Here is a 144,179-nt window from a genome sequence, read left to right as displayed (position 1 = left end):
CATAATAATCCAAGAAACATACTCATAATAGGTCAGTCCAATATGTTGTTCTCTAATACACATATTCATGCATTGATTTTGACACTCCATATCAATGACAACTCTTTATCATTAATCAACTACATGTTAGTCTTAATGCATTATTGTTGCCCTAGCCAACAATAATACTTGACTAAGGATCTTTTAAGAATAATCATATTATTCTCAGGACATTATTATAAAACAGTTTATTTATGTACACGTAAAAGAACTGAAATAATAATGGCAACGCCTTATATCAATAAACATGATAAATCAAGTATGTTATTACAACCATCTCGTGATTGATCTTTGGGCATACTCTTACAATCTCCCACTGGCACTAAGACCAATCACTCATATATCTAATACCAAGTGACTTAGTGTGACGATCATGCTTCATTGTGTCGAGGCTTGGTCAAGGATCAACAATGTTATCATCTGTAGGTACTCAGCATATCTCTACATCCCCTCGATCGATAATCTCTCGAATAAGATGGTAGGGCCTAAGTATATGTTTAGATCGCTGGTGAGATCTGGGTTCTTTAGCTTGTGCAATAGCTCCATTGTTATCACATCGAAGTTCTATAGCATCTGATATGCTAGGCACAACCCCTAGTTCGGTAATGAACTTCTTGATCCAAACAGCTTCTTTCGTTGCCTCACTAACTGTAATATACTCGGCCTCTGTTGTAAAATTGGCTATTGTACTTTGCTTTGAACTCTTCCAGCTCACAGCACCACCATTAAGGCAAAACACAAAACCTGATTGTGATCGAGAATCATCCTTGTCGGTTTGGAAACTGGCATCAGTATAACCTTTTACACTTAACTCTTCCTCACCTCCATATATTAGGAACGTATCCTTAGTTCTTCTTAAGTACTTAAGGATAATCTTGACTGTGGTCCAGTGACCTTCACCGGGATCTACTTGGTACCTGCTCGTCATACTTAAGGCATATGAGACATCTGGACGGGTACATAACATGGCATACATGATAGATCCAATAGCAGAAGCATATGGAATTTTACTCATGCGTTCTTTCTCTTGTGGAGTTGAAGGACACATTTCCTTCGAGAGTGAAATACCATGTCTCAGAGGTAGAAATTCTTTCTTAGATTCTTCCATATTGAACCTTTTCAATACTTTATCTATATATGTACCTTGACTTACCTAGTAGTCGTCTTGATCTATCTCTATAGATCTTAACTCCTAAGATGTAAGTGGCTTCGCCCAAGTCCTTCATAGAAAAACAACTTCCTAACCAAGTCTTAATAGACTGTAAGGTAGGTATGTCATTGCCCATGATAAGTATGTCATCCACATACAATACCAAGAATGTGATTGTGCTCTCACTTCCTTACTAAAAACAAATTCTCTCTCTAGGAAGACACCAGTCCGAGCAACAAACACTTTGTTCTCAGTGGGATTAAAGAAATAATATCCTTTGGTTTCTTTCGGATACCCCATAAAGATACACCTTTCATATTTGGGTTCAAGCTTAGTAGATGTCTGACGTTTAACATAAGCTTTGCAACCCCAAATTTTCATAAAAGACATACTGAGACGTTTCCCAGTCCACATCTCATATGGCGTCTTTTGAACCGATTTAGATGGAACATGATTTAGTGTGAAAATAGCTGTTTCAAGTGCATGTCCCCAAAAGGAAGCCGGTAGATCAGCATAACTCATCATGGATTGAACCATGTCTAATAGAGTTTGATTTCTTCGCTCAGAAACTCTATTCCATTGAGGAGTACCAGGAGGAGTAAGTTGTGAGACAATCCCACATTCCTTCAAAAGATCATCAAACTCTAGACTCAAATACTCTCCACCTCGATCAGATCGAAGTGTCTTAATAGTTTTGCCTAGTTGATTTTGTACTTCATTTTTGAATTCCTTGAACTTTTCAAGGGTCTCAGACTTATGGCGCATGAGATAAACATACCTATATCTACTGAAATCATTAGTGAAAGTAATAAAGTGGTGAAATCCACCTCTGGCTTGTGTATTTATTAGTCCACATACATATGAATGTATTAAGCCTAATAAATCACTAGGTCGTTCACTTTTACCAGTAAAAGGAGATTTAGTCATTTTTAATAATAATCAAGATTCACATACTTCAAATTGTTCAAAAACAAATGAATCCAAGAGACCATCTTTATGGAGTTTGGATATGCATTTCTCACTTATGTGGCCTAAACGACAATGCCAAAGATAAGTTTGATTTGAGTCATTTATTTTAGATCTTTTAGTATTTATGTTGTAAATGGGATTCATTTGATCTAAAATATAGAAGCCATTAATCAATTGTGCCAAACCATAGAAAACATTATTGAGATAAAAGGAACAACAATTATTCTTAATTATTATCTCAAAACCAATTTTGTCTAAACAAGAAATTGAAATAATGTTTTTAGTCAAACTGGGCACAAAATAACAATCCTCTAAAATTAAACCAAGTCCACTAGGCAAAGATAAAGTATATGTTCCCACTAATGCAAAGCAACTCTTGCTCCATTTCCAACTCACAGTCCACATCTCCTCTAGCCAAAGTCCTACTCCTTTGTAGTCCCTGTACAGAAGTACAAATATGAGAACCACAACCAGTATCTAATACCCAAGAAGTAGTAGTTGATAAATTAATATCAATAACATAAATACCTGAAGCAGACGTTCCGCTTGCTTTAGCCTTCTTGATTTCCTCAAGATAGACAGGGCAGTTCTGCTTCCAATGTCCAGTCACACTACAATGAAAACAGTTTTCTTCCTTAGACACCCCACCTTTTGGTTTCAGTGCAACCTTTCCTTTTCCAAGATTGGGCTTACCTTTGCCCTTAGGCTTTGTCGGGACTTTGGCCTTTCCCTTGCCCTTATTGTTATGGACCATCAGTATGAGCTTGGGTCTAACCTTTTTCATATTGCCTTCAGCAGTTCGTAACATGCTAAGCAATTGTGGCAGAGTCTTATCAATTTCATTCATATTGAAATTAAGGACAAACTGGCTGTAGCTATCCGGCAACAATTGTAAAATAACATCAGTGGCCAACTCTTGGCCCAATGGAAACCCAAGCTTAGATAGGCTTTCAATATAACCAATCATCTTAAGGACATGAGGTCCTATTGGGCTTCCTTCAGCCAGCTTACATTGGAATAGGGCCTTAGAGATATCGAACCTCTCTTGCCTTGCTTGCCCTTGATATAGTTCTTTCAAGTGCTCGATCATATCATAAGCAACCATATCCTCATGTTGCTTTTGAAGCTCAGGATTCATAGTGGCAAGCATAAGACATCCAATGTCTACCATATCATCGAGATGCTTCTTGTAAGCATCTTTATCAGCCCTCGAGGCATTAGCAGGTGGTTCATCAGGAAGAGATTTTTCAATGACATATAATTTTCGTTCTTGTTTGAGGACAATCCTCAAGTTACGGAACCAGTCAAGAAAGTTCAAACCATTCAATTTGTCCTTCTCAAGGACCGATCGCAATGAGAGTGTATTAGTGTTTGCAGCCATAATATATCTACAACAATAAAATATGCGTGTGAATAAATTTACCAAGTTTATATCAATCATTAAAAGGACTTTATTATATGATGTTTCCCACTATTCTATTTCAAAATTAATAACCCTCATATATTAATTTCAGAAAGACTTTCTTGAAAGTATTTCTAGTGGGTCAAGGGTCTATATTTCACCTCCTCTTAAGTCAGCTTTGGCTTTACTCTCAAGATTATGGTTATTTAGGTAAGCAACACTTGCTAATTACATCATATGTAACTCCTACAATTTAGTGAACAACTCTTGTTCTAATCATCTTATGATTTATCCAAATTACTTGCCTCTAGGTTTCTAATCCTATTAGAGTAACCTAGTTAAGTCATTAACCAATTTTTAACCAGCGAATATCACTTGTTTATTCTTCGCGTTTAACCAAGATAAATACTAGTACTTCGCTTTGGCAAAACCTACATAGTATTGATCGAGGCCTTAACGAGGGCATAAATTGGAAGGCCATGTTGACTTAATATTTTAATAGAGGGATTTTATTAGAGTGTTACATCTTACCAATTATGGTCTACTTTAGTCTATTTAATCTTTTAATTGATCTCATCAATTAATGGGGTTTATTATTACCAAATTTGTATGCTTTAGACATCCATAGCAACTCATACATGAATAAGTAAAGCAATAAATAAATGCAATAGTTATAGCCCATAAACTATGGTGGTTCAACCCAAGCCAATGGGAGAACCAAAAGGGAACCTAAAGGTGTAAGCCGTTTCACAAGCTGTCGATCCACACTAGTCGGCCCATCTTCCTTCTCGTCTAGTCCACAGCAACTTTTACAGATTACAAAATTCAGAAACTCGTTTTACATACGAGGGAGTAAGATGAGAAGAGAAATACAAAAGAATAGTAGTAAGGCACGACACGCAAGCCGTATTTATAAAATTACAACCTTTTATCAAATGGGTCATCGGGCTATAACTATGCATTTCAAACACCGTGCATTTCAAAAATAGCATATATCATTCAACGTTTTTGTCAAGTGAAATATTAAAATATCCTTTCAACCTTTTTATGGCCTATTAAGTTCTATTTATTACAAAACATACTGGAAGATGATGGGGATTTAAGGCGGTCGAAGGGAGCGGGCTGAAGGCCCTCGACCGTAGCCGCCTGATCCCTATCCTCCGAGGTGCGGGAGCAAAGCCCCCTGCGGTATGGACTAGGGGTGAGGGGCCAGAGCCCCCGCAGTACAAACAGCATACCCTAGTCGAATGAAACCTCACGATTTGATAACTTTTATCAACAGAATCGTGTTTTTAGGATTTTAATCCTTGAGGTTTCATATCGAAACAACACTTTGTTCCACTGGCCAGTAAACTCTTACTGGAAATTGTAAAATCACCGCTACATCATAACAGATTTATTAAGGTTTACAGCAATAACATAAAACCGAATAGGCCATAACACCATAATTAACATTTAATAACTTATTGAAGGAACAATTATTAGATTCTGCTTAAACGATTTAAACAGAAAAACATAATAAAATTAAAACATGCATCTCATACAATTGCATCACCCAAGTATTTAAACCCGAGTCCATATCACACAAGTGGCTCTGATACCACTATTGGAATGCCGGTGCCTCCAAGGCACTGTGGAAAAATAAAATAATTAAAGATATTCCGGCGATCCAACCATGGATCCATGTGTAATGAATGTATCGGGGTGATAAAAGGTTTCGAAATTACCGAAACTTCAATCTGAATAGACAGCGACGCCTAGGCAACGGGAATCCTGAACCACTATTGAACCAAGCCGCAACCTTTCCGATGTCGGCCTTTACGTAGTCCACCCAGTTGACAATGAACGGTAGAAAAATCTCAGAAACTATTTCAGTGATTTTTATGCTTGACGGCTGCTAGACTCTTTAGCATAGTTTTGGGCTTATTTATATATTATTTCTTTAAGGTTTTTACCCTTGCCATATATAACACCCTTTTAATTGGTATACCTTTTTTTAATGAATATTAATTCATTAAAATTAATCAACATAATAGTCATCATTAAAATAAATATAATAATGTTTAACCAAAATTATAATTACATTAATTATAATAAAGATTTGATAAACTATATTTATTTAAACTTATATCTGAACCAAATTCATATACTAATGAAATTATGCTCGATTATGTGTACAACATCCTTGTACGTATAGTATGTTCAACAATTTGATTGCCCAATTAAATTAATTCTATAATTAATTAAATTCATCTGACAATCAGAATACAATACCAACTATGTTTTACTCCGTTCATTTCAACCATAGGGTGTGACCCTATAGGTTCTTGTAACGTTAGCAGTAATATTAGAACGATTCTAATGTTACAAACAATGAGTGGCATCTAGCAATGCATCATTGCTACCTAAGTTACGATAAGTCATGATTCGACATAACCTTTTGTGATTAACCTTTCATGCATTAATCCTTAAGTCCTATATCTTTGGAATGGACACAAGTCATGGAATAGTCACACTTGCATAGTCCATCCCATGTTTCTTGATACCTTAAGTGAACTATGATACACAAATAAGTATGACATCTCATATCAACTTATTTGAGCATGGCAATGCATTTCTAGTCTCACTCAATCAAGTGGCCTAAGATATTACTCCCATTATGTAGGAGGGACTTATCCTATATTGATCAACCATATCCCTCTACACAGATTGTGGTATATCCAACATCAGTCTTTATAGAACAACCAGTTATGATGTTCGTTTGACTATATCAAAATATACAACTCACAATGTTGGGATAATGATGATCTCAAGTATGAGGATCATATACATATTAATCACTATGAGTAATATTGTGACAATTATATAATAATCCAAGAAACATACTCATAGCAGGTCAGTCCAATATGTTGTTCTCTAACACACATATTCATGCATTGATTTTGACACTCCATATCAATGACAACTCTTTATCATCAATCAACTACATGTTAGTCTTAATGCATTATTGTTGTCCTAGCCAACAATAATATTTGACTAAGGATCTTTTAAGAATAATCATATTATTCTCAGGACATTATTATAAAACAGTTTATTTATGTACACAGAAAAGAAACTGAAATAATAATAGCAACGCCTTATATCAATAAACATGATAAATCAAGTATGTTATTACAACCATCTCGTGATTGATCTTTGGGCATACTCTTACAGCTAAGACATGTGGATACTGTTAAGGCTAAGAATATCTTAGAAGAGGTCCATAAGGGTGTCTGAAGAACACGCGCTAATGGTTTTACAATGGCCAGGCAAATCATGAGGTCCGGGTACTGTTGGTCCACCATGAAAGGGGATTGCATCAGTTATACCAAGAAATGTCGTAAATGCCAAATTTATGGAGACAATATTCATGTGCCTCATTCATTTCTTCCTGTTATGACTTCTCCATGGACTTTCTCTATGTGGGGCATGAATTTATTGGGCTGATCTTGTCAAAAGCTTCTAACAGCCATTGATTCATCTTTGTGGTCATCGATTACTTCACTAAGTGGATGAAGGCTGCTTCATATGCCAATGTCACAAAGTCGACTGTTATCAAATTCCTAAAACAAATAAACAAACAAAACAATAAAAAAGATCGTGGGGAAAATGATTGAGACTTGTAAAGATTGGCATGAGAAGTTACCGTTTACCCTCTATGCTTATTGAACGTCTGCCAAGACCTCTACCAAGGCAACTCATTTCCCTTTGGAGGCAGTTTTACCCGTCGAAGTTGAGATTCCTTCCCTTCGAGTCTTGTTAGAGTTGAAGTTGGATGAAGCAGAATGGATCTAATCTCAGTACGATCAGCTAAATTTGATTGAAAAAAAGAGGTTGAAAGCTATCCGTCATGGTAAAATGTACCAAAAACGAATGATTCAAGTTTACAACAAAAAGGTTCGCCCTAGAGAATACCATGAGGGAGACCTAGTATTGAAAAAGATCCTTCCCATACAAAAGGACCTCAGAGGAAACTGGATACCAAACTATGAAGGGCATTAGGTGGTAAAGAAGGCCTACTCTAGATGAGCGTTGATGCTGACTAGGATGGATGGAAAGAACCTGCCTAATCCTATAATTCAGATTCAGTCAAGAAGTACTTCACCTAAAAAGGGAAGGGCAATGCGAAAACCCGCAAAGGGCGCCTTGAGATCAAAAGGGCTTTGAGTTGAAAACCCGAAAAAAGGGCGGCTCAAATTTTGATCGAAGGTAGGGCATGCGGTGGTCTTGCTAAGCCTGAACTAACAAGGAAAACGTATGTTACATCCTGGGGCATTGAAAAAGTACTCTAGATCTCCTAAACACATGATGAGCTCAAAACAGTCCTCAAGAAATTTGTACAGAGAAGCTCAAGCTGGGATATCTGGGGTACTTATTTTTCCCCTCACCTATTTTGTATTCCAGCAATGTTTGCTTTCTTTGATTAATCCATTCTTTTCAGATTTTGTTCCTGATAAATTTTAGTTTTGTCCATCATTATGATCTTTTTCAAGCATTTTGCATTGAAATAACGATTAATAGACTAATAAAACTTTCACAAAAAGAGTTCTGCATATTACTCTAGAAGCTTCTAAATAGTACAAGAACCTGAAACAGGACTATTATTTAGAACTCATCAAACTTAAAGATTGGGAACATTGGAGAAAGAATAGTCTAAATTGTGACTATTTCTTCGGATTTTCTGTCAAAGATACCAGCTAAACAAGAAGGCATGGTAACACATAAGTGATAAAACCTCGATGAACAACGAGCAATGTCAACCCAAGCATTAAAAGGGGATCATTCTAAAAAAAATTGACATTCTGCATACACATCTGGTCATGTTACCCAGAGATTGGTGTAACAGATCAATTGATTGAAGAAGCCACAGATCTTATACCCCTGAATTGCAGTAGGATACAGGTCCTATACCCTTGAGCTGCAGTGGGATGGATTGAAGATGGTACAAATCCAATACCCCTGGGTTGCAGTGGGATGGATGGAAGAAACCACAAATTTTAAGAAACCACAAATTTTATCATCTTGAAGTTGCAGTGGAGCAAACCAGCTGAGCAAATGGTAATTATTTCTTCAAAATTTCTGTCAAAGATACCAGCTGAGCAAAGAAGGCAGGATAACAAATCAGTGATAGAACTTTGATGAACAATGAGCAATAACAACCCAAATATTAAAAAGGGATTATTCTCATGACATTCTGTATTCATGCTTTATATCATTCATACATATCTAGTTAGGAGCATTTGATTCGTTCTGATCATAGTATCCTAATCATTTGGCATAAGCATAGGCCCATGAAATTGATTCTACAGGTCATGTCCCCCAAAGGACGATGTAACAAGATCGATGAATCCACAAATCTCATCTCTCTGAAATAGCAGTGGAGCAGATTGAAGTCGTAGATCTTATCTCCTTGAAGTTGCAATGGAGTAGATCGAAAATGGAAGATCTTATCTTCCTGAAGTTGCAGTGCAGCAGATAGAAGCCACCAGTCTTATCTCCCTGAAGTTGCAATGGAGCAGACTGAATACAGTAAATCTTGTTTTCCTAACATTGCAGTGGAATAGATTAAAGCTAAAAATTATGGCGAATCTTATCTTCCTAAAGTTGCAACGGAGCAGACTGAAGACAGCAAATCTTATTTCCCTAAAGTTGCAGTGGAACAAATTGAAGTTACAAGTCGCAAACCTTATCTCCCTAAAGTTGCAGTGGAGCAGGTTAAAATTACCAACTCTTACCTCCTTGAAGTTCCAGCGGAGTAGATCAAAGCTACAAATCTCTTCTCTCTGAAATTACATTAGAGCAAATCGAAGCCACAATCCTTATCTCTCTGAAGTTGTAGTAGAGCAGGATAAAAATACACAGACCTTATCTCCTTGAAGTTGCAGTGGAGCAGGTTGAAATTACCAATTCTTATCTCATTGAAGTTTCAACAGAGTTGATCGAAATTATAAATCTCTTTTCCCTGAAATTACATTAGAGTGGATCAAAGCACCAATTCATATACCTCTGAAGATACAGTGGATTGGAATGAGGTTACTTGAAAAAGAAGAAAAAAGCACCGAGACTCAGCAAGTGTAACACCCCCTTCCCGTATTCATTGCCGGAATAGGGTACGAGGCATTACCGGAGTTTACTAAACATTTTCAGATAATTCTGAGTCATTTATTATTCATATTTTGAAAATAATCATAATGTCTCTCTATTGGGCCCTCGAAGCCCAAAACATACATTAGAAACCAACCAGAATAAAATAGGGATCATAAAAAAAATTCGCAAAATCTTAAATTATATCTTCATCTAAGTACTTACCATTTCAATGCTCCTTATAATTAAACATGTTACCATTCAATCAATAGCTTGGCACTTGTTTAAGTGTCAAACAACAATATTGTTAGTATACTTGCACATATTTCATATAAATTCAACATTGATATACCTATTTTGTCAACATATCACACTTGAGTTTAATAATAGTCTCAACTTACATAATTTCCTTGTATCAACATATCAAAGATAATTATATATGTACATGTCACAAAATATATTATTCTCTTCTGTTTCTTCATAAGCATATATCATTCATTTCGTTATATCAATATTTCATGCACCATCATTTCCTTATATCTTATGTATATCTATTTCGGTAATAGTTCGTATTAAACTTAACATAAATTAAATTCCATACACCTATACTTATTTCATTTATCTATCTTCTTAATTATTTCATACAACTATTTTGTACATATATTTCTATATGACCAATTACTGTAAACATTTCACACAACCATTTTATATAACCAATTCATATAACCATTTGTCATCTGGTACATATTACCTGAATATTAGTTGTTCAACAGATATCTTGGTGTCTCTCTTCCACGATCTTATTTATCTTCGACATGATGCCATAGTATCTTTCAACTATGGTTTTACTCGTTTTCTGTCATGTTGCCATGGTATCTTTTAACCATGGTTTTATTCATTTTCCCGTCATGTTGCCATGGTATCTTTCAACCATGGTCTTAGTCATTTCATGTCAAGTTGCCATGGTATCTTTCAACCATGGTCTTACACATTTCATATTATGTTGCCATGGTATCTTTTAACCATGGTCTTACACATTTCATATCAGGTTGCCATGGTATCTTTCAACCATGGTCTTACACATTTCATTTCAGAGAGCACACTTCCGCGAACCTCATCCTTACAGTGGGATTACTAGTCCAGGCTAAATCCCCTGCAATGACAATTACTCTAATGAGCTTGGATCTGAATTACCAGTCCAAGCTAAATTGACCCTAATTCGGATTATTGTCTGAGCTAAATCCATTTTCCACATATTCTTCTTGGAGGGCTATATCAGATAGGATCACCCGTCCAGGCTAGATCCTTTTTACCGTCAATTCCTTTTCAGAGATCCATCGAATTTTCCTTTTATTCAACCGGGATTTCTTCCCTTTTTTTATCAAATATATCAATGTTTTATCAATTTTCATATAATGAACATTCAAATCATATTCATATCAAAAACATACATTTTAAGTATTTAAGAATATAATTCAAGTTACACGAACTTACCTAGCAAAATTGCAGAAATATCAAGATTCAGGGGTATTTTGGTAATTTACCATTTTCCCGATTTTCACTCGATCTTAAATTGAAAATTTCATTCAATTTTATTAATTTATATAATAAAACAATTCATTCCCTTCAATTTGGTCATTTTTGACATTTTTACAAAATTACCCCTGAAGTTTTACTTTTATTCAATTTAGTCCTTAAGCCTAAAACATGCAAATTAGCCATGCTAGCTGGATATTCATATATATTTTCCTCCTCCTCTCCATTCCACATCCTTAATGTATATAACACACTTGTAAGTAACATCATCTATAATTTTTATTATTTACTTTTATGAATATTCAAGCTGTCCATCTGTGTCATAGTCACTAAATTAATTATATATGGAGCTATAGAACTTAAAATTAAGATCCTATAATTTTACTTGAAACTAGACTCATACATATTATTACCATAAAATTTTCATAATTTTTTGTTCATCAAATAAGTACAGTTTATTCTTTAAAATTACCTCTGTTCTGCTACTTGACAGTTCTGACCCTTCTTCACTAAAAATTAATTATCTCCTCGTACAGAATTTTAATAATATTATTGTTTATTTCTCTTGAAAATAGACTCATTCAGAATTATAAAAATATAAATTTAATCCCGTAATTATTTTTATCCAATTTTTTATGATTTTCCAAAGTCAGAATAGGGGAACCCAAATTCATTCTAACCCTGTCTCACAAAATTCATTATATCTCATGTTTTACAAATCTATTGCTTACACAGTTTCTTCTATGAGAAACTAGACTCAATAAGCTTTAATTTTATATTTTTTTCATCTTCTAATTCGATTTCTACAATTTATGGTGATTTTTCAAAGTTAATCTACTGTGCTGTCCAATATTGTTTTAGTGCAAGCTGTTTATTACCATTTTTCCCTTAAGCTTTAATAAATAACAATTTCATCCCTACTCAATTAGCCTCTCATTTAAGCTGATTTTTCTCAATTAATACTTTATTCTATAACTTTAAACTACTTTACAACTTTTGGAAATCATAATTTCTGCGCTAGACTTTAATTCCAAACTTTTTCACAATTAGGTCCTAAAATCAATTTCCATTAATATTACTTGATAAATTTATCATATATCAAAATTAAAGCTTCAATTCTATGTTATTCATCATATGCTTCCAGCACTCATCCATAATAACTTTAAAAATTATCCGTGAAATCAAAAACTAATGAAAAAGTAAGTTGGACCCAATTGTAAAAGTCCAAAAACATAGAAATTTCAAGGAGAAAGCAAGAATTAAACTTACATGTAGCTAGAGAATGAAAACCAGCTTGAACCATCTTCCATGGTTGTTTTTCAGCTATTGAAATAAAAAAAATAAAGAGAATTCTAGATATTCCAATTTAGTCCTATTTTTATTTAGCTAATTTTGGTAATTTTTCAATTTTGCCCTTATTTCACCATTTTCCTGATTTTTCTCAGTTATTGCCGCTCAAATATCTCCTTTGGGCTTATTTTCACTTTAGGTCCTTCTTCATTTGACAATTGAGCTATTTAATCCTTTTAGTAACTTTTACATCTTTTTCAATTAGGTCCTAATTAATTCATTCACTTTAATAACTTAATTCATACTCTATTTCTATTCAAGTTCCATCCCAACTCAAATTTAACTACTAAATTTTCAGCTTATTTAACTAGTTTCGAAATTTCCTCAAATTAGCCCTTCAACATAAAACTTATGAATTACTTTACAATTCAATCCTTATTTCATTTCTAACTTGAATTTCTATCAATTTAACCCTTATTTCACCATTTTACTCAACATGAACATTATCTAGAAATCTAATAACTTTCAAAATATCAACTTAATTTCATCAAAATCTTATTCCAAAGCTTCTAAAATATCAAAATTAAGTAAAAATGGCTAAATTGACTTACCTATTAAACTTCCAAGCTTCACACCTTCAATTTTCCCTTTTCTTCTTTGTTTTCTCTTTTTTCTTTCTTTCCTTCCCCTACTACTCTATGTTTCGTTTGCTTTGTTTCTTCATTTCTATCTTTTTTTTTTCTTTATTTCTCTTGTGTATATATATATATACACATATGTATTTATACTTAAATAATAAGTATTATTTATTTATTCATGTGTATATTATTAATACATTTGTATTCATTTATAACCATACATTTGTCATTATTTAATATATTTATCATATAAAATCTTATATAATATAATTATTTAATTAATAAATATCTTTTATAAAATAATAAATATTTATTTAATATCTAATACATGTATTACAAATGTATGTATTTTTATCCATACACTTGTCTATTTTATTTACTATACATTTGTCTTGATACTAATTTATTTATCATATAAACATCTTATAATATAATTATAATAAATTAATTTAATATCATTTATTACTAATAAATATATATTATAATTAAAATCTAAGTAAAATCTTAGATTTTTACTTTATATGTCACCTCACTTATGCTAAATGGCATAATTCCCATTTTGGTCCTTTTTATTTTCTTTTAGTCTATAATTAAACTTTCACACTTTATTTCATTTAATCTTTTATCCAATTATCCTTAATTAAGCTAAATTCACTTAATTAAACTCTAATTAACCACTTAATTAAATTTTTAAATATTTTTAATAAATATTTACGAATCTATTTTTTTGTAACGAAGACTCGAAAATACACTTTTCTGATAATCGTAAAATTCGGGTTATTACAGCAAGTCCAAGCAAAATTGGCCCTTTTATAGTCTTTACTCCATTCTCGTTACACGTCAATGAGCAAAGAGGGGCAGTTATAATAGGCCAATTTTGGTCTAGGCTCGAAAAAAATAAAACCAAATACTAAAAGTCCAAAATTTTTTTACAATCCATTACAAAACAAACAACAGGCCTAGTACCCATACTAGCCCAAATTACATTGAACAGCCCAATTTACAATGAACTCAAACCTAAGATCCAAAACATAAAAACCCTAAGCCCAATCCTATGGCCCAAAATTAAACTAGTAGAATGAAACCCTAGCACCCCATGCTAGTCGCCACTTCTCCCAGATTGTCACGCCACCTCCGTACCCTCCACGTTGCCACCACCAAGACACCAACATGTACGGCCTCCGTACCTCCGAAGAAAACGACAGAGAGAAAAGAAAAAAGAGCAAAAAACAGTTGTAATGAATTTCACTATAAAAGCCACTATACAAATTTTGTAACCTTTTTACGGACAAATTCAAATACAAAAGAAGAGGTTTTGAAATAGATTCAAGAATCAAAAGGTCTTTTTCATCTTTTTATTTTTATTTTGTTTTTTCAAAAAATAAACAAATAAGTAGTTTTTTTTTAACCTGTCGATCGAACTCCCCACCGTCGAATACCACCGACATCCGAATGCCTGAACCCACGTGGGTTTTGATGGGGTTGTAAAAAGGGGACGAAAGCTTTTGTTTTTATGTAGTTTTTTTTTATATTTTTTTATTTTAAAAAAAACATATTTGAAAAAAATTTTTCAAAGGAGAGAAGAAGGGAAAAAGGTTGAAAGCTCTCTTTTTTGCAGCTCCGGCCACGGCGGAGCTGCGGCGGAGGCCTGTCCGCCTCTATGGCGGAACATGGGTTGAGAGAGAAGAGGGGAGAGCAAATTTTTTTTTGAATGAGGGTTAAATGAAGGATTAAAAAAATTTGGGGGCTTAAATAAGGGTCACTAAATGGCACTGTTTTATCAGACTTTTGACATTTAAGACATTAAGTAATCAATTAGGTACCAATTTTGGGTGTTACGAGGGTGCTAATGCTTCCTCATACGTAACTGACTCCCGAATCCATTTTCTCGAATTTCGTAGACCAAAATTATTGTTTTAGTAAATCAAAATATTTTATTAAAACAACCAAATTACGAGGTGATTCCATCACACCTCATGAAAAAAATATTGGTGACGACTCCAAATTTCTTTTTTTAAATAAAAAGTCGACACTGTTTCTTTTCAAAAAAATTGTTTCGACAGCTTGGAGACTCCGCTGGGGACCAATATTAAGAGAGTCAAGCCGTAAATTGATTATTTTTTGTCCTTTTGTTGAAAATTGGAAATTCGATTTAAAATTACGATATTTTCATTTCATTTTCGTGGTTTGTGTCATTTGATATGTTTACTTTTGGTTCGAGTCTCTTAGTATACTTTCGTGCATCATATTGCATATCCGCTCGGCTATACCTTTTAAGTGGGAGTGAGAAACTATTCCTTCGTGAGGTCTTCACCTCCATGCAGGATAGTGGATCGCTTTTGGGATACACCCGTACCTATGTCTTCGTGAGATTTTCATCTCAGTACTGTCACGTCAACTTCGTACCCTCCACGTTGCCACCATCGCGCACCAACATGTACGACCTTCGTACCTCCAGAAGAAAACAACAGTAGAGAAAAGAAAAAAAAAGCAAACAACAGTTGTAATGAATTTCGGCTATAAAAGCCACTATACAAATTTTGTAACCTTTTTTTACGGACAAATTCGAAATACAAAAGGAAGAGGTTTTGAAATAGATTCAAGAATCAAAGGTCTTTTTCATCTTTTTTATTTTCATTTTATTTTTTTCGAAATAAATAAACAAATAAGTAGTTTTTTTTAACCTGTTGATCGAACTCCTCCACCGTCGAATACCGCCAGCATCCGAACGCCCGAACCCACGTGGGTTTTGATGGGGTTGTAAAAAGGGGACGAAAGCTTTTGTTTTTATGTAGTTTTTTTCTATTTTTTATTTTCAAACAAAACAGATTTGAAAGTTTTTTTAAAAAGGGGAGAAGAAGGGAAAAGGGTTGAAAAGCTCTCTTTTTTGTAACTCATCCATCACATCATGAAGCATGCAAAGTCATGGTGGAGGCCACCACCTCTGTGGCCGGACATGGGTTGAGAGAGAAGAGGGGAGAGCAAATTTGTTTTTTTTTTTTTGAACGAGGGTTAAAATGAAGGATTAAAAATTTTTTGGGGCTTAAATAAGGGTCACTAAACAGCGCCGTTTCATTAGGCCCCCTAGACGCTCAAAATAGCGTTGTTTTGGGGGGCCGACCCACGACCCGACCCGCAAGCCTTAGGATCCACTTGTTTTTAAATAAGGGTCTATTTACCCTTTCGGTCCCTCCGCTTTTTGGATGGATTACAATTAGGTCCAAATTTTTTTTTAGTTTTTATGAATTTTACCACATATTTTTTTATGCGTTCCAATTTGGTCCCTAGTTCGTTGATCCCCTAGAGAAAGGACGCCTGTCTAGAAGATCGGGTTATTTTCCTATTTAGTCCTCAATAGTTTTTGCAGTCTTCGTTTTAGTCTGTTATTTATTTTTTGTATCTTAATTTATTCTTTTAATTTAATTTTGGTTATAATTAAGTCCCCTTTTCAATTTAAGTTCTTTCTTTATTTATTTAGTATCTTATTTAATATTTCTTTACTTTACTATTTTTATTTACTTCTTTCGGGAATCTACCTATTTGTTTCATCTTTTCCTCCATCATTATTATTTATTCCTTTATATATATTTTGATGTTCATATATTTTCTTTTTCTTACTATTGTTATTTATTTATTTACCTATTTATTGATTATTTGCTTTTATGTATTAAATCAAAATAGTTACATTTTTCCCATTCGTATCTTTTTACTATTTTATTATTATTTATTATCTCGTTTTACTATTCCAACATTTCCATTTTATTATTATTTGTATATTTACCAATATGTTATTATTATTGTTTTTCCATTTTCATTCGGTTCGTATTTTACACATATTTTCATACTTGTATTTCATATTTTATTTTATTTTACTTTATTTGTTTTTCCTCTTTCTTTGTGATTTTATTATTCCTCGTTTATTTCTAAGTCGCGATTTTTTAAATCGTATATCAATTTTTTCATTTATTTTTTAGTTTTATTTAAATTATTATTAAAATATGCCTTTATCTATTTTATATTTTATTGTTCCAACACGCTATCTATGCGACCATTTTGTATCGATTCATCGCCCCCACTTCATGCATTATGTTTAGAAATGATTAAGTATTTTTACTCCAATGAGATAAATACACACCGCTTTAAAAAGGTTTTACACTTGTATTCTTTCAAAAAAATAACAAAAATAAAGACAATATTCGCATTTTGGAAATTTGAGAAATCGTGCCCTAACTTAATGAGTTTCGATTTTTCTCATTTAACCTAAATAATTGAATATCCTTTTAAAATTAAAATACATAAGTTTTGAAACGTAAAAGACAAGCTTATTCTCGAGGGTTTAAAATGTCGTGTCCTAACTTACTGGATGTGATATTTTATCACTTCGAGACAAGAAGGTCTTTAGCATCCGTTTCGATTTATCCAAGCTTCTTTTGTAAAATTAACATTAATAAAAAAAAGGATCGTATTTTAAGTTCTTTACGAAATTTCAGACTTTCAACATTTAAGACATTAAGTAATCAATTAGGTATCAATTTTAGGCGTTATGAGGGTGCTAATCCTTCCTCATATGTAACCGACTCCCGAACCCGTTTTCTCAAATTTCGTAGACCAAAATTGTTGTTTTAGTAAATCAAAATATTTTTTTAAAATAACCAAACTACGAGGTGATCCGATCACATCTCATAAAAAAAAATTGGTGGCGACTCCAACTTTCTTTTTTAAATAAAAAGTCGATACTGTTTTTTTTCAAAAAATGGTTTCGACAAGGAGCATATACATTTATCAACACCGCTTCAATTTCCTCCTTTACCCATTTTCCTTCGATCACAATCAATTTGTTGTTGTAGAGGCCCAAATTTGCCCGGCCCAACAAATTAAAATCAAACCTAAATCCTACCCAATTCACAAACTCAATTACAAAATCAGACCCAAAACTAAGCCCAAATAATAAAAACCCTAGCCCAATACAACCTAAACTTATTTTTTTTTTAAAAAAAAAAAGACAAAACCCTAGCCACCTTACCTCCCACTTGCACCTACTCCACCACCTTGCCTCCCACTTGCACGTACTCCACCACCTTGTCTCCCACTTGCACCTACACCATCAAATGGAGAAGAGACATAGAATGATAAGAAATGTATGTAAGATGGCTATAAAAGCAAAACCAAAAGTCCATTGTAAAAAAAGGGAGGAGGAAAGAATAGTATTTTTGAAAGGTTTTTTTGATTAAAAAAAAAGAGAAGAATGTAAAAGCAAAAGGTTTGCAAGCAAATCTGAAATAAAAAAAAAGCGAGTATTGAAGAAGAAAAGATTCAAACGCGTTAAGGTTTTTATTTCTTTTTTCCTTTTTATTTTCACTTTTTTTTGTACATATAAACATTATTTTTCTTTTTTTTCTTTTCTTTCAAAAATAGTATACATTATTTTTCTTTTTTTTCTTTTCTTTCAAAAATAGTATACATATATTTAGATATAAAAATAAAAAAGAAAACAAAAAATAATACATTTTTTAAATTTCGCCATCACAAGACCTTGTGGTGGTGATTTGGTGGTAAAGGCAGTGAGACGGTCTTGATCAAATACTTTGGTCTTGAGCGGACCATGGCCGGAATGGGGAAAGAGGGAGAGAGTTGAGAGCTTTGTTTTATTTTTTTTATTTTATTATTTTTACTATTATTTATATTATTATTATTATTTCTCATGTATATATTATTATTTATATTATTATTATATTATATATACCCTCTCCATATTTATTTATATTATTACTATCATTATTGTTACTTCTTTTATTTTTATTTCGACTACTATTATTATTATTATATATATATATATATATATGTATTATTGTTTGTATTATTATTATTATCACCCTATTGTTATTACTTTACTTTTATATTCTAATATATTATTAATATTACTCATATTTTCATTATTTTTGCTATTACTATTATTATTATATATTAGTGTATATTTTTATGTATATATATATTTATATATAGTATTGTTTTTATTACTTTAATTTAATATTTTATTATATTTGCTTTTGTATTTCTATATTTATTATTATTATTATATAGTAGTGTGTATTTCTATTACATACATATATATATATTTATATATAGTATTATTATTTACTTTACTTTAATATTATTATTATTATCATTATATCCAACCCAATAATAATTCTTTCATAAAGTAATATTCAGTATTTGGTAATTGAGACAATCGTGCCCTAACTTCTGGGTTTCGATTTTCTCCTTTAACCTAAATAACGGAATACTCTTTTAAATCATGACATGAGTTTTGAAAATGCTTATTCTCGAGATACGAGGTGTTGTGCCCTAACTTACCGGGTATGGCATTTTGTTACCTCGAAATAAGATTTTTGCAAGTAAAGGCAATATTCGGTGCTCGAAAATTCGAGGAAACATGCCCTAACTTATTGGGTTTCGATTTTCCTCGTTCACCTTAACTAACTAAATAACCTTTTGAAATACACGAATTTTTATATAAAAGGCAAGCTCGCTCTCGAAAATTCAAGATGTCGTGTCCTAACTTACTGGATGTGACATTTTATATTGTGAGACGAGAAGGTCTTTAACATTTGAGCATTTTCTTTACAAAGAGGGATCGTATTTTAAATTCTTTCAAGTTTTCAAATTTTCGACACTAAGACACTAATTAATCAACTAGGTACCAATTTTGGGCGTATCAAGGGTGCTAATCCTTCCTCGTATGTGAACCGACTTCGAACTCATTTTCGATTTTGTAGACCAAAAATTTTCGTTTTAGTAAATCTTAACTTTTATTAAAATGATTAATTTAAGGTGATCTGATCACACCTCATCAAAAAAGATTGGTGGCGACTCCTCTATTCGTTTTCATTTCCAAAAATCTAAGTCGATTCCCCTTTTTTCAAAAAAAAATAGTTACGACAGCTTGGCGACTCCACTGGGGACTAAATAAGAGAGTCAAGCCACAAGTTGATTAACTTTTGTCTTTTTATCGAAAATTGAAAATCTGGTTTTGAAATACGATCCTTTCATTGCATTTTATCAGCTTTTTTTGTGGTTTATGATATAATACCTGCTGCATTGGTTTGAGTCCTTAAATAGTTTTGCATCGCATTGCTTGACCGTTGTGGTCACACCTTTTAAGTGGGAGTGAGAAACTATGCTTTCGTGAGGTTTTCACCTCCACATGGGCTAGAGGATCGCTTCTGGAATACATCCGTACCTATGCCTTCGTGAGGTTTTCACCTCCGCATGGGCATAAGGAAATGTATTCCCCTGAACTGAACTTGGTCCATATGAGCCTATAATAGGTGAGGATCGAGGAATCTACTGGTTCAGGTACCTTTGCTTCAAAACCGAACTACATTTAGTGAACTTTAAGTGCTTGCCCTAGGTAGTATGAGGATGACCTTTTGTACCTACCTTTATAGGTGCTTGTTTATTACATCCTTTTATATGATACTAACTTGTTTTTTATTTTATTTTATTGTCATCATCGCATACCATTCATCATTAAAATGTGTCGATTCAAGGTTCTATTTCTGAGTTAGGAAGTTTTATAATGAGGAACGAATACCTTAGTAAAGTGGAGGACAATGCTTCTGTCTGTACCTGGTCAGAGAAAACCCGGTTAGAGAAAGGAGATAGTGTCACTGAGGGATATACGTCAGAATTATGGGATTTCACCCGTGTTAATTCGACGCAAAATGAGTTGCAGGAGCTGAGAAACATTTGGGCCCAATGGGATGATAAAGCTAAGCAGCTTTTCTATTGGAATTATGGAGACCTTCCATATTTGCTAGACGTCAAGGTAGATACACACTTGTTTCGAGCTATGGTACGATTCGAACCCCACCTACGCTTGCTTTACATTTGGGGATGTTGATCTTGTACCTACTTTGGAGGAGTATACGACTTTATTGCGTTGTTCAAGATCTGTGGTCACAAGGCTTATGTCAGGCCTGCTAGCATTCCAACTTTTACGAAGAAGTTGGTAATGATTACTGGGATGAGTGAGCAGTGGGCTGTAGCTCGTGTGCATCAAAAGGGTGATAGTAAATGCATTTCATGTGCCGTTTTAAGGGATTTGATATCGACACATCCAGACGTGAAGAAAAAGGTCGACGTCCTAGCTTTGAGTATTTACGGCATGGTGATTTTCCCAAAGGCGTTGGGGTATATAGATGAAGCGGTTGCAGATTTATTCGATCAACTTGGTAAACAGAACACACGTGTGCTCGCGATCCTAGCTGAGATGATAAGATCCTTGAATGCATGTCGAAGAACCAGTGAAGGAAGGTTCATTGGATGTGCACAATTACTGTTGGTCTGGTTTCATAGCCACTTCTGGAAGCTTGATAAAGATCCTTGCCGAGTATTCTTTGAGGGTTATTCTCCCTTAAAGGAAGTTGTAGACATGCCTAGAAGAGATGACATTTCAGAAGAGAGGTGGATAGATATTCTTCAGAATCCTCGAAAGGAAGATGTTATGTGGAAGGCTCCTTGGTTGGTTCCTAGTGAAGTACTTTACCGATGTGGCAGTTTTGATTGGGTCCATTTGCCAGGAATTTGGGGAGTTGTTGGATATACACCATTGCTTGTTCTAAGGCAGTATCAAGCAAGCCAGTTTATACCGGCTACACAGGGTTTAGCTCAGAGCGATTTCTCTTATAAAGGTGATCACTACAAGAAGAAGATGCGGGAGATTTCTGAGGCTTGGAAGAAGCCTTTCTGTATGAAGATCTTGACTGAAGGCTCGACATCAACTCCTAAGTATAAAGGGTGGTTTAGTAAGAGATTCAACGATAATATCCCTAGGCTGATTTTGGGAGAGGCTCGATCATTAGAGGAGAACTTGCAAGTGATCCCGTCGGAGTTGGAGGTTATGAAGCAATAGTTTGAAAGGAAGAATTCAGAGCTAGAAAAGAGGATTGAGAAACTCGAAGAGGAGAAAATGTGCTTAAGTCTCGATGTTGACGTTCAAAAGATGGAAGTCAAGAAGATGAAAACGAAAAAGAAGAAGGTCGAGGAAGGTCGAGATGACCTAAAGACACCTTATAAGAAAGCTCAGATGACACTGAAAATGGTCGAATTAGGGAAATCTTCAGAGCAATGGCAATAAGAGATTCAAGAAGAAATAGTCAAGGCTGAGTATTGGGAGAAAAAGTTCCAAGAAATGCAGTCTTGTAATCAGGCCCTAGAGAAGGAAAATCAAGGGTTAAAAGTTAAGGTGTCAAAGCTTGGACGATCCCTTCATCATTACCGAAGTCGTAACTCTGCAATTAAGTTAAAGGCAAGCTTGGACAAGATTGAGAATATGAAGCATAACATTAGAGAGTTAGAAGTGGCACTACAGGACTATGAGGTACGGATTGAGCAGCTCGAGACAAGAGAAGAACAGTGGAAGGGAGAACTTCACCATCTTCGGGATCAATTAAGAGATAGGGATCATATCATGGAAGAGGCCCTAGTTCAGATTCGAGAGGTTACTAAATACTTGCAAGATTTGGAAATACAAGCTAGAACGCTGAGTATGATGTATGAGTCATCGTCAGACAAAGGACAAGAGTTAGCATTCTTATTAGATAGGGTTAAGACTCTAGGCCTACGAGCAAAAGTGTATTTGTAATCTGTTTTACGAAAAGATTTTTGTTCCTTAAATAACGTTTTCTAAAATGAAACTGAATCAGAATCGACATCTTTTTGCATTCATGCATTTGCATTTCATCACATCATATGCATTCGAGTTTATAGAAAGACCCTAATTAGTTAAAATTATTAGGGAGAAGGAGAGTGGGAGAAAGAAAATCTGGAAGCAACACATCCTTACAATACACGCGCTAAGTCGAGAAATATGGACCAAAAATTTGAACAGTTACAGAAAGACATGCAGGACCAATTGCAAGAGCAATTGGCAAAAATGCAAAATGATATGAGGGAGCAAATGATAGAGGCTCAAAGGAACATGATAGCTGAGATGGCTCAACTACTAAGAGCCATTGACAAGGGAAAGACTCCCATGGCAATCACGGAAGAAGAGAATGAGGGTCATCCCCCTGGTTTCACTCCACCTCACGTACAAACCCAACCTGAGGCATATCCCCGAAGGTCATCTGTCACTATAAGGCCTCAACAAAGGCCGGCCAATGTTAGGATCCCTATAAATTTCCCAACTGATTCAGGATTCAATTTGGGCGATAATCCTACAAATCCTGCTATTCCTTATTTAGACATGGTTGAAAAAGATGACTTAAGAACTGAGGCTGCAAGACAGTTGGAAGAACACTGCAAATGGTTGGAGGAAAAATTTAAGGTTTTAGAAAATGCTGATGGGCATCATAGAGTTGATGCCAAAGATTTAAGCTTGGTTCCAGATTTGGTGCTTCCTCACAAATTCAAGATGCCAGAATTTGAGAAGTACAATGGGACTACTTGCCCGGAAGCCCATATTACGATGTTCTGCAGACGAATGGCAGGTCATGTCAATAATGACCAACTATTAATTCACTGCTTCCAAGAAAGTCTGGTTGGGGCCGCTTCTAGACGGTACAACCAACTGAGTCGCGCCCAGATCGGTTCATGGAAAGATCTAGCACAAGCTTTCATGAAGCAGTATGGACATGTGGCAAACATAGCCCCTGATAGAATCACTTTACAGAATATGGAAAAAAAGTATAATGAGAGCTTTAGGCAGTATGCCCATCGATGGAGAGAGGTGGCCACATAAGTCCAACCTCCTCTGTTGGAAAAGGAAACCACTATGCTCTTCATCAACACCCTAAAGGCACATTTTATTAACCACATGCTGGGAAGTGCAACCAAGAGTTTTTCAGACATAGCAATGTCTGGAGAAATAATAGAAAATGCAATAAGATATGGGAAAATAAAGGCTAGGGAAAACGCCAAGAGGTTAACATCGAGGAAAAAATAGCACGAGGTGAATAATGTGAGCTCATATTCGAAGTCGATCACCATAAGCCAACCAAAGTCCACAACCACTGGTCAGCAGCGCCCACCCAGACAAGAGCCCAATACAAAGCAAAATAGAGAGAAACTCCAATTTACGCCCATTCCAATGACGTACAATGAGTTATACCAAAGTTTATTCGATGCACATGTCGTGTCTCCATTCTATCTAAAGCCAATGCAACCTCCATACTCCAAATGGTATGACGCAAATGCCCAATGCGAATACCATGCAGGAGCCACAGGACACTCGATAGAAAACTGCACCACTTTCAAGAAATTGGTTGAAAGACTCATCAAGATGGGCATCGTGAAATTTGACGATACATCCAGTGTAAAGAATCCATTACCCAACCATAGAGATATGGGGATAAATGCGATAATCGAGAGTTCGGGAAAAGAAATTAAGGTGAATATTGCAGAAGTAAACACCCCGCTGAAAGAAGTATAGAAGAAAATGGTGGAAAAAGGGTTGATAACACAAAATTCAAGGGTCAGACCCCGAGAAGCAAAAAATTATTACGAGTTCCATGATCAAGAAGATCACGAGATTCAGAAATGCAGCGAACTCAGGGTTTTATTACAAGGATTGATGGATAATAAGGAGCTGGAATTCTTCGAATATGTTGGGAGCCCAGAAGAAACAGATGTGTGTGCCTCCGAAGAGAGGTCGATGAAGGACGTTTACAAAGTCAACCATCCAGTGGTTATCATATCGCGTCCGAGAATGAATGAAATCGGGGCACAAGTTGCGCCAAAGGTCATAATCTAGAAGCCCGTTGCTTTCCCTTATAAAGATAGCAAAAGGGTATTGTGGAACTATAACTGCAATGTGACAATCCCGGGAGAGGAGATCCCAATTAATGCATCAGAGGAAGGTCAAGATGAGGGTTTTTATACGCGCAGCAAAATGCGTTATACCCCAAATACAAAAGTCGAGCAGGTTAAAGGAAAATCATTAGCAATTGAACAAGAGAAAGAGAAGCCGGCGGGACCTGAACCAACTGTTAATGAGCCAGTGACTGAAAAAGAAGCAAAAGAATTCTTAAAATTCTTGAAGCAAAGTGAATATAGTGTCGTAGAACAGTTACACAAACAACCAGCTCGTATATCGGTACTGGTCTTACTCTTGAGCTCCGAAACCCATCGCAGCGCATTGATGAAGGTACTGAATGAAACTTATGTTGCTAATGATATCTCTGTAAACAAACTGGACCGCTTAGTCAACAATATAAGTGCCGACAACTTCATTTTCTTTAACGACGATGAAATACCACCGGGAGGTATGGGGTCCACAAAGGCCCTGCATATTACCACACGTTGCAAGGGATTCATATTGCAGGGGGTATTGATTGATAATGGATCGGCACTAAACGTCCTACCTCTATCCACATTAAATAAGTTGCCCGTGGATAGTTCTCATATGAAAACATGCCAAAATGTGGTGAGGGCGTTCGATGGTACCGAAAGGAAAGTAATGGGGAGGATCGAAATACCCCTTTTAATTGGCCCTAGCACGTACGAGATAGATTTCTTGGTAATGGACATCAGGCCCTCTTACAATTGCTTATTGGGAAGGCCTTGGATTCACTCAGTGGGGGCAGTGCCGTCATCGTTACATCAAAACCTCAAATTTATAACGGAATGACGATTGGTGACCGTGAATACGGAAGAAGATATCATTGCATCCGTTACCAGCAATGCACCATATGTGGGGACAGATGATGAAGCCATAGAGTGTTCTTTTCGGTCATTAGAATTTGTAAATGTGACCTTTGTTGTTGAAGGAAATAAGATCTCGATGCCCAGCATCTCTAAAACTACCAGAATGGGCCTACTACTAAAGGTTCGGAAAGGAGCTTTGCCAGGGAAAGGGCTTGGAAGAAGCCTACAAGGGAAGGTTGAAGCACTTATGCTCATGGAAAAACGAGACTGCTTTGGCTTAGGATTCAAGCCGGATGCAAAACAAAAGAAAAAAGAGCAAGAGAAGAAACAAGAAAGGAGAAGAGCGCGTTTAAGTAGGGAAGAGGTTAAGTGGGAGCCGATGACCTTTCCCCATATATCCAAAACATTCGTGTCAAGAGGGACTATTTACTCTGAAGGAAGAGCAACAAGGAAAGGATTTTCTGAAGAAATGTTGGAAGACTTAAGCATTAACACCGCATATGAAGAAGGGAATAGAGTTGAAGATTTGTCGGGCATTCGCCCTTATGAGCCGGAAAGTGTTCTGAATAATTGGACTGCGGAAGAGATTCCTATAGTCTTTAGAACTAACTCAGAGTAATGTCCAAAACACACTTATTGCTCTAGGCCTAGGAGTAACAAGTGTCCTTTTGTGAAATAGGCTTATGTTCGAAATCCTTATTTTAATAAAATGCATCCTTTTGACTCTTTCATTCATGATCATACCATACATATCATTATTCTTAGATTCTCTTGTTCTTTGTATCTTCCTTCGCACCTACAACAGCTCTCCAGATATCAATGATGTGAGTGACGTTGCTACTAATTCAGAGTCTCCTTTCGAGCGGAATATGTGCCTAGAGGGATCTCTAGACTTTGAGGATGACAGAGACTGTAACTTATCCCTTGATTTGTTAAGGATGGTAGAACACGAGGAGAAATAGATTCTACCCCACAAAGAGATCGTAGAATTCGTGAACTTGGGAGATGAACTAGAAAGGAAAGAAGTAAAGATCAGAGCTTGCATTACCACAGAGACAAAACGGGGCCTTATTGAGTTACTTGAAGAGTTCAATGATGTCTTTGCATGGTCATATCAGGATATGTCTAGGCTAAGTACTGACATTGTGGTACATAGGCTCCCCATCAAAGAAGAATGCAAGCCAGTTCAGCAAAAGCTTCGAAGAATGCGGCCAGATGTTTTGTTGAAAATAAAGGAGGAGGTCAAGAAGTAATTTGATGCTAGTTTCTTACAAGTAGTTAAGTACTCGAAATAGGTAGCCAACATCGTCTCTGTCCCTAAAAAAGATGGAAAAGTATGGATGTGTGTAGACTATAGAGACTTAAACAAAGCCAGCCCGAAAGATAATTTCCCGTTGCCTCATATTGACACCTTAGTGGATAACACGGCAGGTTACTCACTCTTCTCCTTCATGGATGATTTCTCGGGGTACAATCAGATCAAGATGCATCCTGAAGACATGAATAAAACCACATTTGTGGCCATGTGGGGAACCTTTTGCTATAAGGTGATGCTGTTCGGATTGAAAAATGCGGGAGCAACATATCAGAGAGCCATGGTAACCCTATTCCATGATATGATGCATAAAAAAATTGAAGTCTACGTCGACGACATGATTGCCAAATCTCGGACTGAAGAAGAGCATGTGCAAGTCTTGAGGAAATTATTTTCGAGGTTGAGGAAATTCCAGTTAAAACTCAATCCAGCAAAATGTACCTTCGGGGCCAGGTCAGGAAAACTACTAGGATTCGTGGTCAGTGAAAAAGGGATTGAGATTGACCTAGATAAAGTCAAAGCCATACAAGAATTACCTCCACAACGAACTCAGAAGGAAGTTCGGGGATTCCTAGGAAGATTAAATTACATCGCTCGGTTTATTTCACAACTAACCGAGAAATGTGACCTCATATTCCGTCTCCTTAAGAAACACAACCCTGGTGTTTGGGACAAGGAATGCCAGAAGACGTTCAACAAAGTTAAGCAATACTTGTCTAATAACCCAGTGTTGACACCACCTAGTCCAGATCAGCCACTGATACTGTATTTGACGGTATTTGAAAATTCTATGGGATGCGTGCTTGGCCTACACGATGAATCAGGAAGGAAAGAAAGAGCGATATATTACCTCAGTAAAAAGTTTACTGAGTGCGAGACGAGATACTCGTTTATTGAAAAGTTGTGTTATGCTTTAATCTGAACAACCTGAAGACTGAGACAATACATGTTGTATCACACAACTTGGCTAATCTCTAAAATAGACCCTCTGAAGTACTTGATGGAGTCGATTGCCTTGAACGGGAGAATGGCCTGATGGAAAATTCTACTTTCTGAATTCGATATAGTCTATGTGAACCAGAAGGCCGTAAAAGGGAGTGCGATAGCAGATTTTCTAGCTAGCAGAGCCCTAGAGGACTACGAGCCTCTAAACTTTAACTTCTCAAATGAAGATCTAATGTACATAGCAACCACTGAAGAAGACCCTCAAGAAGGTCATCCTTGGAAGCTAAACTTTGACGAAGCATCAAATGCTATGGGCAATGGAATCGGGGCAGTCCTGGTATCCTCGAACGGAGATCATTATCCCTTCACTAGTAAATTGGATTTTGACTGCACGAACAATATGGCAGAATACGAAGCATGCATCATGGGAATACGTGCGGCCATAGAACGTAAAATCAAGGTGTTAAAGGTATATGGAGATTCTACCCTAGTGATTTATCAACTCAAAAGTGAATGGGAGACGAGAGACCCCAAGTTGATCAATTATCTAAGGCTGATCCTTGAATTAATTAAAGAGTTTGATGATATTGTCTTCTGCTACCTCCCGTGAGAGGAAAATCAGATGGCTGACGCCCTAGCAACTTTAGCTTCTATGATCAAGGTGAACCAACTAGAGGATGTGAAACCAATCCAAATGAGCATTTATAAGGCCCCAGCTCATTGTTACAACCTCGAAGAAGAAGAAGAAAATGATGATCACCCTTGGTACCACGATATCCTGCGATATGTGAAGAATTGTGAGTACCCCGACCAAGCTACTGAGAACGACAAAAGAACATTGAGAAGACTGGCCCATGACTATGTCTTAGATGGGGAGATCCTATACAAAAGAAGGAAGGATCAAGTACTTTTGAGATGTGTAGATGCTATAGAGGCTAAGAAAATCTTAGAGGAAGTCCATGAGGGTGTCTGTGGGACACATGCTAATGGCTTTACAATGGGCAGGCAAATTATGAGGTTTGGTTATTATTGGCCCACCATGGAAGGAGACTATATTAACTACGCCAAAAGATGTCATAAGTGCCAAATCTATGGAGACTTTAATGTACCTCCCTCACCTCTGCATGTCATGATTTCTCCATGGCCTTTCTCGATGTGAGGCATGGATGTGATTGGGCCAATATCACCAAAAGCTTCAAATGGGCATCGTTTCATCTTTGTGGTCATCGATTATTTCACCAAGTGGGTGAAAGCCGCTTTATATGCCAATGTTACAAAATTGGCAGTTAGCAAGTTCCTAAAAAAGGAAATCATTTGTCGATATGGAATACCGGAAAGGATCATATCTGACAACGCATTGAATTTGAACAACAGTACAATAGCAGAGGTCTGCAAGCAGTTCAAGATTAGACACCACAACTCGTCACCATATCGCCCGAAGATGAACGGTGCAGTCGAAGCAGCCAATAAAAACATCAAGAAGATTATGGGAAAGATGACAGAAACTTATAAAGATTGGCATGAGAAGCTACCATTCGCCATCTATTCTTATCGAACGTCTGTCAGGACTTCCACCGGAGTAACGCCTTTCTCATTGGTCTACGAGATGGAGGCGGTTTTACCTATCGAAGTCGAGATTCCTTCCCTCAGAGTTTTGTCAGAAGTAAAGTTGGACGAAGCAGAATGGATCCAATCCCGATACGATCAGTTGAATCTGATTGAAAAAAATAGGCTAAGGGCTATTCGCCATGGTCAGATATACCAAAAGCGAATGATGCGAGCTTACAACAAAAAGGTTTGTCCTAGGGAATTCCACGAGGGAGACCTAGTGTTGAAAAAGATCCTGCCCATACAAAAGGATTTCAGGGGGAAATGGATGCCGAATTGGAAAGGACCTTATGTGGTAAAGAAGGTCTTTTCTGGAGGAGCATTGATATTGGCTGAAATGGATGGCAAGACCTTACCCAATCCCGTGAATTCAGATTTGGTTAAGAAATACTTCGCCTAAAAATAAAAAAAAAATAAAAAAAAGGGGGGAGAGGCTAGGGTGAAAACTCGCAAAGAGCACCTTGAGACCAAAAGGATTTTGGATTGAAAACCCGTAAAGGGCGATTCAAATTTTGATCAAAGGTAGGGCATGCGGTAGTCTTATGATACCTAAATTAACAAGGAAGAGAGATGTTACGTCTTGGGGCATCTACAAGGGTACTCTAGATCCTCTAAGCACATATTGGGCAAAAACGGAGTCCTCAAGAAGTTCGTGCAAAGAAGCTCACACTGCGATATCTGGGGCACCTATTCCCTTTTATTCATTTTTTATTCCAGCAATGTTTATTGACTGTAATTAACCTATTCCCTTCAAATGTTGTTTCTGATAAATTTCAGTTTTGTCATTATTATGATCTTTTTCAAGCATTTTGCATTGAAATGATGATTAATGGACTAAAGCCATTTTTGCAAAAAGAGTTCTGCATATTACCCTGAAAGTTTCTAAATAGTACAGGAACCTGAAACAGGACTATTTTTTAGAACTAGCCAAACTCAAAGATTGGAAGCATCTGAGAAGAAATAGTTTAAATTGGGACTACCTCTTCGGGTTTTCTGTTCAAAATTTGAGTTGAACAAGAAGATAGGGTACCATTTCTGTGAAGGAACCTTAATGAACAAAGAGCAATGGCAACCTAAACAGGGATTCACGCTCACAACATGCTGCACTCATACATTCATAGATCATTCATAAGTGCATCTAATTAGGAACATTTGATTCATTTTGATCATAGCATCCTAATTCTTTGACATAAGCATAAATACATGTAAGCGATTCTCTGGTCATGTCCCTAGAATCGATGAATTTTAGATCTTATCTCCTAGCAAGAGGGAAACAAATCGAGGTTGATGAGCCTTAAACCCTTAAGCGGTAGGGTATGAGATCAATTGCGAGATCTTATTTCCCTAGCGATAGTGGAGCGGATCGAAGATGAAGGGTCTTAAACCCCTAGCGATGAGGGTATGAGACCAAATTGTAGATCTTATCTCCCTAAGCAGTAGTGGAGTAGATCGAAGATGAAGGGTCTTAAACCCCTAAGTAGTAGGGTAACAGACCAAATTGCAGATCTTATCTCCCTAAGCAGTAGTGGAGCAGATCAAAGACGAAGGGCCTTAAACCCCTAAGCAGTAGGGTAACAGGCTGAATTTCCATATCTTAACCCCCTATGCAGTAGGGAAACAGATCGAAGACGAAGGGTCTTAAACCCCTAAGCAGTAGGGTAACAGACCAAATTACAGATCTTATCTCCCTAAGCAGTAGTGGAGCAGATCGAAGACGAAGGGTCTTAAACCCCTAAGTAGTAGGGTAACAGGCTGAATTTACAGATCTTATCCCCCTAAGCAGTAGTGGAGCAGATCGAAGGCGATGGCCTTAACCCCCTAAGCAGTAGGGTAGTAGGCTAAATTTACAGATCTTAACCCCCTAAGCAGTAGGGAAACAGATCGAAGATGATGGGCCTTAAACCCCTAAGTAGTAGGGTAACAGGTTGAATTTACAGATCTTAACCCTCTAAGCAGTAGGGAAACAGATCGAAGACGATGGACCTTAACCCCCTAAGCAGTAGGATAACAGGCTGAATTTACAGATCTTAACCCCCTAAGTAGTAGGGAAACAGATCGAAGGCAATGGGCCTTAAACCCCTAAGCAGTAGGGTAACAGGCTGAATTTACAGATCTTAACCCCCTAAGCAGTAGGGAAACAGATCAAAGACGATAAGCCTTAAACCCCTAAGCAGTAGGGTAACAGGTTAAATTACAGATCCTAAACAGTAGGGAAACAGATCGAAGGTAACAAGCCTTAAAACCCTTAAGCAGTAGGGTAACAGTCTGAAGATTTACAGATCTTAAACCCCCTAAGCAGTAGGGAAACAGATCGAAGGTGACAAGCCTTAACCCCTAAACAGTAGGATAACAGGCTAAATTTACAGATCTTAACACCCTAAGCAGTAGGGAAACAGATCGAAGACGATGGGCCTTAAACCCCTAAGCAGTAGGGTACCAAGCTGAAAATTACAACTTTCTTCTCCCTGAAATAGCACTGGAGAGGCTCGAAGCCACTATTCGTACCTCCTTGAAGTTTCAGCGGATCTCTTCTCCTTGAAATGGCTTGGAGCGGTTAAAAGCCACAGCAGATCTCCTTGAAGTTTTGGCTGAGAAGATTGAAGTCACAAGTCTTATTTTTCTGAAGTTACAGTGGAATGGATCGGAGCATCAAGATGTAATAGACTGAAGTAAGGCTACATGAAGAAGTAGAGCACAGAAGAAGTCGAGACCGGGTGAGACCAGGCAAATTTGGCCCTTTTTAAGTCTTTGCTCCATTCTCGTTACACGACAATGAGCAAAGAGGGGCAGCTGTAGAGGCCCAAATTTGCCCGGCCCAACAAATTAAAATCAAACCTAAATCCTACCCAATTCACAAACCCAATTACAAAATCAGACCCAAAACTAAGCCCAAATAATAAAAACCCTAGCCCAATACAACCTAAACTTATTTTTTTTTTTTAAAAAAAAAAAAGACAAAACCCTAGTCACCTTGCCTCCCACTTGCACCTACTCCACCACCTTGCCTCCCACTTGCACCTACTCCAACACCTTGTCTCCCATTTGCACCTACACCATCAAATGGAGAAGAGACATAGAATGATAAGAAATGTATGTAAGATGGCTATAAAAGCAAAACCAAAAGTCCATTGTAAAAAAAGGGAGGAGGAAAGAATGGTATTTTTGAAAGGTTTTTTTGATACAAAAAAAAAAGAGAAGAATGTAAAAGCAAAAGGTTTGCAAGCAAATCTGAAATAAAAAAAAGCGAGTATTGAAGAAGAAAAGATTCAAACGCGTTAAGGTTTTTATTTCTTTTTTCCTTTTTATTTTCACTTTTTTTTGTACATATAAACATTTTTTTCTTTTTTTTGTTTTCTTTCAAAATAGTATACATATATTTAGATATAAAATAAAAAGAAAACAAAAATAATACATTTTTAAATTCGCCATCTGCAAGACTGCAGAGCCAGGAGGCAATGACAAGACGGCAGATGAGACGGCCTGATCCCGCTAATACTGGTCTTAACAGGACCATGGCCGAAATGGGGAAAGAGGGAGAGAGTTGAGAGCTTTGTTTTATTTTTTATTTTATTATTTTTACCATTATTTATATTATTATTATTATTTCTCATGTATATATTATTATTTATATTATTATTATATTATATATACCTCTCCATATTTATTTATATTATTACTATCATTATTGTTACTTCTATTATTTTTATTTCGACTACTATTATTATATATATATATATATATATATATTATTGTTTGTATTATTATTATTATTATTATTATCACCCTATTGTTATTACTTTACTTTTGTATTCTAATATATTATTAATATTACTCATATTTTCATTATTTTTGCTATTACTATTATTATTATATATTAGTGTATATTTTTATGTATATATATATTTATATATAGTATTGTTTTTATTACTTTAATTTAATATTTTATTATATTTGATTTTTGTATTTCTATATTTATTATTATTATTATATAGTAGTGTGTATTTCTATTATATACATACATATATATATATATATATTTATATATAGTATTGTTATTTACTTTACTTTAATATTATTATTATTATCATTATATCCAACCCAATAATAATTCTTTCATAAAAGTAATATTTCGTATTTGGTAATTCGAGACAATCGTGCCCTAACTTACTGGGTTTCGATTTTTCTCCTTTAACCTAAATAACGGAATACTCTTTTAAATCGCGACATGAGTTTTGAAAAATGCTTATTCTCGGAGATACAAGGTGTTGTGCCCTAACTTACCAGGTATGGCATTTTGTTACCTCGAAATAAGATTTTTGCAAGTAAAGGCAATATTCGGTGTTCGAAAATTCGAGGAAACGTGCCCTAACTTACTGGGTTTCGATTTTCCTCGTTCACCTTAACTAACTGAATAACCTTTTGAAATACACGAATTTTTATATAAAAGGCAAGCTCGCTCTCGAAAATTCAAGATGTCGTGTCCTAACTTACTGGATGTGACATTTTATATTGTGAGACGAGAAGGTCTTTAACATTTGAGCATTTTCTTTACAAAGAGGGATCGTATTTTAAATTCTTTCAAGTTTTCAAATTTTCGACACTAAGACACTAATTAATCAACTAGGTACCAATTTTGGGCATATCGAGGCGCTTAATCCTTCCTCGTATGTGAATCGACTCCGAACTCATTTTCTGATTTTTGTAGACCAAAAATTTTCGTTTTAGTAAATCTTAACTTTTATTAAAATGATTAATTTAAGGTGATCCGATCACACCTCAGCAAAAAAGATTGGTGGCGACTCCTCTATTCGTTTTCATTTCCAAAAATCTAAGTCGATTCCCGGTTTTTCAAAAAAAATGGTTACGACAGTTGTCACTCCACTATTTGGATAATTTGAAATCATCTTTATCCCATACTGTCAACAACCCTCCTGACCTCCCAATTGCTGCAGCAAACCTGAATTCGTAATTATCATCCCCCCATATTTTTCTCACAACATCCATAGTCACCAATTCTAATTTTGTTTCCTAAAGAAAACTAACATTCACCCTTGACATGCGAATTAATCTTTTGATAGAATCCATTTTCACCTCCAACCCCAACCCCCTCATAGTCTAAGATACAATTCTCATGACCCCAAACTATTCTAACAAACACTACAAATTCAGCAACAAGAATTCCAAAAAAAAAAAACTCACCTGAAATCATGTCTTTGTTCCGTCTGATTTCTTTGTCTTCCTCCCTCTACTGCCCCTCTAATCTCCTAATTTCATCAATAACTTCTTCCTCACCCCCCTCACACTGAACCCCAACTTCTTCCCTACTTCCTAAGTCCTGTTTGCCTCCCTTAAGATGACCCTTCTCTGGTTACTAATGTCAGAATCAGATAGCAAAATATTTGCCGTTGTTTCTTCAAAACTTATTTTCACTTTTCCTTTTTCTATCTTCTCCCTTCTATCCCTCTTCTTTTTTTGTTTGTCGACGGAACACTGTCTTGAATTTCACGCATAGATTGAATCCTTTTATTCAATGAATTTTTTTTTCTTTCTATTTTGATTTGTTTGAAAAAATTCCTCTTCTATTCCAAATCTTACTTCTGATTCCTCAACTCTCTTAGCTTCTATAAAGTTACCTCCTCTTTCTATAGAACTTGGAAAATTACCATTCCTTAGGATCTGCATTTCTTCACCTTTTGAACCCACTCTCAGATCCAAACTCTTTTGCTGGACATGCCCTTCTTTCGGGTCCACTTGAATTTGCAGGCCCATATTTATCATATCCTCCTTAGCCCTATCCAATTCTCTATCATGTATTTCAACCCCAACAGAAATTATTTCTTTATACCCAATTAAATTTTCTTCTGTCATTATTACTTCCGCAGACAATCCCTTGCCATCTTTTTCTATTTCACTTTCTTCAAGACTAATAGCATTTAAAGCACCCTCACGTCATTTCGACTAACCTTCAAAAATTGTTTCGATTCTGATCCAATCCTCGACCCAGCTTCCGGTGTTTCTCCTCCCTCCTCCTCTGGCTGGCCCCTAACTTTCATTAAATTCTTATTTTTCAATTCTGTCAATCCTCTTTCTTTGATCCTGATCGGAAACTTACCATCTCCGACCTCCATAATTATCAACTCATCAATCTGGTATGGCTGGTTCATCGATATCAGCATCTCCATCCTCTCAAAATTGCTTGTATTATTCCAATTTTCTCCCATTGATATCATCTTGCCCCAGAGATCTGCCACTCTTTTTAAAAATCTCATAATTCCAACAATGTAATGGGATTCCTGCGACGTCAATCCATGCCACCCTCTCTGACAATAATCTCTTTTCCGACCATGGTTCAATTTTTATAAAGCATTCCTTTAGATAAGTGCAATCATTTTGCTTTAGAACTTCCATAAACTCCTCATCCGGGACTTTTATTAGAAAAATCTTCCTTGAATTCTCTTAACAGATAACTCCCTGAGTCCAAAATTAGCCAATCTTTCAGCCATACTTTTTGTGTCGCAAACGGTCACTGACTCCCCCACCAAACATCGTTAAAATTGAATTATTGATGATGCCATAAAATATTCATGTTAAAATTTTATGTTTGTATCAATTTCACATTTTATCTTTAAAATTACTTTTATTAAAAAAAATCACATTTTTATATTTAATATTTTTTTATTTCAAAATACATAGTGAGAAAAATCAGAAGATAATTGAAACAACTAAGCAAGTAAAGAAGTTAACCCCGTATATAAAAGATTAATAAATAAATTATGATGAGCTCAAAGTTAATAACAAATTTAATTGTGGTGGATGATAATGGTTACAAGGACCCAAAGTTAATTTTTTTAAATTTAACTAGAACAAATGTATTTGATTTGATTCGATTCAAATTTCATCTCACTCAACCCGACCTGAGAAAATTTCAAATCAAGTTAGGATGATAAAATAGAATTTATCAACTCAATTAACTCAAAAGTTTTTCTTTTGTTTCGGTCAAATGCTCACCCCTAGACAGATTTAGGCCAAGACCAAATCTAACCCATTCTCAAATATTTTTTAAAATTAACTCAACTTGACTAGATCCATTTTGAACCCAATTTGAAAAAGAGTTGAACGCTAATCAATTGTATCGAAAAATGTAGATTTTGAATTTTTTTCATAACTAGTTAAACCTTTTAAAGAAAACTTTTATGGTCTTTGTTATCCTAAATAGGGTTAATATATTACTTGGTGCCTCAGTTTGGGTTCAATATTCAATTTGGTACTTAAGTTTTTGTATCAATTTTGTACCTAAGTTTGACTTTAATGTTTACTTTGGTACCTTAGTTTTTTTTTTTAATTTGATACTTTAGTTTTTCTTTGGCCTATTTAAGAACTTGAGTTTAGCTTCAATGTTTAATTTGACATTTGGGCTTTTATTTTTTCCCAATTAACTACCCCTGTTTTTTTTTACTAGAGTGTATATATCAAACATTCATTGGGTTATTTGGTTTGGGTATCAATTTGAACATTAAAACTAAACTTAAGTACCAAATTAGTTTATTAACTACTCCTAAATAATACCTTTGTCACCATTCACAAAATGAAAAAAATCAAGAAAGATAGAAAAGTAAACTAAGAATATGAGTGTGTGTTTTGAAAAAAAAAAGTACGACTTAATTTCTTGTTTTTATCATTTTTTGTTTGGTTATTTCCTTGTACAACTTATACTAGTATACTAAAATATATACTAAAATAAATTTGACCCGACTCAATCCATTCATAACCTAATTTGAAAAATAATCCGAACTTCACCAATCAAATCGAAATAAGTTTATTTCAAATTCCTTTTCATCCTTAGTTGAGCCTTTAAAATAAAACACTTACGGTTTGTTATCATAATAGGTTAATACATTTATCACCATTCGCAAAACGACAAGTTTGTGAATATGAGTTTGAGTGTATGTTTAGAAAAAAACACATGACTCCCTTGCTTTATCATTTTTTGTTTGGTTATTTCCTTGTGCGGCTCATACTAATAAATGCAGTATCTGAAATTTTATTGCTAGACATACAAGAAGATATCACCTGGAGTTTCAATATTTCTGTAACATATTTTCCAATCTCTTCTCTCATCTCTCATCGGAGAAAATGATTTCAGGTGCGACTGCTCCAGTCACTTCCAACCCTCCTGCTAGAGTCAGATATTTGATTCAAAGGCTTGCTTCTGAAGAAACTCGAGACCAATCACTTGATGTTCTTTGCAAGGTATAGACACCTTTACTTTTATTTTTTCTTCTTAACTACCTTTTTGATTTTTTGGGAAAAGAAAATGATCAAATAACTCAAAAGGCATACAAAAAGTTAGAACATGCACATAAGACAACAATATACAAAATAAAAGACTAATCAATTCTGGGGTCTTTATTTTCTTTTTGATTTAATAAAGAAATATGGTAGAACCATTTTAATATTTCAAAATATTAGCTGTCATACTTTTTAAATTTTTATAATCAATATATGTTTTTTATCAAAGAATAATTAAGAAAATTCCATATAAACTTTATTTGAAATCTTGAAAAGGGCAAAATTCTAATTAAATTAGATCTTCATATAACTATGAGTTAGAGTAATAAAGATTTTACCAACCTGAATACATACATTCATGTATAGATGACTTGAGTTTGATATTCAAACAGTGCTCTCTCTTTCATGATAGTTACTCTTTTTTTTTTTTTTTTTAACTTTTCAAGTTCTAAATTCTAAGAAATGGCTGCTCATTTGTAATCTTTTCTTCTCTTTACAGAATAGACTGGCTTATGGCAATTTGGCAGTGCTGTTATGGAATTCTTTTGGTACTATGCGTGTCCTTTTGAAGGTAGGTCTTGCTATTTAATTCTATGTTACTTCTAGAACATATTTGAGCATGAGTGGAGGTACAATTAAAGGAAAAAAAAAGAAGCATATTTACATCATATACTTCTAGATTTCATTTTTAATGTTTTAGGTATATAGATTAGATTTGTTTTACTAAAAATGAATTACACTTTTTAAAAGGGTTAATCAATTTGCAAGATAAATGATTTAAACTTTCCGTTATTTTACAAGTCATTTTCTATTACTCAAACTGTTTTTCATGAAATAAACATAAAAAAAAATACAAAAAATATTTTTCATCATTCGAATCCACCCTAAATTTTTCTTCATTCATCCGTAGAGTAGTCATATTCATCTACCAGACCAAGTTAGTCTCTAAGAAAATCATAAACTTCAAAGCTTTGTTTATAGATACATTGGTCACACCAATTCTGTAGTAAATCGATTTATATAACTGTTCATTATTCAGATAATAACTTCAGCTTACCGTCCACTGTTATCCGACGGCCTTACTGAAAGAGCTGTAACACAAGTTTGCAATGCTATAGCCCTTTTCCAGGTCCACTCTTCTACATTTTTGTTTTTATATGTTAAGAATCTCAAAAGTGAGCCTGCCTTTGTTTTCAGATCAGTAAAGTTTGTATTTATAGATTTTATTAAATTTCAGTTGTATGAAAATCTTAATGACATCAATCTTTGTATTTTTATAGTCTGTAGCTTCTCACCCTAATACAAGGATTCTATTTATCAGAGGTAACTTCACTTTTGAGTCATCAAATTCGATTATTGTTGGCTACTCTAATTGAAATAAATACTTCTTTTGTAGCTACAATGCCAGTGTATCTTTATCCCTTCTTGAACACCATGAATAATGAAAGGAGCTATGAATGTCTAAGGATTACCAGCTTAGGTGTGATAGGGTCCCTAGCAAAGGTAGCTCCACCTAACACCTTCTGTTCTTCTTTCCCCTGTCAACTTCTGGCAGAATTCATACATAGAGGTCATGATGACTTGAATTAAATATTTTTTCCCCAGTTACTATGATTAGTACTAATGATGATGGAGTTTTGGAACTATGCAGGTACAGGATCCAGAAGTGATAGAGTACTTGCTTTCAACTCAAATATTTCCCAGTTGCCTACGCTGCATGGAGGTTGGCAAAACATTGTCAAGAACAGTGAGTCACTGCACTTTCTTCTAATATACAAACCTATAAATGTTTCACTTGTTTCTTCACTTTTTTGTTTTTTCTTTTTATGTTCGTACTCATGTCATCAATGTTAACAACAATGGATATGAACTAAAACCAACATGACTAGTGACTTGAGGTTATACTTAAAAAAAGACATTATTTTATTGGAAAGTTACAATTTTGACATTATTTTCAGGCCCCTTGCTGATAAATTTTGGGTTAATATTTCATACCTATATATAGTTTCAATATTTAATTCGATATCTGAGTTTTTGTTTCCTCAATTTGGTATCTGAGCTTGGTTTCAATATTTAGTTTAGTATCTGACTTTTGTCAAATTAATACTTGAGTTTTTCTTTGTCTCATACAAATATTTATGTTTAACTTTAATGTTCAATTTGGTACTAAAATTTTTTTTCCTCAATTAAATACCTATTTTTTTTACTAGAACACATATGTCAAATATTTATTAGTCCACATGATGTTTACTTTGGATACAAAAATTGAACAGAAGCCAAACCTAGGTACCAAAATAAATATTAAAATTAAATATAGGTGTCGTAACCATTTTTTTTTAAAAAACGGGAATCGACTTGGATTTTGAAAATGAAAACGAAAAAAAACTGGGAGTCGCCACCAATCTTTTTAGGTGTGATTGGATCACCTTGTAAAAGTGGTTGTTTTTAATAAATGGTTTGATTTATTTAAACAACGATTTTGGTCCACGTAAATCAAGAAAATAGGTTCGGGAGTCGGTTACGCACGAGGAAGGATTAGCACCCTCGTAACGCCCAAAAATTGGTACCTAGTTGATTAATTAGTGTCTTAGTGTCGAAAATTTGAAAACTTGAAAAAATTTAAAATACGATCCCTCTTTGTAAAGAAAATGCTCAAATGTTAAGGACCTTCTCTTCTCACAATATAAAATGTCACATCCAGTAAGTTAGGACACGACATCTTGAATTTTCGAGAGCGAGCTTGCCTTTTATATAAAAATTCGTGTATTTCAAAAGGTTATTCAGTTAGTTAAGGTGAACGAGGAAAATCGAAACCCAGTAAGTTAGGGCACGTTTCCTCGAATTTCCGAACACCGAATATTGCCTTTTCTTGCAAAAATCTTATTTCGAGGTAACAAAATGCCATACCCAGTAAGTTAGGGCACAACATCTCGTATCTCCGAGAATAAGCATTTTTCAAAACTCATGTCGTGATTTAAAAGAGTATTCCGTTATTTAGGTTAAAGGAGAAAAATCGAAACCCAGTAAGTTAGGGCACGATTGTCTCGAATTACCAAATACGGAATGTTACTTTTATGAAGGAATTATTTTAAGGTATTCGAGTGAAAAATATGGTGTGATTTATTGTAAAAACATAAAACCAAATCATGGTGCTAATACACAATAATGAGTGTGACAGTATCAATAACAATGATATAAGCGATTATAAAAAGATGAAAACAAGGCTAGCAATATAAAAACATAAAACACGAGCATAAGACAAATGATCGAATAAAAAATAAATAAAACATGGCAAAATAAAAATAAAAATGACAATGGCAACGAAAACGATAACAAAAATAGTAATATAAATAATAATAGCATTGAATGATAATAATATATATGGTATTAAAATATATACGTAATAATAGAAATAAAAGTATATATAACATTAAAAATATATATACGGGATACATATGTGAAATAAGCACATAATAGTTATAAAAATATGAATAATATGATATTTACAATATATATACGTAAAACATAATGAAAAATGATGTGGATGATATTAATATACAAGATATAGTTTAAAACATAAACGTAAGATAACATGAGAAATGAAAACATATAAATGATATAGTATTAAGGTATATGTATAACAATAAAAATATAATATTAAAATATATATATACACATAATATATAAAAACATATCCATATATGTATACATAATAAAATGTAATATTTAAAATATTTACATAGTATATACATGCTAAAAATGATAATAATGTTAAGAATAAATATTAATGATATTACCTAGATATATACATTTATGTTAAAATGAGTACATGATAGTATGTACACAATATACATAATATATTAAAATATATATATATATATATACATATGATATTTATAAAAATATAAAGATATATACATAACTAATAATACGAGCGATATATGCATACTATATATAAAGGCATATACATATATATATTAGAAATGGTAATAATGTAAAAAAACAATTATTATAAATTATATAAATATATATATAAATAAATACCTAATAATATTAAAGGCATATACGTAATATATACATAGTATACAAAACAAAACATACACGTAATATATCAAAATATATACATAGTATTAAAATGAGGAATATACATATATATACCTATGTATAAAAAATATAAACAAAATATAATATTAACACATATATACATAACATGGAGCATAACACGTATATATTAGAAAATACCTAGGTGACATACAAATATATTAGTAAGAATTATATTATTAAAACTATTAATAATACTTTTATAACATATATTTATAAGTATTAAATAAAAACGAAAATAGTAAGCCATTAATAAAGATACAACCATAATAAAATACAATAAATAATATTACAATTAAATTAGCATAATGAGGAAAAATAAAAAGAAAGGACTAAATCGAATTAAAATGGAATCTTGAGGCAAATTTAAAATAAATAAAAGAAAAGGGATTAATTGGATCGCGAGCAACCGGGAGGGACTAAAGGGAAAATATCCCTCCCCCAAAACACAACGTTTTATATAGGACTAAAATGGAACAGAAGCAAAATTATAGGGGTAAAATTAAAGTAAAAGGAAACAGTACGAGACCTTATTGAACTAAGCCTATAAAGCGGAAGGACTGAGGGCGCAAATAACCCCTCAGTCCAAAAACACGCGGATCCTCAGGCGTCGGGTCGGGTTGCGCGCGGGTCACGTGAAACGGCGTCGTTTTGCGTTTTAAACTGGGCACCAAAACGGTGCCGTTTTAGTAAACTATAAAAGCCTGAAAATTTCTAAAAAATCATTTCAGCTGCTGAGGAAAGAAAAAAAGAGGGAGAGAGGGGAGAGGGGCGATTTTCGGCCAGGGGGGGCCGATCGCCGGCCGGTCGCCGGAACGCCGTGTGCCACCGTCGCCGGCCACCGTGCACGGTGGCCGACATTTCGAAAAAGGTATTTTTTTTTTTTTTTGCGTTTTTTTTTGTATTTATAATATGTAGGTGTATATGGGTAAATAGGCTAAAAAAGGGGAAAGAAATTGATGATAATCACCTTCGGCTTATTGGATTTTTGCTTCTCTGTTAGGACTGTTTTTTTGCTTTTGGTATTGCTGGATCTGTTCTCTGCTTTGTATTTTGTTTTCGAATCTAATATTATTTCTAAAAAAAAGCCGATCCCCCCATGGTTTTTTGATTCGGCTTTATATAGCCATTTCATGTTTTTTTTTTATTACAATTTGTCTATTCTCCTATTGTTATCACAGGCAGACGGTAGTGGAGCAGAGACCACTTGCAGGCGTCGGTGGTGGAGCAGAGGGGTGGGGAGCACATGCTGGCGGCTAGGGTTTTCGTTCCTTTGGTTTTGGTGTTTTTAGGTTACTGTTGGGCTTAGGTTTGGGCCCAAATTGGGCTTGTACAATAGGTATTTGTACGAGACAAAAAAAAAACTCGAGTATAAAAAGAATTCAGCAATCAAAATTGAACATTAAGGTCAAATATAAGTACCAAATGATATATTAATTTTAATTTTTTTTCTGCCTTAAAAAAACTATTAGGGGGAAAAATTGTACATAACTATATATATTACTTGGATTCTGGAGTTAGGGGAAAAGAAAAATCCAGGGTAACTTACTTTTTAGATACCATGTGATGTTGTGGCTACCGTTATTTCACATTTTCAATGTAAAAATCAAAGCAATAAAATCTTAAGAAGCCCATGAAAATGAAACTAAGGAAAAAAGTAAACAGCTTTGGGAATAAACCAATGAGCTTATAAGACATTGTAATTTTCAGCACCATAATTGTATCATCTATGGCGTTACTATATCTTAGACATGCAAGATTCTTAGTTATATTCTTGATGCTAATATGTTTAACATTATCAGCTGCTAATACAATAATGGATGGTAGGTGTCCACATTTATAATTTACAGAATCTTACTAAGTGAGAAAGGGCTCAAGTACTGTTTCATTCTTGCTGAACGATATCTCTCAGTATCCCAATGTTTGGGAAAATTGGTTGAAAACCTTACTGAAGATGATGCAGAAAATTTGCCTCAGCTCCTCAAAAACATCATTGGATGTTACCTCAGGCTCTCCGAAAATAAAAGGTTAGCTAAAAACACATGTTTTAATCTTATCAGTTCATTCTTTAATGGATGAAACTCCGTGTTTAGGACAAGGCCACAATTGTCGAGCTACGTTCCATGGAAGTTTTTAGATCACAAATATGCTAACATCATTCGGGTAAGCTTCAAAACTTCATTTCGTGCATATGAACACATGCGAATTAGAATGGTTAAACCCTAAACCTTATACATTATATTCAATTCCTTTTGCAGAGTGATCCAAAAGTCCTTGCTGACCTACGACAATTGGTTTGCAATTTAAGGACCAGCAAGAGTTGTACAATCCACTGTACCGATGAGCCACCAACAAGCAGCGACTCACCCGGGCTGTCCATTCCATGATGGTTACGGTATTCAGACTGGGCAAGGCAGTGACTGGGGAACATACAATATACAATATCAATACCCTATACTCTAAGATATTACCCTATAGAACTGTACTGTAGGTGTATAGGGATGGTTATGTAGGCCAAAAACAACTACGTAATGGCTGCTAGTTAATTACCCTTAATATTTTGTGTTTACAGATACAATGCATAATCTCTGTCTTTACTATATCTATATGGAATATATATAAAAAATAAATTTGAATATATCGGTGTTAGATGACATTGAGTATTACAGGCCAAATCACTTGATTTTGATGGAGACTATATTATAGACGTCTCAATGGTCGTAGGAGACTTTGTGCACGATATTATCAATCCGTCGCCCTTCACATTGATGTTGAATTTGAGTTATTTTTTCAGTTTTAATCAATTTGTCTTCACATGAGTTTCAAGTAGTAGATTTATATAATCAAATGGATTAATTTTTAGTGAAAAAAACATTGACTTGTGGAACAGATTTGTATGACCAGAGAGCAATTAAAAATCAATGGCTCGCTCGTCCATCGGATCTGGTACTATTTATTACATTAAAAACTTGTTCTCCATTGGAAATAGGCTAAATTTAATAAAATTGAGAGTTTGAAAATTTTAAATTTGTAATGATTTGTAATGCTATGTTTGAAAACTGATTACGTAACGAAGTGGATTAAGACTGAAATTCACGTTTTGATACATAAAGATTTGAAAATTGTCTTTTGTAATATTTGCTTTTGTTAAGTGCAAATTACTTGGCTTTTTCAACGGCTGTGATTTTGCCAGAACCCCCACTAATTGAATCATACCTTTTCAACACGTCAGCTAGAATTAATGTAGCTGACATAGTCACATAATCCTTTGCTGCACATTGCTATCCAATTCACTAGGCGACCTGGTCTGTGGTCCATTCGATCACAAGTAACTTAGCAATTCTGTTCAAAGGTGGCAACTACAGCAACAACATGCATGCTACCATGCAATCATGCACGAGCATGCAAGTGACCAAGTAGTCCAGCTGAGGCATTGAAATGTCCATGGTGTAATCCGGTTGAAGAACCATTTTTGTAATAGTTGACTTTTGTTAATTTGCTTGTTATCTTTTTATGTAATGTCCAGCTAAGATTAATTATGTTCTTAGCTGATTTAGCAGTCATTTTTAGAGGTCATTATGCTGATTTTACAGCTTAGATACTTGCACAAGCAAGCTTTGTTTTCTTTCTATGTAACCCATCTTCTTATGTATCATTTTTTTTATGAGTGAAGTAACAAGCATAGCCAACTTGTTCTCTCATCTTTGTTCATCCGTTTTTGCTTCTATTTTGAGTTTCAAACACAAAATTTCTTTGTTTTGGTCTTGATCATTTGATTGAAACTTAACACATACTTTACCCAGGTATAATACTTTGTTGCTCCAGTTTCAACAAGTTGTTCATACTTTACCCGGGTAAAATAGATTTGTTATTCATCCTGTGTGAAAAACTCAACAAATGGTATCAAGAGCTTGTTGTCTTTGAGGGCCTTGGTTGTGCACAGTTTGTGGCTGACTCGTGTTTGAAAGAAAGAAGTAGGAGCTTTTGTTGTTGGTCAGTTTTTTAGTTGCTGCAAGTATGAGCTTCTCACCACCACCACCACCTGTTTTTGCTGGTGAAAATTACAACATCTGGGCTGTGAAAATGAGGACATATCTGTAGGCACATGACCTGTGGAATGTGGTCCAAAATGACACTGAGCCACCTCCCCTAAGAGCAAACCCGACCATTGCTCAGATCAGTCAGTATAATGAAGACTGTGCAAAGAAGTACAAGGCCATGTCATGCCTTCAAAGTGGAGTTTCAGATGTGATCTTCACAATGATAATGGCATGTGACAGTCCAAAGCAAGCATGGGACAAACTCAAGGAGGAGTTTCAAGGATCTGAGAAGACTAGGCAACAGCAGCTAATAAACCTAAGAAGAGACTTTAAGAATCTAAGGATGAAGGAGTCAGAGACTGTCAAGCAGTATGCTGACAGGATAATGGCCACTGTCAACAACATAAGATTGCTTGGAGATGATTTTAGTGACCAAAGGGTAGTTGAAAAAGTCATAACAACCCTGCCAGAGAAGTATGAATCAAAGATCTCTTCCTTGGAGGACTCGAGGGACCTATCAACTATTCCATTGACAGATTTGATAAATGCTCTCTATGCACAAGAGCAAAGAAGGGCAAACAGAATGGAGGAGTATTCTGAGGAAGCTTTTCAGGCCAGAGGCAGAGAAGGCTCAAACTCGAGCTCAAACTTCAAAGGCAAGAAGCCTTGGACAGAAAAGAAGGACAAAGGCAAGAAGGAAGCCACCAAAAGAAAGTTTCCACCTTGTGCTCATTGCAAGAAGACCAATCACCTTGAAAATATCTACTTTGGTACAAGCGACATTCGATTGCAAAGGGTGCAAACAACTTGGACACATTGAAAAGGTGTGTAAAAACAAACCAAAACCACAGCTACACCATCAAAATCAAGCTCAGACTGTTGAAGATGTTGAAGCACAAGAAGAGCATGTCTTCACAGCTTCTTGTTTTGCAAGCTCGAGCAAGGTTAGCAAGATGTGGTTGATTGATAGTGGGTGTACTCATCACATGGCTTCAAACAGAAGCATGTTCAAGGAGCTAGACACCACCTTTGTGACCAAAGTCAGAGTAGGGAATGGTGAGCTCATAGAGGCCAAAGGCAAAGGCAAGGTTGTGATCGACACAAAGTCAGGTAACAAAACTATTTCTGAGGTTCTTTATGTACCTGACATTGACCAAAATTTGTTGAGTGTTGGTCAGCTACTGGAGAAGGGGTATCCTCTCATTTTTGAAGACAAGGTGTGTGTGATCAAAGATGCTGTTAACCAAGTGTTAGTAACAGTAGCCATGAGTGATCGAAGTTTCACTTTGGATGTCAATCAGCTAGAGCCGAAGACACATGTGGCTCAGGCTGATGAGTCAAGTTTGTGGCATAGGAGGCTAGGCCATGTGAACTACAAGTCACTTGGCCTACTGCACAAAATGAGTCTGGTTGAAGACATGTCCTGCGTTGAGCCAAAGAAAGATGTGTGTGAAGTCTGTCAGCTTGGCAAGCAGACCAGACTGCTATTTCCTGCAAACAAAGCGTGGAGAGCTCAAGAGAGGCTCCAGTTGGTTCATACAGACATTTGTGGACCCATGAAGACCACTTCCCCAAATGGGAACAGGTACTTTGCACTCTTTATTGATGATTTCAGTAGGTTCTGTTGGGTAACCTTTTTGAAGCAAAAGTCAGATGTTGTTGACCTCTTTTGCAAATTTAAGGCTTTGGCTGAAAACCAAGCCAACTGTAAGCTGAAATGCTTAAGGTTAGATAATGGGACTGAGTATGTATCTCAAAGGTTCCAAAAGATATGTGATGATGCTGGAATTCTTCATCAGCTGACAACCATCTACACACCACAGCAAAATGGTGTCTGTGAGAGGAAGAACAGAATAGTTCTTGATATGGCCAGGTGCCTTTTGTTTGAGGCTAAAATGCCTAACAATTTTTGGGCTGAGGCAGTGAACACTTCAGTTTACTTGCTAAACAGACTTCCAACTAATGCAGTGAAAGGAAAAACACCCTTTGAAGCCTGGTTTGGACAAAAACCAACAATGTCACACCTGAGGGTATTTGGTTGTTTGTGCTATGTACTGGTTCCAACACAGAAAAGAACTAAGCTTGAAAAAAGGTCCATGCCAGGGGTGTTTGTAGGCTACAGCAGTGTGAAGAAAGGTTATAGGATCTTTGATCCATTGACCAAGAAGATCATTGTGAGCAGAGATGTAAAGTTCAATGAAGAAGGGTATTGGAAATGGGATGGAACTAATGCAAGCCTACTTGAGGAAGATCAAAATAGTCCTGACCTGCAGCCTACTGAAACTGAAGCTGAAGTTGAAGATGACTATGATGATGTACCTATTCGAGGCACTAGAACTTTGGCAGATGTCTATGAAAGATGTGCCATGACCATAGCTGAGCCATCCTGCTATCTTTGAAGTCAGAAAAGAGAAATCTTGGTAAGAGGCTATGGAGGTTGAATCAAGATGATTAGGAAGAATGACACTTGGGAGCTGGTCAATAGGCCAGAAAATAGAAAAGTCATTGGTGTTAAATGGGTGTTCAGGACCAAGACAAATTCAGATGGGTCTCTGAACAAACACAAGGTCAGGTTGGTTGTAAAGGGCTACAGTCAGCAGCAAGGGGTCGATTTCTTTGAAACCTTTGCACCTGTTGCAAGGTTGGACACTATAAGGCTGCTATTTGCCTTGGCAGCTCAGAAACAGTGGAAAGTGCACCAATTAGATGTGAAATCAGCTTTTTTAAATGGATTTCTCAAAGAAGAAATCTTCATTGAGCAGCCTGAAGGGTTTGAGGTCTCTGGTGAGGAACATAAAGTCTATAGGCTCAAGAAGGCCTTGTATGGCTTGAAACAGGCTCCAAGAGCCTAGTATGATAGAATTGATGCCTACTTGTCAAGGCTCGGGTTCACAAAAAGCATAAGTGAGCCCACTCTTTATGTAAAGAAGGATGAAAAGGAGACACTGCTGATTGTGTCATTATATGTTGATGATCTGCTAGTCACTGGCAGCAAAGATGAGCTGATTGAAAACTTTAAGAGGCAAAGGCAAGACATTTTTGAGATGACTGATCTTGGTCTGATGACATACTTCCTTGGTATGGAGGTAAATCAGGGAGAACAAGGAATTTTTATAAGCCAGCAAGCCTTTGCATTAAAAGTTATAAGCAAATTCAGCATGTCAAAGTGCAAGCCTGCTAGCACACCAGTTGCACTAGGAGAGAAGCTGTCAAGCACAAGTGAGCACGATCGAGTTGATGAAAGGGGGTACAGGAGTTTGGTTGCTTGCTTGCTTTACCTAACAGCAATAAGGCCAGACATCCTATATGTTGTTGGCTTACTCTCAAAGTTCATGCACTGCTGCAATGTTGCACATTTTAAAACAGCAAAGAGGGTCCTAAGATATGTCAAAGGGACTTTGAATTTTGGTGTAAAGTTTGGAAGGTCAAAGGAGCTAAAACTTGTTGGCTATTCAGATAGTGACTGGCCTGGTTCAGTTGATGACATGAAGAGCACATCAGGCTACTTCTTCAGTCTAGGATCAAGTGTTTTCAGTTGGAGTTCAAAGAAGCAACAAACAGTAGCTCAATCCACTGCAGAGGCTGAGTATATTGCAGCTGCTACTGCTGTTAACTAAGCCATTTGGCTTAGAAAGTTGTTGGATGATTTAAATGCTAGACAGATGGAAGCAACTAAAATCAAGGTTGACAACCAGTCTGCTATTGCCATTGCCAAGAACCCTGTGTTCCATGGCAAAACAAAACATTTCAAGATCAAGTATCACTTTGTAAGAGAAGCTGAACTTGCTAAGGAAATCTGCTTGGTACATTGTTGTTCGAGGGATCAGCTTGCTGATGTTCTGACCAAGCCATTAGCTTTTGGAAGGTTTGAATGTTTTAGGAAAGAGATTGGAGCTTGCTGCCTTGTAGCCAAGGAGGAGTGTTCAAAGGTGGCAACTACAGTAGCAACATGCATGCTACCATACAATCATGCACGAGCATGCAAATGACCAAGTAGTCCAGCTGAGGCATTGAAATGTCCATGGTGTAATCCGGTTGAAGAACCACTTTTGTAATAGTTGACTTTTGTTAATTTGTTTGTTATCTTTTATGTAATGTCCAGCTAAGATTAATTATGTTCTTAGTTGATTTAGCGATCATTTTAGAGGTCATTATCTGATTTTACGACTTAGATACTTGCACAAGTAAGCTTTGTTTTCTTTCTATGTAACCCATCTTCTTATGTATCATTTTTTTTATGAGTGAAGTAACAAGCATAGCCAACTTGTTCTCTCATCTTTGTTCATCCGTTTTGCTTCATTTTGAGCTTTCAAACACAAAATTTCTTTGTTTTGTTCTTGATCATTTGATCGGCCCGAACACATACTTTACCTGTATAATACTTTGTTGCTCCAGTTTCAACAAGTTGTTCATACTTTACCCGGGTAAAATAGATTTGTTATTCATCCTGTGTGAAAAACTCAACAAATTCCTTCCCTTTCCCCACGAACCGGTCCGCCTTAAAATTCTCCGGTTCATCATAAAATTTACCATCTCTCTTAGCCAAAGGTTGATACCCACACAACAGCTCCCCCTTTTTAATGCTAACAACTGAGTCATGAGAAATGAGTTCAAAATCCTTCCCGCTCGTGCATATCGAAGCACAATGGGCGGGTTGAACTGCAATGTTTCGTAAACAACAGAGTTCACCAACTCCATCTCTTTCACCGACTCAAAACTCAATCTCGTTGATAGCTCAGCTAGTTTTCTCACTTCTTCTCTTAGCTTAGCTTGTAACTCAGTTTTATCACTAGTTACAGCATTGAGCAACGTCGGCAAAAACAATGTGAAACCACCAAACGCATTGAACCCAAGGACGAAGATCAAGTTATGGAAGGCTTTGGATTTGGGAAGTCAAAGTCTTCCATGCCGCGACGAACAACTTCTTCTTCATGTTGTTCGATGAAGTTGTTCAATTTGCCTTAGTAATGTGGCAGCTTGGTGACAATTACTTAAGGACTAAGATGAAGATAATGATAAATTTCCTGGAAGTTTACGGAAACAGGGTGATGGATAATTATGACTTGCAAGGTAGCAACCTTATCTTTGACTAAGCATGAATGTGGCATAAGCTGAAGCATACTTATTCATAATAAATGGATAAGTCTGAAAACAAATAAACAAGGCTAAAACAATTTAACCAAGCCTATAAATATGTAAGCATAGTGTGTATGGAAAGTGTAAGCGGTGTAAGTAAAAGAAGAAGAAAAGAGAGTGTGTGAGATAGAAAACTAGCAACAGCTAGTGTAGAGAGAAAAAATTGTATTTATATTGTGTAATATTTGTGTGTAATAAAATTAATTTTCAGTTATTAATTGTTCATACACTTTCAACAAGTGGTATCAGAGCTAGATTTGTATTAATGCCACAATGACAAACATGATTCAACTGCAAATCTCAAAATTAGCAAAGACAATTATGACAATTGGAGCATCCAAATGAAGCATTTGCTTGACTCTTAAAATTATTGGAATGTTGCCGAAGAAATATATGTCGAACTCGAAAATGCAGGTGTCAAAGCGGCTTTGACAAATGAAGAAAAAAAAAGCATTGAAAAAATCGTAAAAAGGATAAGAGGGCATTGTTCTTTATTTTTCAATATGTTGATGAATCAACCTTTGAAAATTTTTTAGAGGCAAAGATATCAAACAAAGTATGAGGAATTTAGCAAAAATCCCTTCAAAGAATGGAAAAAGCAAAAAAAAAAAGTACATTTACAAACCCTCAGAGTCGAATTTAAGACGTTAAAAATGAAATTTTTAGAACATATTGTTGATTATGTCACCTGAGTGAAAGCAATGGTAATTGAAATGAAAAGGAATGAGGACTCTTGATGACGTAAGAGTAATAGAAAAAAATTACAGTAATTAACACGCAAATTTGATTATGTGGCTGTTGTCATTGAATAGTCAAAAGATCTGTCACAAATATCTATAGACAAACTTGTGGGTTCCCTCCAAGCTCATGACCATAAAATCAAGAAAAATGATTATACTGAAAATTTGGAGCAAGTCTTGCAAAGCAATTGTTGTTCGATGAAAGTGGAGCTAGCAATAGTTTTGGACAATGTACAAGCAATCGTAAAGGATATAAAGGTGGAAATAGAGATGGATGATGAACACGTGAACGAGGCAATCAATCATATGGTAGAGGCCAAACAAGCGAAGAGTGTTAGGCGTCAAGTCGTGGACAAGGAGTTCGAGGCCAAGGCCAAGGTCGAGGTAGAGGTAGATTTCAACAAGAAAATAAATCCCAGATATAATGTTATAATTGTAATAAATATGGTCATTTTAGTTATGAATGTAGATCAACTCTCAATGTGGAGGAGAAAAATCATGTAGTAGTAGCTAAAGAAAAAGAAAACGTGGAATCTAGTGTATTCCTCACTTATAAAGAAACTGAAAAATCAAATAAAAATATTTAGTATCTTGATAATTGTGCCAGCAATCACATGTGTGGCCGAAAAGACTTATTTTTAGAGTTGGACGAGAATATTCACGGACAAGTAATGTTTGGAGATGAATCGCACACCACGGTCAAAGATAAAGACAAAGCTACAATTACACAAAAGAACGGAGAGAAGTACATATCAGATGTTTATTACGTACTAGCTTTAAAAAGTAACATCATCAGCCTTGGACAACTTTTAGAAAAAAGATATTAAGTAAATATGAAGGATCGCACATTAGCCCTAAAAAATAAAAATGGTGAATTAATTTCCCAAGTTGATATGACAGGTAATCATCCTTTCATTATTGATATTAAATCTGGAGAGGTGAAGTGTATGAAGAATGCAATCAAAGATGATTCATGGTTATGACATTTAAGGTTCAAGAATCTTGGATTTTCTGGCCTGAAGTTAGTAACAAAAGAAAAGATGGTAAATGGATTGCTAGAAATTAATCTTCTTGATCAATTGTGTAAGCTTGCATCAAAGGAAAACAACACAGACAGAGTTTTCAAGTTGGAAAATCTCAACAAGACAAGAGACCATTGGAGATAGTGCATTCCATCATAGCAATTCCTTTTGATATACCATCACTTGGTGGAAACAGGTACTATCTTACTTTTACTCATGATTTTAGTAGAAAAAGTTGGATATATCTTCTTAAAAAAATCAGAAGCATTTGACAAGTTTATCGACTTCAAAGCTATGGTAGAAAAACTTAATGGACATTATATTAAGATACTTAGAACTGATAGAGGAAATGGTTATACTTCAAAGCTATTTGAAAGCTTCTGCAAGGAGCAAAGAATTATTCATTAATTGACAACTATGTACACGCCACAACAAAATGGAGTCGCTAAAAGGAAGAACCGTATTATTCTTGATATGGCAAGAAGCATGGTTAAAGGTAAGCATTTACCAAGAACTTTCTAAGCTGAAGTTGTTCAATGTGTTGATATTTTTTGAACCAGTGTCCAATAAAAAGTGTGAAATACAATACACCAAATGAAACCTGGAGCAATCAAAAGCCAGGAGTAGGGTATCTCAAGATTTTTGGATGCATCACATATGCTCATGTTCCTAACCAGACGAGAAATAAGCTTGTAAAGAGGAATGAAATGTATTTTTATTGGTTATGAAAAAAGAAGCAATGCATATAGTTTATACAACCCTCTCACCAAGAAAATTATTATTTCAGAAGACGTTGAGTTTGATTAAGTTGATTACTGGAGATGGAGCGAATAAGAAAATAAAACTGAAGGATTATTTTTTAGTAATGACAAAGAAGATGATTTCATCAATCAATATGAACAAGATGATGATCAAAACCCTCTACCAAGTCCTATTGCAACAACTCGTACAACATCGTGTAATGAAAAAATGTGGTCCAATAACATATGAAGATGGTATTAAAGATGTCAAATGAAAAAAGGCAATGGATGAATAAATTGCAGCAATAAGAAGAAATGACATGTGGGAGTTAACAAGTCTACTAGAACGGCATAGTCTAATTAGAGTAAAATGGGTGTACAAGACGAAGACCAACAAAGAAGGAAAAGTGGAGAAATACAAAACAAGACTAGTTGCAAAAGGCTACAAGCAAATACCTAAGTGGACTATGATGAAGTATTTGCTCTGGTCTCCAGAATTGACACTATAAGGCTTCTCACGACAATTGCAACACAAAATAAATAAAAATTTTATCATATGGACGTGAAGTCAACATTCATTAATGACTACTTAGAAGAAGAAGTTACCATCAAATAACCACCTAGATATAGCAAACAAGGATAGGAAGACAAAGTCTATCGCTAAAAGAAAGTTTTATGTGGGCTAAAGCAAGCCTCGAGAGTATGGAGCACAAGAATAGATGAATACTTTCAGAAGAACAGATTCATAAAAAGCCCATAAGAGCATGCCCTATATACGAAGAAAAATGGAGTTGGTGACATCATGATTGTGTGCTTATACGTCGATGATATGATTTTCACGAAAAATAATCCAAGTATGTTCAATGACTTTAAGAAAGCTATGACTAAGGAATTTGAAATGATAAATATTGGTGAAATGCCATACTTTCTTGGACTTGAAGTGAAACAAATGAAAGATGGAATATTTATGTCTCAAAAGAAGTATGCAAAATACATTTTAAGAAAATTCAAAATGAAATATTGCAAGCCGATAGCCACGCCAATAGAACCAAGCATGAAATTAAGTGTTGGTTTATCTAGATAACCGGTAAATCCATCGTTGTTTAAAAGTATTGTTGAAAGTTTAAGGTACTTGACTATTACGCAGTCATATATCATGTACGTAGTGAGAATAATTAGTAGATACATAGAGAAGCCAAAAATAGATCACTTCATTGCAGCAAAGAGAATTTTGATATATGTCAAAAATACGATGGATCATGGTTTATTTTATACACACTCACAAAGTTCAAAATTGGTTGAATATTTATTTCATATTGATTCTGCAACATTTTCATGGTCATCAAAAAAGTAACAAATAGTAACCCTCTCAACATGTGAACCAGAATACATTGTTGTTTCAACGTGCGTGTCAAGCAATTAGTTGAAGAATATTTTGGGTGAATTATCTGTTAAACAAGAAGGTCCAATTACAATTTATATTGACAACAAGTCCACAATATCTCTTGCAAAGAATCCAGTGTCTCATAGACGAAGCAAGTGAAGAATAAAAATGTAGAGTTAATTTACTACCAAATAGAAGACCAATTGAAAAATAATTTCATGAAATCATTGAAAGTGAACGTATTCCATAAACTCAAAGAAAATCTTGGAATGAAAGTTCGGTTTGAGGAGAGTGTTAGAAGTCAAATCAACTTCTCAAAACCAATAAAGCTTGAAGCCAAGAGTGGATGTAGAATTTGGCTTAGTAATGTGGCAGCTTGGTGATGATCACTTAAGGGCTAAGATGAAGATAATGATAAATTTGTTGGAAGTTTCATGAAATATTAAAGGATAAGTATGATGGATAATTATGGCTTACAAGGTGGCAACCTTATCTTTGACTAATTTGACTAAGCATGAATGTGGCATGAGTTTAAGCATACTTATCCATAATAAATGGATAACTTTGAAAACAATCAAGAAAGCTAAGATGGTTTAACCAAGCCTATAAATATGTAAGCATAGTGTATGGAAAGTATTAGTGGGGCGAGTAAAAAAAGAAGAAGAAGAAACGAGTGTTTGAGATAGAAAACTAGCAGCAACTAGTATATAAAAAAAATGTATTTCTATTATGTAATATTTGTATGTAATAAAATTAGTTTTCAGTTATTACTTGTCCATATGCTTCCAACAAAGTTTTTGGTAGCTTTCACTAGTGATGGCAAAAGGGTAAGCATAAGACTGGACGAATATCTCTTCCAAGGGTTTAATGACACGGAATGGGTAGGTGGGTAAGAGTTGGATATGAAAATAAAAATAGTTGTATATGTTGCAAAGTGTTTAACTTGTCAACGAGTAAAAGCTGAATATCAAGTTCCCTCTAGTTTCTTCAACCAATTTCAATTCCTGAGTGGAAATAGGAACAAAATACAATGGATTTTGTTGTTAGTTTACAAACTTCGCCGAATAAAAGAAATGTTCTCTAGATAATAGTTGACCGATTAACCAAATTTGCTAATTTTCTAACAGTAAGAATAGATTGGTCACTTAAAAAACTTGTCGAGGTGTATATTCACGAGATAATAAGACTTCATGATGCACCTATTCTTGTTATCTTGGATCGAGATCTTTGTTTCACTTTATTCTATAAGCAATTGTATGAATCTTTGGGCACAATGTTGAGTTTCAGCACTACTTTCTATCCCAAATCTGATAGTCAATCAAAGTGCGTTAACCAAATATTGAAAGACATACTACGAGCTTGTATCATTGAGTTTGAAACTAGTTGGGAACGTTATTTACCTTTAGCAAAACTTGTTTATAATAATAGTTTTCAATCAAGTATTCAAATAGCTATGTATGAAATTTTGTATGGCCAATGGTGTAGAACACCTCTATGTTGGTCAGAATTGAGTGAGAAAAAGATGGTAAAGTAAAATATAATGCAAGAAATAGAATATAAAGTGAGATTGTTAAAAGACAGATTGAAAGCAATTTTAGATAGACATATGTCGTATGTTGACTTGAAGCAGAAAGAAATTGAATTTGCCTTGCGTGACAATATTTTTGAAAGTCTTTCCATAGAAAAAAATTTTACAATCTGGTCATAAAAGGAAGTTAAGTTCAAAATATATTGAGTCATATAAAATTATTGAAAATTTTTGACTAGTTATCTACTATTTGGCATTGCCTCAGAATCGAAAATTATTAATAATATGTTTCATGTGTCAATGCTTCGATGTTATCAATCTAATTCTTCTCATGTGATACCTATGGAAGCGATAGAAACGCTACCTAATTTGACGCTTTAAGAAGAGCCAATAGAAATCTTAGATCAAGCAGTGAAAGAGTTGAGAAAAAAACATGTGCCATCAGTGAAAGTCTTATGGCGCAATCATAACATTTGAAAATGCTACTTAACCATATATAATTGATTCTGGGGTGAGTGTATGATATGTGATAAAGTGTGATTCTGGTAGTATTACTGCAACTTCGGGTGATGTAACCGTAATATCTGTTATGACAGCTTAACTACAATTTTATTGGCTTGACCATATCAAATTGATTTTGGCGGATTATCGCAACTTTTCTATTTGGCAGCTCAGCTGCACTTATATAAGTGACATATAGTCACTAAGCGGTGTGTAGGGTTGGATGAGTAATTAATACCCTATATGATGTGTAAGAGATGGTCAGAGTTGGTGTGTAGCGGATGGGGTAAGATCTGTAACTGCATTTGTATCTGAATTTGTGTCTACATCTGTATCTAAACCTGTGTTTGCATTTATATCTGAACATGTATATGTATCCGTATTTGGTTATGATAAAACATCTGATTTCGTATGTGAAAACATGCCTGAATCTGTATTTGAATATTGTGTTTGTTTGTGTATGTGTTTCCAATTTGTTGCTTGGGATGTGTTACACATTGGGCTTTTAGCTCAAGCATTTATTTAATTCGTTTTAGGTGAACTTCCGACTTAGGACCGGACAGCATACGAAAACTCAAATTGTTTTCACGACTAATTAATTATAGTGATGTATGTTAGTATTTTTTTTTTTTGGACTTTTGAGGCTGTAATTTGTTTTTTGGTTGTGTTTTCATTTTCGTTTTGTTTGTCAATTTTGATATTTTTTATCGTAAATTGCAAAATTACACAAGTTAACAAATTAGATTCCGATTTTTAAAATTAAAACTCTGAAACATTTTCTGTTGCAATTTAAGTAACTCTTAAGTGTTTTTCTATAAATAAATAAATAATTTTTAACTACCATTAGCATTAATCAAAAAAAGATTTGTTCAAAATCAGTATTTTTGAAGCAAACGAATTTGAAATAGATTTTGACCTTTGAAATAAATGTTTACAAACTTAAGTTTGTTTGAACATCTATGAGAGTTCTGTGAAGTTTTATTTTTTTTGAAACGCTTAACCACGTTGGATTAAAACAAAAGTTTTTAAACAAACTAATGTAACTGTTCCAGATTCGGCTATAATGTTTAGTAACAAACTGGTGGTAAACATTACTATCATGTTGGGCATAAGAAACAATTTGACAAGGTCCTCAGGTTGATAGTGACAATCTTCAGGAAGCTTTGTATTACAAGGTGCTCTGTTTGAAGGTAGAAGCAATGACTTAAGATTTTGGGGAGGAGCAAAGATGTCAGGCATTTCATTATCCAAGGCTTTTGTGAAATCAATATCAGGCTCAGCTTGTTTCTTATTTTTGGCTTTCTTTGTAGTTGACACTTCCATATTTTCTTCATCAGCAATATTCTCAGAACCTACGATATTCAACACTCAAAATAAGTCAATAAGCTACTAAAGTAAAATGTTGATAAAAAATGTCTTAACTTGAATGAAGTGGTAGTTAAAGCTCTTGTCAAACACTCGATTGACGTACATTCAAACCGTGTTACCTCATCCCCCACCGTAATATTGTATAAAAAAAAACGTGTTGATCAAAGATAGCAGTTGCCAGTGGCCCCATGACATATACCTTTAGTTTTTCTGTATTTCCAATGATCAGGACCAGCCCAAGCATTCTGTTTCAAAGTAAATCCCAGGTTCAAAAACAAATAATCATCAACTTTCTCAAATCTGTCATCTGCATCAGGATTGTTGAAAGAAAATGATCGGTATCCTCTCGAATTCAATTATGATTTAGAATAATAAGCATGTAATTCAAGTCTTAACCTTTCAAACAATTAAGAGAAGGAAATATGTTAAACCTCATGATAACTCGTAAAAGTTGGCTCTTCCCTGTTAAATTCCTCATCAACAATGTTTGGTTGGTCATCATGATCGAAACCATCATTGTCAAAACTCTCAAATGCAACACCATCAAACTCGCTTTCATTATTTATAGTATCAGCTAGCTCTGTTGATCTCTGGTTGCAGGAAAAGTTCTCCAGTGGCCTTCTGTTCTCTTCATAAAATTGATTGACTATATTATGGAGAGTTGGAGAAATCTCATCTTTTGTTTGCATGTTCAACACCATACGCTCTAGGTATTCTGTCAATACATCAAAGAGTGATTGTAATCAAACACCTAAGTTTATCAGACAAAGATGTGAAAACACACCAGTCAAAACCAAAAACAAACCTCCAGCAAAAGATAGATCAATTGTTTCAGATATATCATGCTGCTTTGAAGAAGGAATTTCCTTCCCTGGCACTTCGAATGAATCAAAGAGAACACAGCTTCCAGCATAAACACCGAGATTATTCAAGAATAGACCCTTGGCTCCACCTTCATTAAATTGTGCAGATGTTTGATGATAGAGAGGATCCACTGCAAATGCAGCTGAAAACCAAAAGATGGCATCATAATCAAAGCTTGTACCTCACATGGGAATCAAATATTTATGATTAGATTACCATCAAATTTCTTTACATTAAGAGCCCCAAAAGAAGATTCCAGCTTTGATAAAGGTGACATCTGCACATATAGACGTTCATTACTATATAGTTTGAACTTTGAATTAGATAATTCTTTACATTTAAAGACCACAAACCTTTTATCTGTCTCCTTCTTAGGATTCACTTCCTGTGTGGTATCAATATTTCCATTCTCCACCACAGAATCTGGCATTGTAACATGATATCACATTTAGTTAAAAATGTGGCCAAATAATGCCAAGTAAGTCTACAGCTACGAAAATACTGACCATAACCTATTCTTACTTTTTCCTTAAAAAAAATTTTGATAAATTTTTGACCACATATGAGGATTGACTATGTCAGTGTTTCACATATGAGTGTACATACTAGTTATGTACCAAGAGTTTATCAGCACTGCCAGGTAAATTTTTAAAATCTATAACATTAGCAAGCCTTCTGTACAACCACTTCTCATACAAACAATCTCTGATAGCAAAAAATACGCTAGGGCCTAGGTGCCACCATAGAAGAAACCTAACCTTGCTCATTTTCTTGACCTGCTCTGTTTATCCCACCAAGAACCTTGTATGCTTCTGAATGAACCGAATCCAGGCTCAATGAATAAATCTTAACACCAGCTTCCAGAGTACAACTGGCCTGTAAAATATATAATGAAACTCATTCATTAAGCATGAAAAAAAAGAGTGAAATATTATCAATTATCAATCCATAAATTGTTTGTCATTTTTTTTCTCCAAACATTTCCAGACGTTTTTGCTTTCACGGTTATGACCAATGGCTTCAGCTTAATATTTACACAGCAGTTATTCGTAGTCTAAATATATGCTCCCTTGAAAACGCAATGCATGGATCCAGAACAAGATCATTGAAGTAATCCCTTGGGTCAGGCTAAGTATTAATTTGGTCACCAGTGTTCAAAATTGCGAGAAGATTAGTAACTAAAAGGTAAGAAAAGCCATAAAATATGCAACATTCTTTACTCTAAACTACCAACTATAGCTTCAACATTTTCGAATAAATCTTAAACGAATTCGTTTTCGGGGTCGATTCAATATTTATTTATCCAATTTTCTGCTATACTAAACAACGAAAAATGCTAAACAAACCTTTTGAAAGTTCGTCTCAACGCCATTTTCTTCTTCAACCTAGATAACCTCGCGAAGATGGTCTATTAAATTCAGCTCCCAAATGTTCTTTTGATTAATTTGCTGCACCCAAAAGATAAATAATAAATTTAAATACGAATAAAATTACATTAAAACTTAAAAACAATTCAACCACCAAAAGTCCAATGATTACCACTTAATTTTAAAAAAGAATACATAAATTTTAAAAAGTATTTACTTGACCTCAAAAGAAAAACCCTCATCTTCCTATACTTTTAAGTAATTGAAGTGATACAGACATTTTCACTGGCCAATTTAATGCAATCTTGGAACAACTCCAGAATCTGGTCTTTAGATAGGCAAGGATCGGAATCAGTAGGCGACTGAGGATGGGAAAGAACGGGCTTGCGACGGATGGCGGCGACTCAGCTGCTCGAGCCTGGGCACGCTCGAGTTTGTCGTCGTTAGAGCCCAGGAAGAAGGGACTTGTGGGGGGACTGGATGCGAGAGGCCATAGGGATCCTAGGCCTAGTGTTAGGGCTCAAAACTTCCGCCATTGGCTTAAGGATTTACGCTTCCTTCAACATTGTGATGGAGCCTGGTTCGGATTTCAAATCCTGTATATTTGAAATGAGAGATATAAAAAAAGATAAAAAAGATATAAAAAAAAAGGGTTAATAATAAATAAAATTTGTTCCTTCTTTTCTTTTCCCTCCAATTTATGCTTTGAATCTAGATATTTGACGCGCAATTTTACGTGTGGCCAAGTGTTGTGTGCGTGATCGGAGATCTTTGAATAGCGGCCGTCGCTTTATTATACTTTTAGCTCTTAGCTCATTTCCCATTGACCTCCAATTTCCTTTGGGACAAAAATATTCGATTTTGGTTTATGTTTGCTAAAATTATCACAAAACTCTTTTATTATATTCTGAATTCCATTTTAATTTTCTACTGAAAAATTAGATAAATAATTATTATAGGATAGATGAGTGATCGAAATAATTCTTATTAAAATTTGGTATTTATAAATTTAGCATTTAACTTTTATACATTTATTAAATTTGACTTTTATTATTTTATTAGAAGTAAATTTAAAAATTTTGAAACTAATAAATCTAAAGGTTGAAAAATACTTTAATAACAAATTAAAAATAACAATTAAATTCTTTTAAAATTTAAAATTATTAAAAATCATAAAAATTATTTTCTTTCCTCAACTTTACCATTTCAACTAAAGATAAGAAATTATTTTAAGGATAGGAATGAATATTTTTACTTTGGGGTGTCAAAATGCATTTTATCACTATACTATCCCTCTGTCTAACTAAAGTCATATTTAATTTTATATAATTTTTGTATAAATTTGTTACATAATTTTCTTCACACATATCATAGGTGTGACATAATCTAATATTAATAATATTATTTTTATGAATTAATATTTGATACACAAGCAAAGAAATTTTAATCCCACAAGTAGGTTGAAATATGATCACATTTCTCATTTTTTTAAAAATACCTTTTTCTGATGTATAATGCAAGCTCTCTAGCTTCTTTTCTCATTCCTTTGTTTGGGAACTCTCCTGTTCAACCCTCTACCTAATGCATCAGATCTTTAATGTCTGCCATTGTTGATTGGGACAAGTTTCCATCCAACATTCGTTCTGCCTTAAATGATGTTGAACAAAGAATTAAAATTAGAGCTTGAACCTTCAATTTTGCCGTTCTTGTGTGGGACAACTTTGTTTCCCCTAACAATGCGTTTCTACTTTGCCCAACTCATTTACAATGTATCAAAAACTTAAAAAGGTTTTCCATTACGTTACTAGGATTTGAGTATTAATTATGGAATGAAGTTATATGCTCTGTACAAATATTTTAATTTTTTTAAAAAAATTATATTTTTGAAATTTTTTTGAAAGGATTATATCTTATGATTATGTTAAGATATACGTTGACGACCAGCGTGAACATGTCTACATCAATCTAAAAAGCTACTTAGGTGAAGGGATTTCAGCCACTCTAACCTCCCAATGACCTAAATGTACAAACTACCAGGTGAAACAAAAAGAAATGTCTCAAGTTTTTGAACGTTCCTTGTTAGCTTCAGGCGATGAGAAGGATGATCTACCATGTTTACTAGATAACGGCGTTGACCTTTTAGACGTGCGTTTTGTAGCAATGAGCGAAGGTTCCTCTTCCCATTCTTCCATGACTACATCAATCTTGTCATCATCTGCACTTTTGAATACCGGGTGAATATACGCGTTCTGAAGGAACCCTTTTAGGTTCAAGTTTGGTTCCCTTGCTCGCTCCAATGTATCCTTCATCATTGCTTCCTGAAAACACGCGCGCACAAAAAAGAAGTTATCAGATGCATGTATGGTCCGTGCATGGTCCAAGTACTTCCTGGTTTCTTTTTGTCGAATTACTTCCAAGTTCTAGTAATATAAGATTGGTTTGAGAGATAACCAACCTGTAAAGGATTTCGGACAAAAGCCGGTTCGTAACGCCCTTTGCAAAATCTGTGGAACCATATGGTTAACACAGGAAGGGTGATAAGCAATGGAGTCGACGAAGCAGCTTCTTTTGTGCTCAATAATCCCATTAGTAGCAGCTGCGAGACGATTAATGCGACAATGATACGTAAATGAACATCGGGCCAGTATGCAGCAGCACTTTCGTATTCTTGATTGTAGACATTTATGATCTACAAGTTCATTTAAATACTTATTAGAGCAAGAATTCCTAAGAGATGATAAATCAAAAAGAAAATATTGTGGTTAATCAAGTGGAACCGCCATCGAAAAGCATAAATTCCAAACAACCTCAATTAATTTTCTGAATGCTAGGTGCAAGCTATTAGTTCTATAATCACTAAATAGTCTCACTGCCTTTTCACTACTGACCCGAAAAGTAATAAGCCTACTCTGGGAAGATGTCAATTCTTACCTGATGGCGAAATACGACAAAAGCCAATGCGAAGAAGACGATTATGAAAGGAAGCAGGATAGGAGTAACTATAGCATACACAAGACCAAGTAAGAAGTAAAGTTGTATTTGAGGTTCTCCTGTATTGAAACCAATGGTTCCAGGATCCATTGCCTCTTCACGGTCCTTTTCGGTCTTAACCAAGAAGAAATTCTTCAAGTGATAGATTATCAAAGGTTTCAATCTCAGTATCTCGGCAGCAACTCCAGCCCAACCATCGACCATTATGTAAGTAATGAAGAATGTTGCCTTCATTGGAATTGAGGCACCAATTGTCTTTGGTATCCTACAAGTAGCCACGGCATGTCATATAAGAGAAGCACCGGATGGTCCACACAAGCAACATAAAAGATTAGTCAGATTAATGAGGATACGGAAGAGCAAAGAAACGGCTTGGCCATTGATATCCTCAATGAAAAGTTTATGCTATATCCAAGGTTCACAACACTGAGTATCAAATCAAAGCTGATACTCACCATATCTGTGTTAAGAAAAAGGAAAAAAGAAGGCAAAGCTAGAGTAGAACGCAGTAAGCTTGATTGTATTATAGAGCAGAAAGGCATATATGAGAACATACTCATTTGTAGACTGGTGTATAAAATTATTTAGTTGCTGAAATGCAGTTCCGGTGATTATGCTCCCGAGAAAAACATTGATAAATTGGAAGAAATAATATCTACTGGCCGATCTCCTTTCCAGAGCCGATAGGCTAATAAATCCTTCGAACTTTGACATTATCATCAATATTGTGGGCAGAAATAAAAGAAATATCTTCAGAGCAATCCCAGGAAGAAAGCCTTGAATGAATGACTTTATGACTTTCCTGCAGGAAATATGGATGTTATTTTAAGCAAGGAACAAAAATGAAAGTTAATTGTAATGGGATCATCAAGGTCCGATATACTTTTCCCTATGGCAATCTTCAATTTTATCGAATAATAATGATAAAGTTTTACTAAGGTTGATGTTGAGAGGAAATGCACATGTTCCTACACTAATAAAAAGACAATATAAAATTTTCTTTTTCTTTAATGCGGGGCCAAGATTGTTATAAAGAAGACAAAGAAGAAAAAGAAAACTCACACTTCAATTATAGGTTTTAGGAAGGGAAGTGCTTTCTCAATGCTCTCTATGTTAGCAAGGGATTGCACGATTGCAATAGGAATCACAAAAAAGAATGTAAGGAAGAAAAATGCAACAGCAACAATGAGCCTCCGAATTGTGAGAAAAACAAATGGAATTGATAGGTTTTCCCAGTACACGTCTCGTGGTTCCGGAGCCCACTCAGTCAACCATATAGTTGGGTTCCTACATTGTTGAGTTTGTGCACAAACAGCAGCTCCCCATCGAGTTTTGAAGGAAACAAATGCTGCTGCCATAATTGATTTAGGGTTGCTGGTAATCTTCTCCCTCTCCAAGGATATCTGGCAATCATTGAAGGAACAGATGATTAAGCACACATGTTTCCACATTACATGATTTAAATGTGCAAACAAATTGCTGATCAGTTCGAAGATTAAGAAAGCAAAACCCCAATTATCCTAATGAGATGGTAATTCAAGCAATAAAGCTGGATTTAGAAACTGCAACCAATAATTGGACATTTATGATGCATGCATGCATGCAAGCAGGCAGTTTAAAACTAAACGTAACATTTTCATAACTCACAAGAATTTGAGTCTGAGGCCATGCTTACCATTCAATAATTATCATAAGCTCTAAGAAACTACTAAATAGTACATTGGCCAAACAAATTTGGATCTGAAGATGAGTACTTGGGGTTACTGTCAAACGAATCCTGCAGTCAGTGGAGATACTGTACATCCTATGTTACTTGAGTTCGGTTGCGAGGTGTCTGACAAGGGTATGCATCCAGCACGAGTATTTTAATTTTTCTTTTTTCAAAATTTTCATGTATTTCGAGAGTCCTTGGAGAATCATATCCCCATTCCTATGTCTAGATATGCATTGATATGGTATTGGACATAGGTACTTAAAAATAAATAAATAAAGGGCTGGAGCAAAATAATATACAGCTGCTCTCCTACCCCATCCCCCATGGTCGGAAATCTTGGAACTTCTAAGCAAATAAAAGTTGATCTCCTCAGTTTCGGAAGTAAATAACAAAATACAGGGAATAAAAAGAAATGTCACTTACATCTCTAGATAATCTCTCAGTTTTCGCTGTATAAAAGTCGACTGCATCTACGCTCTCTCCCCAGAGGCCAAGGAAACCCATCTGCTTAATGGAAGAGAAATTCATCAAAGGATGTCAGGTATCCAGAAAGGGAGGAATAAAAAAGAAGAAAAAATGAATAATGTCTCATCAGCTTTATTTTGGGTTGAATTCCAAAAGATAAAACAAATTATTGATGGAAACTTAAGAGTGCAAAAGGCAAGGATAAAAGAATATTTCTAGACATATAAAATAAGAACAGTATTTGCAAAAAAAAAAAGAAAAAGAAAACCTTTAATAAAGGTCTCTTAGATGGATTCCTTTCATATTTATTTTGATAGTAGTCAAGCCAATTCTGAATTTTCTTTTTCTCATTGACCAATTCTGAGAGCTTGTTAGCATTATAAACAACCTGCAACCAAATAATTAAGACAAAAAACCAGAATATTTCAGCATATAAACGAGTTAAAACTAAGTTAAACATGTCACATAAGGTTATGTAGGATAAATTGATTTCTGCATTTAAGTCTAATATCAAACCTGATGACTGAGATAGTGTTCTGGATGGTTGACAAGAAAGAAATGTTCGACAAGCTCACTAATGGATTCATCAGGATCAGGTGGGACATTCTTTACCAGCACCTTTACCAACAAAATGATGTCAGAAACAAGATTCGAACCAGCAAAAAGAAAAAATAAAGATTTAAGATGTTGTAACATAATAAATCTCAATTCTTTTGAACTAAGCTGAAGGGGAAAGTGAAATCCATAATAAACTCAACAATTGCTTGGGGAACATAGATTTCAAAAAGGGAAAATTTAGATTCATATATCACTTTAGGATATGTGCTTACTGTAAATTGGTCTGGGCGCCGTTGTTCCGATGCAAGGAAATGTAATCTCATTGATGCCACTATCTCATACTCTCTTTTCAGCACATAGCATGTCCAAAAGGTAAAGGCATAAGCCATTATCAAATGTGTCCAAAACCTACAAACAAGAATACGTATTTAAAATGATATAGTTATGGAACTAGTTTAGCGATAAAAGCCTCTCCAAAGTTCTACCGAGGAGTTGGGAAAAACCCCAATTGCTTTCCAGATTTAGGTTTTCTAAGAAATGAAAAAGCAATAAATTTCCATCCGAAACAAGGAAAAGGAAATAGCAATTCAAGTTCATCAATCAGGACATCCACACCCTAAAGCATTCAACTCATCTATGTGGAAAAAAGAAGGGATTTAAACATCTTATTATTCTTCAGATATCTTATGTTAGAAGCAATAAAGCCATTTGCCTCTTTGCAACTTCGAAATGGTAAAAAAATTTCTTAATGCTAATTAATGTACATTGAAATTATAAGGACAAAGCACAATTAAAATAACAATAAGTTTAGAAATTGCTCTAACTGTCAACTATATCTGGTATCTGTAGAAATTATAAACTATGTCAAAGAGTTCTTTTAAAAGATATAGGGAAATGAAAAAGATAAAGCTTGAAATGAGAAAGTTCTGCATACCTAAGTGACCCATTTGGTATATTTGATATCGAGAGTTTATCGATATCACTGAATGTTAAGCCTGAATGCTCCAGGGTATTATTGGTCCAATTAACTGGCACCATAATTGTAAATGCTAAGAACGCAATGGGAACAAAAATTTTAAGCCTGCACTTCAATGAGAAAAAAAGAAGAAAGGGTAAACAAAACAACACATTAGTCCAAGACATATAAGTAATAAATTACATCTTCACAATAGAATTATAGATTTACAATCTAAACCATCCGTGACTATAGGATTTGTGTGTGTTGTGAATAGTTAAGATTCAAGTTTCTACAATTCTCTTGGGAAGAATAACCGGAAAAAAACTAGTCAGTTAATAATAAATCAAGACCAGCGATAGGAGTTAATGAGGCCCATCGAAACATGAAAGCAGGAAAAAGTAAGAAACATCCCTAAAGAATTACCATAGTTTGCTCATTATGAGTTCAACAGACCAGTTAAGAGTTGAGATCATTTCATTTACATAGTAAAAGAGAAGGTCCACTAATAAACCAAAAGTAGTTTTCCTGTTGATTGTGGATTTACTTTACTTTTTTGCTAATATGACTTAGACATAAATATGATCTATACATACACACACATAAGCACCAAAGAATGACTGAATTCACCTTATCATGCAACTGTGTACCAAGGTATAAATAACTAGCAGTTAATAATAAACCAAGACCAGCGATATGAGTTAATGAGGCCCATCAAAACGTGAAAGCAGGAAAAAGTAAGAAACATCCCTAAAGTATTACCATAGTTTGCTCATTATGAGTTCAACAGACCAGTTAAGAGTTGAGATCATTTCATTTACATAGTAAAAGAGAAGGTCCACTAATAAACCGAACGTAGTTTTCCTGTTGATTGTGGATATACTTTACTTTTTTGCTAATATGACTTAGACATAAATATGATCTATACATACACACACATAAGCACCAAAGAATGACTGAATTCACCTTATCATGCAACTGTATACCAAGATACAAATAACTGATAGAAAAATTCCTCTTCCCACCATTTTTACCAAATCTCTGTTCATCTAAAACGAGAATAACCATTGTATGTTCCTAGATTCATGCTTTGCTTGCCTACAGTTCAACTTAATACTTTTCATTCGTCTCTATGTCGGCCGATGACCTATTAGCCTAGATATTCTCGCAGCTTGTATGACAGGATAAATTATTCGGCCCAACAAGCATTCAGATACAAGGAACATTCACTTGAACACGCAAGAACATACGTACCCCAATAAGTAAATCCTCAAGTAAACAGCGGAATCCAATCCGGCATGGTCGATCAACTCGGGCTCCGGCATTTGGAGTGCAGCAGGCATCCAGTTGAGAAATCTGGCATACGACCTGAAGTCCAAATTCACGAACTTGCTTACAAATGCACCATTGGCCAAAGGACTGCACCTTAAACCTTTGAGATACCATTTGGGGAAGTACACCCTGTCATTCAGTGGTTGAATCCGAAGAATTGCAAATGCCAAAAAGAAGGCAAATGCACTGAGAATATTGATAGCTGCTGCAACTCCAATATCACTTAGAGTTGCCATGAATTTGCTTCAACAGTGACTACTCTCCTGAAAATAGAAAAGGAATTTGTTTCAGAAAAAAAAGGGTAAAGCTTTAATCTATGCAACTAGAGGTAACAATAAGCCAAAAAAAGGTACAAATTTCTGGCCAAATATTTATTGTTTTAAATTTTTAGCTACTTTTGACTTTTGTGTGCTTTTGGTAGCTTTGCCCCCACTACTGCCTCGTACCAAAAAAACAGCAAATGTTGAAATCAGATGCCAATATTTTGGGGTTTTCCCTTTTGTTACCAATAAAATCCTTCAAAGAAAACCCAAAATAAAAAGCGAATTTTCTCTGAAGTTTGAAACTCATAAAAAGCAACAGCCATCGAACTTAAATCCAAAAAAATGATGAACAAATAACATATTAGCATAACCAACAGAACAGTAGGATTAAAAAGCGAAATGAACTGTTGATGTTATGAGAACTGTTTTCTGCTCAGATTTTCTCGGCAACCAAACAAGAACTCCTGTACTTATCGCTTACCTCCCAACATCTTAACAATGAAGGGAACACTAAAAGATAGACGTTATTACCCTTATCGAACCCGAAAACAAAGCGTTTGAAGTCCAATGCAGTTTAAACTCGTCAGAAAAAAGCCGAAACAGATGAGAAAACTCAACAATAAACACTTAGAAACGCTTCTTCTTCTTTTTTTCAGGTTTTTTTCTCCCCACCTTTGGCCAAAGAAGTGAGGGAGCTATAATTTGAAAACAAGGAAAGTAAATCTAGTAATCTTCAAAATATTGGGTCAAAAAAATAAAATCAAAATCAAAATCAAATCCAAGTCGAAGATTTACTGCTCGGAATGCATATTAATTCCCTTGATTGTTAGTCTTTTCCAAAAAGGCGAAAGATGAAAGAACAAAAGGGGAGTGAGGTGGCAACAAAATTGTGTTTATATATCTACAGAAAGGAAGCAGTTTTAAAAAGACAAAAGCAACTATTTATTAATCATAACATTAAAAGTAGTTTGTCGGTAGAAATGCCATGTGCGAGAAAATTGAATAAAAGACATCTCTAACGGCTACCCATTGCTCTCCCTTATTCTAAACAAAATAATACAGAACAACCAAAACATAGTCTTATTTTATTTAAATATTTGTATTAATTTCACACATATTTTTCTTTAAATATTACTATAATATTAAAAATAATATATGTTAGCGAGTTTTAAAAGTTTATTAAATTAATTCTTAAAAATAAGATTATTAAATTAATACAAAAACATTATATATATTTATTATTTTAATTAATTTTTAAAATAATAAAACTTTTTTAAATTATAATAACAAGACAAAATCCGAATAAAAATATAATCTGCGACTAGAACTCAAGCTACATCTAGAATAGTGAACACCTTAATTATTAAGTCATAACATGAAATTTAAAACAATAAAACTTTTAAACAATTATATTTATAATCATAAATAATATATGTCGAAGCAATTACAATTAAAATAAACTCAATAGAAAGTACCATCAAATTAAACACTTTGGCTCCTAAGGCAAAACTAGGGGACAAATAGGGATTGGGTCCCATTAAAATAGAAAATTTTTATTTAAGGCTTTTAAAATTTTTAAAAAATTAATAAAAATAATATTGCATTTTGGCCTCTTAAAAATATAAAATTTGATTTAATTATTTAAAAGTTATAAAGATATAGGATATTAAAATGGTGAATTATATTTTTACTCTCGTAAAATTTATAATTTAACTTTAACTCCTAGAAAATTTTCTGGTTTCACCCCTATTTGGCTCCATTCTATTACTTTTTTTCATCCATTAAGTTGATTTCTTTTAACAAAAATCTTATTATAGGTCTTCCTCAATTAAATAGGAAAGTAATGTGTTTCAGCGTATTTAAACTTACGTTCTCCTACACTAGCAACAATATCGATATCAATTGAGTTAAGACTCAATCGACGATATTAAATTGTTTTTAATTATAAACGCTTGTATTATAACGAATTATAATTATAAATAATTCTACTCATTTGGGGGATAATGCTTAAAATAGGTATATATATATACCCCATCATTCGTGAAACGTGTCCTTGTTATTTCATTTAGATGACGATAATTTCTTGAAAATGTAATTCAAATAATATAATATGAATGATTTATGGATTTGGACATTCGGTTTGATCATGGTTACGATATGTTGTTTACACGTGGGCAAGCTTTTTTTCTTTTCCAAACAAAAATATTATTGTGTGTTGGCAATGCTTACCAAATCCTATTTAATCAATAATTGTGGTATATTTTTGAAGAATTCTATTATTATATCTGATAATTTAATATTGGTTTTGGTTTAATTGGGTAGTTTAATTAGATGATTATTTGAGTTTATTAAAAATAGATTATTAATCAATAGTTTATTAATATTAGAATAGGGCATAATTACGATTCTTTAAAAAAGTATATAAAAATCAAATAAAATTTTAGTTAAATATGTGTTGTGAATAAAACTAAAGAAAAAGAGAGTGACGGTTCATATGGTGGTACAATGCGAAGAGTTGATTATGGTCGTGATTTGGTTGAGTTTTGACATAAGAGAGGAAAGTTTGTCTCCAACTATGAAAGAAGGGCTATAAAGAATCAAGGTTGAGTTTTGACATAAGAGAGGAAAGTTTGTCTCCAACTATGAAAGAAGGGCTATAAAGAATCAAGGTTGCTATATAAAAAACAATTTGAAATAAATATGCAACAAAAATTAAATTTCTTTTAAAAGTAAGTTGTTAACTTGATCAATCAAGCGAAATAGCCAAGAGTGGGGTGAATTGGCATTTTAAAAATTTGTGGAAGCAAAAGAAAAAGTACGAAACAATGAACACAAAAATTTAGAATGGTTCAACCCCAATTGCCTACTCCAATACCTTAGTTTTCCACAACGAAGGATTTTCTCAAATAATTAATTTGATGAACTTTTAAGGACAATGTTTAACCTTACAACTCCTTTAAGATTTCTACGGCCAAATCTTAATATACAAATCCTCTCAAAAGAGCAAACAAATAAGCAAACAAATAAAAAATCTTTACAAGATTAGGATGGTTGCCAATTAAGCACTAACACAAAGAAAACACTTGAGCTAACACAAAATAATAAATGCTCACAAGTGTATACAATAAAATATGAAGAAATGAAGCACAAAGGTTGATAGGATGGCTTTTTTTATCTTTTTACTCTCTCTTGTTGTTGTTGAAGCTTTGGAAACTGGTATTTATAGTCCAAATTGATTTCCAGCCGTTGTGGTTGTTATGGAATTGAATAGAGCCGTTGGGGATGTAAAAATCAATGCATTAATATCACCTACAACAAGTTTCAATACCTTTTTATGGGTATCAATACTTATGGCATTTAATGTTCAATTTGTTAGAGTATGTCGAAAAACCAATCATGAGATGATTGTAATAACATACTTGTTTTACCTCGTTTATTAATATAAGGCATTGCTATTATTATTTCAGTTTCTTTTCTGTGAATATAAATAAACTGTTTTATAATAATGTCCTGAGAATAATATGATTATTCTTAAAATGTTCTTAGTCGAGTATTAATGTGAGCTTGGATAACAATAATGCATTAAGACTAGCGTGTAATTTATTGATGCCAAAGTGTTGTCATTAACATGGGATGTCAAAATAAATACATGAGTATGTGTGTTAGAGAACAACATATTGGACTTTCCTGCTATGAGTATGTTTCTTGGATTATTATATAATAGTCACAATATTACTCATAGTGATTACTATGTATACGATCCTCAGATTTGAGATCATCATTATCCCAACATCGTGAGTCGTATGTTTTGATACAGTCGAACATCCATCGTCACTGGTTGTTCTATAAAGGCTGATGTTGAATATACCACAATCTATGTAGTGGGATATGGTTGATCAATATAAGATTGTCCCTTCTGCATAATGGGAGCAATATCTTAGGCCACTTGATTGAGTGAAACTAGAAATGCATGGCTATGCTCGAATAAGTTGATATGAGATATCATACATATTTGTTTATCATAGTCTATTTAGGATATCAAGAAACATTAGATGGACTATGCAAGCATGGCTATTCCATGACTTATGGCCATTCTAGATATAAAGGACAAAAGGATTTAATACATGAAGGGTTGACCACAGAGAGTTTATGTTGAATCATGACTTCTTGTAACTTAGGTAGCAATGATGCATTGCTAAATGCCAATATTACTGCTAACGTTGCAAGAACCTACAGGGTCACACCCTATGGTTGAAATGAACAGAATCCAAACATACTTGGTATTGTTTTTTAGCTGTCATATGAATTAAATTGATTATATAATTAATTTAATTGAGCGATTAAATATTGAATGAATTATATGTACAAGTATGTTGTACACATAATGAGAAGATGGTTAAATTAATATATATGAATTTGATTCGTATAAAATTTAACTAAACATAATTCTTGAAATCCTTGTTATATTTATTGTAATTATAATTTAAAATTGAATATTATTATAATTATTGTAATTGTAATTTTGTGGTCAAACATTATTATAATTATGGTAATTATAATTATAATATTCATTTATTATAATGAATTTTGATTCATATTAAAATATCAATTATTCCTAAATTAGGAAATATAAGGTTTTTAATAAAAACCTAATATACCCGAAATATATAGAATGAGGTCTTGCAGCCGTCAAATAGATTTTCTCTCTGAAAAAGTTTAAGAGAGTTCATGTCATTTGTTGTCACACCGAGTGGATTACGTAGAAGCCAAAACTTTTTGTAGCGGGTGACACAGCCGTGTGACCCTACTCAAAGAGTTACACAGGTGATGACACGGGATGGGACACGGTCGTGTATTCCTAGTTCGAAGGTTACATGACCTGAGACACGAGCATGTATCTCAGTTGTGTAAGGCACACGGCCATGTGACCCCTGTATCCAAATTTTTGTATCTTTTTCCTAGACTTTCCAATTTATTTCAATTTAGTCTCAGATTGTTTCTAAGGTGTTTTTAGGGCCTCGAGGGCTCGATTAACGATATGCATGTGAATGATTGGTTCATAATATGTTTATGATGATATATGAAATGTATGTTTAAATGTTTTATTTGTACGATAATACTTCATAACCCTAATCTAGCGACGGATACAAGTTAGGGGTGTTACAATTATCTTTTTTATATCAAAATATTTTATCAAATAAAGTTTAGTTTAAAATAGGTATATAAAAAATGTCATTTAAAATAATCTTTCCAAAATTATCAAAATATAGATGTAATTCTCACACTCCTTCTACTGCCACATTACTCTCATCTATAGTTTGCAATGAGAGTTCCTTATCCCAAAGGCTTCTCATTTCCTTGAGCCACTATAAGAAAACACAAACATGATTAGTGGCTCAGAATCAATAATCCAATGATATACTAAATTTTCCACTAAACAAGTTTGAATAACAAAGAGTTCCATACATTTGCCCTTAGAGGCTGGGAAATCCTTCTATTCTTTAGAGCTTGCCCTGAAGTGCCCATTCTTTTTGCAGAAGAAACCTTTCGACTTAGATAGGTCTTTAGGCTTATCTATTTCCTCTTTTGGCGGACCCAAAGTCTTAGCCTTTTTCTTAACACCCCAAAGGGTTAGTAGAATCGAGTTTGTAAATCGAGAGAGAGTGGTCATGCCTTAAATTTTGAAATTATCTATGCAGTTTTAGTAAATAAATGAGGTATTGGTTTTTTGGTAAAGTGTTAGTGAAACATTCCTTGAAACCAAAGTTCAAATCCCTTTACTCTCACTATTTTTATTATTTTGCAAATTTTGCCTTAAACCTTAATATGTGACATACCTTGTTTTTAAAATAAACATTGCAAACTTATTTCAAGAATGAGAAAAAAGCTTAATGGTTAAAAGAAATATTAGAAAGCATGAAAATTAAATGAGGTCCTAAGTTCAAATCCTTTTCCTTGCGAAATAATTAAATTTTGCAAAATCCCTTGTTTTTTTTAATGTATGTACCATTCATACCCTTGAACCCTAAGTATAAATACAACTTTTTATTGTATTTTTCAATCTTTAATTCAATTTTTCCTTACCCTAGCCATTCACCCTCTTCCTCTCCTCTTTTCTCTTTAATTTTCTTTCTTTCTCCCATTGTTGTCGTCGCCTACACCTCCCATTTTACCATCTCTTTCTTTTTCTTTTTGCATTAAGATTGTGCATCATCTCCTTTACTCTATTTCTACTATTTATCCTCATCTAAATCAGCCGAATCTGAAATTTTGAACCCCAAGATCGATCCCAAATATTGCCAAGAAAGTGTCATTGTCATTTCTCTCAACTAGCTTGGGTAAGATCTTTTTTCTCTTCAATTTCTTGATTAATCTTGTCAATTAAAAACCAAAATTTCCATTTCTGGAATTTGGGTGATTTTAAATGATTTAAAATGTATTTTTCCAAATTTTAATAAGATCTCAAACTATTTTAAAATTTAGCTCCAATTTTGGTCACCATAGGTGGTGGTGCTTGCACCTATGTGCAAGAAAGGGGGCTATTTTATTTCTTGCTTCTTGCCCATACTTTTCCAGCATTAAATTGTGTTTTTGAACCTTCCTAATCAGTTTTTAATCACATGTTAACTAGGGAGAGACGTTCTTGGTCAATTGACCATTCGGATCTCACATTTCGAGAAGTGTAAATGCGATTAATTGTAAACTAGTTTGTTGTTTCGACAAAGTTGTTGGGAAAAGGCTATGGATTGATTAAATGAGAGGTTTTAATCAATATTAGCTACTGATTTTCCAATATATAATTGTGTTAGGTGCTGTCCAGAACACCCCAAATCAACTGTAAAGTCGAAAGTCGTTCTTGCGCACGATTCACAACAAAATAGTGTAAGAAATCTAACTAGTTTGGATTTGCAAAATAGTAGTAATTTTGATGATTGGTTGGAACCTATCTCTTAAGCAGCCCTTAAACACCCACCTATGGGTTCCAACCAATCATCAAAATTACTACTATTTTGCTAATCCAAACTAGTTAGATTTCTTACACTATTTTGTTGTGAATCGTGCGCATGAACGACTTTTGGCTTTATGGTTGATTTGAGGTGTTCTGGTCAGCACCCAACACAATTATATACTGGAAAATCAGTAGATAATATTGGTTAAAATCCCTCATTTAATCAATCCATAACATTTTCCCAACAACTTTGTCGAAATAACAAACTAGTTTACAATTAATCGCACTTACTCTTCTCGAATTGTGAGATCCGAATGGCCAATTGACTAAGAACGTCTCTCCCTAATTAACATGTGATTAAAATTTATTAGGAGGGTTCAATAACACTTTTTAATTCTAGAAAAATATGGGCAAGAACCAAGAAACAAAACAACCCCCTTTCTTGCACATAGGCGCACGCACCACCACCCATAGTCGCCAAAATTGGGGCTAAATTTTAAAATGGTTTGAGATCTCATTAAAATTTGGAAAAATACCTTTGAAATCATTTAAAACCCCCCAAATTTTATATCTATAAATTTTGGTTTTTAATTGACAAGATTAATCAAGAAATTGAAGAGAAAAAAGATCTTACCCAAGTTAGTTGAGAGAAATGACAATGACACTTTCTTGGCAATATTCAGGATCGATCTTGGGGTTTAAGATTTTAGATTTGAGGCTGATTTAGATGAGGATAAATGGAAGAAATATATTAAAGGAGATGGTGCACAATATTGATGCAAAAAGAAGAAGAAAGAGATGGTAAAATTGGAGGTGTATGCGATGACAACAATGGGAGAAAGAAAGAAAATTGAAGAGAAAAGAGGAGAGGAAGAGGGTGAACGGCTAGAGCAGAGAAAACTTGAATTAAAGACCGAAAAATAAAATAAAAATTTGTATTTATACTTAGGTTTCAAGGGTATGGATGATACACACATTAAAAAAATAAAGGATTTTGCAAAATTTAATTATTTCACAAGGGAAAGGATTCAAACTTGGGACCTCATTTAATTTTCATGTTTTCTCATATTTATTTTATCCATTAGACTTCTTCCTCATTCTTGAAATAATTTTGCAATAATTATTTTAAAGACAAGGCATGTCACATAGTTGGGTTTAAGGCAAATTTTAGAAAATAATGAAAATGGTGAGAGAGAAGGGATTTGAACTTGGGTTTCAAGGAATGTTTCACTAAACAAGCCAATAAATCATTTATTTCCTAAAAATGCATAGATAATCTTAAATATTAAGGCATGACACACTCTCTCGATTTACAAACCCAATTATACTAACCCCCGATTTTTGGGATGTTATAGCTCCATCAAAAATTTTAGGTTACAAAAATACCTAGCCCATTTTTGGCTCACATGATTATTTCTAATTTTAAAAAATAAAATTAAAATTCCCATGTGTAGATGATATTGTTAGAATCTAGTGCATTAAGTGTAATTTTATTTGTGATTTGCATATGTAATTTTTTGAACACGTTGGTTTAAATAAAATTGCATTATTCACATTAATATTGTTTGCATATGTCCTCAATGATTTTTGTACACAAAGCAAAATGTTAGCAAATATTGGCTCACTGATTACCTAATGTTTAACTAATACTAAGTTGCATTATATGCTCAGATCATAATGTGAGAAGACAGCTTATATTAGTAGGTAATCTAAAAAGTTTGTAGCCTAAATCGAAATTGACCAAATCAATTAAAACACTATTATGTCTTCTACCAAGTCCAAATGGGGAGTTACCTTGTCTTGAGTATCAGAGTGGTTTACTCCCAAAAGATAGAGACATAGATGCTATTGTTTGGACTGATAACACATTGGACCAGACCCAAGTTGAATTGTTCCTAGATCTGAGATCCGTTTATGGATTAATTCACTTATGACGTTCACAGTGTGACTTATCTCAATCTTGAGTAAGTGATTGACTATCTGTGCATGACTCGTATGCTTTGATATATTAAAAGCCTAAGTTCAAATTACTAAAGAGCTGAAAGCTAGTATGATGGTTATACAACTTCTGCATAACATAGCTTCATTTACAATAGTAGAATTCATAGCCCAATAAAGGGTAAATGACATTCTCTCAATGACATTACATGATAGATGGAAAAGTAACGTGACCATGAATCATTTGTTAAACAAATGATTTAATTACTATTTGTTAGTAACTGACTTTTTCTTGAAGTAAGGTGTAATGGTTACCATGAGATAAAATAGGTTCATATTAAGTGAAAGAAGTTAACCCAAAGAAATTAAGGATATCCTATGGGGATAACAAACTTATGACAAGGTTATTGGACAAACACTTATTGAGTTGCTTTCATAACGGTAAATAATAAGGGAGAGTTCAATAATGACAATTTAGTTGAATGATTCCATGATTAAATATTTTGTAATTAATAGGAGAAAAGCCAGAACTTAATAACAAATTATTTGAGCCCTAATTATACATGTCCAATCGGTCCTATTCGCTAGCTCAACATAATCCAAAATGAATTAAATGTAAAATTAATATTATGGAATGAATGAAAATGACAATTAAAAGAAATAGATTGCATGTATCACTATATGCAATGAATGCGTTTTCTCGCTGAGTGCAAAAGATGACTTAAAAATTAAATTAATATATTCAAATTATTATTTAATTATAAAAATTAAATAATTGAATTTCAAGTGAGAATTAAATTATTTAGTCAACATATTTTTATTAAACATGACAATTAAATATATTTTTCATAGATTGAATGCGGTAAAGTTACATGACTTTAACGAAATTAGAATTGAGCTGAGAAAAAAATTAATTAGATTAATTAATTAATTAATTAATATTTTGGAAAATAGAAAAATAATTATTGGGTTGGATAAATTATAAGTGTTGAATAAAAGTTCAGATAACATATATAATTATTCTCAATACATGAGACACGCCCGAGAGTCCATCCCAAATAATTAAGGCTAGCAAACTCTAGTCTCTCTTCAGGTTGCTACCTCCTTGTATTCCACATCTAGAGGAATACTATAATTATATTCAAATATTATTATTTAATTATATTTTGTTCAAGTAAAACTCTTGTACCGTTTTCCTGTAAATAGGAATTATAAGATGAACTAAAGAAATACAATACATAAGTGGTTGAGCATCATTACTCTGTTAGAAAATAGTGGTAATTTATTTACTATAATAAATTCTATTTTCTGAAAAGCTCAAAGTTAATAAAAGTTTTCACTCTGTGCGTTTGATTGATTTTGTTTGAGCCTACACTCAAAATAATTCGGGGTTTGAGAAACAACTTAGACCATCTCAAACAAAGCACAAGTAATAATTTGGTTAAGGGTTTATTTTATAAATACCACATGACTTGGTTTTAAGAAAAATTAAACCTTCGGCTATGCCAAAATATATTGTTTTCTAAATTAATTTTTCCAACATATATTCCATGATCTAATTATAAACCTAAAATTTGAAAAGAAAAAAAAAACCCTAGATTACAGTCAGTCTAATATTAGGAACCATAACTTTTGACAAAATTACTTTATAACTAATATAAAATGAAAAACCATACATCTATTCACATATATACAATTTAAAAATGTCACTTTTTATCTTATTTAATCAAATAATGAGAGAGAGAATCAAATTCAATATTGGTTTATACTATAAACTTAACACAACCTGACTCTAATACCAATTGTTGAAAATTTTGATTTAAAAATCGTGTTTTTAGGCACATTGGAAGTTAAATTTTTTTTTCTTAAAACTGAGCCATGTGGTATTTATAATACTAAACCCTAAACCAAATTATTACCTGTGCATTGTGCGAGGCGGTCTAAGTTGTTTCTCAACTTTCTACCAAACAATGTTCTTCACTATCCTCGAACCTTGAATTGCTTTGAGTGTGGGCTCAAACAAAACGATCCAAACACACATAATGAGAACTTTTATTAATTTTCATTGGGAAAGTTAATTCTCTCTCCATGGAAACTGAAAACTTTGAGCTTTTCAAAAAATAAAATTTATTCTTGTAGATAAATTGCCACTATTTTTTGACTGATTAACAATGCTCAACAACATGAAATGACACAAGAGTTTTACTTGAACAAAGAGTAATGAATAATAATATTTTAATATAAAAATTCAATTTCCCTACTTGACAATCCCTTGGGTTGGTGGTAACCCTTATTAGGACTAAAGTTTGTCACCCCTCATGTAACGAGATAGGCTCTTAGGTCCGTCTCGTGTATTAGGTACAATTATATATGTTATTTGTTCTTTAACCAACATGTATAATTTTGCCAACCCTATAATTATTTTTATTTCCCAAAATATATTATTTAATTAAATAAATAAAATAAAATTTTAATGACTTGACTTTGGCCAATGTTAAAAAATACGGTTTCAGAATACAATTTCCTAAACCAAGTTTATGAAAATATGAATAAAAGTATTTACTAAGTTAGTATGAAAGTATATTAAAGAATGACATGGAAATTAAATCGAGGATAATTAATTAAAGTTTAGGGATTAAATTGTAAAAAGTCAATCATTATTTAATTTTAAATTGGAAAATGCTAGAGGGCCAAATTAACAATTAGTCAAAGGATCAAATGGTTATTTAACCATTAAATTGAAATGAGTTAGTGGAATTTGATGGTAACCCACTCACTTGTGATTAATAAGGTTAATTAATGGATTAGACATGTTTAAAGGTTAAAATAAAGGTTAATTAAATTTAATTAAAAAGTTAATCATCATATATAAGGTCATGTTAGTGGAGAGATGAAGGCTGTTCATCCTTCATCCTCCATAGTGTCGTCCAAGTGAAGAAAAGAAAAGAAAAAAAGAAAGTTTAGCCCTTTTTCAATTTAGTCCAAAATCTCTAGGCGAAAGACGACGTCGGGCTGTCTCAAGAGAAAGGAAAAGCGAGAGTAATAGACGAGTAATGAATACAATTTGTACTTTCATGATTTAAGTTCAGATGTATATTATTTTGTTACAAACTAGCATATTAGAGGTAAGCATTCTACTTGTCTCATGATTCGAGTTGTATATGATAATATGGAATGTCAAGAACTAAATTGAGATAAGCATGGTGTAAACGAGCATTGTATGAAATTATGATATGTGATCATGAATATATATTTGAATATTTGGTTACCCTATTAACTGTTTCGGGTAGAGTTGGTATAGATGGGATGCAATATGATTAGTGTACGTGATTATACTTTGGTTTCTACTGATGAGGCGCGGAGCGTATATTATACTTTGAATATTTTGATGAGTTGCAAAACATACTTTACTTCGGTTTATACCGATGAGGTGTGGAGCGCAATTTATAATTCAGAAGTTCCAATGAGGCATTAATGTTAGATATATTGGTGTGATGGTTGGATGATTCATGTATCCGTATTGAGTCCGTGTTCGATTAATAGGGATTATTAAACATAAACTTGCTAAAGGATAGTTGATATGAAATGTTGATGAAAAATAGTATATCATGTATATATATGTAATGTGACAAATGATAGCACGTGAAAGATTATGCAAACCAATTTAAACGAACCTAAAGGCAGATATGGATATGAGACGAATTAATAGATTTGAGAAAGAAATGAGAAAATGAAATGAATATGTAACGCCCCAATTTTCGGGAATTCTGTGAATGTTGGCAAAATTTCATGCTTTAATTTTGTCATTTGTGAGTGAAATTATGAAATAGGACCTATGTGAAAATGTTTGAAAATGCTATAGGCTAAATTGAAGTGACCAAATAAATAGGAGTGCAAAATAGGAGGATTTGCATGACAAACCTCCCATTTTACATGAAGTGGCCAGCCATCATGTTGTTGTAGACAAAATGTGCACTTGATATCCATAATTTATGGTACAAATTGATACAAATTGATAATAGGTTAGGTAAATGTTCCATGATAATAGGTTAGGTAAATGTTCCATGATAATGGGTTAGGTAAATGTTTCATGATAATGGGTTAGGTAAATGTTTCATGATAAGAATTTCATGTCTTTTGTATTAAAGAATTAAATGGATGAAATATGAAGTTTTATTAAAAGAAAAAGGGGCGAAAAGAACAAAGTTTTGTCTATCTTTGTTCATCATAGCTGAAAGTTAGAGAAGAGAAAGGAGAGGAGAAAGCTCTTGAGTATTTGGTCATTAGGAGGAGGAAAATTGAAGGTAAGTTCTTGGTACCTTGCTTCTATTTTGAGGTTCATGAGTTCTTCTTGATTCTACCTTAACTCTTGAAGTATCTTTTGATTTTTAGTTGTGTTGTGAGCATTTAGTCATGAATTAAAATGAAGGAAATGGTTGTTGTTTCATGTTCTTTTGATAAAAAATGGAAGATAGGTGAAGTTGAGCCAAACAAATGAGCATGCATGTGCCTTAGATGTTAAAGGGAAAAATCAGCTAACATTTTGTGCTTTAAAATGATGAAATGAAGATTATTCTTAAGTAAAATCATAGATATGTGATGATTGATTGGTGATATACATGTTTAAATAACATGCATGCAAGATATGTGTGAAAGAGTGATTTGGTAATAAATCTGCTTGGGACAGCAGCAGTAACGTGAATTTGGAAAATCACCATAAATTGTGGGAGATGAATTAGAAGCTGAATAAATTATGTAATTAAAGCTTATTGAGTCTAGTTTCTAATGAAATAAACAAGAACATATTTTGAATTCTGTACAATGAGAAATTTGATTCGTAATGAAGAGTGGTTAGATTATTAAAACAGTGAAACATGGGATACTTTAAGAAAAATCTGGTATTGATTGGCCATACCAAAAATTCTGAAAATTTTATGGATAAAAGATATATGAGTCTATTTTCAGGGAAAATTAACGGCACTTGATTTGGAGTTTCGTAGCTCCAGTTATAAATAATTTAGTGACTGTTGGTCAGGAAGACAGCTTGCAGTGAAATTATGATTATGTGGTAAACATTGACAAAAATTTGTTAATGAGTTGCTTATTGATTTCTTATAAGCTTACTATGATCTGTAGGTGTGGTTGGTCGAATATTGTAAGGGGTTAATACGTATTTTGTATTTGAATAGTTAGATTAACGTGTTAGTAATCCAATTGTAGGCGGTTCGTGTGTGGATCTCGTCAAGATATCGTCGCAAACTGTGTGTGTATGGCGACACCCTCTCATAGACTAGATTGGCAAAAGCGAAATGCCGAAAAGTCGTATTTTGGGAATTTGCGAGTGTGCGAATGCTCGTAAGATAGTTGGGTTTGTATATTTGGTAATCTAAAGTAATAAACTGCGATGCGCGATTTAGTACATTTTGATAATTTGGGCTTAATGGGCCAAAGATCGGGTTCATGGGCTAATGGGCCCAATTCAGTAAGTATGTGCGGTAAGTGTTCTGATAGTACGTAAATAGTTAGGATATGCATGAAAACCCTAAAAGTAGCTAAATTACTATAATACCCCTATGTATGGAAAATTTTTGTTATACCCCTAGGTGCAAAATTACCGTTATACCCCTAGGGTTAATTTTCTTGAAAAGCATGACGATCGATTACGTATGATGTATGCCATGATTATATATCATTGCATGGGGACATGGGTTATATTATGGAGGAAGCGTTACGGTGGCTATGCCACAAATATCGATCTGGTGGCTCGCCACAAATATCGATCTGGTGGCTCGCCACATATATCTGATACAGTGGCTCGCCACAATTATCTCATATCTGGTGACTCTGTCACATTATCTTCTCGCAGCCATGCTGCAAATTACGTAATTGTGTAGCGGGTGGGTGGGTCGAGTTGTCTCCCCACACGGTGTAAGGTTGGTATGAGGGGTGTATACGGTTGGATATGGTTGGGTTTCGCATAAACATATAATATACATTACGTTACATTATGGGCCTATGGGCTTTATTCAATTTACATTCAGGCTAAGGCCAACTTATTCTATTTACGTGGTTTGAGTGATATAGGCTATGGTTGGGTTAATTTACACATTGAGTTTCCCCAAACTCACCCTTTTATTTTATCCATGCAGAAATCCCCAACCCTTTTATTTTTATCCACGCAGAAATCCCCAACCATAGTGGGCTTGGAGTCGTGAGGGAATTTGAGTGGCCACCGTTCGAAAGTTTGATTTTCTTACGTGAACTGGACATCCTTTTATTTACGTTGAAGATTTTGGGCTTTTAAATGTAATAAGGCCGCTTAATTATTTTGATGGTTTTAATATGTATTACTAAGATAGGTAATACTTATTTTAACTGTTGAAATTGGATAGCTTTAGGGCGCGTTTTCAAAAACAACAGTTGATTTCAAAATAACACGACAACAAGCAAAGCTTCCGCAATGAAAGTATTTTTCCAAAATTAATCACTTGTCCTAAAATGACTTAATCAAATCGGTTTCCTAGAAATATCCATGACGTTAAGGTGTGGCAATGGCGGTATGCATGTCTAGGATTGGATCGAAGGAGCTTGGTACTTAAGCGATCCGATGGACTCACCACCTCTTTTCCGGTTTCCTACGGTGCTGACTTCCATTCACTTTAACCCTTAATGAATTAATCTTTTGAACATCAAGTACGATTTTACGGACTTAGAATGGAAATTTTTTGACGTTTTGATGTGGCATGCCGGATCCGGCCATAACTTCTGGGCCGGGTTTGGGGTGCTACATTTAGTGGTATCAGAGCCTAGGTTACAACAACTCGGCTGTGGAATGGGTTTACAAAAACAAAGATTTTTGAAAGCGAAAATTTTATAAAGAATGCGAAAAACTTGATTTTCAAAATTTAGATCTTTAGAAGGTGGCATTCCGAATCTCCGGCTCAAGTCTGTAAGTATTCTGAATTTTTCTGAATATTTTCCTGAATTATCTGTCATCTTTGAAACCCTACTAGGACACTCTAGATAGGATGATCTGAAACCATAGGAAAATCGATAAAGATTGAAGCGTAGCTAGACTTGATTCTGCGAAAACAAACTCGAACTCTCATGCGATTCATAAAACATCTGTAATAAACTTTGGAATATTAATTGATGCATAAAAATTCGTAATCAAGATAATACGATATGAGTACAAGAGTCCGTAGACGGAGCCGAGGAAGTGCTCGAGCGAGATCTTCGCCTTCGAGACATATGCCGGCGGTGGATGCACCGGTACCACTGGCAATAAAGGTAGAGTCTCATGATCGCGGTGCCGAGGATGATGCCCTGTCACAGGCAATGCTTCGTGTTCTGGAAAGGGTTGCCGAGGCAAGTACGGGCAATGGAGTTCGGGGATCTATTTCTGAACGACTTCGGGCTAACGGAGCGGAGATCTTTAAGGGCGTGTCTGGTATAGCCCCGAATGTAGCGGAATATTGGTTGGAGGCCACAGAACGGATTATGGACGACTTGGACTGCTCTGAGGAGATTGAGAGTGGGGTATCTATACTAGGTCCCTTGGGTCACTCGGTTAGGGTAGACAAACTGTATAGGAATGTACCCTTAGAAACTCAAGGTAGGATTTTCCCTGGAGATCTGATGGAGTTACCGTTCGGAGAGTTTGATCTCATTTTGGGAATGGACTGGCTTGTTAAGCATAAGGCGACTCTGGATTGTGCTACTAAACGAATGGTGTTAAGAACTACAAAGGATGAGGAGGTTATGGTGATAGGTGAGAGAATGGATTATTTGTCCAATGTGGTGTCGGCATTAAGAGCCGAAAAGTGGATTCGGAAAGGTTGTGAGGCCTAATTGGTATTTGTAAGTCAGTCGAAAGAGGAGGGACTGACAGTGGATAAGGTTAGGACCATAAAGAAGTTCCAAGATGTTTTTCTAGAAGAGCTTCAGGATTGCCTCCGAATCGAGAAGTTGAGTTTGGAATAGACTTGTTGCACGGAATGGCGCTTTGTGTCTATCGCACCGTATAGGATGGCACCGAAGGAGTTAGTAGAGTTAAATGCTCAAATTCAAGAGTTGTTGGATAGGGGCTTCATTAGGCCAAGCGTGTCTCCATGGGGAGCACCGGTGCTATTCCTGAAAAAGAAAGATGGTACGATGCGGATGTGCATTGATTATTGCCAGTTGAACAAACTGACGATTAAGAATAAGTATCCACTGCCAAGGATAGACGATCTGTTTGACCAACTTTGAGGAGCTTTTGTATTTTCCAAGATCGACCTTCGATCTGGATATCATCAGTTAAGGGTCAAGGAGGCAGATATCCATAAGACAGCATTCAGGACTCGGTATGGTCATTACGAGTTTCTGGTTATGCCATTTAGACTGACGAACGCTCCTGCAGCATTTATGGATATGATGAATCGTGTGCTCCAACCATTTTTTTATCAGTTCGTAGTCGTCTTTATTAACGATATCCTGGTATATTCTGAAACTGAAGCGAAACATAATGAGCATCTCCGTATAGTGTTGCAAGTGTTAAGGGAGAAGGAACTCTTTGTGAAGTTCAGCAAGTCTGAACTTTGGTTGAGGGAGGTAACCTTCTTAGGACATGCGGTCTCTGCTGAGGGGATTAAGGTGGACCCTCGGAAAATTGAAGCGATTTTGGAGTGGAAGCCGCCTAGGTCAGTGTCGAAAATACGGAGTTTCCTAGGACTGGCAGGATACTACAGAAGGTTTGTGGAAGGTTTTTCTGTGATGGCAGCACCTCTGACAAAACTCATAAGGAAAGGAGTATCGTTTGTATGGACTAAGAAATAGCAGGAAGCTTTTGAGAAGTTGAAGAAAGTTCTAACTGAAGCACTTGTGTTAATTCAGCCGGAGTCTGGGAAGGATTTTACTGTGTACAGTGACGCATCACACGTGGGTTTGGGCTGCGTGTTAATGCAAGAGGGTAAGGTGGTTTCATATGCATCACGATAGCTTAAGCCTCATGAGGGAAACTATTTGACTCATGATTTAGAGTTGGCAGCAGTGATATTTGCACTTAAGATTTGGAGACATTACTTGTACGAAGAAAGGTGTATTATATACACTGACCATAAAAGTCTTAAGTATTTGTTGACTCAGAAGGAGCTGAACCTTAGGCAAAGGAGATGGATTGAGTTGCTTAAGGATTATGACTGTTCGATTGAGTATCACCCAAGCAAGGCTAATGTAGTAGCCGATGCTCTAAGTCGAGAGTCAGTATCTAATCTGAGAGCAATTTTGCTCGTGCGAGTCTCATATGATGATGGAAGTCATTGGGTGAGTTGCAAGTGAGGCCAACTGGTTGGACCAGATTAAGGAAAAAGCAGTTGAACGATGAGTCTTTGGTCGCTCGTTTTCAACAAGTTAAGGAAGGAAACTTCGAGTTTGGGAGCGGAAGAAAGCGATGCAACAAACAATACCCTCATCTGTTTGGATTAGGTAAATTTCGAGGACGAAATTTCTTTAAGGAGGGTAGAGTTATAACGCCCCAATTTTCAGGAATTTCGTGAATGTTGGCAAAATTTCATGCTTTAATTTTGTCATTTGTGAGTAAAATTATGAAATAGGACCTATGTGAAAATGTTTGAAAATGCTATAGGCTAAATTGAAGTGACCAAATAAATAGGAGTGCAAAATAGGAGGATTTGCATGACAAACCTCCCATTTTACATGAAGTGGCCAGCCATCATGTTGTTGTAGACAAAATGTGCACTTGATATCCATAATTTATGGTACAAATTGATACAAATTGATAATAGGTTAGGTAAATGTTCCATGATAATAGGTTAGGTAAATGTTCCATGATAATGGGTTAGGTAAATGTTTCATGATAAGAATTTCATGTCTTTTGTATTAAAGAATTAAATGGATGAAATATGAAGTTTTATTAAAAGAAAAAGGGGCGAAAAGAACAAAGTTTTGTCCATCTTTGTTCATCATAGCTGAAAGTTAGAGAAGAGAAAGGAAAGGAGAAAGCTCTTGAGTATTTGGTCATTAGGAGGAGGAAAATTGAAGGTAAGTTCTTGGTACCTTGCTTCTATTTTGAGGTTCATGAGTTCTTCTTGATTCTACCTTAACTCTTGAAGTATATTTTGATTTTTAGTTGTGTTGTGAGCATTTAGTCATGAATTAAAATGATGGAAATGGTTGTTGTTTCATGTTCTTTTGATAAAAAATGGAAGATAGGTGAAGTTGAGCCAAACAAATGAGCATGCATGTGCCTTAGATGTTAAAGGGAAAAATCAGCTAACATGTTGTGCTTTAAAATGATGAAATGAAGATTATTCTTAAGTAAAATCATAGATATGTGATGATTGATTGGTGATATACATGTTTAAATAACATGCATGCAAGATATGTGTGAAAGAGTGATTTGGTAATAAATCTGCTTGGGACAGCAGCAGTAACGTGACTTTGGAAAATCACCATAAATTGTGGGAGATGAATTAGAAGCTGAATAAATTATGTAATTAAAGCTTATTGAGTCTAGTTTCTAATGAAATAAACAAGAACATATTTTGAATTCTGTACAATGAGAAATTTGATTCGTAATGAAGAGTGGTTAGATTAGTAAAACAGTGAAACATGGGAAACTTTAAGAAAAATCTGGTATTGATTGGCCATACCAAAAATTCTGAAAATTTTATGGATAAAAGATATATGAGTCTATTTTCAGGGAAAATTAACGGCACTTGATTTGGAGTTTCGTAGCTCCAGTTATAAATAATTTAGTGACTGTTGGTCAGGAAGACAGCTTGCAGTGAAATTATGATTATGTGGTAAACATTGACAAAAATTTGTTAATGAGTTGCTTATTGATTTCTTATAAGCTTACTATGATCTGTAGGTGTGGTTGGCCGAATATTGTAAGGGGTTAATACGTATTTTGTATTTGAATAGTTAGATTAACGTGTTAGTAATCCAATTGTAGGCGGTTCGTGTGTGGATCTCGTCAGCATATCGTCGCAAACAGGTGTGTAACTGACACCCTCTCATAGACTAGATTGGCAAAAGTCGAAAAGCCAAAATGCCGAAAAGTCAGTATTTTGGGAATTTGCGAGTGTGCGAATGCTCGTAAGATAGTTGGGTTTGTATATTTGGTAATCTAAAGTAATAAACTGCAGTACGCGCGATTTCGTACATTTTGATAATTTGGGCTTAATGGGCCAAAGATCGGGTTCATGGGCCAACGGGCCCAATTCGGTAAGTATGTGCGGTAAATGTTCTGATAGTACGTAAATAGTTAGGATATGCATGAAAACCCTAAAAGTAGCTAAATTACTATAATACCCCTATGTATGAAAAATTACTGTTATACCCCAAGGTGCAAAATTACCGTTATACCCCTAGGGTTAATTTTTACTGAAAAGCATGACGATCTGATTCTGTATGATGTATGCCATGATTATATATCTGTTGCATGGGGACATGGGTTATATTATGGAGGAAGCGTTCTGGTGGCTATGCCACAAATATCTGATCTGGTGGCTCTGCCACAAATATCTGATCTGGTGGCTCTGCCACATATATCTGATTCAGTGGCTCGCCACGATTATCATATCTGGTGACTCTGTCACATTATTCATTCTGCAGCCATGCTGCAAATTCGTGGTGTGTAGCGGTTGGGTGGGTCGAGTTGTCTCCCCACGGTGTAAGGTTGGTACGGGGTGTATACGGTTGGATATGGTTGGGTTTACGCATAAACATGTAATATCATTACGTTACGTTATGGGCCTATGGGCTTTATTCGAATTTACATTCAGGCTAAGGCCAACTTATTCTATTTACGTGGTTTGAGCTGATATAGGCTATGGTTGGGTTAATTTACACATGAGTTTCCCCAAACTCACCCCTTTTATTTTTATCCACGCAGGAAATCCCCAACCATAGTGGGCTTGGAGCTGTGAGGGAATTCGGAGTGGCCTCCCGTTCTGAAAGTTTGATTTTCTTCTAGTGAACTGGACATCCTTTTATTTACGTTGAAGATTTTGGGCTTTTAAATGTAATAAGGCCGCTTAATTATTTTTGATGGTTTTAATATGTATTACTAAGATAGGTAATACTTATTTTAACTGTTGAAATTGGATAGCTTTAGGGCGCGTTTTCAAAAACAACAGTTGATTTCAAAATAACACGACAACAAGTAAAGCTTCCGCAATGAAAGTATTTTTCCAAAATTAATCTTTGTTCCTAAAATGACTTAATCAAATCGGTTTCCTAGAAATATCCATGACGTTAAGGTGTGGTAATGGCAAGTATGCATGTCTAGGATTGGATCCGAAGGGAGCTTGGTACTTAGCGATCCGATGGACTCACCACTTTTTTCCGGTTTCCTACGGTGCATGACTTCCATTCACTTTAACCCTTAATGAATTAATCTTTTGAACATCAAGTATGATTTTCTGGACTTAGAATGGAATTTTTTTTTGACGTTTTTGATGTGGCATGCCAGATCCGGCCATAACTTCTGGGCCGGGTTTGGGGTGCTACAGAATAAGTGATATGTTATGGAATATAAATGAATGTGATGTAATGACAAAAAACATAGTATGGTATATTAATATGAGTTTGTCAAATGAGATAAGGTATGAATTTGGATAAATTAGACATGGATGGTGAATTAAAATTGTTGAAAACTAGATCAAGTTTTGATTGTATCCTTGACATGCTATTTTTTATTGTATTTTTTTACATGTGTTATGAAAGTATCACTAAGCTCTATCGCTCAGCGTACGATTTTTTTTATTTTTGTGCTCAAGTATCATTAGATTTTGATGTCTCGAGGAGAAACAAAATCTAGATCGCAGCTCTTGGCTTAGTAAGTCTGTATAGTCTCATTATGTTATCAATAAGTGGCATGTACACTTTGGGTGGAAAATTTTAACTTGAATATGAGCATATGAATTGAAAGTATATATGTATGAAGCACAAGACTCAAGTGGATTTAGATATGCTTAATGTGATATGAATTAAGTTATTGTAAATATCGATGAAGTTAATTGAGTATTTGAATTATTGTTTAAGATGAGTTAAATAGCATTTTTGGGTCATTTAGACCAATTGAATTATGTGATTGGTAGGTTTGAGTTAAATTATGCAAAGTTTGAAGGATTTTGCCTTATTAGTCGCGATACCACTCTATTAATGTTGTGACATCGAGCTTCTGTCTCTATAGTCATGATTCTCCCCTTTTGAGGTCGTGATATTGAATCCTCTTATCTTCAAAGTCACAGCGTCGGCCCCATGTTTTCAAGGTCGCGACTTACCTCGATTGAAGTCTTGATGTCTAGTTTCTACTTTCAATGTCGTGACATGATTCCCACATGGCTGCAGCATAATCTTAAATTTATCTAATTTAATTACTTAATAATTTCTTTTTCAATTCTCATTCCTGCCTCGAAAACCTTTCAGTTCAACTTTTCGGAATGGCTTGATTTAAAAAATTCGATCTTTAAACCAAAATTTCTAACACCAACAAAAATCGGGTCATTGCACAAATAATTTATAATTAAGTTTCAACTTTTCTTCTATTAATTAAAACATTATTTATTCATGGAGTTATTCCATTTGTAAAAGCCCGTTTTTTAGTAGTGACGAAATAGTGGTTTAGGGACTAGAAACTCCTGTCATGTTGACTCATAAATATTATTTATAGAATATTTATGGAGTCACTAGAGTCGTATTAATTTTTGATTAATTAATTTTATTGTTTAGATAGCTCATTAAGGAAAAGGACTAAATTAAAAAATGTGCAAAATATAGTAATTATTGTATTTAGGTGATCAAATAGCTTAATTAATAAATAAGGAAGAACTAAGTAGCAATTATGCCCTAGTTAATATGGTGGGACAACAATTTGGTTGAAAATGATATAATAATATATGTACAATGGTAATTTTATAATTTAATGAAAATTAAAACAAAATTAAAGAAAGAATAAAACATTTTCTTCTTCAATTGACTGAACACCAGAGCTAGGGAGAAAAAGCTTCGGTTTTGGTTGTTTCCATTGCATGTAAGTGAAATTGATATCTATTTCTTGTAATTTTTGTGTTTTTGAGATCGTTACAACTAGGTCCAGCTAGCTCGTGCCTCCGTTTTTGAATCTGTTAAAAATTTTAGAAGTTGCCATTGATTAATTTTGAATGCTTTCTATGATAACTATGTGTTTGAAGCTTTGATTGTGGCATTTGGTTGTTTTGTTAAGTGATTTTTGTTAAATTTTGATTTATGGATTAAATTGTTAAAGTGTTAAACTTTCAAGGTTTGATGGTGAATTTGGTGTTTAATAGTGACTTTTTAAGGTCCTAGAATATTCTGCTGTAATTTGATTCCTAGAAAATGGTCAATTTGTTGATTTTTCAGGTTAAGGGACTAAATTAAAAAAGTTGCAAAAGTTAGGGTTAATTGTGTAATTTCAAAAATAAAAGGTTATAAAATGTAGAGTAAATTGGAATGTGAATTATAAGCTGATAATTGAGAAATTTTACATTTTAGATCAAGACCTTGTTGATTTACATGGAAAGGAAAAATTATGAAATAATCCCTTAACTTTTGCAACTATTACGACTTAGTTCAGGTAAATTCGTACGGTTTATAATTTAATATCTATATTAATTGTTTTAATGATGATGTAAAGTTGTTTGAGAAATGTTATTAAATTTCGATATTTAGATCAGATGAACGCGAGATAGAGTACAATTGAATGACGATGTGTTATGTAAGGATTGGAGTGGAGATTGATGTAGTGTGATTTATATATCTTTTTTAGTATACCAAGGTTCAGGATTTGTTGTGAATTCTCATGTTATATTATCTTGTTCTAGCGTGTTATGGAGGAGGATGTATAGCTCGTATGAGCATTTGATGTGTTTTCGGTTGCATTAGCTCTTATGAGCATTTGGCGTGTTACCGGTTGGATTAGCTCTTTGGACCACTTGGCATGTTTTCGATTGGATTAGCTCTTATGAGCGTTTGGCATGTTTCGGGTGGATTACTTTTGTACCCATATCTGTAAGTCGTTCATCAGATCGTAAGTTATTATGCTACAACTTATTTAATGTTCTTTTCACCCATTTTTCTTTTAATAAAACTTCATATTTCATCCATTTAATTCTTTAATACAAAAGACATGAATTTCTTATCATGAAACATTTACCTAAACCATTATCATGAAACATTTACCTAACCCATTATCATGGAATATTTACCTAATCCATTATCATAGAACATTTACCTAACCCATTAGCAATTTGTATCAATTCGTACCATAAATTATGGATATCAAGTACTCATATTGTCTACAACAACATGATGGCTAGCCACTTCATGTAAAATGGAAGGTTTATCATGCAAATCCTCCTATTTTGCACTCCTATTTATTTGGCCACTTCAATTTAGCCTATAGCATTTTCAAACATTTTCACATAGGTCCTATTTCATAATTTCACTCACAAATGACAAAATCAAAGCATGAAATTTTGTCAACATTCATGAAATTCGAAAATTGGGCGTTACAACTCTACCCTCCTTAAAGAAATTTCGTCCTCAAAATTTACCTAATCCAAACAGATGAGGGTATTCTTTGTTGCATCGTCTCTTCGGCTCCCAAACTCGAAGTTCCCCTTCCTTAACTTGTTGAAAACGAGCGACCAAAGACTCATCGTTCAACTGTTTTTCCTTAATCTGATCCACCAGGTTGGCCTCACTTGCAACTCACCAGCAGACTTCCATCATCATCTGAGACTCAGACGAGCAAACATTACTCTCGGATCGATCTGACTCTACGACTTAGAGCATCGGCTACCACATTAGCCTTGCTTGGGTGATACTCGATTGTACAATCATAATCCTTAAGCAACTCAATCCATCTCCTTTGCCTAAGGTTCAGCTCCTTCCGAGTCAACAAATACTTAAGGCTCTTATGGTCAGTGTATACAATACACCTTTCTCCGTACAAGTAATGTCTCCAAATCTTAAGTGCAAATATCACTATTGCCAACTCTAAATCATGAGTCAAATAGTTTCCCTTATGAGGCTTAAGCTATCGTGATGCATATGCAACCACCTTACCCTCTTGCATTAACACGCAGCCCAAACCCACGTGTGATACATCGCATACAAGAAAATCATTCCCTGACTCATTGAATTAACACAAGTGCTTGATGAACTTTCTTCAACTTCTCAAAAGCTTCCTGCTATTTCTTAGTCCATACAAACGGTACTCCTTTCCTTATGTGTTTTGTCAAAGGTGCTGCCATCACAGAAAAACCTTCCACAAACCTTCTGTAGTATCATGCCAGTCCTAGAAAACTCCGTATTTCTGACACTGACCTAGGCGGCTTCCACTCCAAAATCGCTTCAATTTTCCGAGGGTCCACCTTAATCCCCTCAGCAGAGACCACATGTCCTAAGAAGGTTACCTCCTTCAACCAAAATTCACACTTGCTGAACTTCGCAAAGAGTTCCTTCTCCCTTAATACTTACAGCACTATACGGAGATGTTCATCATGTTTCGTTTCAGTTTCAGAATATACCAGGATATCGTCAATAAAGACGACTACGAACTAATCCAAAAATGGTTGGAACACGCAATTCATCAGATCCATAAATGCTGCAAGAGCGTTCGTCAGTCCAAATGGCATAACCAGAAACTCGTAATGACCATACCGAGTCTTGAATGTCGTCTTTTGGATATCTACCTCCTTGACCCTTAACTGATGATATCCAGATCGAAGGTCGATCTTGGAAAATACAGAAGCTCATCTAAGCTAGTCGAATAGATCGTCAATCCTTGGCAGTGGATACTTATTCTTAATCGTCAGTTTGTTCAACTGGCGATAATCAATGCACATCCGCATCGTACCATCCTTCTTTTTCACGAATAGCACCGGTGCTCCCCATGGAGACACGCTTGGCCAAATAAAGCCCTATCCAACAACTCTTGAATTTGAGCATTTAACTCTACTAATTCCTTCGGTGCCATCCTATACGGTGTGATAGACACAGGCGCCATTCCAGGCAACAAGTCTATTCCAAGCTCAACTTCTCGATTCGGAGGCAATCCTGGAAGCTCCTCTAGAAAAACATCTTGGAACTCCTTTACGGTCCTAACCTTATCCACTGTCAGTCCCTCCTCTTCCGATTGACTTACAAATAACAATTAGGTCTCACAACTTTTTCGAATCCACTTTTCGGCTCTTAATGCCGACACCATATTGGACAAATAATCCCTTCTCTCACCTATCACCATAACCTCCTCATCCTTTGTAGTTCTTAACACCATTCATTTAGAAGCACAATCCAGAGTCGCCTTATGCTTAACAAGCCAATCCATTCCCAGAATGAGGTCAAACTTTCCGAACAGTAACTCCATCAGATCTCCAGGAAAAACCTTGCCTTGAGTTTCTAAGGGTACATTCCTATACAGTTTGTTTACCCTAACCGAGTGACCCAAGGGACTTAGTACAAATACCCCACTCACAATCTCCTCAGAGCAGTCCAAGTCGTCCATAATCCGTTCTGTGGCCTCCAACCAATATTCCGCCACATTCGGGGCTATACCAGACACGCCCTTAAAGATTTCCGTTCCGTTAGTCCCGAAGTCATTCAGAAATAGATCCCTAAATTTCGTTGCCCGAACTTGCTCCGGCAACCCTTTCCAGAACACGAAGCATTGCATGTGACAGGGCATCATCCTTGGCACCGCAGTCATGAGACTCTACCTCTGTTGCCGATGGTATGGTGCATCATGCCGCCAAGCATATGTCTCGAAGACGAAGATACCGCTCGAGCCCTTCCTCGGCTACGTCCACGGCCTCTTCCACGAGTAGCTCTTGTACTCATATCGTATTATCTTGATTACGAATTTTATGCATCAATTAATATTTCAGTGTTTATTACAGATGTTTTATGAATCAGACAGTAGTTCAGAGTTGTTTTCAGAATCGAAGTCTAGCTACAGTTTTAGTCTCTTATCAAATTTTCCTATGGTTTCAGATCATCCTAGCTAGAGTATCCTAATAGGTTTTGATGCAGAGAGATAATTCAGAAAATATTGAGAAAAGTTCGAGTAATACTTACGAGCTTGGTAGGAGATTGAATGCCACTTTCTAAATATCTAAATTTTGAAAATCGAGTTTTCAGATTCTTTATAAAATTTTCGCTTTCGAAAATCTTTGTTTTGTAAACCCATTACAGTAGAGTTGTTGCAACCTAGGCTCGATACCACTAAATGTAGCACCCCAAACCCGCCCGAAGTTATGGCAGGATCCGCATGCCACATCAAAACGTAAAAAAATTTCCTTTCTAAGTCCGAAAATCGTACTTGATGTTCAAAAGATTAATTCATTAAGGGTTAAAGTGAATGGAAGCTATGCACCGGTAGGAAACCGGAAAAGAGGTGGTGAGTCCATCGGATCGCTTAAGTACCAAGCTCCTTCGGATCCAATCCTAGACATGCATACCGCCATTGCCACACCTTAATGTCATGGATATTTCTAGGAAAACCGATTTGATTAAGTCATTTTAGGAAAAGTGATTAATTTTGGAAAAATACTTTCATTCGGAAGCTTTGCTTGTTGTCGTGTTATTTTGAAATCAACTGTTGTTTTTGAAAACGCATACTAAAGCTATCCGGTTTCAACAGTTAAATATAAGTATTACCTATCTTAGTAATACATATTAAAACCATCAAAAATAATTAAGCGGCCTTATTACATTTAAAAGCCCAAAACTTCAAATGTAAATAAAAGGATGTCCATTCACCGAAGAAAATCAAACTTTCGAGCGGGTGGCCACTCAAGAATTCCCTCACAACTCCAAGCCCACTATGGTTGGGGATTTCTGCGTGGATGAAAATAAAAGAGTGAGTTTGGGGAAACTCGGTGTGTAAGGAAAACCCTTCAAAGCCCAAGTCAGCTCAAGCCCATTGGGCCTAAGCCCATTCAGTAGCAGTGGTCTTGGGCGAGCCCTTTTCAGATTACAATAAAGCGGGCCTTAGCCCTTATTCAGATAATGAGTATGGCCCATAGGCCCATTTCAAAATACATGCAACATCGGTAACATATGCAAGCCTATTTGGGAGACTACTCAACCCACCAACCACTACACTCCACCCGTACCAGCCATACACTCCATGTGGGGAATAGCTCAACCCACCCAAATTTAACACTCCACGATTCTGCGACCTTGCGCTCGATTAACGATAAATTGAGGCAAAGCCTCCAAGATGTGGACAAGCCACTTTCAGTACTTCCTCGTCAATATCCCAATCCCATGCATCAGATAATAACAACATGACATGCAATAAATAACAACGATCAAACATGCATTTAGGTCAATTTAATCCTAGGGTATTTGGTAATTTATCTACTAGGGTAAAGCGTAAATTTTCCACTTTTAAAGGTATTTCAATAATTTATCTATTTTAGGGTTTTTCATGCATATTCCTACTTTTCACGTACTAACGAATCACGTCGAGGGTTCTTACGAATTGGGCCGTTGGCCTATCATTCCAATTTTGGCCCATTAAGCCCAAAAATATCGAGGCACGTAAATCATGCACTTTGCGGTCCAAATTTTGCAGTTTACCAAAACATTAATCAATTTACCTCACGAGCATTCGCACACTCGCAAATCTACAAAATATCGGTTTCGGCATTTCGACTTTTCGACTTTTGCCGATCCGGACTAAGAAAGAGGGTGTTAGTTACACACCTATTTGCGACGATATGCTGACGAGATCCACACACGAACCGCCTACAATTGGATTACTAACACGTTAATCTAACTATTCAAATACGAACTACGTATTAATCCCTTACAATATTCGGCCAACCACACCTACAGATCATAGTAAGCTTATAAGAAATCAATAAGCAACTCATTAACAAATTTTTGTCAATGTTTACCACATAATCATAATTTCACTGCAAGCTGTCTTCCTGAGCAACAGTCACTAAATTATTTATAGCTGGAGCTACGAAACTCCAAATCAAGTGCCGTTAATTTTCCTTGAAAATAGACTCATATATCTTCTATCCATAAAATTTTCAGAATTTTGGTTTATCCAATCAATACCAGATTTTTCTCAAAGTTTCCCATGTTTCACTGTTTGACTAATCTGACCACCCTTCATTACGAATCAAATTTCTCATTGTACAGAATTCAAAATATGTTCTTGTTTATTTCATTAGAAACTAAACTCAATAAGCTTTAATCACATCATTTATTCAGCTTCTAATTCATCTCCCACAATTTATGGTGATTTTCCAAAGTCACGTTACTGCTGCTGTCCCAAGCAGATTTATTACCAAATCACTCTTTCATACACCTATCTTGCATGCATGTTATTTAAACATGTATATCACCAATCAATCATCACATATCTATGATTTTACTTAAGTATAATCTCCATTTCATCATTTTAAAGCACAACATGTTAGCTGATTTTTCCTTTAACATCTAAGGCACATGCATGCTCATTTGTTTGGCTCAACTTCACATATCTTCCATTTTTCATCAAAAGAACATGAAACAACAACCATTTCCTTCATTTTAATTCATGACCAAATGCTCACAACACAACTAAAAATCAAAATATACTTCAAGAGTTAAGGTAGAATCAAGAAGAACTCATGAACCTCAAAATAGAAGCAAGGTACCAAGAACTTACCTTCAATTTTCCTCCTCCTAATAACCAAATACTCAAGAGCTTTCTCCTCTCCTTTCTCTTCTCTAACTTTCAGCTATGATGAACAAAGATGGACAAAACTTTGTTCTTTTCACCCCTTTTTCTTTTAATAAAACTTCATATTTCATCCATTTAATTCTTTAATACAAAAGACATGAATTTCTTATCATGAAACATTTACCTAAACCATTATCATGAAACATTTACCTAACCCATTATCATGGAATATTTACCTAATCCATTATCATGGAACATATACCTAACCCATTAGCAATTTGTATCAATTTGTACCATAAATTATGGATATCAAGTACTCATATTGTCTACAACAACATGATGGCTAGCCACTTCATGTAAAATGGAAGGTTTATCATGCAAATCCTCCTATTTTGCACTCCTATTTATTTGGCCACTTCAATTTAGCCTATAGCATTTTCAAACATTTTCACATAGGTCCTATTTCATAATTTCACTCACAAATGACAAAATCAAAGCATGAAATTTTGTCAACATTCACAGAATTCCCGAAAATTGGGGCGTTACAACTCTACCCTCCTTAAAGAAATTTCGTCCTCGAAATTTACCTAATCCAAACAGATGAGGGTATTCTTTGTTGCATCGTCTCTTCGGCTCCCAAACTCGAAGTTCCCCTTCCTTAACTTGTTGAAAACGAGCGACCAAAGACTCATCGTTCAACTGTTTTTCCTTAATCGATCCACCCAGTTGGCCTCACTTGCAACTTCCCAGCAGACTTCCATCATCATCTGAGACTCGACGAGCAAACATTACTCTCGGATCGATCTGACTCTACGACTTAGAGCATCGACTACCACATTAGCCTTGCTTGGGTGATACTCGATTGTACAATCATAATCCTTAAGCAACTCAATCCATCTCCTTTGCCTAAGGTTCAGCTCCTTCTGAGTCAACAAATACTTAAGGCTCTTATGGTCAGTGTATACAATACACCTTTCTCCGTACAAGTAATGTCTCCAAATCTTAAGTGCAAATATCACGTTGCCAACTCTAAATCATGAGTCAAATAGTTTCCTTATGAGGCTTAAGCTATCGTGATGCATATGCAACCACCTTACCCTCTTGCATTAACACGCAGCCCAAACCCACGTGTGATACATCACTGTATACGTAAAATCATTCCCAGACTCATTGAATTAACACAAGTGCTTGATCGAACTTTCTTCAACTTCTCAAAAGCTTCTCGCTATTTCTTAGTCCATACAAACGGTACTCATTTCCTTATGTGTTTTGTCAAAGGTGCTGCCATCACGAAAAACCTTCCACAAACCTTCAGAGTATCATGCCGTCCTAGAAAACTCCGTATTTCGACCTCGACCTAGGCGGCTTCCACTCCAAAATCGCTTCAATTTTCCGAGGGTCCACCTTAATCCCTCGCAGAGACCACATGTCCTAAGAAGGTTACCTCCTTCAACCAAAATTCACACTTGCTGAACTTCGCAAAGAGTTCCTTCTCCTTAATACTTACAAACACTATACGGAGATGTTCATCATGTTTCGTTTCAGTTTCAGAATATACCAGGATATCGTCAATAAAGACGACTACGAACTAATCCAAAAATGGTTGGAACACGCAATTCATCAGATCCATAAATGCTACAAGAGCGTTCGTCAGTCCAAATGGCATAACCAGAAACTCGTAATGACCATACCGAGTCTTGAATGTCGTCTTTTGGATATCTACCTCCTTGACCCTTAACTGATGATATCCAGATCGAAGGTCGATCTTGGAAAATACAGAAGCTCCTCTAAGCTAGTCGAATAGATCGTCAATCCTTGGCAGTGGATACTTATTCTTAATCGTCAGTTTGTTCAACTGGCGATAATCAATGCACATCCGCATCGTACCATCCTTCTTTTTCACGAATAGCACCGGTGCTCCCCATGGAGACACGCTTGGCCAAATAAAGCCCTATCCAACAACTCTTGAATTTGAGCATTTAACTCTACTAATTCCTTCGGTGCCATCCTATACGGTGCGATAGACACAGGTGCCATTCCAGGCAACAAGTCTATTCCAAACTCAACTTCTCTAGAAAAACATCTTGGAACTCCTTTACGGTCCTAACCTTATCCACTGTCAGTCCCTCCTCTTCCGATTGACTTACAAATAACAATTAGGTCTCACAACTTTTTCGAATCCACTTTTCGGCTCTTAATGCCGACACCATATTGGACAAATAATCCCTTCTCTCACCTATCACCATAACCTCCTCATCCTTTGTAGTTCTTAACACCATTCATTTAGAAGCACAATCCAAAGTCGCCTTATGCTTAACAAGCCAATCCATTCCCAGAATGAGGTCAAACTTTCCGAACAGTAACTCCATCAGATCTCCAGGAAAAACCTTACCTTGAGTTTCTAAGGGTACATTCCTGTACAGTTTGTTTACCCTAACCGAGTGACCCAAGGGACTTAGTACAAATACCCCACTCACAATCTCCTCGAGCGGTCCAAGTCGTCCATAATCCGCTCGTGGCCTCCAACCAATATTCCGCCACATTCGGGCTATACCGACACGCCTTAAAGATTTCCGTTCCGTTAGTCCCAAGTCATTGAAATAGATCCCTAAATTTCGTTGTTCGAACTTGCTCAAGCAACCCTTTCCGAACACGAAGCATTGCATGTGACAGGCATCATCCTTGGCACCATGATCATGAGACTCTACCTCTGTTGCCGATGGTACGGTGCATCGCCAGCGGCATATGTCTCAAGACGAAGATACCGCTCGAGCCCTTCCTCGGCACGTCCACGGCCTCTTCCACGAGTAGCTCTTGTACTCATATCGTATTATCTTGATTACGAATTTTATGCATCAATTAATATTTCGGTGTTTATTACGATGTTTTATGAATCGCATGATAGTTCGAGTTGTTTTCGCAGAATCAAGTCTAGCTACAGTTTCAGTCTCTTATCAAATTTTCCTATGGTTTCAGTATCATCCTAGCTAGAGTATCCTAATAGGGTTTGAAGCAGAGAGATAATTCAGGAAAATATTGAGAAAAGTTCGAGTAATACTTACGTGCTTGGTAGGAGATTCGAATGCCACTTTCTAAATATCTAAATTTTGAAAATCGAGTTTTTCAGATTCTTTATAAAATTTTCGCTTTCGAAAATCTTTGTTTTGTAAACCCATTACACAGCCGAGTTGTTACAACCTAGGCTCGATACCACTAAATGTAGCACCCCAAACCCGGCCCGAAGTTATGGCGAGGATCCGCATGCCACATCAAAAACGTAAAAAAATTTCCTTTCTAAGTCCGAAAATCGTACTTGATGTTCAAAAGATTAATTCATTAAGGGTTAAAGTGAATGGAAGCTATGCACCGGTAGGAAACCGGAAAGAGGTGGTGAGTCCATCGGATCGCTAATACCAAGCTCCTTGGATCCAATCCTAGACATGCATACCGCCATTGCCACACCTTAATGTCATGGATATTTCTAGGAAAACCGATTTGATTAAGTCATTTTAGGAAAAGTGATTAATTTTGGAAAAATACTTTCATTCGGAAGCTTTGCTTGTTGTCGTGTTATTTTGAAATCAACTGTTGTTTTTGAAAACGCTACTAAAGCTATCCAGTTTCAACAGTTAAATATAAGTATTACCTATCTTAGTAATACATATTAAAACCATCAAAATAATTAAGCGGCCTTATTACATTTAAAAGCCCAAAACTTCAAATGTAAATAAAAGGATGTCCGATTCACCGAAGAAAATCAAACTTTCAGAGCGGTGGCCACTCAATTCCCTCACAACTCCAAGCCCACTATGGTTGGGGATTTCTGCGTGGATGAAAATAAAAGGGTGAGTTTGGGAAACTCGTGTAAGGAAAACCTCTTCAAAGCCCAAGTCAGCTCAAGCCCATTGGGCCTAAGCCCATTCAGTAATAAGTGGTACTGGGCGAGCCCTTTCAGATTACAATAAAGCGGGCCTTAGCCCTTATTCAGATAATAAGATGGCCCATAGGCCCATTTCAAAATACATGCAACATCAAGAATATATGCAAGCCTATTTGGGAGACTACTCAACCCACCAACCACTACACTCCACCCGTACCAGCCATACACTCCATGTGGGAATAGCTCAACCCACCCAAATTAACACTCCAGATTGCTGACCTTTTGCTCGATTATCGATAGAATTGAGGCAAAGCCTCCAAGATGTGGACAAGCCACTTTCAGTACTTCCTCCGTCAATATCCCAATCCCATGCATCAGATAATAACAACATGACATGCATAAATAACAACAAATCAAACATGCATTTAGGTCAATTTAATCCTAGGGGTATTTGGTAATTTATCTACTAGGGTAAAGCGTAAATTTTCCACTTTTAAAGGTATTTCGATAATTTATCTATTTTAGGGTTTTTCATGCATATTCCTACTTTTCACGTACTAACAGAATCACGCATCGAGGGTTCTTACGAATTGGGCCCGTTGGCCCATCATTCCAATTTTGGCCCATTAAGCCCAAAAATATCGAGGCACGTAAATCATGCACTTTGCGGTCCAAATTTTGCAGTTTACCAAAAATATTAATCGATTTACCTCACGAGCATTCTTTGACACTCGCAAATCTACAAAATATCGATTTTCGACATTTCGACTTTTCGACTTTTGCCGATCCAGACTAAGAAAGAGGGTGTTAGTTACACACATTTTGCATGACGATATCTTGTGAGATCCACACACGAACCGCCTACAATTGGATTACTAACACGTTAATCTAACTATTCAAATACGAACTACGTATTAATCCCTTACAATATTCGGCCAACCACACCTACAGATCATAGTAAGCTTATAAGAAATCAATAAGCAACTCATTAACAAATTTTTGTCAATGTTTACCACATAATCATAATTTCACTGCAAGCTGTCTTCCTGAGCAACAGTCACTAAATTATTTATAGCTGGAGCTACGAAACTCCAAATCAAGTGCCGTTAATTTTCCTTGAAAATAGACTCATATATCTTCTATCCATAAAATTTTCAGAATTTTGGTTTATCCAATCAATACCAGATTTTTCTCAAAGTTTCCCATGTTTCACTGTTTGACTAATCTGACCACTCTTCATTACGAATCAAATTTCTCATTGTACAGAATTCAAAATATGTTCTTGTTTATTTCATTAGAAACTAAACTCAATAAGCTTTAATCACATCATTTATTCAGCTTCTAATTCATCTCCCACAATTTATGGTGATTTTCCAAAGTCACGTTACTGCTGCTGTCCCAAGCAGATTTATTACCAAATCACTCTTTCATACACCTATCTTGCATGCATGTTATTTAAACATGTATATCACCAATCAATCATCACATATCTATGATTTTACTTAAGTATAATCTCCATTTCATCATTTTAAAGCACAACATGTTAGCTGATTTTTCCTTTAACATCTAAGGCACATGCATGCTCATTTGTTTGGCTCAACTTCACATATCTTCCATTTTTCATCAAAAGAACATGAAACAACAACCATTTCCTTCATTTTAATTCATGACCAAATGCTCACAACACAACTAAAAATCAAAATATACTTCAAGAGTTAAGGTAGAATCAAGAAGAACTCATGAACCTCAAAATAGAAGCAAGGTACCAAGAACTTACCTTCAATTTTCCTCCTCCTAATGACCAAATACTCAAGAGCTTTCTCCTCTCCTTTCTCTTCTCTAACTTTCAGCTATGATGAACAAAGATGGACAAAACTTTGTTCTTTTCACCCCTTTTTCTTTTAATAAAACTTCATATTTCATCCATTTAATTCTTTAATACAAAAGACATGAATTTCTTATCATGAAACATTTACCTAAACCATTATCATGAAACATTTACCTAACCCATTATCATGGAATATTTACCTAATCCATTATCATGGAACATTTACCTAACCCATTAGCAATTTGTATCAATTTGTACCATAAATTATGGATATCAAGTACTCATATTGTCTACAACAACATGATGGCTAGCCACTTCATGTAAAATGGAAGGTTTATCATGCAAATCCTCCTATTTTGCACTCCTATTTATTTGGCCACTTCAATTTAGCCTATAGCATTTTCAAACATTTTCACATAGGTCCTATTTCATAATTTCACTCACAAATGACAAAATCAAAGCATGAAATTTTGTCAACATTCACAGAATTCCCGAAAATTGGGGCGTTACAACATTATAATTAGTTAGACATGTATTTGTACTTATTTTATATTTATAACCCAAACTGAAGAATTAAATGTAATCTTTTAAGCCTAAAAAAGTGTAAAATTTTGTGCAATGACATTTTGGTAGTGTTAGACAAAGGCTAATGTCCTAAAGTTTTGATATTCCATTTTTTACTCTCAGTGCAAATGTATGTGGGTTTTCCCTAATTTATTATGACTTAAATCTCACTCCAATATATTATTCTCAATTGCTTATTCAAACTCCTTTAGACTTTGATAAAAAATTCCACTTACTCTTGTGGTCTAAAAATACTCACCTAACACCAAAGGTGTTGTAATGACCCGAATTTTACCGATACTGAAAAAGTATAATTTCGGATCTCTGTTTATAAAAAGTGGATTCGTAAATATTTATTTAAAAATATTTACGAAGTAAAATGAGTGATTAATTAGAGTTTAATTAAGTGAATTTAGCTTAATTAAGGATAATTAGATAAAAGGATTAAATTGAATGAAGAGTGAAAGTTTAATTATAGAATAAAGAAAACTAAAGGGACTAAAAAGGCAAATAAGCCAAAAAGGAGTGCCAAGTGTATGGCAAAAATAAAATACATGTGTAATTAATATAATACATACATTTGTAATATATGTATGTATTCACTTATTATTTAAGTAAATAATTAATATATTTACTATTATTTAATTGATATTATTTGATAAATAAATTAAATATAAGACAAGTGTATGGTAAAAATAATTTATATGTGTACCAATAGTATACATACACTTGTAATACACATATATGTTTGCTTATTATATAAGTATATTATATATTATTATTAAAAGAAAAGTAAATAAAAAGGAAATAAAAGAAAGAATTAGAATGAAAAGAAACAGGATGTGGAACGAAACAGGGGAAGGAAGAAAGAAAAAGAGAAAAGAAAGAAGAAAAGAGAAAATTGAAGGTTTGAAGCTTGAAAGTTTAATAGGTAAGTCAGTTTAGTCTTTTTTACTTAATTTTGATGTTTTAGAAGCTTTGGAACAAGATTTTGATGAAATTAAGTTGATATTTTGAAAGTTATTAGATTTCTAGATAATGTTCATGTTGAGTAAAATGATGAATTAAGGGCTAAATTGATAGAAATTCAAGTTAGAAATGAAATAAGGATTGAATTGTAAAGTGATTCATCAGTTTTATGCTTTAAGGACTAAATTGAAAGAATTTTGAAATTATGGTTTTATGATGAAAAATAGATAATTATGTCTAAGTTTGGTTGAAAATTGAGTAGAAATAAAGTATGAATTAAGATAAAAAAAAAAGTAAGTGAATTTAGTTAGGATTAAATTGAAATTAAAAGTAGAAAATCAACATTTTGCACTAAGACTATTATGGACGGCAGCAGTAGTCTAAGTTTGAAAAATCACCAAAAATTGTAGGAATTGAATTAGAGGATGAATAAAATATGGAATTAAATCTTATTGAGTCTAGTTTCTTATAGAAGAAACAGTATAAGCAATTGAATTGTAAATTATGAGATATAATGAATTTTGTGAGACAAGGTCAGAATGAATTCGGGTTCCCATGTTATGACTCTGGAAAATCACAAAAAATTGGATAAAAATAATTAGAGACTTAAAGTTATATTTTTAGAATACATAATGAGTCTATTTTCAGGAGAAATCAACAGGAATATTATCTGAGTTTTGTACTATGAGATAATTAATTTTTTGTGAAGAAGGGTCGACACTGTCAGACAGCAGAACAGGGATAACTTTAAAGAATAAACTGTATTTATTGGCTAAATAAAAAATTCTGAAAATTTTATGGTAAAAATATATATGAGTCTAGTTTTAGGGAAAATTAGCGGATCTTAATTTTGAGTTTTATAGCTCCAGATATAAATAATTTAGTGACTATGACACAGATGGACAACTTGAATATCCATAAAAGTAAATAATAAAAATTATAGATAATGTTACTCACAAGTGTGTTATATACATTAAGGATGTGGAATGGAGAGGAGGAGGAGGAAAATATATATGAATATTCAGTTAGCATGGCTAATTTGCATGTTTTAAGCTCATGGACTAAATTGAATAAAAGTAAAACTTTAGGGGGCAAATTTTATAAAAATGTTAAAAATGACTAAATTGAAGGGAATGAATTGTTTTATTATCTAAATTAATAAATTGAATGAAATTATCAATTTAAGATTGGGTGAAATTTGGGAAAATGGTAAATTACCAATATGCCCCTAAATCTTGGTATTTCTGCAATTTAGTCAGGTAGGTTCGTATATCCTGAATGAGCATGTAAATATCACAATTTAAGTATTGTATCGTATTTTATATGATATTTTGAATTGAATATATGAAAAGGATGTTATATGAAACATGAAAATGAATACTAAATAATATAAATTAATTGAAATTATTCTAAAAATCTCGGTAATGCCTCGTATCCTATCCCGGTCTCAGGTACGGGTATGGGGTATTACAGTGCGTTTGGATAAATAATTTTATTTTTAAAAAAAAAAAGTTAGGTTAGTGAAATTTAATAAGTTAAAAAAGTAATTATAAACGAAAAGTAATGGTATTAAAATATATAATATAGAAATATGTAATATGAATATAATTATATTTATAAAAATATAAAATATTAATTTAAATTAAATAAAAATTACATTTCAAAATTAATGTTTTTAATTTTAGTATGGGACAACATGCATTTTTGAAAAGCCACCTCTGTAGGTGAAATACAAATAGGAATTTGAGTTATTTAAAATCTCTTTAGAAATTTCTTGAAATTTTAAAATTCTTTAATGTATTTACTCAAATAAATAATTTTATTTTTAAAATTTTAAAACTCATTAAAAATGAAAGGCTTCCAATTCCCTCACTCAAACGTACTCTAGGATTTGATGAAAAGTTCATTAACCACCTAAGGTTTATTTATTACATGAATTATAAATTAAAAGATAATTTTATTATTAATTAATTATTATTCTATTTATTTTTATCTTCAATGTTTATATTCAATAATTTTTAGTTAAAAATAATAAAAATTAATTAGTTATAAAAATAATTTAAGTAATATTAAATTAAATTATAAATTGCATTATATTATAATATAATCTTATGTTAAACAAAATACATTTTTGAATTAATATATGTGGGATTCTTTGAAGTTACACATACAATTAGGGCGTATTCGATTCAGTTCAGTTTTTGAACAAAAAATGAATCGAATCACTTCATTCGATTTTTAACTTTTTGAAACTGAAATTGAAATCGTATTGAATTCAAATTGAAATATCTGAAATCAATAATTGTAGTTTGGTTCAATTTAGTTTGATGGTTTTTATCAATATTTGGGCTTTACAAGTCTAATATCACAATTAGCGGTTTTCATTTCAAAAAATCATAATACATCCTCTAAATTCGTTTATACATTTACAAAGTAAAATAAATAGTTAAATTAAGATCATAATCATCCACTAAACCATTTAAAAATCTTTTTAATTTAAGCTATTAAATAGATAAAGTTGTTAAAAGGAAAGCTAATATATAAATCATTCATATACTTAATGTTTTGTTCTGTCATTTCTTTTAATTAGTTGCTAGCTTTAATTAGTTATAATTGAGTCATTATAATATGTCATATAATCGATTAATTTCATAATTATCAAATATATATAATTGACAACATGTGAATAATTGTTTCTTTTATAAATAAAATACTATAAAATTTCTTAAACTATATTTCTAAAATTAAAATTATGCTTATAATTATAATTATTATATTTAATAAATGATTCATTTACTCTAACATAAAGCTATACTTTTATAACTTTTTTTAATGAAATATTTCCATAACCTTAACTTTTTGTATAATTATATCTAGTTTTATAGTATCATCATCATCATCATCATAGGGTAAATGAATTAGTCTATATAGGCATTGAAATGATCAACCTATTATTCTATTAGAACTATTCTTTTAAATAGATTTTTTTTCATTCAGTTTGATATGAATAAAACATGTTCCATGTGGAAAAATCGAACTTGGACTTATGCAGTTTGGATAATAAAATTAACTCGAAACCAAATTAAATAGTACAAAACTCGAACAACACTGAACCAAATACATCAATTTTAATTGATTTTTTTAAAATTTTCTTGATTTCTTTGCTCAACCCTACATAAAATTGCAATTATAATTACAAATATTACATTCCAATAACTATAATAAAATTAATTATTATAAATCATTATCAAAATAATAACCAACACATATCATACTTATACCAAAATAAATCTATACAAGGTCCATATCGATGAGACATAATTTAAGATGAATAGAGTGAGAGTTTACACATGATTTACATAAAATGAGATTCAAATATGAGATTTTAAAGTTTTCATGACCTTAATCTTGTCAATAAACTAAAGCCTCGTTGAATATATATATACAATTGTATGTTCAATGTTTAAATATTTAATTACAATATTAACTTTGAGATAATTTTTATGATTATATTTTAATAAATTTCTTTCTCATCAAAACCTTCTAAAATAATACTAACTAAAAATTTTACATTATCTCAAAATCAATATATAACTCGTTATAAAGTTATAATATTTTAATTTTAATTAAAGTCAAATACATTTTCTTAAAAATGAGTCAAATATATTTAATTTTATTGAAATATTAAATTTTCATTATTTTTAATAAAATAGAGAAATGAATAAAAAAACTAAATATATACTACATTATATAAATAATAGCAAACGTATAATTGTAATTTTATTTAAAATTGCTTAGCAAAAATATCCCTAGGGAGTAAATAGGCATTTCTGAAACTATAGAAGTGTAATTTAGACTAACCCAAGAAATGCAACTTTGAAACCAAATGACACTATAAAGATAAAAATGCAATAATAACGCAAAAAAGAAGGTTCAGAATTGGACAAGCTGCCATCAAAACCTGACAGAAGCTTCCAGGGCTTTATCCCAAAAGGAAATCAAATAAGCTAAAAATTACTGGGCCACCATGGCTAATAAACTGTATTAGCATTTAGCAAAGTTGCCATTGAGTTCGTGCCATTCTTCTTATATAAAGAATACCATTCACATGATTTAAATTTTCCGTCTCTCACAAGCAAATAACAAAAGATGCCCCATAGTTATTATAATAGATACAGATAAGCACATCAGCTTCTTTGATTCTAGCACATATGTCAACTACTGCAGTGTTGTGTGTTTGTTTTTTCTTTTAATAAACAAATTTAAACCACGCAAAGAATTGCTGATTTTGGACTTCATCGCAATCGGGAAGTTGACATTAGTTCTTCTGGTGAACAGCAATCTGGTGGATGTCCATGTCTTTCAACATTACAGAACGTCCACAAGAATCACATGGAGCAGTCCTTGAGCCACAAATGCTCTCATGCTCCGAAAGCCCTCTTAATCTGTCACGAACATCCATGGCAGAGCTTCCAGCTTGAACCATGTCTCCACAAAACCGACATGCAATTAAACGCAGGGGACAATCTGAGGCTTGGTGTTGCACCTGTCAATACAAAATGAAAGTAAAGGTTTATCAGAAAGAAGAGAAAGATCAGTTGAAGTTTCCATTTCCAATCACCCAGTTCTTGTTTTGCTTACTCTAGGAGATAAACAAAGATCATGATGTTCCTTTAACTAGCTTAGGTGATGATGAATCCCATCAAATATGAAATATTCCACCTTCATGTTTAGAAAAAGAAAACCAAATTGTTGGAGTGAGTTTAGACATGCCACAATGGGTGCCAGCCATTTGCGGTTCTCTGTCATACACGAAACTGTTCTAAACTTTTCATTTTGCTAGACCATATCTAGATCATGCCGACATCAATAGAAACTCTAAATGTTCGACATTGTATATAGTATTCACAACCTTATAGAACACCTAAAACTGTAATTTACAATAAGGATTCTTGCTCAGTCGTATTCATCATCTGCAAGCATAGAAGCAGGCTAGTGGATATATGACCTTTTTAACTTGAACTGGCAAAGAATGACACACCATATAATAAGTTATGCATTAAGCAACATTCTTACAGAACCAAAACAATAGTTATTATGTTCTTAAGTTAGCTTATTTCTGCTTATGAAAAAAAAATGACAGTAATAATGCTCTAATTAATTCAAATAAAGTAATATGAAATGAATTACTGCAAAAGGAGTTTGGCTTACCATATCTTCCTTCTCAAGGACTACTCCACAAGGACATCTAAGAGGTTCATGGAACACTTTCATGTGTTTCTCCATCTCTCCTAGATGAAAAGCTTGCCCACATTTGTCGCAATGCACATGATTTTTAGCCTCTTCAATCCTAAGAACTATTCCACAACCAGCATGTGGACAAACAACATTATGTCTGCTACAGTATGCTTCATGCAGTGCTATACTCCTAGTGGGAATAAAATGCTTGCAATTTCGACACTCTACAGTATCCACATCCATCGAAGATGAATGCGTAGCTTGTTGACCCACCTTATGCTTGCTGTTCTCTTGAACATGCACCGATACCTGGTACTTGGTTGTTCCTTTGAAGCCATAGACAGCCAGGCTGTAAGTACCGGTACCAAGGTTCCTATCTTTGGAACTGAGGATCAAAGTCTTCGAGCCAACGTCATGGGAAGACCATTCATGTTGGTGTCGGTTTGGGAATATGAGGGGATGCTTGGATACATAAAGGTCAGTATCTCCACCATTTGCCTCTGCATCTATCTTTACCTCTATTTTGACATCATCAGAAACAAGTTTTTCCCATGCATCATCATCAATTGAGAACTTATAGTACATGTAATTTCCCTCCTCAACCAATCCAGATTCTGATGCACCAAATGCTAGTGGTTTTAGGACATATTGATCAGTCCTCTCTGATTCAACACCAGGGTTGACAATATCCACCTCAATATCTGTTTCCAAGACAGAAATGCTTGAAGAGGGTTTTAGCTCAAGAACACGTAACTTATATGTCAACTCCCCATATTTAACTGTAAGAACATCATCTTGAGAAAGGGTAGCATGCTGACGAAGGCTTGTCTCGAGAATGGCCTTGTGATTTGGTAAGTCAGAAAAGCCAATTCCATCTGGTTGAAGTTTAGCATATGTACCTTTTGAAAGTCGAACGTAGCGAACCTCAACCAAGGGAATATTTGGAGCATCCACAGGGAACAAATTACTCCATACATGGGGAGGAATTGCAACAGAACCTTCATCTGCAGTGAATTCCAAAACACCTGAATGAGTGGTCCTATTATTTCCCTTTTCATCATCCTTAGTAGCAGAAGAACCCTCTTGATGAACCAGCGACAACTGAAAGTACATCGGTCCCTTGTCAAATGCACCTTGATCAGACAATTCTGTGAAACAGGATGGTGGCAATTTGACCTTATCTCCACTACCCTGAAAAGGTACAGCTTCTAAGATTTTATAAAACACTACTCCTCTTCCCGCGAGTAAACTTTCTCCCATTTGCTGTTCAGCCTGAGCAAGACAAATAAAAATATTAGAAGCGCCCACTACTAAATATACCAAAAAATGTCAATACAAAATAATTAAAGCATATACGCAGGCATCAAGCAATCATAAGAGTTCATACATAAACCATGGTAGATTGAAATATCCAAATAGAATAATTAACTCAAGGTATGTTCAATAATTAAAACTTACAGATAATAGGCAAAAGGGTTGTAAACACTGGAATTGAACTCAAACAAATTGGACGTCACCTTTTAAAGGTGGTTGCAAAAACAAAGTGAGCTAAACCCTGATTCTAGAACAATCAAGATTACCTCTTACTATTGTGTTAGCCAAATTGTTGTGGGCTTTCATATTTTTTTCAAAACCCAACACATATTCAGTTGCAATACACATCCATGTTTTTAGCTATTTCAAGTAAAGCATCGTTTGCCGTATCGAAATTTTGATGCGAATCGACACAACGTATATGATCTCAATAAACCTAACCATTGAAAAATTCAATAATTTCCCCATAAAATAGTTCCCATCTAACCGCCTAACAATGACAATGAAAGTTAATTTCCGGATTATTATATTCAAATTCAATAGAAAGATCGACAAACATATATTTCAAAAAACCAATAAAAAGATGGGGGGGGGGGGGATAGTAGTACCTTGAGCTGAGCTTCAATGGCATCAAGCCTTCTAGATCTTTGAGCAGCTTCAATGGCATCTCGTTGTTTCTTAGCCTCTTCTTTTGCTTTCCTCTCTCTATCTAATTTCAGCTTGGCCCTTTCCTTCCTTTCCCTCTGCTCGTTGTCAAGCTTCTCTCTGGCTCTCCTTAGCTCAAAATCCATAACTTCAAAAAATTCTCTTAATTTCTTCGAAAAGTTGGTTTGGGATATATTTTTTCTTGCTGTTTAAGATTGTTTGAAATTTGTGATGTTTAATGAAAATATAAAAGGAAGGAGTTGTAGAGTTGGTCAAGATTTCGGGAAGCAAAGAACTGTTTTAATTTTTGCTTTCCATATAAGTTCGAGAAAGGTCTGGGCCTTTCTACCCAATAAATGGGCCGGGTTTACACCTACCAAATCTAATAATCCCAATTTAAAAACTCCCTATTTAACTTGAAATTACTTACTCAAATTAAATTAATTTTGTTATAAATATTTTATTATTATAGAAATATATGTTTATTGAGATAAGAAGTTTGATATGTATTAAAATTCTAATTGTTCGTTAGGAATAGAATTTTATATAACTTATATTTTGTATGTTTATAAATGTAGAAACATTGTAATCACCTTAATTAATCAATAAAGTTCATAGTCCTCTTTGTTCTTCTATTTCTTTGGTTGCTTACCTTAATTATTATTTATTTCATAACAAGTTATCAACATGATCCCCTCTTAGTTTCTTTTCTAAATTTTTTTCTCATTTCTCCTAATTTTTTCCCAATTTTGAAAAAGAGAAAAAGAATTTCCAAACACAACATGAGCTTTGTACTCGTACCTCGAACCCTCAATTGTTTTCCAAGCTCCTTAATCATTCGACCACCATGTAAATTTCCAAATCACAATCTTGTCTATGCAATAAGAATTCCTTTTTCAATTAGCCACCACTTGAAACTTAGCATCTATAGGGGATAAAATAAAACTTTCTGTTCCTAAAATGACAAAAACTTAATTCTCATAATCTTTTAACCACTCAACTACCCAAATACCATTGTTAATTTACATCAAGAAATTTATAAAGCCTATCAAGTTCAGAGAAAAGAAAGAGAAGAGAAAACTAGAAAAGAGAAGGATTCAAACTCGAGACCATTAATAACCATCCTTGCCTTTAATCACTAGGCTATCATGTCATTTTGAAAAACATGCACCAAGAAATTTATTTTTATCTGTACAATTTGTTACCATTCAATGATTAAAGATTAGATCTATTCTTCTAGGCATAGAAACCATATGCATGGATTTACTAAAAATATTTTATGTCTAGATTTATTTTAATTTTAATTCATAATTGATTATGGTTTATTTGATTAACTTTTTTTAATTATATATTTTCAAGAATGACGAAAAAATTATATTTTGTATGAATCATGCTTGCTATGAATATATACCTATTTTGGTATGGAAAGATTTTGTTATTGAATTATATTATATATGAAACTTGGATATCTGTCTTTTCAATTTTGAAAAGGATAGAAAAAGATGGGGTTTGATTGTGAAAGACACTTGAATTGTGGATTAATTATGATTAGATGTATCTGAGGTTGCAATATTTAAATTTGTAAGTGAATATAACTCTACATTATTGAAGATGACTTCTTAATTAAAATTATGTGAGAATATTACTAACGAGAACTTGTTAGAGATTTTTTTTTCAACTTCTCATACTTGAATTGTGCTCTTGCAGTAGTAATTTCGTGAAAAAGATTTGAAAATATATTCTAAATTAATATCATGTTTACATGTAATTAAACAAAATAGTGGGCTATTAATGAAATCATGAAGCCCATCCTACTAGATTTGCTTCATTCCTTGAAACGAATGCAACAATACATGATAAATTCAAAAGATGTAATCGTGGACATGGTGGTGGAACTATAATAATCGTCAAAGAGGTGGTCATAGTAATTCTTATTTGATTTTGATATTTATATGCAATTTTATGTTCATATACCTTAGTTTATATGCATTTTGCTAAAGATGAAATTTTTAGAAGTATGAGTTTCATCCTTTTTGTGAATTGTGGTACTCATTACTTGATTCTTAGAATCTTATTAGTAACAATTCTTTTCACAATTAGAAGTGAAAACATAGATATAAATAAGAGAACAACAAAAGTCCTCAATATAACTCTTCAGAGAAGAGACACAATTTATATATCAGAAGTTGTTGATTATGTACTTATCGTACACTTGAAAATTTTATTATTCAATTAATTTTACTTAAAAGAAAGGAAACATATGTCCTATACATAATACAACAATGCATACTATCCTTAGGGATAAAAAACATTTTTCTTGTTTGGTAATAAAACAAACCAATTTTTGGTGGTACAAAATTAATTTAAGGCTCTAAAAGAGCTAAGATATTGTTACCCTATGTTCGATGTGGTAATGAAACATGCTAATATTGCAAAGTACAAAATTAATTCAAGGCTCTAGAAGAGCTAATACATTGTTATCCAGAGAAACAAAGCAATAATTAATACACAATGTTATAGGCAATCTCAAATAAATTATTTTGTTCAAAAGGATATACGTTGTAACAAATATCATATTAAGATTGTGGATAAGGAGATGATTAATTAAATTTGTTATATTGGGTAAGAATTTTATATTGGAAAACTATCAATTTTTTCCTCTAGTTAGTACTATGTATATATTAGTATGGTTAAATCATATGTGATGGTGAACTAGAAGTTTACATTAGTATCGTTGAATTATGTACATAGTAAACCAAAAGTTTACTAGTCCAAATATACTAATTACCTGGCATCATCTATTAGACCATCTCAAACAATAACGATGCGATAAGATAAGAATTTACATGGATATTTATTAAAAATCCTGAAGATTATTCCTTTATCAAGTGTTGCTTGTTTTCAATGAAGAATTATTAAACTTCACTAACAAAAATTGAGATTAATCTCTTGCATTTTTGAAAGAAATATGAGTCCATTTTATCTAACAAATGGATGTTTTGATATGATTTTAGTATATGCATTTTCAACATAGTCGTATGTAAGTTATCAACGTGTGACCTGTAGTTAAAAAGACTACTTGTTTAATGATTAGTGTAAGAACAAAACTTTCAGATTATGCAATTGAGACAATTCTTGCTAATGTTTGTGAGTTTGTTTCTTAGGCTTTCAATGATCATTGTATGTTGAATTATTAGTGCGAGTAAATATCACAAAGTCTGATGTTTATGTGTATAAAATTATTTAGCAGAATCAATAATTAAATGCCTTTATTTTTTTAGAAACAAAAGTTTTTGTATATATATAAAGATATGATATTCTATATGAATCAACACTTGTACGCATTATGCTGATATATTTTGATAAATACTCTCTATTACAATTGGTTTTTGCTCAGGAGCCAAATATAACCCAATTTAGAGTTTTTTTTGAATGTGCAATATATGTTCAAGTTGATCCACCACAATGCAAAAATTGGGTATTCAAAGAAATTTGGGAATATACATTAGTTATGAGTCTCCTTGTATTATTAAATGTGTTGAATAAATTAGAGATTCAATTATAACATGATTTATGATTACTATTTGATTTGATAATTTTCCCAACATTAGGGGAGAGAAATAATAGATGGATAAAATAAATTATTTAGAACAAATTATCATTATCTAGATCCTCATAGAAAGTAATTTGAATAAGAAGTTCAAGAAGATAATTCACTTTATTACAACTTAACTGCCAAATGCATTTACTAACTTGATGAGAATAACCAGGTGTTGTATACCAACTAATGTTTTGATTTAAATTGAAGTCTTAGTAGGACAACTTGTTAGATTAATTAAAGGTAATGCATGCTTGAAGCATGGTAGTTCGATTAATTCCAAAGATGAAAATTTTTTGTAAAAGAAAAGATAAATCTAAATGGTCATATAGTGGAGGCAGTTACTCCTAAAGAGACCTAAGAAATAATTAATTATTAAAACTCTAGAAGAGATTCATGTACCTAAAGATGGAAACAATGAAAATAAAGAGATCTCGATAAGTTATGTTAGTACGAGAAAATATGGAACCCTTGTAACACTCTAAATTTTAGGGTTAGAAGTTTTTGGGCTTTGTGGTTAGGGTCAAAGAGAAGGGTGTGCTATTGTGTTTAGTCGCACGTTTAAGTGTCAAAATGGGCCTGCTGGTCTGGTGGTTGAGTGATTATTAGTGAACCTTAAGGTTCTAGGTTCGAGTCTTTGTATACACATTTCAGAGAAACATTTCATTTTGTCTTGTTTAAGTTAATATTTATAACTATTTCATTTTTTTTCTTTTTTTCCTCCCCAGGTTTTCTTTTTCTTCTTTTTTGAAGTTTTTCTTTATTTTCTTTTTCAAAATGGGTTTGTTTTTGGATGTTGGAGAGTCGTTTCCTTCTCATCAAGTCAGAGTCTGAAGGTCTTAGATTATAAAATAGGTGTGGGATTCAAACCTCTTTCAATGTACTTGCATTTTTTTATTTTACTGTAGTAGTTGACAATCTTTTCGTGTGTTCCGATAAATGGGCAATTGACGCTCATTTTGTCTGCAATCTCTAGAAATTTAGTATGTTGTGATCGGAGGTAGATTTATTGATCAGAAAGGCTCAATTTTTAGGCTGGTTGTGGGTGTTTTGTGGTCACACGGACGTGTACCAGATCACATGGCCGTGTGCCACACGGTCGTGTGGCTGATTTGGGGATTTTTGTCAATCTTCACACAATTGTGTCCCCTAGGCACACGGGCGTGTATGTTTGGGGATTAGGGTTTGAGTGATTTGGTGCCACACGGCCTGGCCACACAGCCGTGTGACTAATTTAGGAATTTAGATATCTTACACGGGTGTGTATCTTGGACACACGACCGTGTCTGGTAAGCACACGAGCGTCTGAGACCCTCACATGGCCATGTCTACCCTGTACTCTATTTTAGTACAATTGGGCAGTGAATTACACGGCCTGCTCCTATGGCCATGTCCCTGGTCCACACAGGCGTGTGCCTCAGTCACACGGCCGTGTGCCCCTCTTCATATGGGCGTTTTACCCTCCACATGGCCTAGGCATTTCCTCACCCATAGCACATGACCATGAGGTCTTAAGGCACTTATTTTGGTTCTGTGTGTGTTTCTGATCTGAAAATATGTTTGTGTGCTTCAATCCTTAGCTAAGCTTTAGCAAGGGTAGTTAAGACTCTGATTTGGGCTGTGACTTATGTGTTGTTTGTAATTTTTGTATGAGATGTCTGACTCTGAACCTGGTTAAATTGGTGTGTGTATGCATATCTATTCTGTCTGACTGCTTGTTAATGTGTCACTGTTCTGTGAGATTGTGTGCATACATACACTTGCATAAGTAAAGTTTTAAGTGGGATTATGAAGAGAAGGATGATTGTTTCTGTTCTGATCTGGCGGTTTAATTGCAATTTATTCGTACAATGCTTTACCACACTATACCGCACGTATGTCAGCTTTGTTGCATACCATTATCTGATCTGGCAATTTAAACTGCAACATGTCTGTACAGCGGATTACTGCATTGCACTGTATTACTTATACGCCAGCTCTGCTGCATATTAATATTTGAGTGGCTTAGTCCATATACATGGTATGTAGGGTTGGATGGGCCTTTCGAGGTCATATGTGGTGTGTTTTAGTTAAATGAGCTTAATCAACTCTTACGGGGTGTGATCGGAGGATGGAGAGGTGTGTTGGCTGGATGGGTGGGTTTTATTACTTGATCGCATTCATGTGCATCTGTTTTTGGGTGTATGATTATCAGACTATATTCTGTTGGTCTAAACAAAACTTGTGTTAAGTAATCTGTGTACTTGATGTTCTCTGATTTTCACGTATGTGTTGAGGTGTTGGTATCTATTTCTGCATATATCTATCAACATATTCTGCTACTGATTTGTCATCTGAAGTTCTATTCTGTATGTATATTGTTATTTGTATGAACTAACATTGAGCTTGTGTAGCTCACCCCCTTAGTTTTTTCCCTTGCAGGTACGTTTCTAAAACTCTGACTCTGGACTCGGCATGCGGAGGTCTCAGACGGTCTCAGTTGTAATTAATTTATTAATTAACTTCTCAATTTTCATTTTGATTTACTGTTTTGATAAGCCGGATTTTATAAAAACTGTGTTTTGAGTTATGTTTGGAATTTTTCTCTCTTAGTTTTATTTTATCATATATTGAACTTAACGACAATTTTTCTGACTGTTTCCTAAACGGTTGAATGTTTCCGTTTGTTATGACAATTGATTTGTAAATTTTTCCTACGATCACTTTGGTGGTCAACGTAACATCTGAAATTTGGTCTAACCTTATAAGTCGGGTTTAGAGTGTTATATTTAATGGTATCAGAGCTAGGTTTGCAAAACTCGACCTGTTTTTTCACTTATCCATGTGCGCACGTGGTTGTTTTAAAAAGAAATTTTTGAGAAACTTTACCATAGTAAGTTGAATGATTGAGTTTTGGAAATCTTTTACGAAAATGAAATGTTTGAGACTCCGACGCTGGTCTAGGTGGAAATTCGAAACTGTGAGATTAGAAATATAGATTTTTTTTTATTTCAATTGTGTTCGTTCTTTGAAAATATAGATATTCTAAGTTAGCGACAAGACTGATATGGATTCGAAAGATAAGCAAGATCGTGAGGAGTCGTCTACTTCTCCGGGACATGTGCCTGTTCAAGAGTAAAAGGACAGTTCAATTTTTCCAACTACAATTAGTGATAACCCAGAGCTTGGTTTTGAGGCACTGATTGGGGTAGTGAGGGAAGTACTAGAAAAAGTGTTTGAGGTTAGGATAAGAGAGACTAGTGAAACGCTTCAAGCTAGGTGCGTGGATTGTAGGAAGAAAAAAGATCGCAGTCCTCTAAGGTTGGAGCCTAGTTCTGCGAAGCGTGTTAGAACGCATTTGAGTGGAAATAGCGGTTGTGCGGATGGTGCTGGTAGTGGTATGAGCGATCCATTTTGTAAGCACTGTAAGAAGTTTCATCTAGGTAATTGTTGGAAAAAGACGGAAGCATGTTTTCGATGCGAGTCCATAGAACATTGAATCTGGGAGTGTCCTCGATGATTTTGAGATAGGTATGGTTGTGAATGTTTCAACGTCTAGATTAGAGTATTGTAATTATGTGATAAGACAAGTGAGTTTCTGCTTCAGTGGTTAATTGTTCTGGGTGTATGTAGGAGGTTTTAAGTTTTATTTGGTTCTGCTCGGGCTAGAGTGCACCATGGGAGCATGGTGGTGTAGCTTGTGTTATACCACTGTTTTGTTAGTCAGAAATTTCGAGGACGAAATTTCTTTAAGGAGGGGTGAGTTGTAACACACTAAATTTTAGGGTTAGAAGTTTTTAGGTTTTGTGGTTAGGGTCAGAGAGAAGGGTATGCTATTGTGTTTAGTCGCACATTTATGTGTCAGAATGAGCCTGCTGGTCTAGTGGTTGAGTGATTATTAGTGAACCTCAAGGTTCTGGGTTCGAGTCTTTGTGTGTGCATTTCGAGAAACATTTCAATTTGTCTTGTTTTAAGTTAATATTTATAACTATTTATTTTTATTTTTACAATTATTCTCTATTTTTGGTTCTGGACTTTTTTTCCTTTCTTCCTCTCTGGGTTTTCTTTTTCTTCTTCTTCGAAATTCTTTTTTTATTTTCTTTTTTCAAAATGGGTTTGCTTGTGGATATTGGAGAGTCATTTCCTTGTCGTCAAGTCAGAGTTTAAACGTTTTAGATCGTAAAACAGGTGTGAGATTCAAACCTCTTTCAATGTACTTGCATTTTGTTGTTTTACTATGGTAGTCAACAATCTTTTCGTTTGTTTCGGTAAATGGGCAATTGACACTCATTTTTTTTGCAATCTCTAAAAATTTAGTGTGTTGTGATTGGAGGTCGATTTATTGATCGAAAAGGCTTAATTTTCAGGTTAGTTACAGTGTTTTCGTGGTCACACAGGGGTGTGCTGGATCACACAGCCGTGTGGAATTAGGAATTAGGTTTTTTGGGAAAAATTTGGTGCCACACGGTCGTGTGGCTGATTTGGGGATTTTTGTCTATCTTCACACGGCCGTGTCCCCTGGGCACACGGGCGTGTGTGTTTAAGGATTAGGGTTTGAGTGATCTGGTGCCACATAGCCTGGCCACACAGCCATGTGGCTAATTTAGGAATTTAGGGAGCTCACATGGGTGTGTGAGACCCTCACACGGGCGTGTGAAACCCTCACATGGCCGTGTGTACCCTGTACTCTATTTTAGTATAATTGGGCAGTGAGTTACACGGCCTGCTCCCATGGCCACGTCCCTGGTCCACACGACCTATGCCTCCCTTCACATAGAAATTCCCAAGAAATTGTTCAATACAATTGTGTAAATTTTTGTATGAACTGATTTGAACATATGTATTAGTATAGAATGATCATGATCAAAGTTTTGTTATAATTATTGTCGGAACTGCTGAAGAGATCAAAATATATTTTCCCAAAATTCTTCCCCACTCATGACATTAAGAAGAATGATGATATAAATGTTTAGCAAATCCATTCAAGTGATAATTTGAAAAGCTAGTATTCAAGTTTGGAATACGTAGAATATGATATATCATGTGATGTTGTCATGAGGGGAGAGTAAATACATGTTGTACTCTTTTTCCTTTAACCGAGATTTTGTCCCTTTAGATTTTCCTGGTAAAGTTTTTAATGAGGCAAAATGTTATGCATATTATAAATATGAGTACTCTTTTTCCTTAACTTAGAATTTTTTTGCCACATGGTTTTTATCTTAGTAAGGTTTTAACAAGGGAAATTATCTATTGATAGACATCCAATGGGAAGTGTTATAAATACTTTATTCTTTTAGAAGTGGATGTTTATTAGGATAAGAAGTTTGATATACATCAGAACTCTAATGTTCATTAAGAATAGAATCTTATATAATTTATACTTCTTATGTCTATAAATATATAATTTGGAGAACCATTGTTGTTAGCTTTAATATCCCAAGCTTTTGATATAACAACATTTAAGATAAATTTTATAAGTATTATATGTCCTAAATCATTTGGTAAAAATATGATTGAAAATTTTATCAAACATTTTGAAGACTTGAAAAATACTCAAAATTATGTTTTACATGTGTTTTAATTTATCTAAATGTTTTTGGGTTAATACCAAAGTGTTTTATGGTGTTTAAAATGTTTTTAAGGGATTTTGGCATGCAAGTCTCGAGATGTACAACTATATGTCTCGAGATAAGAAAAAATTAAATCAAAATTCTGCTCTACTGGTTGTTGTCTTAAGGCAAAACCTTGTTTGTCTCGAGACAAAAGCCTATATGTTTCGATACATGGCTGCTAATGGCTATATAGTATTTTTTAGCCTTGTCTCAGGACATCTTATTAGGTCTCGATACATGACATGCGAGGACGATTTTTAAGCCTAAAATTAATGCCTCTAATGGCTAGATTTCATCCCTAACAGCTATAAACATCCACAAAGTTGTTCCTTGGTTTAAATTGTAATGACCCAATTTTCAGTGGTATTAAAAAATACGATTTCAAAACCAAATTTTCGTAAACCAAGTATGTAATTTTTAAATATATCATTTATGAGAATAAAATAAAAATATATTAAAGAATGGTTCAGTAATTTTTTTCAATTGTAACTAATTAATGCTTAATGACTAAATTGTAAAAGTCTTATCGCTATAGAGTTTTAATTGACCAAAGGTTTAAGGACTTAAATAGAAATTAGCCAAAGGCTTAAAATGATAAATAAACCATTTTCCTATGGCTGTTAGTGGATGGTGATGATATCTTCCACTAAGTTTGATTAATGAATTAATTAGTTTATTAAATCATTATTATGTTAATAAACTTAGTTAATCAAGTCCTAATCTACCTATATAAGCTAAATGAATGAGAAAAAAAAATCTTCATATTTAACCTGCTTTCACCGTTCAAAGAGAAGAAAAACGTAGAAGAACCTTCCATGGCATTCAACCTTAAATTCTAAGGTAAATTTAAGTTCTTTTCTTGTAATTTTTATGAAATTGAGGTCATGGAAGCTTGATTTAGCGAGCCCATGTACCAATTTATAAAACTGTTAAAGTTTTTTTAAAGTTTTTGTTATTGATTTCTTGAAGAATTAGGCTTGAAATTGATAGATTTTAAGCTTAGAATATGAAAAGGACTAGATTGTAAAGTTAATTTAGCTTATTGTTAACTTTGTTACATTAGGGACCAAATTGGATAAATGTAAAACTTATTATGAAATTAAGTTAGGAATAGGAATTTTAAGATCCTTATTGAGAATATTTGAAATTGGATTTTAATTTGAGGCTAGGAAGTTTAATCTATAACTATCCCGAGTTCGAGGACTAAATTGAATAAAAGCTAAACTTTTAGGATTATCAAAAAATTTAAATTATAAAGGATCATGCATATCATAGCAAAGTATGGAGACATTTAACATTGATTGATGATATAAAATGATAGTTCAAATTAAAAATCGAATCAAAGTAGAGTTGATTAGGGAAAAACTAAAATTTTAAATTAGTCCCTAAAGTATATGCTTTACGTATATTGAGCAGGTAAGTTCATATGGAACTTACCAATCTATTTTATTTTATGTATGAATTATACTTGAATATATATATATATATATATATATATATATATATATATATATATAGAATTAAGTAGAATTAGTGGATTTGACACATAGGTCTTGAAATAGACTAAATTGTAAATTCATGTCAATATTGGCTATATGGAAATAGTATAGGATGTAAATATGATTATTGATTTATTATATGACTTGAAAATGAGAAATGAAATTATTCACAGGAATTGGTATTGTCAAATATATGAAAATGATTCCCGAATGAACTTAGTAAAAGCTTAGGATACATATGACATGTCATTAGGGTTATACGCGTGCTTGATCAAGGATTTTACATGTTCTTGCGAGATCTAGCATTTGTTTCAGATTCTCGGTTACAAGTATCTTAGGTTTAGCCTGGACGTGTAACCTCAATATAATGTCAGCTTTTATGAGCAATATTGTTATAATGTCAGCTTGTGTGAGCAACCTTGATATATTGTCAGATTGTGCAAGCAACTTATTCTTGTGTATCTGAGTCCGTTTTACTATAGTTCCCTCGGGCGGTGTTCAATTTATAGGAAATGGAATTTAAATCATGAAATGAAAATGAAATGATATTGATGATTCTTGACATATAGATTGCTACATAACTCTTTTAAAATGTTGACAGTACTTAATATACTAAAACGTAACTAATGCATTTAGTTTGTGATGTTGTTGTATGTATAGATATGTCATAATGTGCCAAAGGATAGTTAAGTTGGTTTCCAAATAGAATAGTTAATTATGCCTTAATGATCAAGGTATGTTTTTGTTCCCATTAGAACTTACTAAGCATTCTTAATGCTTACCTTAGTTGTTTAGTTTACTTGTATATTTTCACTTGCCAGAATGTCGAACCGGATCAGCGGTGAAGTACACTATCGTGAGACTGTATTTATAAAGCCATTTTGGATCTAGACTATTTGACATGTACTTAAAAGTCCCTAGTATGTATTTAGGTATTCTGGGATTTGGTAGTCTCAAGTTAATAGTGATAATGGTTGAGTTGATTATAACTTATGGTATGAAACCAATTGAGGCATATTTTGGGTCAAGATGATGCTATGAAAGTAATAATATTATTCATGAATGATTGTTATGCTATGATTTGAATTTGGATAATTTAAAATAGCTAGATTGCTTAAATTGTAAATAGTGAGTTGAATGTTAAATATTCTCTATGGTTTGTTGATTGATTTGGTTATTTCATATCAAGTCTAGTAAATTACTTAGTCTTTAAATTGCATATTGAGGGTAAGAATTAAAGATAATATTTTTTTGAATATGGCTAATTGATTGAGAAGTAAATAAGCTTAAATGGTGAATTTTTTGATAGGGTAATCTTGAATGGTTGCTTTAAGTACTTTTGTACTTGGATTTAGTTGTCATTGGAATGATTTAACAACTTTATCTTGTACAATGTTGATTGAATACTTAGACAGAAATGGTTTATAACTCATGATTTAGGTATCAAATATGTAGTTTTCCAAAAATAGGGACAACATCGTGACGAGGGGTCTTTAACAGAAATGATTTATAACTCGAATTTTTACATGTGTTTTTAGCTTAGTAAATGTTCATTATTCCCAACTTTTAACCAAACGATCTTCTCCGCTATTCTTGTACCACAAATGGCTTCGAGTATAGGCTCGAATCAATTGAATTGAAACACAAAAATAGAAAAAGTTTTCTTTCCTTTTGGCGTGAAAACAAAAATTCTCTCTTCTTAATAGAAACCAATAAAATTGTTATTCTAGAAAAATATATGTAATAGTTGAGAATAAATTCTCTCTATTTTTCGGTAGAATAATAATCTCTCAAAGTTGTGTTCATAGCTCTACTGGTGCCATCTATTTATAGGAAGAAAATGTAGAAACCTTATTGAGTTGTAGTGGTTTATTTCAAATAGAAAAATAACATTCTACTTAGAATAGGATTAGGGTTTCCGCTCCCTTTATGTCCATGAGTGGGTTTTGAGCCTCTCTCACATCGTGTCCAATTACGAGTACTTCTTAGGCCTTTTTGACCCGGTACTCTATAATGTGATCCAACCCGATTCAATTTTTTTTATTTCCCAAAATAAACTTTAATATTTATATATAAAATAATTTTCTCATCCCTATTTTACCCCCAACAAAATTTTGACGATTTTTCCCATGTTAGAATTTCGAGAAAATATGTTCAATATTTCATAACCAACATGTTCACTATGAACAAATAGTTTATTTTCATTTTTGAGCTTCAAAACAATTTAAAAACAAAAACTCATTCTTTCAATCATTTTTAAAGTAATCCATATAGGATTGCAAATGTACTATTTCCATTTTCATTTCTATTTTTAGAAACCTATATTCATTTCCAAATGATTCCATTTCTTCATTTCAAAGAAAACCATAATCATTCCTAATTGTTTCTCATTTCTCTTTTCCTATTCATTCAGTTCATTTCTATTCAAACACACAATTCATTTTTGGTTTCAAGAAGCAAGCGAAGACCAATAAGAGGATATAGAAATTATACGTAGAAAGTATGATTGAGGAATGGTGGTAGTAGGAATTCTAGTAGATATTTGTTGAAACAAACTCAAGGAAACTTTTATGTGTTTTGTCCTTATATGGTTTATTTAGGTTTAGCTATATCCACACTGTTATAGTGCCATAACTTTTTTCATACCTCATATCCGACCCTCTATAATGAAGTTAGCAGTGCAACCCTACTTGACACTTATTCACACTATGGACCTGCAATCTAGGATAAAAAAACATAGCCCAATGCCAACTTTCTCGAATTCCGACACTTTTGGAAGTTAGAATCAGTAGATCCGATAGGAGTAAGATCTCCTCTGGAATACATAAGCATATAATCCTTGTTCGCCATAAATACTTGAGTATACGCTTAACTACTTGCTAGTGTCTTGGTCTTAGATTCGCCTGATATAGACTTACCAACCCCACTGCAAAACATATATCTGGGTGTGTGCATATTATAACATACATGAGACTTCCTACTACCGAAGCATAAGGAAGCTTTCTTATGGTCTCTCTTTCTTTCGCTGTCTTAGGATAGTTCTCTAAAAAGAGATGAAATCCTGATACGAAGGGTTGATTTTCCTTTTTTGAATCGGTCATTGCATAATGGTCCAATATCTTGTCTACGAACGAAGCCTGAGATAGTGCTATCATTTTGTTCTTTTGATTCTATAGGATACGAATACCTAGAACAAAATTAGCTTTTCCCAAGTCCTTCATGCTAAATTTTTGGGTTAACCAAAGTTTAACCGATAACAATGTCCCTACATCATTTCCAATGAGTAAAATGTCATCAACATATAGAATGAAAAAGACCACCTTTCCATCCCCTAAACGTTTATAAACACAAGGTTCATTACTTTTAGCTCAAATCCAAAAGGCTTAATTACTTGATCAAATATTTGATTCCATGAGCGAGATGCTTGCTTGAGTCTACATATGGATTTAAGCAGTTTGCAAACTTTATGCTCGTTTCCTTTAGCTATATATCCGATGGGTTGCATCATGTAGACGCTCTTTTCAAGATAGCCATTCAAAAATACAGTCTTAACATCCATTTTCCAGATCTTGTAGTCGAGAGTCACCGCAATAAATAGTAATATGCAGATTGACTTGAGCATGGTAACTAGAGAGAAGGTTTATTTGTAATCGATGCATTCTTTTCGAGTATATAATTTTGCTAGAAGTTTAGCATTATAAGATTCCACTTTTTCATCTGCATTTCTTTTCCTCTTGTAAATCGACTTACACCCTATGGGTTCCCACATTGAGTTGGAATATATGGAGTCCATCTCAACTTTCATAGTAGAGCTTGGAATCAGCACTTTGCACTGCTTCATTATATGTGAGTGGTCATCATCTTCCTATTCGACAGACTTAGTGTTAAAGACATTTCCTCCAGATTAGAAGAACTCAAGCCTGCGAGATACCCTCCCACTACGACAAAGCTTCCTCTGCTGCTGATAGTTTCCTAGTATATTATTAGGAGTTGGTTTTGAAACCATTTACATAGGGTTTTCTATATTTTCTGAAATCTCCTTGAATACCTCTTTACTTCGAGATTTGTAGTCATTCATGTAACTTTCTTCAAGGAAAGTAGCATGAGTTAACACTATAATAATTTGCTCTTTCGGGTTATAAAAAAACATGTACAATTCTGTCTGTGAGTCTAACTTCCTTGCATCTTTATCCAATACATGGGTTGGGCATCCCTAAATCCTTAAATGTTTTAGACTTGGTTTCCTCCCATGCCATATTTCGTATGGAGTTCTTGATGTTGCCTTAGCTGGCACATCATTCAGAATATAGTAAGTCGTTTGTACTGCATATCCCTAGAAAGAGATTGACAGCTTCAAATAACTTAACATCGAACGTACCATTTCTAACAACATTCGATTCCTTCTCTTTGCCACGTCATTATGTTGTGGAGTTCCTGATGCGGTTATCCAGAATAGAGTACCATTCTCTTTAAAAAACCATAAGAACTCATCAGATAAATATTCCCCACCTCGATCAAACTGAAGTGCCTTTATGGGTAAACCTAGTTGTTTATCCACTTCCACACGAAACTCTTTGAATTTATCAAAGGTTTTCACTTTTGCAGTGCATCAGATATACATACCCATATCTGGAATAGTCATCAATAAAGGTTACATAATATTCATAACCACCTATTTCACTAACGCTCATTGGGCCATATACATTAGTGTGCACAAGTTCTGGGGGTTTTCCGGCCTTTATTCCTTTTGTATTAAAAGATCGTTTCATCATATTACCTTCCAACCAATATTCATATTATGGAAGCTCAACTTCTTTAAGCGAACTGAAGATGTCGTCTTTCAGAAGTCTAGTGATTCTTTCTCAGTTAATATAAGTCTCAAATGCTAAAGGTACGCCTTATTAGAATGAGAACTTTTAAGTGTTTTATTAGATATTTCAGTCTCAAGCAGTGTGTACATCTTTGGTTTGATAAAATAGAGATTACTTGATATGCTTCCATTATAGATAATATTGTGATTTCTAAATATTGGAATTCTATTATTAAAAGTCACGGTAAAGCCGTTTTTATATAAGCATGCAACAAAAATTAAGTTTCTTTTGAAACTTCATACATAGAAAAAATCTCTTAAAATAATCTTCCTAAAATTATCAAAATAAAGATATACATCTTCCAATGCTTCAACTGCCACACTTAACAAGTTCCTGCTTCGTAACGATAAGCTATTATCTCTAAGATTTTTCGTTTACTTGAACTCTTGTAGAGAAACACAAACATAATAAGTAGCTCCCGAATCAATGACCCAATGGTCTATTGAGTCTTCCATAAATAAGCTTCTATCATCAAGAGTTCCATACATTTGCCTTTGGTAGCTAGGTATTCTTTCTACTCTTTATAGTTTGCCTCGGAATGCCCTTTCTTCCTACAGAAGAAACATTTAGACTTGGGTAGGTCTTTAGGCTTTCTGGTTTTCTTCCTTTCCACTTGTGGTGGCCTAGAGACTTTAGCATTGCCTTTCTTAGTGTGCTTTCCCTTCCTTTTTGAGGAAGAAGCTACAACTATATTTGGTTTTGCTTTTCAAACCGATTGACCACTGCTCAACATCAACTCATAGGATTGTAACTCCTTTATGAGTTGTATAAGCGTCAGATTTTATTGCCAAGGTTATATACGGCCCAAAAACCATCAAAGTCCTTTGACAAGCTTTTGAAAACCATCCCACTTTGAGTGTTCTGGTACAAATTTCCCTCATTGTCCATGGCCTCGACAGAGTATCCCATAAGAGTGATTATATGGTCTTTGACTGGAATGTCGGGTTTTTGTTGGGCATTCATCAAGCTAGTTATGATAGACTGTCGAGCCAAGGTAGCTTGACCTCCAAACATGTCTTTTAGCTTATCTAGAATCACTTTAGTAGTCTTACAACTCTCTAGTTGCTTATACAGAGTACTGGTCACGCTTGCCAGCATATAGAAACAAGCTATCTCATCAGACTCTTCCCAGTATTTTCTAGCCTCAACTTAAGTGGCCAAAGGGCCCTTAGTATTAAGAACTATTTTAATTTTCTCATAGCTCAGGATAGTTATCAGGTTCCTTTTCCATTCTTTATACTTGTTTCCATTCAATTTGTTTTTAGCGAATATGTTTAATAAGGGAGTTAATGTTATTCTGAACTAAAAGTAAAACATTAATATATTAATATCTTTGTATTTAGCAAATGTTTGAAAACTTTTTTCAACATTATGATATGCATTAAGATGATGCATGCATCTTACATTAAACCTTGAAAACATTTGTAAGACGTTGCAATGATAATTCCAACACTCATTGAATCAAGCCACCTTGGGGTGATCATGATTAACTAGTAAGAATAAGAATTTCCATCCAATTAGTACACGAACCTAATTCTTTAGGCATTCAAACATACTAATAACCGTGCAATGTTTGGCCATCATTCTAATACTTAACTAGATTATCTTGAGTGATAACCATCAACTCAACACCTATCGCATCATGCACTACAAATGAGTCATCTTGAGACGATCTCACCGAGTAGCATGCTATGACTAGTTGTCTTATTTGGAGATAATTTCTTGATGTATCAAATGTTAATACCTACCACAGGGGCTGGTCCAACTATCATATGATCATAAGAAAGTTCTGCTTACTTTTATGAGGTCTCCTTAGTGAAATCCACATGACAACATCTACCTTGGGGTAGGTCCATTTCATGCCATCACAAGATACCATTGATGGAGGCCGTAAGTCTTATTTAGGGACCTTATCCCACTCAAAATTTTAAAAAGATTCAAGATTTTTAATTTCTGGTTTCAATCATATATGATCAATATATACATGATAAGTACATGTAGGATTCTTTCCTAAACTATATGACATGCTTATCTCATGTATGCATGACATGCTATGGTAATTTTATAATATTCACATTCAATTATTCATAAGAGACAATCAAACAATTTTGATTCTCCATAGTTTTTCTTTTAAGGAAAAAACCATAGAAGTGAATGTGAACCATGCACCAAGTAGGTTCCTAGGAAAGGGAGGTGAGTCGTATTTGACTGCTTAAAAATCAAGCCTTTGCTTGCCAGATCCAATCCTAAACATGCACCTTCTCATTACCACACTTCTTATCTTTAATAGATTAACTGTGGATCATCTCATACATAGATATATCACAATTATATCATAAAAAATTAAACATATATATAAAGAGACGAGTAATAAAATAAAATTTCTAGCCAAGGTTTCTATAGTTCTATTTATAGAAAATAATTGAATAACCAAAAAAATTACATATTTTTTCGCCACAAGGAATTACTTGTGTATTCGACCGCCATCGTTCCATCTTATCCTCGTCATGGACTTTTTTTTAGAAACATTACATTTATGTCCTATGTCCGTTTTTGGCTCACAAGAATTCTAAAAATAAAAATAATCCTACGTGGAGATGAGAGCCCATAGTCTATTCCCTAAGAACCACAATCTTGGCAAAAAATAATAATTATATAAGAAATATATAATATTGCATTCATTCAAATACATTCCCCTAAGCATCCAAATAATTACAAGAATACTGCATTTTATGATATATTAATTAAACAAGATGAAGAGAGATTCGATCTCGGTTTAGACCATAAATATAGCGCAACCTGACTTTTAATAACAATTGTAGGACAAAAACTCGGATTAAAATGATTTTCTTGCACAGTAAAAAATTAAAAATTTGAAAATCGACCCGGATTGTGATATTTATAATAATAAACCTTAATCAAATCCTTACCTGTGTTTTCAGCCTAACGGACGTTTATTGTTCTGACTTTCAACCAAACAATCTTCTTCGTTATTCTCATACCACAAACTACTTCGAGTGTAGGCTCGAACCTATTGAATTGAAACATAGAACTAGAAAGAGTTTTTCTCTCCCTTTGGGGTGAAAACAAAAAGTCTCTCTTCTTAATAAAAACCAGTAAAATTTTTATTCCGGAAAAATATATGTAATAGTTGAGAATAAGTTCTCTATATTTTTTGGTAGTATATAATAATCTATCAAAGTTTTGTTCATAGCTTTATCGATGCCATCTATTTATAGGAATAGAAGGTAGAACCTCTGTTGAGTTGTAGTGGTTTATTTTAAATAGGAAAACCACATCCTACTAAGAATAGGACTAAGGTGGACGACAAACCCAGTATTCCTACTATGATTGTTGCCCCCTTCATGTCCACAAGGGGTTTTTAGGCCTCTCTCACATCGGGTCCAATTAAGAGTACTTTCTGGGCCTTTTCGACCAAGTACTCTGTAATGTGATCCAACCTGATTAAGTTGTTTCTATTTCCCAAAATAAACTTTAATATTTATATATATATATAATTTCATCTTTATTTTACCCTCAATAAAATTTTGACGATTTTCCCCTGGTAAAATTTCAAGAAAATATATTTAACATTTCACAACTCAACATGTTCACTATGAATGAATGATTTATTTTCATTTTCAGGCTTCAGAACAATCCAAAAATATAAACTCATTAATCTGATCAATTTTTAAGTAATTTATATAGAATTGCAAATGGATGATTTCCGTTTCCATTTTTGAAAATATACATTCATTTCCAAATGGTTCTATTTCTTCATTTCAGAGAAAACCATAATAATTCTTAAATTTTTCTCATTTCTTTTTTCCTATTCATTTCGTTCATTTCTATTCAAACACGCAATTCATTTTTGGTTTCAACGAGCTAATGGAGGGACCAATTGGAGATATGTGATAATTAAATTTCAGTTTTTTGCCTATTAATTGTAAACTCATTTAGTCACAAAGTCGTTCCACTATAGTATCGCGACTGGGCTCTCCCCAACTACATACCATTGGGAAATTGACTACTTACTGCTCATCCAATGACCTTGTCATAAGTGTGTTACCCTGATAGGATCACATAGGATATCCTTTATCTCTTTGGGATAATATTCGTTCTCCCAATATTATCCTATTTTATCTCATGGTAACCATTATATCTTCCTTCATGAAAACTCAATCACTATCAAATAGTGATCAAGTCAACCATAAAAAAGATGGACGACTCGAGGTCAAGTTTACTTTTCATCAATCATGTAAAGCCAATGAGAGGATATCATTTACCTATGTTTTTGGATATGAATTTTACTGTTGTGAATGATGCTACATACTGCAAAATTCATATACCTAACGCACTAACTTTCCGTTCCTTATCTATTTTAACTCAGGCTTTTACTTACATCAAAGTGTATGAGACACGCATACATTGTTTGCCATCCACTCAGGATTTAAGTATGTCACACTATAAACGTTACAAAAGAATAAATCCATAAATGAATTCAGGATCTATTGTGCTTCGGTCCTGTCCAATATATCATCAACCCAATTAGTCACATCTATATCTTTATCTTTTGGGAGTCATTCGCTCTTGTCCCCAAGATAAGACATCTCCCTAATTGGACTTGATAGACGACATATTAGTCTTTCAATTGGTTTGCTCTTTTTTTATTAGACTAAGGACATGTTTAGGTTCGTTTACTAATACAATTTGCCTTTTCATTTACGACCCGATCACGTAATACTATTTAGTATTAGTTAAACATTAGACAACTAATGAGTAATATTTGCTTCCATTTTGTTTTGTGTGTAAAAACCTTTTGACGACAATAATACAAAGTGTATTAATCGTAATTAATGAATTTGTTTTATTAACCAATTTGTTCGAAAAATTACAAGTGTATATTGGCAAAAATACTACACTTAAGGCACTAGATTCAACAGGTTATTCACACACACTCATTTGTGCTAATAGTGAAGCAATCTTCAACAATGTTTCCTCATGTAGAAGTACCAAAGACATATGGGATATACTTAAGGATATCTATAGAGACAAGATGAGAAAAAATGATATTGATATTGGATTTGGTGCCCTAAGTGTAGTATATTTATTTTGTATAATTGCATTTTTTGAACAAATTGGTTCAATAATAATATTTCTGTAGGATCTATTCTACTTGATAGATGGCATATTAATCTTCGAAACCGAAAGTTGGCGCATTGGGTATAAGATTTCTATAGAATGTTGCATCATTCACAATAGTGGGATTCATAACTCAATTAATGAGTAAATGATATCCTCTTATTGGCATTACATGATAGACGAAAAGTAAACGAGGCCATGAGTCATTTGTCTTTGTGATAAATTATTTGATTACTATTTTGATGGTAATTGACTTTTCATGAAGAAAGATGTAATAGTTACCATAAGATAAAATATGATCATATTGAGAGAACAAATTTATCCCAAAAAGATTAAGGATATCCTATGAGGGTAACATATTGGTGACAAAGTCATTGGATGAGCATTGAGTAAGTAACTTTCGAAATGGTATGTAATAAGGGAGAGCTCAGTAATGATGCTATAATGGAATGACTTCGTGACTATTAAGTTTATAATTAATAGGCAAAAAAACTAGAACTTTATTATAAATTATTTGAGCCCTGATTACATATATCTAATCGATCCCACTGCTAGTTTCTTGGAACTAGAAATTAATTGCCTATAGAATCAAATGAAGATAAATGGATAGGATGATAAAGTTAGAGAAATGGGTCACATTCCTAAATGAATGTGTTTTCTCACTAAGTATAGAAATGACTTGAGAACTAATTTAAGTTTTTCAATTATTATTTAATTAAATAATTGAAGTTTGAAAATGAAATTAATTTAATTAGTCGTTGTGAATTTGTTGGATATGGAAATTAAATATATTTCCTCATAGATTCTTTCACTATAAAATTGTCATGATTTTAACGAAATTAGAATTGGATTGAGAAAATTATTTAATTGAAAAATTAATTTATTAAAATAATTAATAAATAATATTTATTTTGGAAAATAGAAAACATGTATTGGGTTGGATAAAATTATAAAGTGTTGGGTTAAAAGTTTAAGAAGCACATATAATTGGACTCAGTACAAGAGAGACCCAAATTCCCCTGACAACCCCAGTGCATTTAACTAAAGTTGCCCCCCACTCTTGTTGTGAGTATTTTTCTATTAAATAAATATAATTTATATTTTACTAATTCAAAAAGGATTTTTCTGTCTCTCCTTATAAATACATGACACTAAGAGAGCTATAAACATAAAAGTTTTGCACAAATTTCACATAATTTTGAGATATTGTTATTCTATCAGAAAGTAGAGAGAATTTATTTTCTAAGTCTAAATTTTATCTTCTGGGATTAACAATTTTGTTGTTCTTTATTGAGAGAGAATTACTTTCCGACTAAAAGTGATAAATCATTTATGGTTCTATATTTGATTTGTGATTGTTCGAGTCCACACTTGAAGTAATTTGTGGTACGAGAATAGCAGATAAAGTCATCCGATTGAAAGTCGGGAACATCTAGGGCCCGCCAAGCACAAAGCACAAGTAATTTTTGAAAAAAATTATTATTATGAATATTACAAACCAACTCGATTTTCAAAATTTTAATTTTTAAAAAGAAATTAAATAATAAACTGAAATTAAATACTCCATTTTTTTTCTTGTTTCTTTTGAGATAAAAAACCAAAAATGTTTAACCTCACTAATCCAGAAATCATAGCCCAAAAACAACAAAAAAAAGTGAAAAAAGAATTTCAAAGCATAACTTTTGACCTTCTTCCATTAAATGTAACAATAGCTGTAATATGTCTGCCCTTTTGGCACATCTCTGTCTTCCGCTCTCTGGCACATTTTGGGGTTTTTTCCTGCTTTTGAACTTTTCAGTTTCTTGTCATTTGATTCTTTGTTGTTGAATATTAGTCTTCTGTTGGATTGGAGGGTCTTTCTGCTTTGGTGAGAGAAACTATGGAAAAAGGTTTGGAGGATTTGCGTTTAGAGGATAGTGAGGAGGATGCTTGTCTATTCCGATTGGAGACGAAGTACAGGGTCCAGTGTTTAGCTTCTGTTTGGTAGCCTGTTTTTCTTACTGCTAGTGTGGTTCATTTCCCTGCTATGAGAAATACTATGGCAAATCTCTGGCATCCTTTAGAGGGTGTTCAAATCTCAGATTTGGGTGATAAACATTACTTGTTTAAATTTTTTAATGAAGTGGACATCCATCGAGTTATTACTGGGTCTCCTTAGACTTTCAACAACCATCTTTTGATCTTTCACAGGATCAAGGAGAATAATGATCCTCTGTCTATTCCTTTGGTGTTTTTGGATTAGTGGGTCCAGATTCATGATTTGCCTCCGGGGTTTATTAAAGAATCCATGATGGTTCTCTTTGACAATTTCATTGGTAAATTCTTGGAATATGATTTGAAGAATTTATCAAATGGGTATAAGAATTTCATGCGTATCCGGGTTCAAATCGATGTCAGAAAGCCCCTGAAATGGAAAAAGAAAATCATGTTGTCAGAATCGAAATTTACTTATACAAAGTTCAAGTATGAAAGGTTAACTTTGTTTTGTTTTTTATGCGGCTGCCTTGGTCATGGTGATAGTTTCTGCCTAAGAAGACTACAATGTGGGGTGTAGGAGGTGGATATGGGATGGGATCTGTCTTTGAGGGCGTAGCAGAGGAAGGCCACCACTGTTAGCAGCATCTGGCTAAGGAAGGAGAGTGACAAATCATTTTTTTGGAAAGAATTGTGATGAGTAGAAATCTGGCCCAAATTTTAGGAATATTTATGGGAGAGGATCATAGGCAGATTGTAATTCCACTCTTGGAATAAATTTGGAAGGTACCAAATCTCTAAATTTTTCAATCAAAAATCAGGAATCTTGTCATTTTATGGGAAAAGATTTGGGACATTGTGATAGCCAGCAGCTGAAATCTCGGCTGAAAGGGACAGGTTCAACAAAGGCCCAGGATGACGTGGATTGGAATAATAGGATAGATTTGACAAGAATGGATTGTGAGTTGGAGGATGAGGTGATTTTCAATGAGGAGGGAAAGAAACATCAAAGGTTCGAGGTCTTGATTTCCAATGTTTCCAATGTCCAGGATTCGGTGGAGATTAGTGGTGTGCAACCAGCTCATCTTAAAAATTTATTGGCTGCTGCAAGTGGGTATGACGATCGGCAGCCATGAAAATTTTATGTTGGAATGTTCGTGGATTGGGGAGTCCGCGAACAGTTCGTCGCCTTCAGCATAGGCTAAAAATTTATCATCCCCAAATTGTCTTCTTTATGGAGACAAAACTGAAGGTTAATCGAATGGTGAATGTTAGGAGACGTTATGGCTTTCTAAATGGTGTTGACGTACCAGTGGAGGGGACTCGATGGGGATTAAGTATTGGGTGGAATGGGGATCTTTTGATTACTTTGAAGAGCTTCTCCAAAAACTATATTGATGTGGAAATTCAAGAAGAGGATGGTAGTCAAAAATGGAGATTTACGGATTTCTATGGGGCTTTGGATATTAGAGAGAAAGTAGGGACTTGGGAGCTATTTCAATCTTTGGGAAGGAACAATTCACTACATTGGCTAGTTGGAGGAGATTTTAACGATATTCTCTTAGCTAATGGGAAGCAAAGAGGGGTTTTAAGGGAAGAAGCTCAAATGGAGGTTTTTTAGCGAACTTTAAAATTTTGTCAATTGGTTGATGTTGGATACTCAGGACCATGGTTCACTTGGGAGAGGGGTCAAACTTTGGAAAATAATATACGAGAAAGAATTGATAGAGGTGTTGCTAACGATGCTTGGTTTCAACTTTTTCCATATTTTTCGTTGAGACATCTGCCACACTCTTTTTCAGATCATTGTTCTTTGCTTATAGAGACGAAGTTCGGTGGAATAGGTGCTAAGTTTGATCATTTCCGCTTTGAGGCGTGGTGGGTTCTAGAAGAGTCATGTGGGGAAGAGATTAAAAAGTTGTGGGAAAGTGGCTTGGTTTCCTATCTGAATCGGTTGTTAACTCTTGCTAAGGGATTGAAGAAGTGGGCAAACATGATTAAGGCTACAAGGGGACATGATGTTAAAAGCTTAACTAGGAGGTTGGAGGTTTTAAATAGCGCTGAGCAGTCGAAAGAGTCTCTGGCCGAGATTGTAGAGATCAAATTTCATTTAAATATGGAAATGGATAAGGAAAAGCGATACTGGAGCAAAAGGCCAGAGCAAATTGGTTAAAAATAGGGAATAAGAATACATCATTCTTTCACAAATTTGCCTCTCAAAGGCGGCGTATGAATCGAATTCATGGTTTATAAAGAGATGATGGATCTGTGGCTGCTGATAGCATTGAGATTGGGAATATTCCTTGGGATTATTTTGTAAATCTTTTTGAGTCCAGTGGATCAGACAATATGGATCACATTCTATCGAGGGTACCTTGTTGCATTTCGGAAAGTATGAATCAATGCTTACGCGCTACCTACTCTGAGGAGGAAATCATTGAGGTTTTAAATGGAATGAGACCTACAAAAGCTTCAGGTCCAGATGGTTTTCCGCAATCTTTTTCCAAAAGTATTGGAACATCATTGGAAAAGATACTAGTAATTTCTATTTGGGGATCTTGAATGATGGTAAATCGCTGGAAGAAATTAACAGAACCCAGTTGGTGTTAATTCCTAAAATTGTGAATCCTTCCAATTTGAAAAATTTTCGACCAATCAGTCTTTGTATGGTAATTTATAAAATTATTGCCAAAACAATTGCAAACAGATTACAAAAAGTTCTGGATGGTTGTATTGATGGCTCTCAAAGTGCTTTTGTTCTAGGTAGATTTATAACAGACAATGTGTTACTGGCGTACGAGGTTTTTCATTATTTTAAGAACAAAAAATCAGGAAGAAAGGGTTTTATGGCTTTGAAGCTAGACACGAGTAAGGCGTATGATAGTGTGGAATGCCCTTTTATCAAAGGTATGATGTCAAAATTGGGTTTTGCAAATTCTTTTATTGACCTTATATTTCATTGTATAAGTTCAATCTAGTACTCAATCTTGCTTAATGGAGAAGGAGGACAAAATTTTAACCCATCACGAGGGCTACGTTATGGAGATCCTTTAAGCCCATATTTATTTTTGTTCTGTGATTAAGGTCTGTCTGCGTTGATGAGACTAGCCAGCCAGGAAAAGAAAATGGTCGGGTAAAAGTTTGCCTGTCGGTACCACTAATCTCGCATCTGATGTTTGCAGATGATTGCATACTTTTTAGAGAAGTTTCGATAGAGGGATTCAGGTGATTAAGGATATTTTAAGAGAATACAAATCCTGTTCGGGCCAATGTGTTAACTTTGAAAACTCTTCTGTCTTTTTCAGTTCGAATGTTACTGATCGAGATAAAAGTCTAGTGGTTGAGGCCCTTAATGTTAGGTGCTTGACTGAGGCTGAACGATATCTGGGGCTTTCGAATATGGTGGGGAGAAAAAAGAATGAGGGTTTTGAAGTTTTGAAAGATAGATTGAAACCAAAGATTGATAGTTAAAGCACACGATATCTATCTCAGGGGGGGAAGAGGTACTAATTAAGGCACTTTTACAGGCCATTCCTATTTATACATTGTTTTGTTTCCTTTTACCAAAAACTTTGTGTGTAGAATTGGAAAATATATTAGGGGTTTTTTGGCGGCAAAAAAGTCATGGAAAGAGGGGAATACATTGGTGTAATTGGAATTCACTATGCGTACCAAAGGATGAGGGGGGTTTCGTAATTTGAATTCTTTTAATATTGAGTTACTGGCCAAGCAGGGTTGGTGTAAAACCTGAATTTTACAGTTATCAGAAAAGTGCATTTTCGGGTCTCCGTTTCTGAAAAATAGATTCGTAAATATTTATTAAAAATATTTACAAAGTTAAGTGCGTGGTTAATTAAAGTTTAATTATATAAATTTAGCTTAATTAAGGATAATTGGATAAAAGAATTAAATCGAATATAGTATGAAAGTTTAGTTCTAAAGTAATAGACAATAAAAAGGATCAAAATGACAATTAAGCCATATCCATGAAATGAGGTGGTAAATGGAAGAAAATCAAGATTTTTCTTGAATTATGTATATTAAATGTTATAATTGTTATTATTATTATGGTTTTATATTAAACTATTATTATTATTATTATTATTATTATTATTATTATTATTATTTAATAGCTATTATTGTTAAGTTAAAGATATTTACTAAATTAAATAAATAAAATAAAGACAAATATATGGTAATGATTGGATACAAGTGTATTAATGAAAATACATACAATTGTAATACATGTGTTTAATTATTAAAAGATAATTATTATTTATAAAAGATATTTATATGATAAATAAAGAAAAGAATGACAAATGTATGGTATGTATAATGACATGTGTAATATTAGTATACATACATTTGTAAAATACATGTATGTTTACTTATTATATAAGTACATTATTAAGTTATTATATATATATATATATATGAAAATAAAACAAGTGTATAAAAATGATTGGTACAAGTGTTAAATAAATATTTGTTATTAAATAGATTTTATTATAGTTATTATAGTTATTATATATATATAAGAAACAAAAGAATAAAAAGAAGGGAAGAAACAGAATAGCAGGGGACGAAACAGAGAAGGGAGAAAGAAAGAAAAGAAAAAGGGGAAAATAAGGTTTTAAAGGTTTCAAGTTAATTTGGTAAGTCAATTTAGCCCATTTTCTTATGATTTTTGAGTTTTTGGAATCCTAGAGGTAAATACTACTTGTTTTAAGTGGAAATTTTGAAATTTATTAGATTTCTAAATATGGTTCATGTTGAATAAAATGATGGATTTGGGGGTTTATTTGATAGAAATTTTGATTTGAATTGAATAAAGGATTGAATTGTAAACTAAGCTATAAGTTTTGAGTTTTAGGGATTAAATGGAAATAAATTTGAAATTATGAAAATATGCTGGAAATTTAATAATTAAATTTGAGTTTGGATAAAATTTGAATGGAAATAAAGAGTGAATTTAATTAGGAAAGTGAGTAAACTTAGTAAGGATTAAATTGGGAATAAGGTGAGAATTGATTAGAAATTTAATTATTTATTATAATTAATACTGTAATTAACAGTATAATTATTTTAATTACCGTAGCTAACATTGTGCCGGAAGCCTCGGCTAAGCAAGGAAAAAGGCCAAGACAACGGAGTTAGCTTAGAAATTACGGTTTGTATTTCTATAATCCGAACTTAATCTTTAATTGTTGTATTTTTATTTAATGCATATAGAAATTGTTAGTGTTAGAATTATTGTGTTTTATAATTGAAATGGATTGATTTGATATATAACTAATTTATTGAATTTATATTGATTGAATTGAATTGAATTTATATGATATATGTGAGTGAGGTAAAATTTAATATTGTATGTATGTTATATTGAAAATTTTAATGATTGAGAATATGATGAAATTGATATGATTATTGTGAAAAATGTGTAAATAAATGGATTGAATATTGATTGAAAGGTGGAAAAATGATTGCATTGAAAATATGAGAAATTATGATTGAAATAAAATTAAATGTGATTTAGATACCCTATTAACAGTATCGGGCTAGGTCGGATATAGTTGGCATGCCATAGGATTAGAAGTGTTCAGGGATACTTCGACCTTGAGTCGATGAGACACTGGGTGTCACTATATTTCTTCAGATAGATTCGATGAGGTACTGGGTGCCAACTTTACTTCGGCTAGGCCGATGAGACACTGGGTGTCATCTATTGCTTCGAACTACCTGATGAGGCACTGGGTGCCAATCTGGTGTGTTTGGTTGGATCGTGTATCCGCCAAGGTCCGGGTCTTGTTAATAGAGGTAAATAAATGAAGAGATAAATCGAATAAATTTGATTGATTGAGCTATTGAAATTTAATGAGAAATTAAATTGAGAATTGAAATTGAGATATGAGATTGAAACATGAACCAAAGGTTCATGAAATGATTGAAGTTCGAATTGATGATATTTGATGCCACTTGATGAATTGAAATGTGAATTGAAATATATGAATCGAATGTATATAGTGGAAGTTATCTGGAATAGCAATATAATGATATGATATGAATAATAATAACTGTTAATGAAATGAATAAGTATAGAACGGTGATTGAGAAGTGAATAATATTATTTTTTTAAAATGACGTGTGAACGGATTATAGAAAGCTATACAGGTTAGTAAGTAAAAAGAATGAAATAAGTTATAAAGAATTTATCTACGAATTAAATAATTGAATAATTCTAATTATTATATGATTTTTAAGTGTTTGTTATATTTTCATTTTATTTGGTGTTCGAATTATAGAAATACCACTGAGTATATCCATACTCAGTGTACGATTTGTTTCCGTAAGCAGGATATGTTAAAGCTAGAATGTTGAATCAGCATCCCAGGCCGATCCCGAATTCAATAAGGTAAAGTGTGCTAATTATTGGTAATGGCATGTACTTAGGGTGTCTTATGTGTATGTCATTTTGAATTGAGAATGTAAGGATGAAATAAGTAGATTTAGTTTTGGTAATGGTATATAATAGGATTTGGCTAATTTGGTGTGAATTTGAATTATTTGATGATATTTGATAAGTGATTAGAATTGAATATTGTATAATATATAAAATGTTTAAATTTGCAAATTATGAGCGTATTTGATTATGTCTAGATTGATGGAACATAAGTATTTATGTTATTGTCGTTGAAATTTGCAGAGTTGGAAAATTAAGTGTTAAATACTCATTTTGAGTCCACACGGCTTGGCACACGGGCGTGTGGCCAGACCGTGTGACCCCTGTGTCTTGAATTTTAGCTTCGAAATGAGCACATGAGCAAAGACATGGGCGTGTGTCTCAGTTGTGTGAAGGACACGGTGTAAAACACGGGCGTGCGATGCGGCCGTGTGAAATCCACTTGATGACGACGTCATAAACAGAGAGTTACACGGGCTCTCAACACGGCCGTGTGACTTTAATGACAAGGCCGTGTGAGTTACACAGGCAATCCACACGGGCGTGTGGATACTGCTCATAAGAATAATTTTGAAATTTGAGAAAAAAATTTGTAGTGATTTTAATTTTAGTGTCGAACTGATTCTATTGTTTATATTGGACGTCGAGGATCTATCTTTGGGATTTTAAGATTATTTTATGTGTGTATTAATGGTAAATTATCCGATAGGTCCGGTAATACTCTTGGAAAAGAACTGGGGCTTGTTTGAGGTGTGGTTCATTAGAGCATTGTATTAGAGAGTGTCCGTAGAGGGCCGATCAGATGCAAGCTCCAAGTATTGGTACTGGACGATCACTGGGAGCAGTGCAGTAGCCACTGAGAGGCCGTAGTCAGGCCAGAGGTGGTAATCGGTTGGGCCGTGGTCAGAGAGCAACGGGCAGAGGTATTGGTCATACTGAGGTGAGGCAGCCGGCTCTAGTTTATGCTGCATGTCACCGAGAGGACAGATATGCTCTGGACGTCATCACAGGTACGTTCTTTATTTATAATGTACCTTATACTGCACTGATAGATATAGGATCTACTCATTCCTATATAGCTTGTACTGTGGCTGAGAACTGTATCTTGGTTGAGAGTACTGCAAGTGAGGTGACAGTACTGAGTCAGCTAGAATAATCAGTAAGGGTAAATAAGTTGTTTAGAGACGTTCCTTTAGAGGTTCAAGGGGCTATCTTTCTAGCTGATATGATGGAACTACCTTTTGGAGAGTTTGATCTGATACTAGGAATGAACTGGTTGGTCAAGCACCGAGTGAGCTTAGATTGTGCCACTAAAAGGGTTGTATTGAGAACTGCGAAGGATAGTGAGGTAGTAGTAATTGAGAAGCGTCAGAATTATTTGTCGAATGTGATTTCTGCATTAAAGGCTGAAAAGTTGGTTCGTAAGGGATGTGAGGCATGTCTGGCCTACATCAGTGTTTCAGATTCTGAGGATTCGGCGGTTAAGAATATCAGGACGGTTAAAGACTTTCTAGAGTGTTTCCTAAAGAGTTACTGGGTTACCTTCGAGCAGAGAAGTGGAGTTTGGGATTGAGCTTATTCCTGGTACAGCTCTGGTGTCCATCGCTCCCTATAGAATGGCAGCGAAAGAGCTTGTGGAGCTTAAGGCTCAAATTTAAGAATTACTGGATTGTGGATTCATTCGTCCTAGTGTGTTTCCATGGGGAGCACCAGTGTTGTTTGTGTAAAAGAAGGATGGATCCATGCGTATGTGTATTGACTACCGGCAACTGAATAAGTTGACCATCAAGAGTAAGTACCCCTTACCGAGGATAGACGATCTGTTTGACCAGTAACGAGGTGCTTCGATTTTCCCTAAGATTGATCTTCAATCAGAGAATCACCAATTGAGAGTTAAGGAGGCTGATGCGTATAAGACGACGTTTAGGACTCGTTATGGACACCACAAGTTCCTAGTAATGCCATTTTGACTGATGAATGCA

The 144,179-nt window shown here is 34.2% G+C and overlaps 4 protein-coding genes, 3 long non-coding RNA genes and 1 pseudogene across 9 annotated transcripts; 4 read left to right on the top strand and 4 right to left on the bottom strand.

Moving 5' to 3' along the window:
* Window positions 1–37,667: 37,667 nt before the first annotated feature.
* Window positions 37,668–39,897, top strand: LOC108486637 (cell differentiation protein rcd1-like). Its single transcript, XM_017790801.2, has 6 exons — window positions 37,668–37,913; window positions 38,452–38,523; window positions 38,992–39,081; window positions 39,233–39,275; window positions 39,349–39,455; window positions 39,604–39,897. The coding sequence occupies exons 1-6, from the start codon at window positions 37,797–37,799 to the stop codon at window positions 39,721–39,723; spliced, it is 549 nt and encodes a 182-aa protein (XP_017646290.2). The 5' UTR covers window positions 37,668–37,796; the 3' UTR covers window positions 39,724–39,897.
* A 2,886-nt stretch (window positions 39,898–42,783) lies between these two features.
* Window positions 42,784–43,471, top strand: LOC128295267 (uncharacterized). The gene is made up of 2 exons (XR_008285614.1): window positions 42,784–42,924; window positions 43,235–43,471. It is a non-coding gene; the product is annotated as an uncharacterized LOC128295267 (long non-coding RNA).
* A 1,740-nt stretch (window positions 43,472–45,211) lies between these two features.
* LOC108488493 (probable inactive linolenate hydroperoxide lyase) lies at window positions 45,212–56,011 on the bottom strand (annotated as a pseudogene).
* Window positions 56,012–58,025: 2,014 nt separating this feature from the next.
* On the bottom strand, window positions 58,026–61,625 carry LOC108482953 (condensin complex subunit 2). The gene is given in 11 exon segments (XM_017786071.2): window positions 58,026–58,496; window positions 58,712–58,857; window positions 58,909–59,227; window positions 59,318–59,518; window positions 59,593–59,653; window positions 59,726–59,799; window positions 60,135–60,252; window positions 60,723–60,824; window positions 61,022–61,149; window positions 61,152–61,215; window positions 61,217–61,625. Coding segments are annotated over 11 exon segments (1,632 nt in total). The 5' UTR covers window positions 61,280–61,625; the 3' UTR covers window positions 58,026–58,140.
* Window positions 61,626–62,598: 973 nt separating this feature from the next.
* Window positions 62,599–69,937, bottom strand: LOC108471765 (CSC1-like protein At3g21620). 3 transcript variants are annotated; one of them, XM_017773338.2, is made up of 12 exons: window positions 69,553–69,937; window positions 68,681–69,021; window positions 67,406–67,552; window positions 66,744–66,879; window positions 66,430–66,531; window positions 66,182–66,301; window positions 65,872–65,952; window positions 64,797–65,137; window positions 64,291–64,536; window positions 63,675–63,999; window positions 63,199–63,432; window positions 62,599–63,061 (listed from the first exon to the last, which is right to left on the bottom strand). In XM_017773338.2, exons 2-12 carry the CDS (start codon window positions 68,992–68,994, stop codon window positions 62,801–62,803), a joined length of 2,307 nt encoding a protein of 768 aa, XP_017628827.1. In that variant the 5' UTR covers window positions 68,995–69,021; window positions 69,553–69,937; the 3' UTR covers window positions 62,599–62,800. The 3 variants fall into 3 exon arrangements, with proteins under 3 accessions (XP_017628827.1, XP_052886398.1, XP_052886399.1); XM_053030438.1 differs by having other exon boundaries at window positions 69,817–69,937; XM_053030439.1 differs by lacking the exon at window positions 69,553–69,937 and having other exon boundaries at window positions 63,199–63,339; window positions 68,681–69,126.
* A 17,830-nt stretch (window positions 69,938–87,767) lies between these two features.
* On the top strand, window positions 87,768–89,068 carry LOC128295178 (uncharacterized). The gene is made up of 2 exons (XR_008285513.1): window positions 87,768–87,949; window positions 88,866–89,068. It is a non-coding gene; the product is annotated as an uncharacterized LOC128295178 (long non-coding RNA).
* Window positions 89,069–105,696: 16,628 nt separating this feature from the next.
* Window positions 105,697–110,451, top strand: LOC128295179 (uncharacterized). Its single transcript, XR_008285514.1, has 2 exons — window positions 105,697–105,827; window positions 110,204–110,451. It is a non-coding gene; the product is annotated as an uncharacterized LOC128295179 (long non-coding RNA).
* Window positions 109,946–113,393, bottom strand: LOC108459588 (uncharacterized). The gene is made up of 3 exons (XM_017758990.2): window positions 113,026–113,393; window positions 111,077–112,375; window positions 109,946–110,411 (listed from the first exon to the last, which is right to left on the bottom strand). Exons 1-3 carry the CDS (start codon window positions 113,206–113,208, stop codon window positions 110,184–110,186), a joined length of 1,710 nt encoding a protein of 569 aa, XP_017614479.1. The 5' UTR covers window positions 113,209–113,393; the 3' UTR covers window positions 109,946–110,183.
* Between the last annotated feature and the right edge of the window lie 30,786 nt (window positions 113,394–144,179).

The sequence above is a fragment of the Gossypium arboreum genome, chromosome 7, assembly GCF_025698485.1.
Source record: "Gossypium arboreum isolate Shixiya-1 chromosome 7, ASM2569848v2, whole genome shotgun sequence".
NCBI classification, from domain to species: Eukaryota; Viridiplantae; Streptophyta; class Magnoliopsida; order Malvales; family Malvaceae; genus Gossypium; species Gossypium arboreum.
The sequence above is the reverse complement of the archived record's forward strand: the minus strand, read 5'-3'. Positions and strand labels throughout refer to the sequence as shown.

What these genes read in the sequence shown, in the direction of transcription:
- LOC108486637 (XM_017790801.2), top strand. Translation starts at nt 37,797, where the DNA reads ATGATTTCAGGTGCGACTGCTCCAGTCACTTCCAACCCTCCTGCTAGA. An exon ending in ATGCTATAGCCCTTTTCCAG is followed by an intron (nt 39,082 to 39,232) that starts GTCCACTCTTCT and finishes GTATTTTTATAG; the next exon opens with TCTGTAGCTTCTCACCCTAA. An exon ending in TGATAGGGTCCCTAGCAAAG is followed by an intron (nt 39,456 to 39,603) that starts GTAGCTCCACCT and finishes GGAACTATGCAG; the next exon opens with GTACAGGATCCAGAAGTGAT.
- LOC108471765 (XM_017773338.2), bottom strand. Translation starts at nt 68,994, where the DNA reads ATGGCAACTCTAAGTGATATTGGAGTTGCAGCAGCTATCAATATTCTC. An exon ending in GGCGCCCAGACCAATTTACA is followed by an intron (nt 66,532 to 66,743) that starts GTAAGCACATAT and finishes TTGTTGGTAAAG; the next exon opens with GTGCTGGTAAAGAATGTCCC. An exon ending in TTGTCGTATTTCGCCATCAG is followed by an intron (nt 63,433 to 63,674) that starts GTAAGAATTGAC and finishes ATGAACTTGTAG; the next exon opens with ATCATAAATGTCTACAATCA.
- LOC108459588 (XM_017758990.2), bottom strand. Translation starts at nt 113,208, where the DNA reads ATGGATTTTGAGCTAAGGAGAGCCAGAGAGAAGCTTGACAACGAGCAG. An exon ending in CCATTGAAGCTCAGCTCAAG is followed by an intron (nt 112,376 to 113,025) that starts GTACTACTATCC and finishes TGTCTTGCTCAG; the next exon opens with GCTGAACAGCAAATGGGAGA. An exon ending in TCCTTGAGAAGGAAGATATG is followed by an intron (nt 110,412 to 111,076) that starts GTAAGCCAAACT and finishes TTGTATTGACAG; the next exon opens with GTGCAACACCAAGCCTCAGA.